Source organism: Periplaneta americana, chromosome 13, assembly GCF_040183065.1.
Source record: "Periplaneta americana isolate PAMFEO1 chromosome 13, P.americana_PAMFEO1_priV1, whole genome shotgun sequence".
NCBI classification, from domain to species: Eukaryota; Metazoa; Arthropoda; class Insecta; order Blattodea; family Blattidae; genus Periplaneta; species Periplaneta americana.
Genome location: NC_091129.1, coordinates 52,610,437 through 52,754,615, shown reverse-complemented (window position 1 = coordinate 52,754,615; position 144,179 = coordinate 52,610,437). Strand labels below are relative to the sequence as shown.

Sequence of the window (144,179 nt, the reverse complement as noted above, 5' to 3'; positions counted from 1 at the left end):
CTCCTGGTATTGAAAAGGAGAATTTTTAAGATAGTTAACTGGAATTTTGACTGCACACTGTCATCTGAATAAGCACCTACATAATTATGATGGGTCTTAATGATGACTCAACTTGTAGGAAATGTGAGATGGAGGCCGAGTTATCACTTCACATTTCGCTGGATTGCCAAGATCTAAGCTCAATCAGGCATCGTTATCTCGGGAAACAAACGTATCTTCTGAGGAAATCAATCCCAGTAGCATAGCAAAGCCAGTAACGCATTACGGTCTTGTGGGTTGATCTGTAGTTTTTGGGGTGCACAAGGGCCATTTGCACCCAAGTGTTACAGCTGAAATCTACACCCTTACTTTAAAAGAAGAAGAAAATTATATTCCGTTCAGTTATTTTCTGTTAGTTTTTGAGCCAATTCTTTCCTCGGTATAAGTTTCTTGACCCATCTGTATTGTGACGATTTCTCCAAATATATTCTTTCCTTCATTTTTTTAAGTAGGTATCTTAGGTTATTTAGCATCTGAAAGAGATGAAGGTAATAATGTCAGTGAAATCAGTCCTGGGTCCAGCATTTTCTCATATTGGGTTGAGAGAAAACCCCGGAAAAAACCTCAACCAAGTATCTTGCCCTGACCAGGAATCGAACTCGAGCCACCTGGTTTCGCAGCCAGACGCACTAACCGTTACTCCACAGGTGTGGACGCTTTCCTTCTTATGCTGGCAGTTATTCCATTTATATAATTTTACAGATATGTTCTGTATGCCCTAGAGGTGTACATTTTTACTACCGTAATCATTTTTGCTACATTTCAAACATGATATTTTCGTTTCCTAAAAGTAAGCTTTATGTTCTCTGGCATTTCCTATTGCATTCTATTGGCCCTTTTCACGATTGTTCTTATTACTGATTCATATCGTCGTACAGTACAAGATGGTCCTCATCATAATAATATCAGGAGTTATTTTCACAGTCTGTTATGTTGAGATGATGGAGATCTCTTTTCATGCAGTTCTCGCTATTTGCCAATTTGAATAAGGCGACTGCTTCTCTTCTTGTTTTACGACTATCTTCCATCCAGAACTCACTTGTCCTCTACGTTAAGTCACATTTTTGTTGCATATCATTGCAGTTTAGTCCTACTTCGATTTTGTTACAGCTTAAATAAAGTCTTGTGAGTTTTCTGTTACAGCAGAAGAATCGTAATTTTTTATTGCAAACATAAAAATTCGAACGACTTTCCAGTGTTATATGTTCTAACTTTCTTAAATAACTGAAATGATGCAAATGTTCAAAAATGAATATTCTGAAGTTTATTTTTGTATCTAAAATTTCTACTTTGTTGTAGCATAAAAGTTGTTGAATGTTTCAGACAATAGTAAAATTTATTATTATTTTAGAAATTACGATTTTATCCTTCATACTGGTGTTGCAATATAAAAGTTTTAAGTTTCTTTAACGATTGTGAAGTAATCTTATCTTATCTTATCTTTCTTATCTGATCTTATCTTATCTGATCTTATCTTCTCATCTTATCTTATCATCTGATCTTACCTTATCTTATCATATCATCTTATCATCTTATCTTATCATCTGATCTTATCTTATCATCTTATCTTATCATGTTAGCTTATCTTATCATCTTATCTTATCTTATCATCTTATCTTATCTTTTCTTATCTTATCTTATCATCTGATCTTATGTTATCTTATCATCTGATCTTATCTTATCATCTGATCTTATCTTATCATCTTATCTTATCATCTGATCTTATCTTATCATCTGATCTTATCTTATCTTCATATCTTATCTTATCATCTGATCTTATCTTATCATATTATCTTATCTTATCATATCTTATCTGATCTTATCTTATCTTACCATCTTATCTTATCATCTGATCTGATATTATCTTATCATCTGATCTTATCATCTGATCTTATCTTATCTTATCATCTGATCTTATCATATATTATCATCTTATCTTATCATCTGATCTTATCTTATCATATCATCTGATCTTATCTTATCTTCTCATCTGATCTTATCTTATCATCTTATCTTGTCTTATCATCTGATCTTATCTTATCTTATCATCTGATCTGATCTTATCTTATCTGATCTTATATTATCATCTTATCTTATCTTATCATCTGATGTTATCTTATCTTATATTATCATCTTATCTTATCTTATCTTATCTTATCATCTGATCTTATATTATATTATTATCTTACCTTATCTTATCTTATCATCTGATCTTATCTTATCTATCTCATCATCTGATCTTATCTTATCATCTTATCTTACCTTATCATCTGATCTTATTTTATCTCATCATCTTATCTTATCATCTGATCTTATCTTATCATCTGATCTTATCTTATCATCTTATCTTATCATCTGATCTTATCTTATCTGAAATATCTTATCATCTTATCTTATCATCTGATCTTATCATATTATCTTATCATCTTATCTTATCATCTGATCTTCTCTTATCTGATCTTATCTTACTATCTTATCATATCTTATCTTATCATCTGATCTGATCTTATCTTATCATATCATCTTATCTTATCATCTCATCTTATCTCATCATCTTATCTTATCTTATCATCTCATCTTATCTTATCATCTGATCTTATCTTATCATTTATCTTATCTTATCATCTGATCTTATCTTAACTTATCATCTGATCTTATCTTATCATCTGATCTTATCTTATCTGATCATATCATCTTATCTTATCATCTTATCTTATCTTATCATATTATATTATCGTCCTATCTTATCAGCTGATCTTATCTTATCAGATCTTATCTTATCATCTTATCGTATTTATCATCTTATCTTGTCTTATCATCTGATCTTATCTTATCATCTTATCTTACCTTACCTTATCTTATCATCTTATCTTATCTTATCATCTGATCTTATATTATCTTATCATCTGATCTTATCTTATCATCTCATCTTATCTTATCATCTGATCTTATCTTGTCTTATCTTATCTAATCTTATCTTATCATCTGATCTTATCTGATTTTATCTTATCATCTGATATTATCTTATCATCTTATCTTATCTTATCATCTGATCTTATCTTAACTTATCATTTGATCTTATCTTATCATCTGATCTTATCATCTTATCTTATCATATTATATTATCGTCTTATCTTATCATCTGATCTTATCTTATCTTATCATATCTTATCTGATCTTATCTTATCTTACCATCTTATCTTATCATCTGATCTGATCTTATCTTATCATCTGATCTTATCATCTTATCTTATCATCTGATCTTATCTTATCATCTGATCTTATCATATATTATCATCATATCTTATCATCTGATCTTATCTTATCATATCATCTGATCTTATCTTATATTCTCATCTGATCTTATCTTATCATCTTATCTTGTCTTATCATCTGATCTTATCTTATCTTATCATCTGATCTGATCTTATCTTATCTGATCTTATATTATCATCTTATCTTATCTTATCATCTGATGTTATCTTATCTTATATTATCATCTTATCTTATCTTGTCTTATCATCTGATCTTATCTTATCTTATTATCTTACCTTATCTTATCTTATCATCTGATCTTATCTTATCTATCTCATCATCTGATCTTATCTTATCATCTTATCTTACCTTATCATCTGATCTTATTTTATCTTATCGTCTTATCTTATCATCTGATCTTATCTTATCTTATCATCTTATCTTATCATCTGATCTTATCTTATCTGAAATATCTTATCATCTTATCTTATCATCTGATCTTATCATATTATCTTATCATCTTATCTTATCATCTGATCTTCTCTTATCTGATCTTATCTTACTATCTTATCATATCTTATCTTATCATCTGATCTGATCTTATCTTATCATATCATCTTATCTTATCATCTCATCTTATCTCATCATCTTATCTTATCTTATCATCTCATCTTATCTTATCATCTGATCTTATCTTATCATTTATCTTATCTTATCATCTGATCTTATCTTAACTTATCATCTGATCTTATCTTATCATCTTATCTTATCATATTATATTATCGTCTTATCTTATCATCTGATCTTATCTTATCAGATCTTATCTTGTCATCTTATCTTATTTATCATCTTATCTTATCTTATCATCTGATCTTATCTTATCATCTTATCTTACCTTATCTTATCATCTTATCTTATCTTATCATCTGATCTTATATTATCTAATCATCTGATCTTATCTTATCGTCTCATCTTATCTTATCATCTGATCTTATCTTGTCTTATCATCTTATCTAATCTTATCTTATCATCTGATCTTATCTGATTTTATCTTATCATCTGATCTTATCTTATCATCTTATCTTATCTTATCATCTGATCTTATCTTAACTTATCATCTGATCTGATCTTTTTTTTTTTTTCTTTATTGTGCTAAAACAGCATGTTCCATTGCATACAATATTTGCAATACTACATGCTATGTTTATGTTACATATCCAAAATTTAAAATAAATAAAATGTATCTACTCTACACAATATATGATCAACTAGTAATTATAAATCTTATGCTTAAGAACATTACAAATGCACAATTATTTAATACATCACAAATACACATTACACATCCACAATTAAATTATCTATGTACTATACAGAATCAATCCGCTCGCCAGTTACAAAGCTTATGCCTAAATGCATTATAAGAAAAATTTTTTACAAGTGTTGCAATATTACATACTATGTTTAATATATTTATATGTTATTTTTATGTTACATACATGTTCACAGTCATTTAACAATACACTATTGCAATAGACGGAGTCATATTTGAATTGTACATCACAGATCAACAATTTCAAATCTTATAATTGTATGCATATTTGGATTCATGTTTACAAAGTGTTGTACTTATTTGTCTTCATGTTTATAATGTGTTAAAGTCTATTGATTGTATGAATGTTTTGAATTGTTTGTAGTGTTTCAAAATGAGTTGATCTTGAGCAACTGGCCACTTTCCACGATTCATTACTATTTGATGTCTGAAGATGTCCCTCTGCTGCTGAAGTTTTCTACACCTGTATATTACGTGATCCACAGTTTGGGCCTCTTGAAGACAGGAGCATGTGGCATCATTTATTATCCTAAATCTTTGGAGATAAGATTTTAGTATGCCGTGTCCAGTTACCATAGCTGCAATTGAAGGCGTCATTATTATCCTATTCTGTCTTAATCTCTGTCGAACCGATGGGAAGAAGGTCCTGCAGACAGCCCCTTTGGTCGCACTAGTCCATTCTTCCTGCCATTTTGCTAATCCTTCTTCTTTGATCTTTCCAATAATAGTAGTTTTGGGTTTTTTAGTGTATATTAATTCTCTATATTCTTCTGCTGCTGCTTTCTTGGCTAGCTTGTCTGCCATCTCGTTCCCAGGAATTCCCACATGAGCTTTAATCCATCCAAAATGAATTTGCCAATGGAGATCCTGGAGTCTCTTAACTTGGTTTCTGATTAGTTCTATTATATAGCTATGGTTGCGGCTGTTCCTGAGTAGAGCTATAGTGATTTGGCTATCTGTGAAAACTGCCACTGTTCTTTCCTCTGGTATGATATTTAGTCTATTAAGTTCTTCTATAGCTTTTAAGATGGCCATCTGTTCCGCCTGATTATTTGAACAGTCACTGTGAAGTCTGTTCTTCATGGTGTGAATTAATGTGCCCTGTTTGTAAAATGCGGCTGCTGCTCCCACTTTCTCTTGAATTTTGCTTCCATCTGTGTATATTTCCACAGCATATGTGAAAGAATTCTTCACTTCACCTATTGTTATCCTGTCAGCGGGATGTGGCCAGTATCTTACTTGAAGTGGTCTGTCGTAATCTTCAGGGTCTTCATTGCTTTCGTGCGTTGCTTGATAGATTTTCACAGATTCTGCTATGCTTATACCTATAGGTCTAACTCCGGCAACGACACAAGATGCTTCAAAGGACAGTGTTCTATGAGCTTTGGCTATTTTGATATTCATTATTCTCTGTACTCTTTGTAGTTTATTTAGATTCTTCTGTTTTTGCAGGGCTTCACTCCAAACTGAGCACCCGTATGTCAGCATCGGTATTATTGCTCCTTTATAGATAATTTTCAAAGCACGATGTCCTAAACCCCATTGTAGTTTCGCTGTTCTACTCAGCATATTTACGACTTGAGTTGTTTTCTCTGTTAGTTTATCAATGTGTTTCCCAAAGTTGAATTTTGCGTCGAAATAAATTCCTAAATACTTCAATTCTGTAACTTGTTCAAGTGTCTTGTGATTTAGATATATTTTAGTCTTCTCAGCGTGATCTTTCCTCTTTTTTGATATTACTAAGACTTTCGACTTGCTATCGTTGAATTCAACTTTGTTTTGATAAGCCCAATTTTGAATTTTGTAAATATCTGAATTAGCATAATTTTCAGATTCTATGCGTGTAGCTCCTTTAGTCAAGACTACAAGATCATCTGCAAATGCGACGATGTGGGAGTGTTTTGATAAATTTATGTTAAACAATGAATTGTACATAATGTTCCAAAAACCTGGCCCACAGCAAGATCCCTGTGGGCACCCCTTGTTTACTTTCTTTACAACTTTATGAGTATTTGTCTGCAATGTGGCATATCTATCACTGAAATAACTTTGTGTCAGCTTATATAGATTTTTAGGACATTTCAGTTCTTTCAGATTTTTTAGAATACTTGGCCACCAGGCTGCATCAAATGCACCTCTTACATCTAGACTGACCATAGTTACACAGTTCTTTTCTCTTATACTTTGTAAAATAAACTTTTTAACATCCATGGCAGCATCTACTGTTCCTTTTTGTGGAGTAAAGCCATATTGATTAGGATTCATCAAGGAGTGTGAATAAATTTTATGTAGTATTCTATCAATTAAAAGCTTTTCGAGTACTTTCCCCGCTACATTAATTAGGCTTATAGGTCTATACTTAGATACTTCTCTGCTTTGATCTTTTCCTGGTTTGGTTATAGGTATTATGACAGATTTTTTCCAGATCTTTGGAAAGTATCCCCTCACTAAGCATTCGTTATAAATGTTTGTTATAAAGGAAGGAAAAAGCTCGAAGACCCTCAAAAGAATCTCGCTGCTAATCCCGTCCTCGCCAGGGGCTTTCTTCGGGTTGAAGTTTTTGATGACAGTAAATATCTCCTCTCCAGTAAAGATTCTGTCGTCATTCTCTTCAGAAGGTTCTACAGTTTGTTTCCTTATTTCTCTTTGATAATCGCTGTCACTCTTTTCGCTATCATCAGGAACAAAATAGTCCAACATATATCCCAGTGTGCTTTCCATGTCTTCAGTATATGTGCCATTAGATTTTTGTATTGTTGAGAGTATGCATTGACTTCGTATTTTTCCAGCTGATATTTTATATGCCTTGTTCCACGGATTTGAACTTGTTGTAGAGCAGAATTGTTTCCATGACTTTGTTTTCTCTTGTTGTATATGTGATTGATATAGTCGTTTCTCTTCTATATACTGTGTTTTCCTTTGAAGTCTTAAATTTTCGTTATTTTGCGTTCTCTGATAGCGTCTTCTCATAGCATTTACTTTCTTGCGGTGTACTGTTAGAAGATCATTCCACCATGGCACGGATCTGCCTTTGGATGGTTTTTTCCTGTTTTTAGAAATTCTGAAAGTAGAATTGCATGCAGATTTTATACATGAGAATAATTCGTTAATTAAGTCTTCAGTGTCCATCCTGTTAATAATATTGTCGCTTAATTCTACATCTAGTATTTTTGGATCGCTGCTCTTTGCTAATTGGAACTTATTTGTTATGTTATCTACCAAAGAGGAGTCGAACTTTGGATAATCCTCCCTTTTTACTATGTATTTTATGCCTCCGCAGCTCTCTTGTGTGGTATCAGGGATGGTTCTTGAATCGTTAGTTTCTATCCGGAACGTTATTATTTTATGATCGGAACAGCTTTCTTCCTCACCACTATTCCACTCCGTTATATGTCGTACCATTGTGTTGTTGGAGATTGTTAGGTCTATTCGACTGCGGCTTCTCACTGTTTCGAATGTAGGCAATCCGTTGTCTTCATTGTTAATATATAGGTTGCTAGTAGTTAGATATTCTTCCAGCTTCTTTCCGCGGTGATTGGTTAACGTGTCAAACCACATGTGACTTCGTGCATTAGTATCGGCTGCAATTAGTAATCTTTTTCCCTTGGTAAAGTTCACTATAGTTTCTAATTTTCTCGTATCTTCATCCATATCTTCATTAATATCGAAATATTTGCTGACAACATAGAATCCAAATTTGTACCAGTTGACTTCGACTACCACACAGTCCGCATCTGAAAGCTGATTAATCATTATTGTATCCATCTCGCTATTATTAACAATAATTGCAGATCTCTTCCTACCATTTCCATGAGTAAAAGTTTTGAAATTTTTAGGGATTCCTGCCGGTTGGTTGTTAATTAGGTAGGGTTCTTGAACAAAGGTCAAGTCAATATTATGTGCACTGATTAACTGAATTAGATTGCTTGTGGCTGCTCTAGAATGCTGTGCATTTACCTGAATACATTGTATAGGTTTTGTTTGTCTTCTGTTCCTTGGCGGTCGATAATTATCTCCCATATTAGTAATGTATATGCTCCATGTATTTCTTTACCTGCATTTTGTAATGGCTACAGTTTTTATCCAGTGCAGAGTGTTGTTCATGTGCAGGTTCTTTGGTGTTGAATTTATTGAAGTTGATACAATTGATGCATCGGTATTGATCCCTTTGTGCTGTACATTCTCGCAGAGAATGATTCCCTGCGCAAAGAGGGCAAGCCAGTACTCCTTTGCATTCATTAGCCCGATGATTATATTTATTACATTTGTAGCATCGATTTATTTTTATATAATCATCATGACCACACATGTGCCATCCCACTTTAAGTTTTTTCTCTTGAAGTTTCTTCCGAGTTTCGGGATTTACCTCAATAATGAGGTTACTGTTCTCCTTCCTGTCTTTGAATATGAATTTCGGTGTGATATCACTTTCTTGCAAATTCAGCTCTGAATTTTGTTCTAGAATTGCGTCCTTTACAACATCCATCTCCATGTCCTTTGGGATATTATATATTATTAATCGAGGATTCCACAATTTAGTGCCATTAGCTACTACTTCATCTCCGCACTTTTCATTTATATTGTTGCAGATAGAGTCCATGTCACTTTTATTTCCAGTCTGTATTAATATATTACCATTTTTTAGTGATTTCAAAGAACTGACGCCAACCTTCATTTCTGCTGGGCTAACTTTCGACTTAATATATGTCTTGATATATTCTGCAGTCTGGTTTTTCTTTGCTTTAACGATTACGTTAAATTTCTTCGTCTCAACTTGTCGTTGCTGCTGAACCGTCACAACTTCCGAGTAAAGCATTCTTCTGTTCACAGATGACTCCACTGGTGTTCTATTCTTTGCTTGTGAAATTTCCCTTTCTAGATCTTTTATTAGGATGTCTTTTGCTGCTATTTGACTAATCAGGTCGTTGTAAGCTTCTCTGAGTTTACTAACGCTAGTTGTTATGTCATCTTTTAAGTCTTTCCTTAGTTTTGTACTCTGTTCATTAACAGCAAGGAGAACGTTGAGTAAGTTCTCAAAATCTCCGGCAGAGGTGCCTAGCATTCCGGCAGAAGTTGCTGCCATTTTGTGTCAAGCACGAATCTATATTACTAACGTGTATTCAACGCACCATGGCCGCAGATGAACCTTGAAGTGAACCTAACTCTTTGCCACGGCGAAACCTTACGATCGTGTATTCAACGCAATATGGTCACAAATAACACTCCAAGCGAATCCTATCTACATAACCTCCATTGGTCACGCCGAAATTGTGTGAGACTATTTATTAAAGTGGGAGACTCTCCTCAATTGGAACTATTATCTCACAATGCTCCCGATATTACTATATTATAATGCACAGCCTTAATTAATAAGTACTTACAACCATCAGTTAATATGTGAATCAATTTCAGTCAGGCACTACTACTGCGTCCACAGTTATTGAACCTGGTACTCCAATCCTTATTCTTGTGGTCTGTTGAGCAAGCACTCATGAGGCTTTACCCTACGGTGAAATGAGTGACACATGAGTACTACTTCTTTATGTAAGTACAGGCATACGGTTTCTTCCCGGCCAGACGGCGATCCAGGAAGCAGTGCGATTCTGCGGCAGCAGTTGGCAGCGCCATGCACCGCAACAGCAACAGTCTACTTCAACTACAGAAGGCGGTGATTTGTTGAGAATCAAATTAATATTTAATAGAATTACATAACTATCATATGACTTCAGTCAGTACTAACACTCACATACACTTTTTGTACAGTCCACTTTAAGACATTCAGCTTCTTCACCTACGAATGAACTGGTTACGCACAGAAACACTGTTTTTAGATTACAGCACCAGCAAATCGCTTCCACATGACGCCATCTTTACTTTATTCCTGATCTGATCTTATCATCTTATCTTATCATCTTATCTTATCATATTATATTATCGTCTTATCTTATCATCTGATCTTATCTTATCAGATCTTATCTAATCATCTTATCTTATCATCTGATCTTATCTTATCTTATCATCTGATCTTATCTTATCATCTTATCTTACCTTACCTTATCTTATCATCTGATCTTATATTATCTTGTCTTATCATCTTATCTAATCTTATCTTATCATCTGATCTTATCTGATCTTATCTTATCTGATTTTATCTTATCATCTGATCTTATCTTATCATCTTATCTTATCTTATCATCTTATCTTATCATCTGATCTTATCTTATCATCTTATCTTATCATCTGATCTTATTATCTTATCTTATTTTATAATCTTATCTTATCATCTGATCTTATCTTATCTTATCATCTTACCTTATCTTATCATCTGTTCTTATCTTAAGATAAGATCAGATGATAAGATAAGGTAAAATGATAAGATAAGATGATAAGATAAGATCAGATGATAAGATAAGATCAGATGATAAGATAAGATCAGATCAGATGATAAGATAAGATACGATGATAAGATAACATAAGATCAGATGATAAGATAAGATGATAAGATCAGATGATAAGATAAGATAAGAACAGATGATAAGATAAGTTAAGATGATAAGATAAGATATGATCTTACAAACTCGGTAGTTTTAGTTAGTGCGGCAGGTCAAACAAACCCTCAAATTTTGAAATAAATCTGAGTCGGTCGGGTTGAGTGTCTTGTTGATTTGATATGAATGACCCTATTGTAATAAAGAATGCATTTGAACATAATATATCACAGTTGAAAATATAACATTACTAATTCATTGATATCCGTCACAGGTCTAGACCTAACCGTGGTGGTGACTCTTTGGCTCCTACGAACCTTCCCTCTGCAACGTCTTCCTCTGTCCCATTGGCAGCTCTGGCGTCAGTCATGGCAGGAAGTGGTACTCTAACCCATATAGCAACATCTCATGATGACACATCTGAAGGAGCTGTTCATTGCTTCCGAGATGAACATGGAAACTGGTTGAGTTACACATTAGCAGAAAAGGGAACAGGAACAGCTAACACAGGTGTCATGCCTATTGCAGCAGCTGCTGCTGCAGCGGCCAATGGCAAACTTCTCACAACACTTTTGAGGTATGAAATTTTGTTATGTGTTGGAATTGCATGTCTCATATTCTGTGTAAGATTTAAAGACTACTTGAATTGAAGGGTTCAGAACTATAGTGGGCCAAGTGCCATTTACTAAAACTGTAGAAAACTAGGGTTAAAAGTGAGTTATTACCATAATTCAATGGAAACATATAGTAAGTAATATAAAGTATACATATTAAAACTAAATGATATGTCAATCTTCATTAAACTATATTATTCACTTTACTTTAACCCTTGCTTTCTCCATTTTTAATAAATGGCGCTTGGCCCACTGTGGCTCTGAACCCTTCAGTTATGAATTCTTACTTCTTTATGGTCTTTGTGCTTTGTTAAAATTTGACGTTCCGAAACTCGATTGAATTTTGAATACATACAATTAATTAAAGGCATTGTTTTGATGTTAATAGAGGAAAATGGTTTAATTCTCCATACTATTACAAAAAATAGATTAGAAGTGGTTTTTTATATTATATGTTTAATCTTATACATTATTACAGAAATTTTGTTTTAATTTGTATTCTAGAATTCTGAATATTTAGGTTTATTGTTATTGCCATTTGATTCGTTTTAGGTAAGAGATTTTACAGAACTTTTAGGTCTGGATGACAGTGTTGCTGCCGATTGTTGTTGTTGTTGTTGTTATTATTATTATTATTATTATTATTATTATTATTATTATTATTATTTTACTTGGTTATTTAACGACGCTGTATTAACTACTAGGTTATTTAGCTTCGATGAAATTGGTATTTGGCGAGATGAGGTCGAGAATTCGCCATAGATTACGTGACATTCGCCTTACGGTTGGAGAAAACCTTGGAAAAAAACCCAACCAGGTAATAAGCCCAAGTGGGGATCGAATCCACTCCCAAGTGCAACTCCGGATTGGAAAGTAAGCGTCTTATTCAATTGAGCTTTGCCGGTGGCTTATTATTATTATTATTATTATTATTATTATTATTATTATTATTATTATTATTATTATTATCATCATCATCATCATTATCATTATTATTATTATTATCATCATCATTATCATTATTATTATTATTATTATTATTATTATTACTACTACTATTAATATTACTATTATTATTATTATTATTATTATTATTACTACTATTAATATTACTATTATTATTATTATTATTATTATTATTATTATTATTACTATTATTAAGGCTAATTGGAATTTTCCGGTCTCTAATTGGTTCAAAAACCCTGGTAGAACTGATATTTGAGGACTCAATTTCAAAATGTCTCTTGTTCATCTGATAATGAAAATAAGCTTTTTGTGTCCATGCATATACAGAGTTTTCATTTCAAAACTTCCAGTTTAAATACCAATTATTTAAATTGATTCAATTTAAACAAAAAACACGTCAATTTAGATCATCATCATCATATCCCTCACATATTAGACCCTACAGGATCTGTTACGGTCTCATGCCAGCGCTTTCGTGGTCTTCCCAATTTCCTCTTTCCTCTTGGTACATAAGTAAGAATCTGTTTAGGCCATCTAGTGCGATCCATCCTTTCGACATGTTTTTTCCACTGAAGTCGATATTGTTGAACAAAATTAACTATAGGATCCATTTTGAGTTCCTGCAATATGTCCACATTTTTACGGTGTTCCAGCAAAGAGCATCCTGCTGTTCGTCTCATGAACCTCATTTCCGCTGTTGTCAGCCTTTGCTCATCAGCTTTTCTGATTGTCCATGCCTCGCTACCGTAAGTGAGGACCGGTCGAGCTAGTGTTTTATATACCTTTAGCCTTGTATGTTTCTGAACATGGGAGGATTTGAAGACGGCATTAATGACGCCAGTGATTTTTATAAATTTAGATATTTTGTTTGACATATCTTCATCAGTGATGTAAGAGAGGTTATAACCTAAATAGTTAAATGAGTTAACACGTTCAATTAAAGTATTATTTATCATGATCTTACTTGGAATTGGGTTCTCTCCCGAAAATGCCATGACTTTTGTTGTCTCTTTTGAGATTTCCATATTGAAATCAGAGGCGATTATTTGCAAATTATAAATGGCTCTTTGTAAAGCATCCTCTGTTTTAGCGATAATAACCTGATCTTCGGCAAACATTAGTGTATTGAGAACTGTGTTTCGATTAATTTGAATTCCAGCATGATGACTTTGCCTCCAAATGTATAAAATATGGTTCATATATATAATAAACAACAGAGGGGAAAGACCGCACCCTTGTCTAACACCTTGGTTGATGGAAGTCCAGCTAGTAGTTCCGAGTTCAGTTCTTATGGCAATTTCATTTTGTTGATATAAATTATAAATGGAGAGAATGATTTGGTTTGGCACATTATCATAGCGTAAAATCTCTAAAAGTTTATTTCTATCAACTCTATCAAAAGCTTTTATGAAATCAATAAAAGCTAAGTGGGTTGGAATATTAAATTCTCTGTGCTTTTCAATTAAAATCTTCATGGTGAAATAGCTGGTCAAATGGTCAATTTAGATATTGAGGGGAAAGTCTGAAACCAAGCTTAATTGAATTTTAGATTTCACCTCCCACCCCCAGTCTCCCCCACTTTGAAATTTCAAATTACATCCGTATATTTTTATACTTAAATATGAAAGAGCATGCAATTGTTTATACACCTCATTCATTTGTTTTCGTATCTTTTGTTCTCTATTGTCGCCTGGCAACCTGTATTGTTGTTATTGTTGAATAGAGCTGAAGAGAATAAAGCTACAAAGATTTACTGAGCATTTCATGTAATAGTTATGTTTGTATATTAAATTATTTTAAAATGGTGTATATCTTCAAGAGAGAACATAAATCATCCTTATGGCCAGTTTTTCCAAGTAATGTTTAATTTGACTTAACAAATGTTAAATTAACAGCTGGTTTATTTTTAACGTTTTGTTAAGATTTTTTTCATTTTTCCAACATAATTTTGTTTAAAATAACCAACACTTAACTTTAACTGTCGTTAATACTATTCTAACTACTCAACAGCAGTTGGTAATGATTTTGCATATGTAAGACAACTTCTTATTGGCTGATATTATTACCGTATTTAAATTCTGTACTGTAGAGTAAGTCATGAAACATGTCTAAAATCGTAACATGTTACAGTAGCCATGATTCATACAGTACAGAGAGTTGATAAATGAAAGTTGCATTGACTACTATTGAATAATAATAATTATTATAAGTATGGTTATATTTTATAATGCTAAGTATGAATTTCTGTTTAGAAAAATCTCAGCATTATGACCACCAGGTGATAATAATTACACGAATGTGTGTGTAGTCAACTGTACACAAAACCCCGGGGAGAATTCTGTACCATATAAAATTCTCTAATTCAGGTCCATGTATAAATTATATGTAATTTCGTCCTAAAGAAGCAATTGCTGCTGAAACATTTTATTATTTACTCACTGCGTATTTTGAAGCACTATTGACATCGGCTATAGTTGAAGAGCCAGTGACATAGAATCTAGAGTTAATAGTAGCTGGTGAATTGGAACAAGTGGCCTATTTCTGTTTGTAGGATATTCAAATCTGACTTCAATTTCTTGCCACGTTGAGATCGCACATTTCCTCAATATTAAATGGGTAATAGCTCAGCATCGAAATAAGCGTCAGTATGACTTATAAAGATTATCTTCCCTATATTAATATTCCAAAATATCTTTCAAATTATATATTACCAGTCTTATGGCTGGTTTCACAAAGCTTCATTAAGGTTGTAATGATTCATTAATGTATTTACTGGTTCATTAAATCATTTTTATATCTCACCAAGCATCTTTAGCCTCACGAACCAGTAAAACTATCATTAAATTTAGTGATAGAAATTTCCTTCTTTAAATTTTTAATTATTCATTAGTTGCAATATAAAATGGCGGAACGTTTCGACGCAGAATTGTTATATCTGGAACTGCTCAAAAATTAAGAGTCAAATGGAGATAATGTTAACCATTTAAAAACCGATCATTTTGAAAATTTGAATGACAAAAAAATTCACAAACGATACCGCGTCACGAAGATCGTGGTACCGGTACTCAAAATTTTAGAAGAAACTGATCATAGGTTAGAATATCATAAAAACGGCTGAGACAAAGCTGAAACTAGTCAACTAGGTAACATACAACTGAGTTTTATTTTAAGACATGAAAGTGATTATTATAACTACATACCGGTACCTAAGAAATATTAGTAAATTAATACATAATGTGCATTTGAAACATAACAAAACTTAATTGGTATATTAACTTTCATTTATTAGAATTATATTATAGCTAGCGATAAGATATGTTTGCACTGGCTTTAAAACAGAAGCGAAAGAGCTGGATTCTTGGAATTTATAATCGTTTTCTTTCTGATGGAAATTTAATTTTCCAGCAGGATAATCACCCCGCGCATACCGCCATAAACGTTCAAAGACTGTTCACGGAAAAGCATGAAAAAGAGGAGGATTGTCAAATATCGAGACATCCCACCTCAAAATCCAGATCAATTCTGGGATCAAGTTCTGGCTACCTGGGAAGATTTTGCTAAGGACCAGAACTATTTCCGCGATCTGGTGGACTCAATGCCCCGAAAATGCCAGGCAGTGAAAGACTCCGGTGGCATGTGAACAATGTATTAGATCCACATGTGTATTTCTTTTATTTTCTTTAATTTGTTTATCTTTGTTTTATTTCGGGAAGAAAATTGATCTCCCAAGAGTTTTTTAAATTCTCCTACTGGAGCCAGAGTTGCGAAATAATTCATTCCACTACACAAAATTAAAAAAATGAAGAAAGGTAACATGTATAAAAATTAGTTACATTAATAAAAAAAAAAGTTGTCACCGAGAATCAAACACGGGCCTCTGGGATGACAAGCCAACTCGCTACTGACTGCTCCATCGGAAAGTCATGACGTAACTAGCGTGACGAGGCACATATAGCTGCTCGGTTGAAGTCTACGGAGACAGCGCACATATAAACGTATTCGTGTAAATATTTTAATGTTCAGTACTAGTTAATGTTTCATTTGGACTGATTTACTGAAGCTTGGTGAAACCGGTCCTTACTCTAAACATTCCTCAAAGAGAAACATAACATGTTATTTTCACAACTTTTGTCTGAACAGCTGTGGTGTTATCCGCCTAGTTTAACTGTTTGTTAAATGAGTTAACGGCCTAAAATCCTACATTTAAAGTTAACAAACGGTTAAGAATCTGTTAAGCCAAACTGGTGTTGGACAAATGGAAAAACTGTATTTAACAAACTGTTGAAGGTTTAACAGTCGTTAAGTGTTCTAACATTACATGGACAAACCGGCCATTAATGGTTAAATTTAGGAAATTACACGAAATAAGCTGTATTTTCATTCTACAATCCAGCGTTTCTCAAACTTTTTTGAAGTGAGGACCACTTTTTTAAGTCAGAACAGTTCTGTGGACCACTTTACTCTTGTTCGCTTAGAAATCAAATTTATCATTTTTGTAGCATATTTTAATACCAATATACTTATATTTTAAAATAGAATTAATTAATTAAAATTAATTTAATTCAATTTATTTTTATATTAGCATTAAGTGAAAGTGAAAGTGAAAAAGTGAAAGGTGATTGCCATGTGTCATTTCCAATCTCTGAGATTTTCAGCTATAGTGTGATACGCAGTTCGTCTGAATTTTATTTTTTTTCTGTCTTTTTTGAAGGACCACAAGGGCAGACCTCGAGGACCACAGGTGGTCCATGGACCATAGTTTGAGAAACGCTGCTGACAATCAATTGATAATAACAAAAATACAGATTGCCAGGCGACAATAGAAAACAAAAGATGTGAAAACAAATTAATGAGGTGTATAAACAATTGAATGCTCTTTCATATTTAAGTATAAAAATATGTTGTTGTTTTCTAATGCCAGGCGTTTGACAATAAAGTCATTTGACCTCTTGCACTCCAATATGCAGTTAAATGGCAAGTTGTAGCCGATTTAAGTGAACACCATATTTTAACGTTTTGGTGGCTACTTCATTCACACACAACCCCCAGAATGTCTGGAGGACCACACCTGCTGTTGGTCGACGGGTCCATTGGACCTAGCTGGGAGGGCTTGTTGATCACCAGCTTTCCCTCCTTAAGCCACTGGAGGACGATTTTAGTGCCATAGCAGGTCAGCACTAGGAACAGAAAAGTAGAAAGAGGAGGAAGGAAAGGGAAATGAACCCCTAGGCCTCGAATGCTCTAATGCCGTTGCGATTTGAAGAAAGTAAGAGTTCAGTCAGAGGACTGGATAGGAAAGGGTAAAGAGGGAATTAGGTATTGGATAGAGGAAAATTATACCAAATTCAGTCATTAACTCATCAAGCTGACCAGTGCTAATGGATGAGTAGCCCCTCCCTTTAGTTCAGCTCGTAAAATTATGCTTACTAACAGCTGCACCACGGGAAGGTAGGGATGGGACATTGGGTATTTGTCCAGGTTGGTTCCTTTAAGCTTTCAATGGGAAGGATTAATGGCTCTCCCCCCTGTATCCGACAGATACTCTTTTGCAGCCAAGTATAAAAATATAAGAATGCCATTTGAATTTTCAAAGTGGGGTGGCTGGGGGTGAGGGGTGAAATCTAAAATGTAATTATGTCCGGTTTCAAACTTCCCCCTCAATGTCTAAATTGACGTGTTTTTTTGTTTAAATTGAGTTCAATTTAAATAATTAGTTATTTAGACTGGAAAGTTTTGAAATGAAAGCTCTGTATAACTTTACATACAACTGTCATTATTTAGCTTCAGAACGTCCTCTAAACCACTAAAATCTTAGGTTAAAAGTGACTATTGGATTCAAGCTTACTCTTATTAACAGCAAAAATTGCTACAAAATTTTTGTTACAGCTTTGGAGTAAAAGATTCTCATATTTCCATTTGATTCTAAATGCACCCAATCTCTTTGGTTTCATGTCTCTTGCAAAACTGGTAAGATATTTTAGACCTAAAAACATTTTTCGTGATTTCCCACAAAGTTATTGGAATGGACAAGGGTTGTTTTGAAAATAAGCTTCTCATTTAATCATTGTGGTGAATTTCGGTGAAATCTGGAGGGCCTGATTAGCCAAGTCCACCCTCCTCACTTCCCTCTTCATAAGGTTCCAACAATTTGTTACATTATAAGACACACAAAAAAAAAAAAGAAAATAGAAATTGCATTGTATGAAACTAACAGGCGAATCTGTGTGTTGTTAGTACAGGTGGGACTCGAAATGTGCTCCTTGAGCATTCCTACACCACATAGCCATACATAATAGTGAATGCGTGGCATTTGCAATAGTGGCAGGATGATGTCTTATGTGGTCTGCAACACCATTAATGTGTCCCAGTAATTGTGCCTGAGTTCAACTTCTGTTTCATATACAGTAGAACTTGGTTATAACGACATCCAAGGGACCTTGAAAATTATGTTGTTATAAACGAGTGTCGTAGTAACCGAGATTCATATTATCAGTCTAGTGAGGTGGAAAATGAAAAATAATAAACATACTTACTTACTTACTGGCTTTTAAGAAAGCCGGAGGTTCATTGCCGCCCTCACATAAGCCTGCCATTGGTCCCTATCCTGAGCAAGATTAATCCAGTCTCTACCATCATATCCCACCTCCCTCAAATCCATTTTAATATTATCTTCCCACGTACGTCTCAGCCTCCCCAAAGGTCTTTTTCCCTCCAGCCTCCCAACTAACACCCTATATGCATTTCTGGATTCGCCCATACGTGCTACATGTCCTGCTCATCTCAAACGTCAATAATAAACATAATTAGGCTTATATTTTAGATTTATGTATTCACTTTTAAGCATACCATAAACACAATAAAATACACATACAATTATTATAAATACAGTATTCTGTATTAAAACAGTTTGTTGATTACTCACCAAACTTATTTACTGAGGAGTGAAGTAATCAGTCATTTTACTCTGTTGTCTCCTACTTGTCCAATATACTCTTTCCTATTAAATTCTATGTTCACTATTTCAGTTGCAATTTCACTGCTCCTTCTCCTAGCTTCATACTCCCTCCTCTAGCTTCATAGAAATGTTCACAATTCTAATGGCTTCTAAAGTGTCACTCACTTCTTTTAGTGGCCATACTGCGTTAAAATGCGTGCACTTAGTGAAAACTTCCTGTCGAAACTGATCTAATACCGCATGAATTCGGGCAGGTTACAATGGGATGGGGAATCTGCCTGCATTCCAGAGGTCTATGATAGAAGGGAACAGTAAAGGATTTGCCATATTTCAGCAAAATATTTCTTAAAATACTCTGGTTCTTAGAAAATTGTATTCCAAACTGAGGTTGAAAATGACGTTATATGCGAGGTAGACGCATATATGTTTGTCGTATTAAGCAAGGTAGAAAAGCATATGTCTTATGGGAAATTAGTTGGGACCACAGAATTTTGACGTTATAGGCGAGGTGTCTCACAAAACGAGGTCGCTATAACCAAGTTCTACTGTACCATTGTTTTCATGTAACCCCACAAGTAATAATCCAGCAACGTCAGATCTGGAGACATTGGAGGCCAGGCATGAGATTCATCACAACCTATCCAATGATTTGGATATTGTTGGTTTAGACATTCCCTCACTCATTGGATGAAATAGAGCTGTTCACTATCGTGTTGAAAGTACATGGTATGTCTCACTGCCAAGGGGATGTCCTCTAATAAGAGTGGTAAGTCGTTTGTCAGAAACGCTTCATATCGTGCCCCCATCAGAGTCCCATCAATAACAAAAGGCCCAAACAGTTGATCATTGAGCGTCCCATACCACACATTTACTTTAAATCTTTGCTGGAAGTTCCTCATTCTACCCTGATATGGATTCTACAATGCCCAAGTGTGCGCATTCTGTGAATTGAACATTCCATCCCTGATGAAGGTTGCCTCATCTGTGAAAAGAATGTTGCTGATTAATTGTGGATGGGCTATCATCCATTTACAGAATGTCAGGCAACGAGGAGGATCTCCGCGGTTTAGGTTCTGCACAAGGTTATCATGATATGGATACATACCCTCATCTTGTAGTATGTGCCAACTGTAGAATTATGAACTCCAAGGCATGCAACAATCTGATGTGTGCTTATCCGTGGAATTTCATTTATGATGTCAATAACTGCAGGCCTTAAGTCTTCAATTCTTTGTGTTGTAATGTAGGCTTGGAATATTTCCACGTTCAGCTAAATGACGATATGTAATTACATGTAAATACTCCTGGATCTTGCTGCTTTTGATCTGGAAACCATATCCAATATTCTCGTGCAGCAGCAGCAGCATTAACATCACACACTCCATAAATGAACACAATATCAGCTTATTCTTGATGAGAATACATGAACGGCATTTTCACAATCACCAAGCACTGATAGCCCTGCACAATACAACAACAGACTGTACTGCACAGTGGTGGTTACATGCTCAATGACTGTCTCTAGGGGATGTCTCTGATCACTATTAGTGGAGCGCTTCACATAGTCTAATGTTCGTAGTGCTTGGTGCCACAAGAAGAGCTGGATATTTGCAAGCCATTATCTTGTTGTTGTTAGTCAACTATTCGAAGACAGGTCTGAACTTCGTGACACCATCAAGGCATCACTCATGAGGCAACTAGGCCAGGAAATAATGGAGTTGGGTGGCCAGTTCCTTTCTCCCTATTATCTTGTTAATGGTTAAATTTAGTATATGGGGTTTGCTAGATTATATCGCTGTAGAATGAATCAAGGAATACATCCCTGCATTGTTGGGAATTTAAGTTCCAAACACTCTGTATATTGATGAATGATTTATGACATAAAATCTTGAAATCATACATGAGTGATAGGTTGTGTTTAAACATACCTTCACTCTATTTATTTTTATGTTCTTGACGAGGAGTTTCGTCAAAATTCCGTAACTTTACATCCCCATGCTAATGTGTCATATGTCTGTCAGTTTGAAAATGGTGGATATTTCTGGATGGTTCCAAATAAATAAGTACAGTTCTTCATAAGAGTGTGTCTTATAATTGAAAAAGAAACATTGATGTACTGGTATATAAAAAAAATTGAGATGTTAAAGTATAGACAGTAGGAACAAGTGTCCAGTATTTTGCATTTCAATTCCTAAATGCAATCTTTAATACTTAATATTCATGGCCAAGCAACTAGCATGTCAGCTCTTCATGTGAGTAATTGGTTCAAATCCTAGGAAATCTTAAAGTTGAATTTATGATACATAAGGACAGTGTTTCTCAGTTATCCTAGAGTCAACGGCAATTCGGAAGGCAGTAGTCTGCTAGCGTTTGTGTCAAGAGAGACAGATAGAGAGAGCAAGGCAGCGTACAACATTGCCACATCATACTTCATGTGCATATGCAATAGAAATAGCGCAGGAGGGAATTTAAATTATCAAAAGACAATAATGACCTTAGCCATTGGTTACTATAAACATGATATCAAACATAAACTCTTTCCTTCACTAACAAAATTCTTTGCACGGTTCTCTGCTCGTCAATGTTTTTAAAATAATTATACACCTCAAACAATATTTTCCACGCCTGTCTGTGAAGTATTTATCTTTTTACACTCTCTTCTTCCATTTATTTATCTTACATACACAAGTAAATGTTAGTTTTACTTATTCAATGTATTGAAACACTAACACGTAAACAAACGAACTCGTGAAGTACTTGTTACAGACAGATTCCGATTTGTTCTACTGTACAAGCTTGTGACGTCACATACTAGAAATGCTACGGCGCATATAGCAGCCAACCGCCTTCCGAACTGCCATCTAGTGTAGTCTAATGTATTAGATTCACCTTCATACTGTGGAAATAATGTTTAAAATATCAAAGTAACCCATGGTGTCAGTAGTTTGTTGTCCTAGGAGATAAACACTTAGGAAAGAGAAAAGAAGAGGATGAATATTTAAGCACAAATAAACATTTTAACTACTCATAAAGATATTGAAACATTATTTTCTGTCTTTGATTCATGATCAGATGCTTGTATGATATGGTGAAGAGAAAATAAACACTTTATATGCTGATATGCCTAAAATTAGATTATTGATACAGAACATCATATGAAATCTAAATCATTTGTTTACAGCTGATCTGGACAGTGTTCATTTACGTTTTATTACATTTTAATGCTTTGTACATTGACACAAGAACATCTATGTATATAATTTGAACTGGTAATGGAAATTACGGGAAAACGGCTGAAGGGATTTTAATGAATGACCCATCATTTTGAAGCTTGGCATCCAAGGATTTTCAGAAAAGTAGTAACTTTCAGTGAAGCATTAGTTTTTCTACATAATTTTCCTATTTTCCAAAATCCATCTTTCGTCAGTTTTGAGAACTAGATAGATATTTATTTGTCATCAACATTTATATTAGTTATGGTGTACCACAACTTATGTATACGGGTTTCACCATAACTTTCTATTACATATACCTACAATTAGCATGCAATCCTGACAGCCTGTTAAACTCATAACTCATCTACTCTCGCTATTAACTTAACTGCAAACAGTCAATTTCTTCTTATTGATTTTAAATGTTCACCATCTGTTCATTCCACACGTACGTTCCTTTCAGCATTCTAATCTTGCTAACTAAATTTATATATAATTCCATCTTTCTACATTACATCTAACTCGTAACACTTCACCTGGTTATACTCATTGGGATCTTTTTTCTACCTAATACATGTCATAATCTTATTGAATCATGACATGAGTATCTATTTCACTTTAGTTTGATCAATCATTTCTTAACCACAATCAACACTCAGAAAAAACTATAGAAAATTGTAAATACTATCACTAAGATCATCTTTCATAAACTTCACTACATCACTTTCTAAGATTTACTTCTTTACAATAAACTTCAATCGGTAACTATATTTATTAACTAGCCACTTTTTAATTTCCCAACATCTTTTTTCAATTTTATAACTTCCTAACTGATCTCTATATCTGTTATCCCCTAAACACATTTTCATCACACTAAAACACTATTTACGACATTAAATCACCAAACTTCCTGTTGTAATTTCATTCAGAACTTTCATTGTTTTGAGAACTAACTTAATGGCACTTCAGAATAAAACAAAAAAACACATTACAATAAACAATATTACATAAAGACCATGACCTGCAGGATTGCTGACATATTTAGAGTTCAGATGGCTCAGATTCTCTGACATCGTAATGCCAATATGTCGATCTTCATTTGTGTAATTTTTTGACAATGTATAAAAACTTCAAGACTTACAGGTCTGATTCTCTGGTCTATAGTTTTCTGAGTGCAGTTGTGTATTGGATATTAAGAACTACAGAACTTAAGAATGTTTGATGACATTATTACCATTAAAAATGAAGTATTATTATAGTTATGTGAGTAGGCTATTTGTCACTAATTACACACATTAATGCTATATTGATAATCTGAAAGTGAAACCTTTTGGGGTTTTATGTAAGGAGACGTAGAGAATATCTTAAATTAGATCTTAATTGCTATAATTTACTGAGTAACGGCTATACAGTATACATAATATATGTTACTGAAAACTGCAAAACTTACGTAAGATAACAGTATTGTTATTAAAAATGAAATATTTTTACAGTTATTAAATTAATGAAGTGGTGTGGTGTAAGTCTTTTTCAGATATATAATGACGAGCGGTGTAGATACTTACATGTGTAATTCTCTAATTTTCCTAGGATTAGTGCAGTAATATGGAAGATGCATAAATACTTGAGTCATGTGTCCTATTTTAGTTGCGTCTTTAAACTACATCAAATTAATTTAATATTATTCCTTTGGTTTAATCGACTGGATCTGTGATTGCTGCCAAGCATATCATTTTTTGTAGGGAGAACTCAAAGAACTGAAGATGAATGTGTTCAAGAAAAAGTATTTGGCATAAAAACATTAAGAGGGAAGCTTTTTAAAAGAGATATTTTTGACAGGGTTACACTTCATTTAAATGTTACATATGCATTATGATCGAAGTAAATAACTTTCAAAATGTCTGGTGATCTTTCTGGAAAATAAATCTGGAAAACTTTTATTTGAAGGATTTGCAGCACATACCACTAGTCTTCATTTTAATCTAAATATTTTGGACTGTAATTTTCCTGTGACTAATGTAGGCACTGACACAAGATTATCTTCATATCCAATACAAATTATTTTACCAGTTTAGACAACATTCATTGTTATTGCAGCTCAATGATTTCATGCTAATATACTTAAAAATTATTTAGTGGTACAGAATATTTTTACATGAAATGTAATTATTTTGACTGCCTTTTGCCTACACCTGATTTACACAGTACATCATTCATGTTCTGCTACAGTTCAAGTATTATGTATGTTGAATTTGTAAAAACAGATGGACTTCAATTTCTGCTTCTTATTTTATGATTTCCAGGCAATAACACAGTCATTTGAGTGGAGGTGGTGCAGACCTTTCAACGTGGGACAGCAACATTTCTGCTGGGGGAGCAGACTCTCTTTCAAACTCTTCCATGTCCATAAATTCATCTGGGCTTACAGTGATTCTGGATCGCCAGAATCATTCAGGTAGTGCTGTACCTCCTGGTTCCAGTTCTGGTTCGTGTTGCCACCATTCTTCTGGTCAGGCCACCTCATCCAAGGGCGTTTTGGGAGGAGGAGGAGTTGCTCCCATCCCTCTTCTTCCTGTTGTTCCGTCCACTTCTTCGTCGTCCCAGCTTCACCCAGGTGGTGTGTACATCCTGGAGGCTGTTGTCCCTCCGTCCTCAGCTGGCAGTCAGCAGCGCAGTCCATTCCACATTCTGGCTGACATGCACTCAGCTGTTGAGAGGAACAGGTAAGCACAGGATTTAATTCTTGTCTGCTTATATTTTTGCAGTGTCATTGCATAAGGTATGAAATGTACTAAAAATTATGATTTATTTAGTTTCAGCTTTTAAAAATAAGTCTTGATTATACACTTTTAATATTTCATATCAGTTAAAAGTTTAGTTAATTATAATAACGATTTTCTTGTGTCAATATAAAAAACTAAGTGGTATATTATCTAGTTGACTGGTTTCGAATTTAATTTCAGTCACCCTCATTACTAGTGAGGTCCTCGCTTCTTCTGAGGATGATTGAAATGAAAGTTGAAACTAGGCAACTAGGTAATATACCACTTAGTTTCTCATATTAACACAATAAATTCATTAATATAATTAACTAAATTCTTAAGTTTTAAAAATAAATTAATAGTTGTAATTAAAAACAGACATTTGAGTTTCATTCTACTATTTACTTAAAAATAATAACCATATGAAATATGTTCTTGTTGATCTAATGTGAGGGATTTTGATTACATTAATTTTTTTCATAGCCAACCAGTGTAGTTTATGCATCTTCTTGTCAGGTACACACACTTGTTCAGCTCCGGACTTATGTTTGCTGTTTAATATTTTATTAGTAGAACAGAATTTGCATAAATTGTCTTTCATAAATTCGAATCTTTGCAGCTGTCCTCCCAAGCAGTTATGTCTTGTAGCTGGTCTAAAGTGAGCCACTGCTTCCTTTCTGGAAGTTTGTTGTATGTCTTTAACTTTTTTCCTTAATTTGGAATAGCTATTGTTTTGTACCTACTTATTTGTTGAGTGTATCCCAATATTTCTGTTCTATATTGACTTTAATGCTATTTAGTTTTTCGTTGAGTATGCTGTGCTGATTTGGATGTCAGCTACGCACCTTTTTAACTGCCTGGTCAGTTTTCCCTTTTCCTGCCAGTCTTATATGGGCAAGAAATCCACTGCAGAATAACTGTTGAAATGTTGTTTTTAGTAGTCCACATGAAATATTATATGTTCAATAGAACTCTGATTATCTGTTATAATAAAGGGTGAACAGTTAATAAAAAAAAGTTGGATAATCCATACCATATCTGTTTTTCATGTACAAATTGCACAGTACTGTATTTCGAAGTTCCTGCCGTAATGTAACCAGTGCTATCTTCTTGCTATACCTGTATATGATTATGCTGGATAGTCACTCGATTCAGCTGTATCTCCACTATGTTGTGTGACAATAATAATACAATACAGTAAAATGTAAATGGCAGTTTTTTATACTATTTACCTACTGTACACAACTTCCTTATGTCAAATCCTTTGCTTATGTTTTTGTGAATAAATCATTCACTTTTCACTCCACCTTTACTTTGCTTAGTTTGATTTTTATATTCATATGTACTTTTCTAATGGAAAGAATGTTAGGAAATAGAATATCATCTTAGTTGAATTATGAAATGGTTGTAAGAGAAGGCTTAGTTCTCGGTGGCAACCCAGTAACTATTGTAACTTTTTTACTGACAACAATGTAATTTTATTATCTCAACAATAGGATTTTTTCTCCACACAGTAACATAGTATTCGTTAGTGCACTCCACTGATGACAATGACAATTTACTTGGACTATTACGAACAACAATGAACTGTTAGTCTTAACTAATATTTACAAAGCACTATTTACAACACAGAACGGTCAGTTCTCAGTTCACAGCTCTTTTGTCTTGGCTAGTTCTTCTAGCTCAGTCACTCGAGTTCACAGTATCTCGAACCACAGACCTTCAGAGACAGTCCACTGTACTCGAACTCAGGTCCCTCCAACTGCGGTCCACTGCACTCGAACTCAGGTCCCTCCAACTGCGGTCCACTGCACTCGAACTCAGGCCTTCGGATGCTGACACAGTTGCGGACGCACACTCAAGTCGAACTCCGGTACACAAGACTGGCTGGCTTGCTCTGTTCACTTGCTTACTCACTGAATGGCTGAATAAACTGAAAAACTGCTCAAGTTCGCTCGCGTTTCTTCTTTTATAGCTAAACCATAGTTACGAGAAATTTCTACGGGTGTCCTGAGATAGCTCTCTCGAATTATCTGGATATCTCCACTTCGACGGACTCCTCTGGACGATTCGGGAGGGTCCGTCCCCCCTTCACTCCGCAAGTAGCAGCTGCGCACGCATCCTCCCCTCGCCACGTTGACGTAATATACCCTCTCTGCCCTTCAGCATGCAGATGCTCCCCATACCAGCGTTTCGTCTGCCGTGCGCCCTGTCGGACGCGTGTTCGAACCCCGTTGCAGCTGTCACACTATATAAGCTGTTAACACAGTGGTGTGCATTTTATTATTATCAATTTCTGAACTCTATACGCTGTGATGTATGTGTGTTGCTTCTAATAATAATAATCCGTGGCGCTACAGCCCACAAAGGGCCAAGACCGACCAGCTGCCTGCTGGTCTCACGGCCACATGCCGAAGCAGAGGTGGACGATCATCCAACCAGAATGGAGGTATCGTGTGGTTAGCACAATGAGCCCCCCAGCCATTATAGATGATTTGCGTAACCGGATTTTGCTACCTATCATAGCTCCCCAAGTGCATCACGATGCTGGGTGGGCACGGTCCCATACACTGGCCGAAATTTCATGGGAAAATTTCTTTCCCCATGAGGACTCGACCCAGCGCGCATTCCGTAATGCGAGTTCTAGGCAGGATGCCTTAACCACGACGCCACGGCGCAGGACGTGTGTTGCTTCTAATAATGTGAAATCAGAAGCTAACTCTTGGGAAAGAGGGAATTGGAATTCATCAATAGGTTAATCAGATGACAGAGTTCTGTTGTATTGTAAACATAATCTTAATCTTTAGAATAAGTATTTTATTGAAAGCACTTTACAGTGGAATCCTTCATATCTTGCACCCAAATAACAGGCAATTACAAAGCAATGACACTTTTAAATAAAAAATAATTAAACTGAAAATGGCTCATACACCATAGTTTTAGATGTGCCATCATTTCAGTGAAATTTTTATTGTCTTCTGATAACATGATAAATGGCCTTTACAGGAGTTACAAGTGTGGATGTCGGTAATGTGGCACATGGGTTAGTATAGTGAGAGTAGTCAATTTGAATGCACCTATTACAGTTTGATGGATTCCGCGAAATGTTCTAATGCTGAAACAGAAACTAGAGCAGTTGAATAAAATAAAAAAAGAGGTTTAAATCATCTCTTGCTACTACCTTCTCATCATTGTCATAGTTGCAATGTTGGCTGCTCTGCTCTTGATGTCACATAGCTGCCATTTAGTATTGTCTTAAGTATTTTTAGTATGATGAAGGATGGATAGAACAGAGAAAAATTCTCTCCAGCACCGGGATTCGAATCTGGGTTTTCAGTTCTACATGCTGACGCTTTATCCACTAAGCCACACTGGATTCCAGTTCCGATGCCAGATCGAATCCCCTCAGTTTAAGTTTTATCTCTCAGTTTTCCCTTTGGTGGCCTACCCTCATGTACTGTGTCACAGAATATGTGACATTGGTACAATGTGCAACACAGTATGTACAGAGGTGCACTCATTACGAGTGACCAAGTGGCCGGGATCTGACAGAATGAGCATCATCTTGAATCACTAAGTGATTACTTACGCATATCATATTATTATGATGTACCAAAGTACATATGTTATTTCCATGCAGAAATTCTGCATTACCATATGATGAAGGATGTATAGAACAGAGAAAAATTCTCTCCGTCACCAGGACTCGAACCTGAGTTTTCAGCTTTACGTGCTGACTCTTTATCTACTAAGCCACACTGGATTCCAGTTCCGATGCTGGATCAAATCCCCTCAGTTTAAGTTCTATCTCTCAGTACATAGTGAGTTGGACATTGCGCCACTGTCACATACTCTATGACACAATACATGAAGGTAGGCCACTAAAGGGAAAACTCAGAGATAGAACTTAAACTGAGGGGATTCGATCAGTCATCGGAACCGGAATCTGGTGTGACTTAGTGGATAAAGCGTCAGTACAGAGCTAAAAACCTAGGTTCGAGTCCCGGTGCCAGAGAGAATTTTTCTCTGTTCTATCCATTCTTCATCATATGATAATGCAGAATTCCTGCACGGAAATATCATATGTACTTCGATACATCATAATAATATTTTAAGTATGTTTTGTATTATGGCTTAACAGATGAATGGACTGAAAAGTATTGAAAATAAAGCATGCATTTCAAAATTTAATTTAAAAATCCGCATGAAAATTGTTAAATTTCTGCATGGATAAAACGTAGGTATAGTCGGAGGCACCGATTTTGGCAGATGACTTCAATGACATTTCCAGTGGGCGAGCCAATGTTTTGTGAGAACTGCAAGAATGAATTGCGATAAGGCTGTCTGTCATTGTTTATACAGGGTGTTTCAAAAATACGGGGCATAATTTCAGGTATGTATTTCCCATATGTAGACAATCAAAATAATTCATTACAACATGTGTCCGGAAATGCTTTATTTCCGAGTTATGGCCTTCACAACATTGAAATTCACCGGAACGTTTTTCTTTCCGCAGGTCGTTGCTGTCAAAGGAGACATTAAGAGGGCACTCTGACAGTTCATTCCAAGGCAAAGGTTACATTCAGTGTTGTGTAGGCGTTAGACTGTGCGACATGTATTAAAAAATCAAGAGCTGGCAGAGATACACTTCATGTACGGTAAGGCGGACAGCAATGCTGTGCTGGTTCGTCGTTTGTACCAGGAGAGGTACCCACAGCGACAATGTCCAGATCGGAAGACATTTATACGTCTCCATTACCGTCTGTGCAAGTATGGAAAATTTAACTCTCCTCGTTTGGGAAGGGGACGACCAAGATCAACAACTCCAGAAGTACAGGAGGAGATTCTGGAGGCTGTGAACATGACTCCTTCTATCAGCACACGAAGGGTAGCGTTGCAAGTCAATGTTCCTCATACGACTGTCTGGAGACTGTTGAAAGAGTATCAATTGTATCCTTATCATTTGCAACGTGTACAGGCCCTGTCACCAGCAGATTACCCTGCACGAGTTAGGTTCTGTCAGTGGTTCTTGCAGCAGTGGTGTAAATTCGAACTTTCCTGCCTTAGTATTATTTACACATGAAGCACAGTTCACACGAGATGGCATAACAAATTTCCACAATCAGCATATATGGGCGTATGAAAACCCACGTGCAACTGTTCCACCTCATCACCAGGTGCGGTTCTCCCTCAACATGTGGGCCGGTATCATTGCTGATCGATTAGTTGGACCCCATGTACTTGTAAACAGACTTACGGGGCAGGCTTACACAAACTTCCTGGAAAACACCATACCTCATGTTTTAGAAGACACTCCACTGATCAATCGTCAACACATTCACTTCTTGCATGATGGCGCTCCTTCACACTTCAGTCGTACGGCTCGCCGGTACTTGGATCGAAGGTTTCCTGATCGATGGATAGTAGAGGTGGCCCAATTGCTTGGCCTCCACGCTCACTTGATCTGAACCCTCTCGATTTCTACTTGTGGGGACATTTAAAATCATTGGTTTATTCATCTCCGGTGCCTGATTTGGAATCCCTTCGGAATCGAATTGTGGCATGTTCTGAGGACATACGCAATACTCCTGGAGTTTAGGATCGTGTTCGCAGGTCAGTGAGACATCGATGTGAGGTCTGTATTCAAGCAGGAGGTGGACATTTTGAACATGTTCTGTAATGACAACGACCTGCGGAAAGAAAAACGTTCCGGTGAATTTCAATGTTGTGAAGGCCATAACTCGGAAATGAAGCATTTCCGGACACATGTTGTAATGAACTATTTTGATTGTCTACATGTGGGAAATACATACCTGAAGTTATGCCCCGTATTATTGAAACACCCTGTATGTTCACACTCGCCTCTTGTATCGTCATTATTAGACTAATTAATAAACACACCACAGTACAGTCCGATTCATGAGAGTGCCGTAAATGACTTTCGTTCACCTCCTGCATTTTTTAAATTAAGATGAAAAAAAACATTGCATAACCAGAACCGAGTAATTATTGCAAATGTTCATTACTTCATGAAGCGACAGGCGAAAAATAGATATGAGTTGTTTTCATTAATAACAAACATTCATGAAGTATGAGAATAAGTTGCGGAAGCGACAGGAATTGATACGTTGGATATATAACTGAAAGAATAGGTATGCTGAAATAAGGAAATACGTAATTCGATAATCTACGAGATTCGATCCGATACTGTGGATTGAGTCTCGGCGTAGATCAGTGGTTAGACATCCTAATGCGTGTAACTGGGAGTCACAAGTTCGATACCCAGCCCCGGAACGAATTTTTCTCAATTAATAACCTGTGGTAATTCGATAAACCAAGCAAGAAACCTCATGTTCCAAAGGTATTAATGGAAGCAGATGAATATGAGAGCTTAATTTAATTATTTAAATCACGCGTAGCATGTGTTTACAAGGAATGATAATAGGTCACGAGAAAAGCCGTCGATTCATTTCTTGTGTTTTTCAGTCTGAGCTTGATGGATGAAAGATCTCCAGATATCAACTTTCGTCGAGATCGGATGACTTGAGATTTTTCATTCCCTTTTGCCTTTTCACTATTTCTTAGATGGTATTTAAAAAATCGGAAAATGTTTAATCAAAATTGTTGAGAGTAATCTTCATTTTAAATGTTACGTCTCTACATCGGCTAGTTAAAAATACTTGAGTGAAATTTTTAAACTGTCATCTCCTTTCTCTCTCCTCTCTGCTCTTTAGGGGATAAAAAAAATCTTCAAAAGTTATCTGAATGTACATACATGAAGTTGAATTTTTTTTACATTCCTTATATATTTTAGAAACAATTCTGAGAGATGAGATGAACAGTGTAACTCAATTTTATAAAGGAGCGTTTGTTTTAAATTTAACGGTTGAATGGCTGCTGGTTCAAAAAATAAACCAGTATATTTTGATCATTATTACCTCCTATTTTACATCCCTTAATGTTCGTATTTCGTAAAACTCCGTCTTATCTTTTGACTAAGGATTAACAGAAACCTACACACAGGGTTTAAGGAGATTTAAGATGATTAGTCAGTCCGTTGATTATAGAATAGTTTTTTTTTTTATACAGGGACATCATTTTATTTTTATTTCAATTTTTATTGTACCTGCGATTTTGAATGCACTTCACTCCCACCCCCTCTACCGTTCTCCATATAGAACCGAGGCCGCGTACTGCAGTACTGAGTGAGTATAGTACGTTCCAGAAATATGTTCGTGTTTTGCAGTGACGAAAGAGCTTTCTATATTGAATCATATTTTCGCACAGGTACTGTCGTCCGTTTGCCTATGTCGCATCCCGGTTTCCCCCACCTGCTTCTGTTCGCCCCTCTGTAAAGTCTAGTAGCTGGGCTGTCTTAGCTCTTTTCTGAAAACATTCATTTCTGTTAGAAATTGGACGTCTACATAATATTATACAACTGTTTAAAATAACTTAAATAAAAGGGCCTCGTTAAGTAATTAACTGTCACGTGATTCCCCCCCCCCCTTTCTATGATCCTGCGACAAAACCACTTGAACGAACAGTAGATAGCATTTCTGAGTAATTTTATCTTTTTGGATCGGGCAAAAGTGAAGATTAAATTTACAGTACATAAGGTACTCTTTTATAGAGTAGGTATAGAATTATTTCAACATGAGTTACTCGTACGAAGGACGAAACTGCTAATTGGAATTAGGTACAATAGTCTATAGTGCGATAATATGCACAAAAGAACTGAAGCCTGTATCGAAATGAACGGCCACAATTTTCAAAAATGCGTTTAAATATCCATATTATGATTATTTTTCAATTTAACTTCATTCTCTATATTGTACGCCAATGTGCTGTAGACAGTATAATATACATTGCATAATTGATACGTCCGAATAGATAGCTCAATTCGTGAGTAAAAACACTAAGTGTTAATACTGTACTGTATTTTGATTAAACAAAAACCTAATGAAAATTATCAAACTTAAAATTGCGATATTTCCTAGTTTACATAAAAGGATGAACTACTTTTCTTCCCTTCTATACCTAGTAAAGTGATTTGTATTTTACGCCAGTATCATCGAACTCCAGTCTTGGAAGGGGGAGCAAGCGGTGTTTCCGGTTATAGACCTTTAATCCGAAGATATAGCCAGGTTAATATTAAAAATGTTAGTAAAAGTAAAATGATGTCCCTGTATATACAGTATATATATGTAGATTGTCTTTATACAGTATAGTAACGAGGAAAAGATTATGCAGCAGCAACTGGAATTATCTCGAAAACAGTGTGCCGGGGACTTCTCTTTTCATACGCATGCACACATACTGTATAGATTACTGCAGTTGTATAAAAGTGGTTATATGTGCATTGTTTTTGGAGATGACTGTCCATCCGAGTTCACTAGGATAATCAGGAATGTATGTTTACTCTTATGTCTCACCTATCCCAGCTGCAGTTTGTTGCGACTAAGATAACAACCAACCTTGCAGTTAAGAGTAACTCGCTCTGGAGTTCTGATTAATAAAATTCATCTGCCTTAATCGATGGCGTCAACTATACCAACTAGCATGTCTTCAAGTAACCTATAAAATGTTTTAACCAGCAAAATTGATTATCTGTCCCTAGTTTTGTTCCGTGGTTCTGTTACGAGGGATTCTATTGTAATTTCTTCTCATTCTTTTCAAGGGTATTATCTGATAAATAGTGTGAAGGTAATAACGCCATCAGCCACCGTCATAGCTCGGTCGGCTAAGGCACTTGCCTGCCGATCCGGAGTTGCGCTCAGGCGCGCGTTCGATTCCCGCTTGGGCTGATTACCTGGTTGGGTTTTTTCCGAGGTTTTCCCCAACTGTAAGACAAATGTCGGGTAATCTATGGCGAATCCTCTGCCTCATTTCGCCAAATAACATCTCGCTATCACCAATCTCATTGACGCCAAATAACCACGTAGTTGATACAGCGTCATTAAATAACCAAGTAAAATAAATTTAAAAAATAACATCATCAAATTTTAACTGTAAAAGTATGTATTGGAAGGTTGAATATTAATTTTCAGCAGGCAGGTGCGACACCACCAACATCATCATGCCAATCCTGGTGCCATGCTGAATGAGCCAAATTCTACAATAGTCCCCGTGCCACCTACCTCGAGTTCACAAGGGGAGACTGATACAGACATCACACTTGCACGGAGCCGCTTCCGATACGTTGATGCTGTAGAAACTCCCAACGATTTGGAACCCATTCGACCTCGCCACTACTACAAGTATTGGATCACACCATGTACTCATGTGAAGATACGTTTCGACCGCCTGGCACTGCTGGCTCTACTTGATCGTAACCTCACCTGGGATGAGACATTTCTCTCTCTTGCCCTGGCCATTCTAGTGGCAGTATTTGGCTCATATCTCCTACAGCTTGGTTTCTTCCGAGATATTTTTGCATTCATATTTTGTTTCGTCATAGCTGGATGCCAGTACTCTCTTCTCAAGAGTGTTCAGCCTGACGCATCTTCTCCAACACATGGATTCAATCGAATTGTTGCATTCAGTCGGCCTGTGTACTTCTGCTTAGTGAGTGCCCTGGTGCTAATATTGCACCATGCTAGTCTCGCAGATAATGGAAGCTACAGTCATACGGCTTTCACTTTGTATGGAGTGTACTTCACAAATCAGGCTCTTGTGCGAATGTCTCGTGATGCTCTTGCTACATTCCTTCTTTGCTTTCCTATTGTGTTCAGTCTTGGGCTCTTCCCACAGATTAATACGTTTCTCATGTACCTTTTGGAGCAGATTGACATACATGTGTTTGGTGGAAATGCAACTTCCAGTCTGTTAGCAGCAGTGTACTGTGTTTGCCGTAGCATTCTTGCGGTGTGCTTCCTATACGGGTTTGCTTATGGGGCACTAAGTGAACCCAAGACTTCCCAACACATTCTCTTTTCCATATTTTGTGGCCTTCTTGTCTCAACGGCCTATCATTTGAGTCGAAGTGCAAGTGATCCTTCTGCTGTTTGGAACATTGTGAAGGAACACTTGTGGCCTCCGCATGACTTCTTCCACGAACCTTCTTCCTCCCCTATAAGTGGCAAACCACATAACAATCATCGTCATCATCGCCAGCATCATCACCACCGCAGTCAGTCACATCGGAGACAAAACTCATCATCTGAAGAGAAAAAGCAGGATGATGGAAATCGTACAAAAACACAGCCTGCCAATGGAACAGAGTCTTCAAATACTGGCAACAAGAATTCAAAAACAGACGCAACACCAACAGCAGCTTCTGCTGAAGAACCTTCTACAATGCCAGAGAAGGAAAAAGAGCTTGAAGATCCCCTACCACAGAAACTGCAGTATACAGTGCATGCCAGACTGAAATCAGATGCTATCATCTGTGTCTTGGTTGCAGTGTTCGTATTTGGCATTCATTGTAGTACAGTATTCATCGCTCTTCAGCCAGAACTAAATCCTGTGCTGTGGGCTGTTGCTGGTTTCTTAGGCTTCATTCTTCACTACGTCTTTCCCCAACTCAGAAAGCAGTTGCCTTGGCTATGTTTAGCACGACCAGTATTCCGTTCTCATGAACATGGCCAATTCGAAGTGAGGGATGCAGCAAGAGTCATGTGGTTCGAGAAAGTAAGTACAGTGCTTTCAGCTAACTTATTTTATTATTGTTAAATTCATGTCAATTTTTATTGAATATTAACATCTCTTCCCCTCCATTAGATAATCTTAGATATCAAATTAAACAGCGAGCATCGAAAAACTAGTGTAATGCTAAATATCTTGGAGGAATTAAAATACATATATTTACATATATTGGGGATGTTTCACAACCGTTCCTTTTTTTTTTCTTTCTTTTCTTCTTCTTCTTTTTTTTTTACTCTCTCTATGAGGCTGGGAGGGGGAATATCCCTGTGCATCGCGACCTGAGGTCTATTGTGCACCCCTGGGATTGATTGTGAGCCCACCGACTGCACTCATGTCAAACCAACCTAACCGCCAACACCCCAACGACCAGTCCCACCATCCTAAGTCCGTGTACCATTCCACCCAACAGCCTCCCACATTTTCCCCTCAAATGTTCTGGAGTGTTTGCTACCCCTCCCATCTGGCCAATGCCTTTCTCCATCTTGCTCTGTCCAGACAGTCTTCTTCCTTAAATCTCCTCTTCTGCATAGCTGTATTATCCTTATTCCTCCATGACCTTTTTCTGTCTCTCTAATGTTGAGCACTCATGAAACTTCCATAAGTCAAATGATATGTGTAGCCATTTTAATAATTTTTTATCTTATTTTATTTGGTATTCAATCTTCTCTTATTTTGTTGCAACATCATTTTAATAAACCAATCTCTGTAACTTTTATTTTGTATTCTGTGTTCCATTGTTCTTTTCATTATCATCTTAGTAACTCCATCTTCATAGGCAAATCACGTTGATATCCTGAACAAGAATTTAATGTCAGTGGTAGCCACGTAATGAAGACGTATTCATCTTGTCATCATCATCAGCCAGTTCAAGCTTTGGACCTAGTGATCCGTTGTGGTCTCTATGGTTTCATGGCATATTTTTAAGGGTATTCCAATAGATCTTCTGAAAGGATGATAACATAGGGATGTTTGTGGCCCTCTGCTCTTGGCATTCTTTCTACACGATTCTTCCAGTTAGCTCTGTATTCATGTAGAAAATCAGTCTCGGGTTTAACTTCCAGTTCTTCCAAAATATCTTCATTTTGTTTTTTTTAATCCCAAATTGTATATTGTGCTGTTTTCCTCATGAATCTCATTTCACTAGCTGTTATTCTCTGGAATCCCTCTTCGTCATTGTTCAGACTTCAGACCCATTGGCTAGAGTAGGTCTTGCCAATATATTGTACCCTCTTAATCTTGTATGGCCTCTACCAGGCTGAGCTTAAAAACTGAATTAATAATTCCTATGACTGTTACAAAATATGTGACTTTGAAATTTATATCTTTTTCTTGTTCATATGAGATGATATAGCGTAAGTATTAAAATGTGTTAACTTGTTCTTAAATTTTTACATCAGTGCAAATTTTGTTTCATACAAGGTACTAGGGCATTCGAAATGTAATAGCAACATAGATACTGTTTCATATTAAATTTGTTTAGGTTACTTTTGACATTACATACTTCGATATAGTCTCCTGCCATGTCAATAATATGTTGCCAAATTCTTGGAACATGGCGGACTCAATCTGCAGCAGGATTTCTGGATATTTCTCTCACTGAAGCTCTTCGGATGTCAACTCTTGATTGAAAGTGAAAGCCTCGCTTCCATCCAACTTGAAATAATTCAGTATGGTAGGACTTCTCTCCCACAGGCTTCTTGTAATATCCTAAAGCACTGAGTTGCAAGTTTTCCTCTTGCAACTTGAATTTTTATGCAGCACCTTTGTTCGTATCTTTAGGGCTATATTGTTTATTACAAATCAGAAACAGCCAGTGTATATACAAAATATGACTACTTCGAGATTTTCAGTGTTGCAGATTTATGAAGCAATCACTGTTCTGTTATGTAGTACAAGATTTCAGTGGTCACCACTAGGAGCACTGATTTACAGCATTGTTGCCATTACTCATCGAATGCCCTAGTATTTGCAATGAAATGTCATTATTTTGGTTTTTGTCCACAGAAATTTCCATATTAAAAATTTCTTCAATAATATTTACAAAATATTGATATCTGAAGATCATCAAAATATGTAAATTAACTAAAATCCATATTATCTTACTTTATATTTAAAATGAAGTGATAAAAAGGTAGCAAGTTGTCACTGATTTTGTGAAGTTGTTTTGCAAACTGTTGTAAAATGAATAAATTCTTACAGCTGCCAGTCCTATCTGCTTCAGACAAATGTTAGATGTACATTCACAGTCTTTATTGTTATTGCACTCTGTTTCATTGTTTCTCAGAGTATTGTACAGAGACAAAATAGTGGGCAAACGATGTTTTAACTATGCTGTTTCTTTGTGTACATGAATTAAATTCAATTTGTAAGTTATATTCTTTTCTACTTTGTTACGATAATTTACTTTACAAATGAATTTCCATTAAAACTGCTACTAATTTTTACATGACTTATATTGAAATTTAAACTTTATTCGGTAAACTGAAAGACATAATTACATAATTTGCATGTATGTTTTGTTAATGAAAACATTTTGTGAATTACAGTAGAATCCCTCTTAACTGGCATCAAAGGGCCCAGGTTAGTTTTGGATATGAGATTTTGCCAGATAATTGAATAAATACCTGTATATACAAAAAAAAAAAAGTTCATATTTAATGGTGCCAAATGTTGATACTGCAGCCATGTGAAGCTTATTTCTCTATCACTTGCTCATAAGTGAATAAATATAAAAACTGTGTGGATTTTCTGTATTAGAACACATCACACAACACAAGTAATACATTAATTTTAGGTTGGAATATTCACTGAAAACGAAAATTCGTGCGAACTTCCAAATGTGGCAACACTAATGGCCCAGACTCTCAATTTGGCAGTTTTTTTTTTTTTTTTGGCTCAGCCAAAAGTGCCATTGTTTTGTTTTAGTATTGCCGGTTACAAGGGATTTTACTGTACTCGGAACAGACAACTTCATATTAATGAATTTTCATACTACTCTTGGCAGAGTAGTAGTAATTTAACTGTAGACAATGTGTTCTTTCAGGTTCATGTCTGCCTATGCTTTTTGGAGAGAAATATTCTGTATCCAGTTTTATTCTTGGGTGCTCTGACCAATGACTCTCCAAAGATTGTTAACAAATTTGGTCCACTGGGTGGATCATTGGTGGTAGTAGTGTGTGGACTGAAATGTCTACGTGGATCTTTTTCTGATGCATCAACACAGTACCTGGTCTTGGTGTTTGCTGTCCTGTTCTTCAGAATGGATTACAGCAATGCCTCAGAGACATTTCTCATTGATTATTTTTTTATGGGGATTATCTTCAGTAAAACCTACGAGTTCCTACTCAAGGTATGTCAGTCTCTTGCTTAATCGTAAAATTATGCTATGTTTCTGAAATACGACGTGTACATTAGAGTAAATTTACAATAGCTCTTGGTATCTTGGCTGAACCATTAGCTGAACAGCTTAAGCATTAACAGTACCTGAAACCTGGGTTCAAATTCCAATGAATTTAAATGATCATGAGCATTGTATCAGGCAGATTTTCACGGGATACTGCCATTTTGTCTGCCATCATGTCACTGTTTTTCATTAATCATCATTGCAGTCATCAACAGTTCATACGGTGCATAACAGGTAACATCTAAGATACAATTCCTAAAGGAAGAGACTTGAGTCAAGATTGTCAACCAGTAGGCTATCATTGGACTATGAAAAAGAAAGTGTCTCATTTTCTATTATTCGTGTTATTATAATGTTGAAATTTCTGTGTTTCGCGATTATAATAAATGCAATTTTTGGCAAAAGTCTTAAAAACCAGAGTATTATATTCAATGGCTAATTAAATTCGCATGCAAACACTTAAAGACTCGAACAAATTTAAAATAACACACTACAAGGTGCGTCCATAAAGTAACTTTTCCACTCGTCCCACAGCTAGCAAACCATATGTTGCGCAAAGCGACTGCGTGTACGTGATAGAGTAATGTCCTGGGATGGCGCATGCGCTAACTTAACTTTCAAGTGCTCTCAGTAGCTTCGTTGCATTGGTTGAAGATGGACGCTCCTATTCCAGCTCCCACCACGTATGAAGTGCGATCGGTGATAAAGTTTTTGAATGCACAGGGCATAGCGCCGATTGAAATTGATCATCAGCTGTGCCAGGTCTATGGAACTAACATCATAAGCAAGCAAGCAGATGGTGTGTTGTTCCACAAAGTCGTCTGTGATGATGGTTGGCCTCCCACTGCGCTCCTTGTCATGCACATTTTGGCATCCTGTTGAAAATTGTCTACACCAGCAACACACCATCTGCTTGCTCATGATGTTAGGACCATAGACCTGGCACAGCTGACGATAAATTTAAATCGGCGCTATGCCCTGTGCATTCAAAAACTATATAATTGATTGCACTTCACACTCGGCAGGAGCTGGAATAGGAGCGTCCATCTTCAACCAATGCAACGAAGCTACTGAACTTACTCAGGAAGTTCCGCTAGCGCATGCGCCATGCCAGGACATTACTCTACCACATACATGCAGTCTCTTCGCGCAACATATGGTTTGCCAGCTGTGGGACGAGTGGGAAAGTTACTTCATGGACGCGCCTTGTATTTATGCTGCAAGGTATGGAGGGAAACCTCTGATGGAAACAGCCATTCCAGGTTCTTGTTTTCTTATCATTTGCACACTTTTCATTTGTAATTTCATGTCCAGTTTTGACAGCAATAATTATTCATACGAGTATTATTTTTAATATTATGGTAATGACTTAATGACACTTTTTTCTTGTATTCTGATATTTTATGTATACAACTTTCAACAATCGCGCATCTTTAAATAAACCAAAAGAATTTTCCCACAATGAAATTACTGAACGAAGATTAGCTTGATGTTAGTCATTGTCAGTCATTGTTCTGACAACAGTACAGATCTGTTGACTAAAAGTTCCAGTTCTGATACTGCAAGTGAGGATGAGTGTGATGTATAGCTAACCTAAGGGACCCTTTATAACCTGTCTTGATATTATAATTTTAATCTTGAGTGGTTTTTAGCACAGGTACGAATTATATTCGAGTAAATACAGTATAAAAGTGAACTTTATTTACTGATTACATAGCATACTGTCTTGCAACCTTTTCACTAAATGAAATTGATGTTAGATTATTTTTCAATATTACATGTTGGTTAATATGTTTGTTGCAGGTGCAATTTGTGGTGACATACATCGCTCCTTGGCAGATCACATGGGGTTCTGCATTTCATGCATTTGCTCAGCCATTTAGTGTACCACATTCGGCCATGTTGTTTTTACAAGCTGCCATATCGGCTGCTCTTTCAACACCTCTCAATCCTTTTTTGGGCAGTGCCATTTTTCTGGCATCTTATGTCCGACCAGTCAAGTTTTGGGAGCGAGATTACAATACAAGACGTGTGGATCATTCCAATACTCGCCTTTCATCTCACTTGGAACGCAATCTAGGAGCAGATGACAACAATTTAAATTCGATCTTCTATGAACATCTCACCCGCTCGTTGCAGCATTCTCTTTGTGGAGATTTGATTCTTGGTAAGTGCATTGCTTTCCTGAACTTTGAATAGTAACTACTCATAGTTTGAGATTAATTTCTAATCAAGTTCAGAAGGAGCCTTACATCTGAACAGAAACCAGACTTGTATTTCAGAGCTACACTTGTCATAGGTTTGTTTGGACTAATTGCCTGGTTGAGTTTTTTCCACCAGTATATTTACAAATGTTAATCTATGTGGATGATATAGCATTAATAGCAGAAACACCTGAAAGGCTACAACACATGTTGATGGAATGGAACAAAGAGTTAATGAGAAAAGGGATGCGGATTAATGTCAACAAGAGTAAAGTAATGTGGATCTCTAAGGAAGATAGACAGGAAACAGAATTTAACATTGAATGTGAAGGACAAAACCTGGAGAGAGTGGAAAGTTTTAAATATTTAGGAACAATAATAACTAGTGATGGAAGAGTAGATCAAGAAGTACTGAACAGGGTAAAGAAAGCAACATCAGCATACTATCAAATAAATAATACAATAGTTGGGAAAAAAGAAATAACCACTAAGACTAAAATAAAGATATATAATTAAATAATTAAACCTATAATACAATATAGTACCGAAAGCTTACCACTCTTAGATAAACATCGAAGTAAATTAACAGCAGTGGAAATGAAATATCTTAGAAGAACTGTAGGAAAGACCAGAAGGGATAGGATAAGGAATGACAGAATAAGAGAAGAAGTTAAAATGAGAAAAGCATTAACAGAGGTGATTAATGAAAGGCAATTGAAATGGTTTGGGCATGTATATCGTATGGGAGAAGAAAGGAAGGTTAAACAGGTGATGGAAATGAGAGTGGAAGGAAGAAAGAAAAGAGGAAGACCAAGGATTAAATGGGAGGATACAATAGAAAGAATAGGCCAACAGAAAGGAAAAACAATGGTAGAGATGAAGAGAATGTGTAGAGACCGGGAAAAATGGATGAAATGGATGGAGAGAGGCTAACCCGACGCTTAGCAGCAGAAGGGACTGAAGAAGAAGAAGAAGAAGAAGAGTTTTTTCCCCATATTTTCCACATCTATAAGGCGAATGTTAGATAAACCCATGATGAATCCTCAGACATGTTATCAAATACCATCTTGCTATCACCATTTCCCCTAATGCTAGATAACTACGCAATTAATAAAGTATCATTAAATAATTATTGATTTAAAAAATAAAATATCTTGCCGGGTAGCTCAGTTGGTAGAGCAGCTGGCTACGGACTGGAAGGTCCGGGGTTCGATCCCAGGTGGTGACAGGATTTTTTCTCGTTGCCAAACTTTCAGAACGGCCCCGAGGTTCACTCAGCCTCCTATAAAATTGAGTACCGGGTCTTTCCCGGGGGTAAAAGGCGGTCAGAGCGTGGTGCCGACCACACCACCTCATTCTAGTGCCGAGGTCATGGAAAGCATGGGGCTCTACCTCCATGCCCCCCAAGTGCCTTCATGGCATGTTACGGGGATACCTTTACCTTTTACCTTTTATGAGAAACCTCTATTTAATTAGATCTCCCATAGCAGACAGACGAATACAAAAAAATTAGCTTACCATACTAACTTAAGGTTGTGAAATTAAAGCTTAAATTAAAGATTGAAAAATTGAGTGACCTCTGGTCACAAATAGTATTGTTCTCTCTCATCTGGCACATTGTGCTGAATGCTAGGATAATGGAAACTCGGTAATTCTCTTCAGGTCCACTGCTGTGGAGTAATGATTAGCACGCTTGACCATGAAACGAGCGGGCTCGAGTTCAAATCCTGGTTGGGACAAGTTACCTGGTTGGGGGTTTTTTTTTCGGGGTTTTCCCTTAACCAATTGAAGTGAAATTGCTGGGTAACTTTCGGCGTTGGATGTGGGACTCATTTCGCAATCATTAATACACATATCATCATCATCATCATCATCATCATCATCATCATCAATATCAATACAATAACCTGGGTTAACCTCACTGTGCAGCATGCTGCACTTGTACAAGAGTGTGGCCATCAGCTACCCAATCATTCACAGAATAGGAGTGGTAAGCACAATAAGCCTCAGACTGTAGTACAAGCCTTTGAGTCCCTCCTCCTTACAAGAGAAAAAAATTGTCTCCAAGTATGTGTCATTGTTTGTTAATAAATATTTTAAATATATTTTTACATCTTTAAATTGATATTGACAGCTACTATTTTGTATTTATGTACCTCTTGTGGAGATCTCTGCAGGCAGTTTTTAGGAGAGCTTTCAACATCAGCTCATTAACAGTTTTCTTGTCAGTCCATTAAAAATTCAACCTTTAGGATTGTTTTGTTGTTGTTGTTGTTGTTGTTGTTGTTATTATTGTTGTTATTACTACTACTATTATTATTATTATTATTATTATTATTATTATTATTATTATTATTATTATTATTATTATTATCGTCATCAATATGTTTCACACTTACATGTTTTCCACACATTTTTTTTCTCAAGTCCCAGCAGAAAGTTCGTACACTTTCCATGTCAATTTATATCACTTATACGTTTTATCAACTTTTACACTTGTATTTTAAACCCCAGGAGATACGAACGTCATTTATACATTCTAAATCAATTTTACTCGAAATTAGATTTGCCATTGAAGTGTAAAAACGCAAAAATACAGCATATGTTCATTGTTAAGATACAGCCCACTTTGAAATTTATTGAAGTTAGAAACTGCCCTTTCTTGTTTCCGCCAAGTTTGTGTCTTTTAATGATGCTGTTTCTGTTTTGGATACGTTGAAATCTTTTGTAACACATCGTGATATAATTGAACAAATTATGGAACAGTTACTTCAATTTGAGGGCATGCTTTATTCCTTAGGAGCAAGCAGTCCAAAATAACTGACTTTTTGTAAAATATTCACATGTTATTAAATGAAGTGCACATTAGAAGAACAAGGTAAGGTAAAATTTTCTGGATTGAAGTGTGAAATATAATATATAAACCAGTTTTGGCTTTAAGCAGCTAAGAATTCCTACAAATAATCTTTACATTCTTCAAGAATATGTGTTATAAATTTAATTGATGTTTTATAGACTCAAAGATGCATATCAAGCTTTCAGGTATAACTCCCTGTAAAGTTGATTTGAATAATTTCGAGGGAAAAATTGTTCCGGGGCCGGGTATCGGACCCGGGACCTTTGGTTAAACGTACCAACACTCTACCAACTGAGCTACCCGGGAACTCTACCAGACACCAATCCAATTTTTCCCTCTATATCCACAGACCTCAATGTGGGCTGACAACCGTCAAGTAACAAGCATTGAGTGCACACTAACTCTGTGTGACTTAAATTGTGGTTTTCTGTTAACGAACAGCTTGATTTGCATAATGCACGTCACTGTTCGTTAACAGAAAACCACAATTTAAGTCACACAGAGTTAGTGTGCACTCAATGTTGGTTGCTTGACAGTTGTCAGCCCACATTGAGGTCTGTGGATATAGAGGGAAAAATTGGATCGGTGTCTGGTAGAGTTCCCGGGTAGCTCAGTTGGTAGAGCGTTGGTACATTTAACCAAAGGTCCCGGGTTCAATACCCAGCTCCGGAACAATTTTTCCCTCGAAATTATTCAAATCAACTTTACAGGGAATTATACCTGAAATCTTGATTTTCATAATGTACATCACTGTTCGTTAACAGAAAACCACAATTTAAGTCACACAGAGTTAGTGTGCACTCAATGTTGGTTGCTTGACGGTTGTCAGTCCACATTGAGGTCTGTGGATATAGAGGGAAAAATTGGATCAGTGTCTGGTAGAGTTCCCGGGTAGCTCAGTTGGTAGAGCATTGGTACATTTAACCAAAGGTCCCGGGTTCGATACCCGGCCCCGGAACAATTTTTCCCTCGAAATTATTCAAATCAACTTTACAGGGAGTTATACCTGAAAGCTTGATTTGCATAATGTACGTCACTGTTCGTTAAAAGAAAACCACAATTTAAGTCACACAGAGTTAGTGTGCACTCAATGTTGGTTGCTTGACGGTTGTCAGCACACATTGAAGTCTGTGGATATAGAGGGAAAAATTGGATCGGTGTCTGGTAGAGTTCCTGGGTAGCTCAGTTGGTAGAGCGTTGGTACGTTTAACCAAAGGTCCCGGGTTCGATACCCGGCCCTGGAACAATTTTTTCCTCGAAATTATTCAAATCAACTTTACAGGGAGTTATACCTGAAAGCTTGATTTTCATAATGTACGTCACTGTTCGTTAACAGAAAACCACAATTTAAGTCACACAGAGTTAGTGTGCACTCAATGTTTGTTGCTTGACGGTTGTCAGCCCACATTGAGGTCTGTGGATATAAAGGGAAAAATTGGATTAGTGTCTGGTAGAGTTCTCGGGTAGCTCAGTTGGTAGAGCATTGGTACATTTAACCAAAGGTCCCGGGTTCGATAACCGGCCCCGGAACAATTTTTCCCTCGAAATTATTCAAATCAACTTTACAGGGAGTTATACCAGAAGGCTTGATTTGCATAATGTACGTCACTGTTCGTTAAAAGAAAACCACAATTTAAGTCACACAGAGTTAGTGTGCACTCAATGTTGGTTGCTTGATGGTTGTCATCGCACATTGAATTCTGTGGATATAGAGGGAAAAATTGGATCGGTGTCTGGTAGAGTTCCTGGGTAGCTCAGTTGGTAGAGCATTGGTACGTTTAACCAAAGGTCCCGGGTTCGATACCCGGCCCTGGAACAATTTTTCCCTCGAAATTATTCAAATCAACTTTACCTGAAAGCTTGATTTTCATAATGTACGTCACTGTTCGTTAACAGAAAACCACAATTTAAGTCACACAGAGTTAGTGTGCACTCAATGTTGGTTGCTTGACGGTTGTCAGCCCACATTGAGTTCTGTGGATATAAAGGGAAAAATTGGATCAGTGTCTGGTAGAGTTCCCGGGTAGCTCACTTGGTAGAGCGTTGGTGCGTTTAACCAGAGGTCCCGGGTTCGATACCCGCCCCAGAACAATTTTTCCCTCGAAATTATTCAGATTCAAAGATGGTTTAACTATGAAGTTCTAAATTAGTCTTGTGAAAATTTTGTTAAATTAACTTGTTCTCCTTATTATAGTCTTCAAATGCTATTTCTGATTTTATTAAGTGTGATTTGAGTTATATGTTTTTCTCGCACATTGTTTCTTCAGACCCCATAAAAATGTGTAAATGAAATTTTACTGTATTATCATCATCATCATCATCATCATCAAACTCACTGATAAGGAAACTTAGGAAGGTCTATTAAACACCGAAGCAATCGAATTTAGTTGCTACAGCATCATATTTTCTGCTCTGTCGAGCAGAAGCCTTTATGATATCAGGACATGGTCTGCAAAAATATGTCATGTAGTTTCAGTTGAGTAATTGATATGTAGAGACCAACATCTGTCTGTTACAACATTCATTCTGAATTTTTAAAACATCTGGGGGAAAAAGCCAAGTCTGTACTTTTATCCATTTTCAATTTATCATGGAACACCTCAATTCCTGCAGCTTGGAAAAAAGCAAACATTGTGCCAATTCACAAAAAAGGAAACCTGCTCATGAAGGTAATAGTTATCGACCAATAGCACTATTAAGCATGATAGCAAAAACCATGGAGTCCATGATTTCCAACAGATTAACTTGGTATTTAGAATCCCAAAATCTTTTATCACCAAGACAAGCCGGCTTTCGACAACTACACTCTACCAATGAACAAGTCATACGCCTCGGCCAAGAAATAAAAGACATTTTTAACAAGAAAGAAGATACCTTGGCAATATTTATTGACTTTCAGTTAGCATATGACTCTGTTTGGAGAAATAAATTATTACTAAAACTCTGGAAGTTAGGTATCTCCAGCAATATGTTTAGATGGATATCAGAATTCCTTAGTCAAAGATTCATTGCCACTAAATTCAATAATTCACTTTCTAGTTACAGACACACATATCGAGGTCTAAACCCTTTAACTCTATTAAATATAGAATATAATCTAAATTTAACAGAAGAAATACTGAAATCAGAAGTAAACACTGAAATACTGAAACAATTGTCTTTAGAGACAGTTAATATTAGGTACTCTCCACAAAACTGGCTTCATTTATACACCGACGGATCCTTGATCTCCAGAGAACAAGGTGCCGGTACAGGTGTTACGTGCTGTTTCTTCTCACTTTATAGATCACTTGGATATGGAACAACAAGTTTTGACAGTGAAATCATTGCAATAAGTGAATGTCTCAGGAATCTTCTATGCCACATCAATAAATTTAGGAATGCAGTTATATTGTCAGACTCCAAAGCATCTATTCTATCAATCGTCTCTAAACATACACCTTCATCTCAAACAGCAGAAATAACTAAAATGCTCTCTCAATTAATATCACTCAATAAAAGAATTGTATTCCAATGGATACCATCCCATTGTGGAATCCTGGGAAACGAGAATGCGGATGCTTTAGCAAAGAAGGGCAGCACTGCTACTTTCAGACCTGTTACTAAATCTACGTATTACTCTGTGAAGAGATTTATTAAATCTACATACTTAGACTTCAACAAACAAAATTTGATAACAAAATTGGAACTCTCTGCATCAAAACCCACAGTTAATTCCCGATTTATCACGAAAATCGTCTGTAGCTGCATTTAGATTGGCAACAGGCCATGATTGTTTGGCTAAACACCTGCATAGAATTGGAATATATCAGTCCCCTAACTGCCCATTGTGCAACTCAAACCAAGAAATGGATTCGGAACACCTCAAAATCTGTGCTTTGGTGGCTGGCCATGATAATATCTTTGAAAAATATTGGAGTGCAAGAGGTCAAATGATTTTATTGTCAAACGCCTGGCATTAGAAAACAACAACAACATCTGTCTGTTAGGGAGGGAATTGGTTAGGTGAGAATCAGCTAGCTAGTGATTTTGTCTGTAGTCTCGTCAGTCAGGGTCATGATTCTTTTACATGCTGTAAATCTATTACTCGAGTTCACAAACTCCACTTCACGTCTGAAAGAAGTCATGCTAGCCATCGGCATAGCTCAGGCGGTAGCACATTTGCCTACTGATCCAGAGTTATGTTCATGTGTGGGTTCAGTTCCTGCTTGGACTGGTTGGGTTTTTTCCCCAGTTTTCCCCAATTGTAAGGCACATGTCAGGTAATCTGTGGCGAATTCTCGCCTTCATCTCGCTAAAGAATTCAACACCAACATAGAATTTTCGTATTTAGAATATGATAAAAGTTTGAAACTTAGAAACTTTAAAAGTTCATTGTGTTAAAATATACCGTAGAAGCTCTTTTTAACAAATCTCTGAGGGATTACTTTTCTTTTCTTTAAATGGGAGTGTTTTCCTTAAAAGGGGTTTACATAAAATGGTAAAAGGAAAGGCAATAATTAGTACTAATATGTGTGTTATATACCAAACATTATAATTATTTAAGTAGGCCTACAACTATTATTTACAATACATTTCATTGCAATATTTTCTAATTCTTTAAATGGTGAGGCATGAATGATTTTCTGTTTGGTTGAATCCAAATGACACTGAAATTCAACATTGAAAATGTCTTCGTTCTTCATTATTCCCCATAATGATGTAGTTAGCAAACCATTCCTTTTAGCCATATGCAATAGTATTATTTGAGGATTAATCTCGACATCCCTTATTATTTTCACTTTCCGTCCGATAGTTAATTTCTTCCGTTTAATCACCATTATAACGATGCATAAACTAACAAAAATGCTTGGAAACAGGATTCACACAACTCACGAGAACAAAGCAAGTAAAGCAACCACTGTGTGAAAACAACGCAAAGCAAGACCATAAAGAATTATGCTGGTACTATTGATTATTGGAAGTCGATTTGATATTTCAGGCTTCATTATCACAGAATCCACTTGAATTAAAACTGGGATTTTCCTTGAACTGGTTTCCTTAAAAGTGGGAATTAATTACATTATTCTTATGGTAATTTGGTTGGGACTTGACAGATTATTCCTTAAAAACAGGAATGTTAAAACTGGATTTTACTGTAATTAGAAAGGTAATGTATAAAATATATTTTAACATATTGAAGTTTTTAAGTTTTAAATTTTAATCTTATTTTAAATATTGAAAGTGTTATAAAGTGAATCAGAATCAAGAAAAATTAATAGAATTTTCAGTGAGAGATTTTGGCTTGTCATCTCATTGTGCATTACAGTAGTTACAAAATTATCACACACACATACATGTATATTGAACTTTTAAAAATGCTTGAAATTATTATCAATAATTTTAATTTAACTTTTTCCAGAATATCCTGAAATAAATTGGTTTTGTTAAACTCTTCTTGGTAATATTTTAATACGTAGTTAATTTTTTTTGTCTGTAGGACGATGGGGACCAGTTACACAAGGAGATTGTTTTGTGTTGGCATCAGACTACCTCAACTGCCTAGTTCACATAATTGAACTTGGAAATGGATTAGTAACTTTTCAGATGCGTGGCCTTGAATTTCGTGGAACCTACTGTCAGCAACGAGAAGTTGAAGCCATCTCTGAAGGAGTAGATGAAAATGATGGTGAGTCGAAAAAGTTACTTACGTGGATAAATTGGCTTACAAGCATTGAATGTAAATAAAATCAGTCCAGTAATTTTGAAACACACAGGCAGACATCTATTGTCTTTCTGTCAGGGGATGAGATATGGTCGTAAAATGTGTGATATTATCAGAGTCTCTAAGTTTATTTTTGACCACCCCAATACTCTCATCATCGTCTTGTTCTCTTCTCCCTCGTCCTTCTTAACTTTTAAACTTCGGTGGTTTCATATGGTCTGTAACTATGTTTTTAGATGTTATTGTCGCCCTCGGTAGCGCAGTTGGTATAGCGCTGGCATTCTATGCTCGAGGTTGCAGGTTCGATCCCGGCTGAGGTCGATGGCATTTAAGTGTGTTTAAATGCGACAGGCTCATGTTAGTAGATTTACTGGCATGTAAAAGAACTCTTGCGGGACAAAAATTCCGGCACACCGGTGATGCTGATATAACCTCTGCAGTTGCGAGTGTCGTTAAATAAACCATAATTTAAATTTTAGATGTTATCTGCAGCCTCTAAACTGTAGGAAAAAATTTAATTAATGGTGACACTTAAAAGATGTTCTAGTCTTTGAATATCCCTACCTCCATTCCTGTAATTTTGACTGTACTGAAGTATAGTTTCCATTTTCAGTTCTTCTATATTTTCATTACACATATGGTTTAGCAATAATCATAGTGCAGTTTTAGTTTTAATAGACTTAATTTTGGCTGTCGTAAGTTGATTATCATCTACTTTTCGTATAGTCCATATTTTACTGCTGTAACACAAAATTGATTGAGTGATGATTCCGTATACAGTAATCCCCTCTTATCTGCAGAATCTGTGTCCACAGTTTCAGTTGTCTGCAGTTAATCTCTGCGAAATTTTTAAAAATATATTTTAGTGCCTAGTGTCTTAATCTAAAAATTTAATTACACCTTATAATAGACTAAGGTATTTTTTTTTAAAGAAATGTATGTTAAAATGTATTTGAGACTAGCTGTACTATTTGTATCAATTTTTAACTAATTAATTCACAAGTTGAGTATGTGGAAAGTATTCTCAAAACTGGTGCATTAATTACATTGAAACAAGAGAGACAGCAAGTGCTTGTTTTCACAAGTGTAATAATGTACAACGTATTTATTATTATTTTGTATTATTATTTGCTTCTCTTAATGTCTGATTGCTTCTAATTTATCAAATTAAACTTTATCATACGCATGAAACCTCATTAAGATGCTCTTCAAGGGACCGCATAAAAATGCATAAATGGGACTACATATTAGCGAGAGTGGGTCATTTTTGGATTTTTTAAATTTTGACACAAAGGTAATGAATCAACATAAATTTTTGTTGAAAAAATTTAAGGATTAAATACTGTAATTATGCAGGATAAAAGGTTATTTTATTTTCTTTCCTTTCAGAAAATGTCAGAACAAGTACACTGTCTTATCAAAGTGCCCCTTTATTAAACAAAGTCAAAAATTGTTTTCTGTCTTGCACTTAATCCAGTACTATGAATAATTTGTATTTTCCGCACAATTTAAATCTGAAGTGATATCAGTAATTTGGCTACTAGAAACATTAATAAATCTACGAATCACAGAAACCGCGGCAAAGGATTTGTTGCAAGAAGGATTTGGAATATCTACTGCTTCCACTTCCACTTTGTCAAGTCTTCATTGATAATGCGATTTAAAACTGCCAGCAAGAAGGACAGGCTCTGAATACAGTAGTCTTGCAGGTAGGTACTCAAGGGTTGCATTCCAGTCTATTATATTCACCAAGGGCATATAATGCAGAATAGCGTAACAAATGGGTGTGTATTATTGGGGTTTCACTATATATGTATGTTAACGAAAAAAAGGCTTCTTTATAGGTTCACTGTTATCTGCAGTTTTGCATATCTGTGGTTAGTTTTGGATATCTCCCGCAGATACAGAGGGATTACTGGACCATGTTTGTCAGCTTAGAAGATATTTGGACGCTTTTTCCTTGAACATTTTTTGGGAGAAAATAATTTTAATATATTTAATTATCACAGCCCATATATTTAGGTTTTAAAAAACTAAAAATTAGATTTTTTCAACCCATGTTTTAGGATTCTTTAGAATTTTAAATCTTCCATTTAGTTAAACGAGGTGTCAGCTGACTATGTGTAAATGACCAGTAATTGTAAATGGTGGACTCAAATTGCATTTTAACCGTGGTTTCATAACCCATGGTTACTACATTTTTAACTGAGGTTGATGCACATTGCTATAAGTTTGCTTTACTATGAGGAAAGACGTAATTTGATCGCATATGTGAACCATTGAAAATCATTTTACATTAAGTTATTCCCTCTATTTAAGAATCGTTTTTATGTAGAAAAAAAGCAAATGAAAATAATACATTTATCTTAAAAGGAACATGCATTTAGGTGTGGACTTCCAGTGCCTCCTGATACTGTCAGCTAATATCTCTCTTACCTCATGTGTTCTATGTCAGATGAACAAATGAAGCACCTGTAAGGTGGAATTTATTTTATCCTGTAATAGGATGGTGGGTAAAAATAAAAACAAATTTTGATATGAGTAATAAATGAAGAGTAAATGCTACAGAACATAATTGTATGGCATTGATCAACTGGGCTTTTCTCTGTTTCTGGAGGAAGCTGCACTAATCATTTTTATCATTTAGAAGAGTTGAAGCTTGGTTTCCTCTTTCAAAATTATTTTTATCACTTTCAGAAATTTATTATCTTCATTTGAGTTTGAATCTGAAAACTCCCCAGGGGCCTATTCCACAAAGTTAAAAATTACTGATGAAAGATGTTGTAAAGTATGGAATTGTATCTTTCTGTTCCACAAAAGAATTACAGTGTTTCATACATTACCAATGAATCGCTACAAATGACGTCATATCAATAAACATATCACGTCATAACATTAAACAGTTTATCTTTTTATTTCATTCATCGAATTAGGTTATTATATTGTATTTATATGGTATTCATACATCGCTTCACAGATGGAATGTGGAACATGTAAAAAAATCCTAATAGTACTACAAAATCTTAATTTTAGTCACAGTCTAGTTGAAATAATAAAGAAGAGTTTTACAATATACAGTACAACACAAGGGGATAGTATTGATACTTAAACAAGACAGGAATGTTCATGCAAGATTGTTGAATGTCATAAATTCACCTACAGAATAGAAGGCATGAGAAATTAGGTACTTTTTAATTTGGCCTTAAATAATCTTATGTTTTGAATTTGATTTTTTTATATCCATAGGGAGGCTATTAAAATTTTTTACTGCCATATAATGCACTCATTTTTGATAGCATGATAAACTTGCCAATTGAATATGAAAGTAATTTTTTTTGACGAGTAGACCTATTTATGCTATGATCTGTTGCATTAGTTACAAAGTTTTCACAATTACATACAAGGAAGTTTATTAATGAAAAAATATACTAACAAGCCATGGGCATGGTTTGTAGTTTTTTTGAAAATGATTTGGCACCTACTATTATTCTAAGTAATCTTTTTTGTAGTAGGAATATAAGTTACTGTTACTGTCTGTAGAATTTCCCCAGAATATTATTCTAAAACTCATTACTGAGTGAAAGTATGCAAAGTATATTGTTTTTAAGGTATTAATATTTACTATCTCTTGCATAGATCTACCAAAACATGCTGCATTTAGTTTGGGAGTAATTTTTTTTTTTAAATATGATTTTTCCAGTTGTTTGTCTCTTTAATCATAATGTATTTTAAGGTACGTTGTAGAGCAAAGATTGATAGTGCTGTAATGTTCTATGAATTTCGCAACGCTGCAGTGTTATTTTAGTTTACTTCTTTAATAATGAAAGATTTATTTCATTAATATCACCATGTTTTTCCGCGATCCTCCGTGACAGTTTCTCATATTACCAAAAGATGCCATTAGTAACGATGTTCACCCACGAAACTTAATTGTCACGAAATTCCAAACACCGCAAAATTATTGAAATGATGTCAAACGGGATTAAATTGTTTCTTTTGAAGGAAATGGAAGCAAGAAAATATATTCTGTACAACATATTTATCAAAATATATCTTAATATTATGAAATGTATTTAAATCGCTTTAGTACATGTATGTATTAGAATACGTGACAATTCACTAGCAAATTACAAATACTATTACTTTTGTGGAACACAATCACGGAACTTCACTGGTGATATGTAAATATGGAGTGGTAAAGTACTACTGTAGAAAAGTCTTTTGTGGAACAGAAACTTAGTATTTGTACTACTTACTAGAGAATTTACTTGTAATGTATAACACCATACAGTTGTGGAATAGGCCCCAGGTCTGATGATAAGCATCGAAGGTGTAAGTTAATGTGCATCAATAATTGTTGTTACTTAGGTTGTTGCTGTTGTGAACCAGGCCACTTGCCGCACATGCTCAGTATGAATGCAGCATTCAGCCAATGCTGGCTTGCATGGGAAGTGACAGCTACAAAATATGTCCTTGAAGGCTACAGTATTTCAGACAATAGTGCCATTTCAATGTTACAAGTTTTCGATTTTCGCAAAGTTCTCATCACCTATTATGTAAAGGTAAGTATGCAAAATGGAAAATAGAAATCTATTGACTGAACTGTTCGACTTAATTTAATGCAGTACATAGAAACAAATCTTAGTTAACATGTTTCAAAGCTTTAGTTCTCATAGTGATATAAATGTAAATTGCCGGTTGCTAATGCTCCAGCGTTTGGATACTCTCCATTTGCCATTTTGCATCCAAATAGTATGCTGTTAGCTATGTCAATGGATCTATGAATGTCAATTTGTGGTTTATATTATACTGTTGTTATACAAATTATAATTTGTTGCAGAGTATTATATTTTATGCTGTTCGCTCCTCACGTCTGGATGAATGGCTGAATTCTCCAACCATACTTGAAGCACTGCAACCGATGCTTGATAAAAACTTCGTAGATCTCGATCCTGTATTTAACATGAATATTGATGAGGATTTTGATTTTCGCGCTTCTGGAATCACTCGCAATAGTTTCTGTAATGTGTACTTGGACTGGATCCAGTTCTGTGCCACCAAAAGAGAGAAGGTGAGGTTCATAATTTAAATTCATGACCTAAAAATATCAGTTTGACACAGTGTAAAATTCTTTAATTCTTACATGTCATATAGTTAAAGAATTTCCTTGTGTGTTTATAATAGATTGCTATTGACAAAATGGGATCGTATAAGGATCTTTTTCACTGAATTTTATAAATTGCATTTGGTGTTGCTAAATTATTTTTATTGGTCCAAAGAGATAGTATTTAATTTTCTGTAATTATCATTCACAAAAATTTAAGTTTCTTTTTGTGTTTGGGGATTAAAAACTAATAGTTTTAATTTGACATATTTATTACCCAAATTAAATTCACTCTAGTGAAGAACACTTGATTTGGTTTTAGTCCCACAGAATAAATATATAGAGTGCAGAGTGTTGTTGATTCATCGAAATTCGAGAGGTATGTTGCCATCATGTAATGGTTACATGCATATAGTATCTATTGTTCACACACACACATACAGTTTGTACAAACTGGTTTTCATATGTCTTTGGTGCAAATTAATTCTATTGCAGAGATCTTTGTTGAGAAATACATTCCATGTGTGAAAGCATTTACTTCCAGATGGCTCTGCAGTCGAACTTAGCTGTTTATTGGATAGTCTGGCTAGTAGCCTAGTTTCAGTGGCTACATTGCATTGCTAGTTTACACATACCCGGTTCATTTTTGGATCATAGCAGAAAAAAGATGTGGTTTCTACAAATATGTCATTGCATGTGTACAGACAAGTTTGTGTAAATTGCTTTATGTCAGACATTGCATAGATAACTGTCGGCAAGAATTTCCTGTGAACATTACAAATTGTATATTATTAGGAATTTGTACCTAGTTCTGAAAAACAGTATTAAAGTTTTATACATCATTGCTATTGCTATTAAAATTTCGCATTTATTGCAAATGTTGCAGCCAGTGGATAAGGGCAGAGACTCCGTGTTGGTATCTCTGTGCTTTGCACTTAGCTTACTTGGCCGACGGACTTTGGGAGCTGCTTCACAGCATAATAATGTATCCAGGTAAGATGTGATGCATCTATATGTAGATACAGTAGAACCTCGATTATCCGTCACACTATTAACTGATTGGTGGATTATCCGACTATATCTCTCTCTCTCTCGCTTATTTATTTTTTTTTTTTGCTGCGGAAAAATACTAAGTACTGTACAATATGTTAATACGCATTTTTTCTACGGAAGGTTATTACCAACATTTACTGTTACACAGTATGTAGTAGGAATGCTACCAGTACCGGCAGTAGAAATGCTTTTGGGAGGAGGTTTTTTCACAACTTGTAAAATAGTCACTATCAGCTTTGAAAAAAATGACCCCAAGAACTTTCACACAACTGCAAACCTATGTGTCATTTAGTCATTCTGTGCAAAATGTCCAAAGAAAACGTGTTGAGCTGTTTGGGAAAGGAAAAACTGTGGTTCATAGCACATCAGAATACAAGATTGGCATTAGAAATATGCGCAATTTCATAGAATAAAACAAAGTAATACGTATTATTGTATTTCACTGTTTTCATTAGTTATAACCAGCATAACAGTGTATAGTGTGTAGTATGAAGACACCAATAGTTGCAGTATGGTAGGAATTTCAAATTAGGAAACCAAGTATTATATGCTTAATTTATGAAAATATTTTATGGTACGGATTATCCGATTTTTTCGATTAACTGTTCAGTCCACCCCCTTCATTACCACGGATAATAGAGGTTCTACTGTAAATGTGTTTCTTCCAATGTCCTAGTTGGTTGGATTCTTTTCTAGCCTGATTCCCCTCCCAATTGCACTTCTTCTAGATGACATTTTATGAGATAATATTCTTGTACTTGTCAAAATAATTTTATTTGTGTTGCTGTGAAATTGTTGTGTTAGTTTCACAAAAGCAATATTTCACTGGAATTTCTATTTTCCCTTCCATTCTATTTTCCCTTCTACACATTCCACAGATACATGCAATGCATTCCCTCGTAAACTCGGCCACTAGTTGGCAGTAAACTTTGATTCATTCTTTCATTCAGTGTTCTGCCCAAGGACAGGTCTTTCACTCCAAACCTAGCTTTCTCCAATCTTTTCTATTTTCTGCCTTTCTCTTAGTCTCCGCATATGATCCATGTATCTTAATGTCATCTTTAATCTGATATCTTCTTCTGCCACGAACTCTTCTCCCATTCACCATTCCTTCCAGTGCACCCTTCAGTAGGCAGTTTCTTCTCAGCCAGTGACCCAACCAATTCCTTTTCCTCTTCCTGGTCAGTTTCAGCATCATTCTTTCTTCACCCACTCTTTCCAACACAGCTTCATTTCTTATTCTGTCTGTCCACTTCACACACTCCATCCTTCTCCATATCCATATTTCAAATGCTTCTCTTCGCTTCATCTTAATGTCCATGTTTCTGCCCCATACAATGCTACATTCCATACAGAGCATTTCACTGGTCTCTTCCTTAGTTCTTTTTTCCATAGGTTTGCAGAAGATGCTCCTTTTCCTATTAAAAACTTCCTTGGCCATTGCTATGCTCCTTTTGACTTCCTGGCAGCAGCTCCTGTTACTGCTTATAGTACACCCCAAGTATTTGAAGCCGTCCACTTGTTTTACTGCTTCATTTAAAATTCGCAAGTTTACCTTGTTTATTTTTCTTCCTTTGACCATGGTCTTCGTCTAAAGGTGCGTACACACTTAGCGAACGAACAACGAACGAACGACAAACGATTGCATTCGTTGATTGAAATCGGTACGTGTGTACGTCGCAGCAAAGGCAAACCAATCGTTTGGTTTGCCTTCGGAAGTGATCCGTCGCTTGTCGGTACATCAAAGGAAGTTGGTATTCGTTGTGGACGGGATTTGCCACTAGCTTGTAGTTCGTAGCAGAACGCAGTGCTTAGTTCAATTTCACTAACAGGATGTCGAAACTGGAGTGGACGGAAGACGCTGTTATAGTAAATCTTATTAATGCATATAGGGAGCAGGAAACTTCATGGAATCCCAAGTATCCTACTTGCCACAATAAAGTAAGAAAACATGATGTTTGGGAACCTATTGGAAAGATGTTCAGCTGCGAGTCAAACATGTGCAAAATTTGAAAATTATTTTTGTTTATTTATTTTCAGTGGATACATGTTTTTTGTTTATTGTAGGGAGCAGAAGTCAAAAAGAAAATTGAAAATTGAATCCCTACTGACATCATTCCGCAAGGAAAGACAGAAGTCCACAAAAAGATTTGGAATGGGAAGTGATGAAGTGTACAAGTCAACTTGGTTCGCGTATAAACATATGTTTTGGACAAATTCACGCCCAGAAAAAACAAAGTTCCAACCTTGTGCACACAAAATAAATTATTGGCACTGAAAAGTGTCTTTTCGTAAGCATGATGCGCATACGACAAACACAGACAAATCTCTCTTTTTAGTATTTTAAGATAATTATTGTCAGTGAGGTATCCGTGTACTGAAACTTTCCCCTGGGGCCTATTTCATAAAAGTAATAATTTAATACAATTACTAAAAAGGTAATAACATTAAGTAATATTATTACTGTTCTGTTTCATAAAAGTAATAGTTAATAATATTATTTATTACTGTAAACGCTCATATTATTACTAAAATAAATAATAATAGGCCTATTACTAAAGTGTTTCATAAAGCAGCAAAGATAATTAAATTTATTAATAATATTAACGTTAGTTCCATGGCCCTATTTCATAAAGGTAATAATTTAATACCATTACTAAAATGGTAATAGCATTAAGTAATATTATTACTGTTCTGTTTCATAAAAGTAATAGTTAATAATACTATTTATTACTGTAAACGCTCATAATATTACTAAAATAATAATAAAATTACTAAAGTGTTTCATAAAGCAGCAAAGATAATTAAATTTATTAATAATATGAGCGTTAGTTCCATGACTGTATTTTAAGTAATAGTTTAATAATTTGTAAAAAGTAAATGCCAATGTAGGGTTAGATTTTGAAGATAAAACCGTGAAAACATTTGAAATGGATAATTCTGACTCGAATAGTGATGAAGAGGGAGTGTTTGTCAGACGTCCAAGAAATTTTAGACAACGAATATCCTACAACCATGCAAGAAAGTTACGAATATAATTAAAGGTTTCGCTTAAATTTTGAAACATTTGAATATGTCCTTCAAAGAATTGATAACTTGTTACAACATCCCACAGAAAGGAATAAATCGTTAACTTCTCAGCAACAGCTACAAATTGCTCTGCATTGGTTGGGTAGTGGTGGACAATATCATTGTGGATCAGACATGCATGGAATTAAATTAAAACAGACTAAAATACAATTGTAGACAAAGAAAAATATTACGTACTTAACACAGTTCTGGTTCTCATGTTTGGCCATGTTGCGTTACGTACATAAATATAATCTTTATCACTCGTTACCAAGCCAATTGATACAGAAAAATCCCGCAATTCCATCCAAGCTTCTTTCTTAGAGTTTTTTTGTTACTGTTGGTGAAAACCCTCAAATAGTTGACCTTTCAATTCGTGAACTTTTCGCAAAAAAAAAAAAAAAACTATGTTTCTTCAAGTTATTTTCACGTCTTTTCCCCATTTTAAAAAGCATCAGAGACAAAATGAATGACTAACCAAGTCCCTCTCCATACTTACAAATTGTCATAGACGCCAATGTAGATGGACCATGCTGAAATTGAAAGCTATCTTATCTAATTGAAAAAGGGGAACAATTGGAAAGGGTTAAACCTAAATTAAATTAAATTACAGTATAGAACTGTTAGAAAGTAATTACTGTATATGTTTCATTTTTTTATGTTATTTGAATGTTTGAACTTAACGTTTATTCCCCTCCTTTCTTGTCATTTTTTAAATTATAATAATTGTTCAGAAATATATGCCTATGGGACATTTACATCACAAAATACAGTAATATTAACTTTTGCTGTACCTACTGAAATGTTTTTTCAATGTATACTTGTGACAACCTGAATCTATATAGGTACTCTTGACTAATTAACATTGTGAAGATCTTGGTGAGCCAAGAAATTGTGCAGACATATTATATCAACAAGTGGGTGTATTACAAACAGCTGTCATTTAGCTCCGGTAGCATATGCCTAAGTATCATCTCCTCTTCTGCTAACAATGCTATATCACTCAGCAAATCTCAACACTTTATTCTTCTTCCTCCTATTATCATGCCTCCCATGTTCTGAAAACAGTTTTTTACTAAATCCTCCAAGTAAATGTTGAACAGGATAGGTGATAAGGATATCCTTAATGTACTCCTCTCCCAATTTCACTTCCTTCTGACATATCTTCTGGTATCCTGACTTTGACTTGTTTTATATAAAGATTACTCACCAGCCTTCTCTCTTTCCAATCCATAGCTATTTTCTTTAAAATCCCCAACAGTTTATTCTAATCCTCTCTGTCAAAAGCTTTTCAAGGTACACAAATACTACATACACTTTTTCATTCTTCTCTAAGTATCTTTTGGTGATTGTTTGTAGCAGTCCAATTGCATTTCTCGTACCTTTTCGCTTCCTGAAGCCAAACTGCTCTTCTTCCAACTGTTCTTCCATCTTAGAATATAAATGTCGATTCAATATGCACATGACAATCTTCGCCAAGTGCGATATCAGGTTGATAATCCTGAACTCAGTACATTTCTTGGCATTATTTTTCTTCGGTATTGGAAGCAATACTATCTCCGTAAAATCTTCAAGCCATTCGCCTTTCTCATATATTTCGTTGCATAATGATAGAATTTTCTTCTTGCCTTCCCCCAAACATTTCACTAATTCAATGCGGGTTCCATCAACTCCTGTTGCTTTCCCATTCTTCATTTCCTTAAGTGCTAGTTCAACTTCTTCCCTTAAAATAGAAACAGTAAACTTTATGGCTCACTAATGTGTTGTGTGTTTGCAAAATTGGATGTAGTATTTCAATGTTTAGGTACGGCTCTGTTTTAAATTAAGTAATTCGACGTTTTCCTCAATACTCTGTTTCTCTCCTTCATCTTCCTCCCTCTCTTCCCCTCCGTCTTTCTCTCTCCATCCCTCTCCTTCTTTCATTTTTCTTGCCTCTCTTTCCCCCTCCCTTTTTTGCGTAGTTGTGTTCGTGATTGATAGAAGTACGAGGTGAGTTTGAAAAGTTCGTGGCCTGATACATAGAAGGCATTGAAAACGTGTCAACAATGCTGCCATTGTTAGTGGCCATTTTGCGTTATTTCAAGTACGAAGAATCATAATTTTCTGTTGACTATCTTTTATGTAGTGTAATTTTGTAGTTAGTGCGCCAAATAATGTGGCAAAAATAGAAAATATCGAACTTAGTGCTGTCATTAAAAATATTTCGTGAAAAAGGGAACGAGTCCAACAGAAATTAAAGCAGACATGGATGCTACACTGGAGGAATCCACTCGAGCGTTTTCAACTGTGATAAAATGGGCAGCATTATTTAAACATGGTTGAGAGAGTGTGGAAGACAATCCTCGCAGTGGACATCCAGTAACAGCAACAAGTAAAGAAATCGTAGAAAAAAATCCACGATATGATGTTGAATGACTGTTGATTGAAAGTGCTGAAAATTAGCGAGGTTATGCATATCTCAACTGAATTGATGTGCCAAACCTTAGGCAATGTCTTGCGTATGTCCATGCTCTCTGCAAGATGGGTTCTGCGTTCGTTAACTCGAACAAAAGCATGTTCGATGTCAAATTTCAAGGGATTGTCTGGCTTGATTCGAAAAATATACGTCCACTACTACATACCAGAGACAAAACAGCAGTCGAAATAATGGAAGCACAGTGATTTTCTGCCTCCAAAGAAAGCAAAAGCTGTTCATTCAGCTGGGAAAGTCATGACGTTCGTGTACTGGGATTCTAAGTGGATATTCATGATTGATTATCTAGCAAAGGGGAGAACAATAACCAGATAATATTATTCAAATGTCTTGCAGCAACTGAAAGGGAAAATTTGCGAGAAGAGGCTAGGTGTGGCCAGGAAGAAAATGTTTCGTCATGACAATGCTTCTGCTCACTCGTCTGCAATCATGATTGATAAACTACACAAACTACAGTTGAAATTGTTGCCATACCCTGTCCCCTATTCACCAGATCTTGTACACTCAGAGTTCTTTCTTTTCTCAAAGCTCGAAATTTACTTGATTAGGAAGAATTTTTGTCAAATGAAGAGGTTGTTATAGCAACAGAAGGCTTTTTTGCAGACCTCAAGGAATCTGTGTACTAGCAGGGTATTGCAACACTGTGGACCAAGTGTGGGGTGATTATGTTGAGAAATAAAGATTGTTTCAAAATAATCCTAGTCTAATTTCTCTGTCAGGCTGTGAACTTTTCAAACGACCCTCATAGATGGTTATTAGAATATGAACTTAATCACCACAATAAGATAAGACATGCTTCTACATTTATTATATATTTTTATGAATTGAATTCTTGATCATTTAGAATTTGTTTATTCTGTAAATATTGTAGTAAATATCAGACTTGCAAACTGGTATATTTTACTGTAATTTTGAACCTTTTGTGCATTAACTTACCAGTTTTGAATTGGAAATAACTTTCTTGTAAGAATCTTCGTAGCATATCTTTCATTTTTTGTTAGAAATCATTTACACAGATAATACAACCGATCATATTGCAGTGTTTCACTTATGATTTATATTTTTATTGAATCTCATAATTTTTGCAGTGTGGAATTCTTCTTGTATGGATTACACGCACTGTTCAAAGGGGATTTCCGCATAACCTCAGTTCGAGATGAGTGGATATTTTCTGATATGGAACTTTTACGCAGAGTGGTAGCTCCAGGAGTACGGATGTCACTAAAACTTCATCAGGTAAAATCACCAAAACTTCACAGTATGTTCACGAACATTTTGCTGCAATTTTTTTTTTAAAGCGTATCTAATGACAAGCATCAGGATCAACTGTAGGCATTTTATGTTGTTATTTGTTAAGTTCTATTTTTTGTCTGTGCATCCCATGCAGTTCTTGGCTTTCGTGATACGGGATCAACTACAGCATTTCATACAATTATTTGCTCTATGTGACTATTTGTGTTAGGAATCACATGAGTTGTGCATTTTGAGATTACGATACAGCGTCAACATTAGATATTTCATGTAATTACTTATGCTGTAGGATGGTTTGCTTTAGGAATATCATAAAATTGTTTTTTTGAGTTCTATATAGCATCAACTGTAGACATTCCATGCAGTTATTTATTCCTTAGTTTCTTGAGGCTATGATACTGCATCAACTGTTAATATTTCATGTAGTGGCTTGTTCTCGTAGAGTTTATTTCTTCAGATTAAGTAGACATTCCATAGAATTGCTAGCTATAAAAATTTCATAGAAATGATTTCATGAGTTTATATTACATCATTGTAATTTTCCCATGCAGTTCGTGTGTTGAGATTATTATGTAACATCAGTTTTATTGTAGACATTACACATAATTATTTGTTCCATGGAACTTCTGCTTTAAGAATTCCATATGGCTGACTTTTAGACGTTGTGATACAGCATCAACCATAGACATTTCAATTGGACTGTTTTTGCATTAGAAACTCCATACAGTTTGTTTCTTCAAATTATGATAAATGCTTCATCTGTAGGCCTCCCATGTAGTTGAATGTTGTAAGGGACTGTCCTCTAACTGTCCATTGTGCAACTCAAACCAAGAAATGGATTCGGAACATCTCAAAATCTGTGCTTCAGTGGCTGGTCATGATAATATCTTTGAAAAATATTGGAGTGCAAGAGGTCAAATGACTTTATTGTCAAACACCTGGCATTAGAAAACAACAACTGTTTACTTCAATCAATCAAGCTTTTTAATGTATCCAGCTGTTTGCTGACAACATAAAGTCCACTATAGTCCACTGTAGTCTATTCAATTTTTGTTTTTCATGAGAAATGAGGAATATTTTGATCGGTGTTCATTATAAATGCCTGTTGCTAGTAGCCAGAGTTGGGGTGTAGTCAATATATACTGCAGGGCTGTGTCTTCTGCAACTGGTACTGATGATTTTAATTTATTTCTTTTGTGGTTTATGGATTGACAGTATAGAAGAACGTGTTCCAGATCTTCATCATGATTATTACACCACAGACAAGTAGGATTATCAGAAATGAGAAATTGGTGTAGGTACTGTTTGCTTCAAGAATCCCATGAAGTTAATATTTTATGATTGTCATGACACAGTAGTTTTCCAATGCTTTATCAGTAGTAGAGATTGTTAATTATGAAAATATTATTAAATTATGGTGGATAAACAAAGTTTACTTAGAAACCTACCCATGCCATTTTTGTTTACCACAAATTTCACCCAATCTTTCTGAGAATTGTATCATTTTGCTAAAGATATAAACTGGCGTTCAAAGATATGTCTTAGAATTTTCTGACCATGTAAGTGAACTTCCTAACCACGGGATAAGTCAGAACTGAAGATACAACAAGTTGACAAACTTTGAAATGGTTCCACTAGGTCTTAATAAGTGATACTATTAGTATCAGCAGTTTCCCCGCTAAATCTAATGCTTTTTACAATCATTACAGAGGGATGAAATTTTGAATTCTAAAATGCGAGTATGTGTAATGTTTACTGTTGGTGACACTGACTTATCTTCGCCATCTATTAATAGAATAATAACTAAAGAAGCCACACTCACAGGAACAAATTATCGATCATTATCGATTAGTTGGAGTCAGGTATCTTTGAATGCCAATGTATACCAATTCAGTTACATCTGTCAGCAGATGGCTTCTCACAGAAGCATTAAGATTTAAATCTTAGTCAGATTTGTGAAATGGAGTGACTGTGGGACAGGTTTATTTGTGGGTACTTTAGTTTCATCTGCTACTTTCAATTCATTATTGCTCCAGTTTTGCCTTATCTCGTCTGTGAATAGCCTGTGTACTTAGAAGGAAATGTTCAATAAAGAATTGAAATTTCATGGTTTTTTCTGCACTCTTGACATCTGAAAGAAAATTTTTGGAATGATTAATTGCGAAATGTACTTTCTTCTAGGACCATTTCATGTCTCCTGATGAGTATGAAGATCCATCAGCATTATATGAGGCCATCTCTTCGCATGAAAAAAAGTTGGTTATATCACACGAAGGTGATCCAGTGTGGAGAAATGCTGTTTTGTCTGGAACACCATCTCTTCTTGCTCTCAGGTATTTGCATATATTTTTTTACTTAGCTGTTGGGTCTTTGTTTTTGGGTGATGAAGGTAAGTGTTTGGCTGGTGTTCAGTGAAGGTAATAAAGGGAACCTTGCAGTTTGGGTGTAAAGTAATTTTCGTTGGTATTGTAAATTCTGTTTAAATGTATCAAATATTGTAAACATTGTCAATAACTTTGTTGTCATTATTATACAATGGGAGACTTGAATAATAAGGAAATATTTCGTCATGTTATACTAGATTTAGCCAGAGCAGCACAGACCCCCTTTTTTATCAACATGCTCCATTACAGAGTAGTACTACATGTTTTAGATTTTCAGTTTCCTACGATAAATATACATTTGGATACATTGATATTACCTAAGGAAGATAGAGAATTAATACAAATACATATATATGGCTTAACCTAAATAAAAAGAAAAGAAAGTATATATACATGATTTGAATATATTATTACAATTGTTTTATTTTTTTTTAACAAATTGGTAATTTTATAAAAGTTGAATGATAAATATGTGTAACCTAGCAATAAATGCATTCCTACAATTGTTCAAAATCTATTGAATTGATGAAGGTAATGAATGGTTGAAGATGAAATTTTATAAGCTGATATTTGTTAGGTGGCCAACTTGCTGTCTTCGAGATGCTGTTTCATACAATTCCCCTTTGTTTTCTTAATATTGTGCAGTCATACAGCAAGTGATCTATGGTCTGACCTCCACTATTACACGGACATGTTGCACTCTCCAGTAACTTGAATCGATGGAGGTAGGCTCTAGTCATTCTGTGTCCTGTCACCATTGACGTGAAGATGGCTGTAACATTTAATTCCATCTTAAGCCGCTCTTTTACATTAGGAAAGTAGGATTTTGTTATCGCTGCCTTTGTGGTGTCGTCCCATTCTTTTTGCCATATTAGTTTTCCTTCTTCTATTACACTTAGAATTATACTTTTTGGGATTTTGTCAAAACATATTGCTGCATCCTTGTTTTGTGCCGCTGCCTTCGCTAGTCAATCTGCAAGTTCATTACCGTATGTTCCGACGTGGGCCTTGATCCAGAAGAATTCTATCGTCCAGTTTACTTTCTCCAAAATTAAGACTTTCTTCCATAAGATATTTGTGGTTGTGATTGTTCTTTAAGGAGTCTATTGTTATTCTGCTGTCTGTGAGAATTGCTGCTGTGCGTGGTCTGTTGTCCCTGATGTCAATTGTTTCTATTGCTTCCAGTGCTTTAATGATTGCTACCTGCTCGGCTTGATTGTTGGAACATCTATAATTTAGCTTGAATTTTAATTGGTTGGTGAGTTCATTTCCAACGAAGATGGCGATACCTGCTCCAACTCCATACTCACTCTTACTCCCATCCGTGAATATTTGAAGGGTGTAGTCCTTATCTTCTGATCCCTCGTTGATCTTGACAGCGTCTGCTGGGTGAGGCCAGTTTCTGATTTCCACTTCTCGGTCTATGGTATAAGTTTGGTTTTCTCTTCCTTTCATTATGTTGTATAATTTAAGTGACTCCTCAATTTTTATGGGAATGGGAGTTATTCCTGACAGCATACACAGAGCTTCGGGAGATGTTGTGCGAAAGGCTTTTGATATCCTTATGTTGATTAGTCTTTGGACTCTAGTATATTTCGCTTTGTTAGAATCGTACTTCATCGCTTCAGCCCATACTGGTGCTCCATATAGCAAGAGAGGTAGTATGGCTCCCTTATATATCGTCTTCAGAGCTTTATGTTGCAGTCCCCAAGTTATTTTGGCCGATCTGGATAAAGTATGGATTAATTTAGCACATCTTTCAACTGCGTAGTTTACATGTTCACTGAATTTAAACTTGTCATCGAGGATTATTCCTAAATATTTCATCTTCGTGATTTGTTCCAGCCGTTTGTTATTTAGGTAGATGTTGATTTCTTTTTTTTTCTTTTCGTTTCCTTCTCGATATTAACATTACCTTAGATTTCTCTTCATTGAAGATTATCTTTGTTCTTTCAGCCCATGTAGCTATTTTTTTTATATCTATATTTTTTTTATATCTATATTCGTGTAATTTTCTGCTTCAACTACATTGTCTGCCTTGATTATTAATATTAAATCGTCTGCAAACGCTACTGCTTTTGTTCGTTTCATGAAGTTAAGGTTCAGTAAGGAATTATACAAAATATTCCACAGAGTCGGCCCAATACACGATCCTTGTGGGCAGCCTTTACTGGCTTCTCTTTCTAATTTTATGCTGTTGGTTGTCATTACTACAGTTCTTTCATTAAAATAGGATTTAACTAAGTTGTATAGATTTCTTGGGCATCTGAGTTCTTTAAGAGAATGTAAGATACTAGGCCACCACGCGGAATCGAAAGCACCTTTAACATCTAGGCTTACGACGACTGCAATTTCTCTTGCTTTTAGGCTTTCTTCTACGAAGTCCTTCACTGCCATTGCAGCATCTATTGTGCTTCTTTGTGGTGTGAAGCCATACTGATTGCTGTTCATCAGATCATGAGAGAATACATGATGATTTATTCTGTTTACTAGTACTTTTTCTAGTATTTTTCCGCCGATATTGAGAAGACTTATAGGTCGGAATTTTGATGGTTCCAAACTGTTCTCTTTTCCAGGTTTTATAATTGGAACCATTTTCGCCCTTTTCCATATCTTAGGAAAAACTGCTCTTTTTAAGCACTCGTCGTACAGAGTCGTTATGAGTCTAGGAAATATTTTGAAAGTTTGTTGAAAAATCTCACAGGTAATCCCGTCTTCCCCTGGCGCTTTTTTTTTTTTCATATTTTCAACTGCATTTCTGACTTCATCTAAGGTGAAACCTTTGTCATCAGTCGTGTCTATAGGTTTCTGAGACTGTGTTCTTATTTGCTTGTCGTATTCAGTTTCTTGTTGCTCGCTGTCTTCTGGTGTGAAATACTCCAACATGTACTCAATCGTTTCACGTATGTCAGCTGTTAGAGATCCATCAGGCTTGCGAAGTGTTGTCATTGTTGTCTTGTTGCTTCTTTTTCCAGTTGCTAATTTGTATACTTCGTTCCATGGGTTAGCTGATGAAGTCATATTGCAGAATTCCTTCCAGGAATTTAACTTTTCCTTTTTGATTGTTGCTTCATACATTGTTTTCCCCTCGATATATTGTATTTTACGTTTTTCCCTCAATTCTTCATTGTTTCTTGTTCTTTGGTACCTCCGTCTTAATGCGTTCATTTTCTTTCTCAATAAGGTGAGGTCATCTGTCCACCAAGGGACGGATTTAGTTCCTGATGTCTTTCTTGAGCCCAGCTTAATCCTAAATGACCGGTTGCAAGCTGCTTTCAAAGCCTCGTGAAATATTTCAATGCAACTTTCAATGTCAGTTTCTTTAGCTACATGAGATGATAGTATGCTGTCAAGTTCTTCTGCCTGTTGTTCCCAGTTTGGGTGATTAAATTTTATCGCCGTCCATCGAAGCAGATTTTCATGAAATTTCTTGTAGTTGTGCTCTTTGACTATATACTTCACTCCTTGGTGATTACAATCTATAACATGGTAGTTGTTTTTCTTCAGACCTATGGAATATTTGATGATCCTATGGTCGGAGCAGCTTTCTTCACTATTAATTTCCCACTCACAAACTTCTCTTAGCAATTGGTTGTTGGCTATTGTTAAATCAACATTGCTGGATCCTCTTCTAGTCCAAAAGGTAGTCATTTCACTCTCTTCATTGACAACGTGCATCTGATTTCCCATGAGAAATTCTTCAAGAATTCTGCCTCTTGTGTTTGTCAGTGTGTCGTGCCAGGATGTGGATCTACAATTGCTATCCATGGGCATTAGGACTCTCCTTCCTTTAGCGTGATGTAGTATTGACTTCATTTTCTCCAAGCTCGAATCCAATTCATTGTTTATATCTAAATACATACTTGCGATAAGAACCCTTAAGTTTCCTGCTATTACATCTAGGACAACAGTATCTTCGTCCAACAGTTGTTTTATTAATAGGACGTCAATTTTATCAGTAGTCACTACTATAGCTGCACGGCTTCTTCCTTCGCCCGAGGTAAATATTTTGAACATTTTTGTAATACCAGCTATTTTATTTTTAATTGTGTACGGCTCTTGTATAAATATAATATCTGTATTATTTTCTTGGATTTTCATTAGGTTGTCAGTTGCAACTCTGGAGTGCTGTAAGTTGATTTGAATACATCTGATTTCTGCTTCTGGTTTTAAGTTCCTATTGCATTGCAATGTGGTGCTGTTGTGCATGGATGGAGGCGCCATTTTAGTTCGCTTCATTATGAGATTCTTTAGTTGAGCCATGATTTAGTAGTTTATATTTAGCACATATCTACCCAGGACTGCTTGCAAGCTAGGGCAGTTCTTATCCAGAGAAGAGTGTTTCTCGCAGCTCTTTTCGGTACGGCAGTACTTATTATATGTAGCACAGTTTACACATTTGTATTCATTCCTGGAAGCAGTGCATTCTTTCAAGGTGTGATCTTTCGAGCAAAGTGGACATGTTTGTGTACCCTTGCAATCCCCTTGTCTATGATTGAACCTGGAACATTTGAAACACCTAGTAGCCACTAAGTAGTCCCGCGCGTTACAGATCTGCCATCCTAATTTGATTTTGGTCTTCAAAAGTTCTCTCCTAGCTTGCGAGCTTACTTCTATAATCATCTTCTGCTCTATAATCAGCAGTCTCCTTCAGGCCGGTGGAGAGGAAGGACGTATTTTTTGCAGTGGAGAAAAGGTTAGAACAATGGGCTGTGAGTTGGAGTTGTACCGGGCAAGGATAGGCGGCTGGGCGGCCAGGTCAAGGATGCAGCGGAGCGTGAAAGGGACAGCTTTGGCAGGTCTGGCTGAGTGTCTCTTCTTTCACATAGTGATTGCGATATTACTAATTATTGGTGGTATCGAACTGAATCCAGGACCTGCAAGCGACAACGATGCTACCAACATCAAATGTGGAAGCTGCAGAAAGAATCTACGAGTAGGCGTGCTGTGCAACCAGTGCGAGAAGTGGTTCCATCTGACTTGTCAGAAGATCAAGAGGGAACAGATAGTAGAAGAAACGTGGCTGTGCAAGGACTGCGGGAACAAGGCAGGCAACAGGGAGCTCATCGGTCTTCGGAACGAGGTGAAGAAGCTACGGGAGAAGCTAGAGACGGCGGAGCAACGGATCAAGTTTCTGGAGGAAGAAAATAAGTTGTTGCGACGGGAAAAGGAAAATGGCGAAGAGAGGGAGGAGAAGAAGAAGCATGGTGCAGCAAGTGTTATCATCGGAGACTCCATCATTCGACACGTAGGGAATCTACAACCGGAGCTGGCGACGGAGTGTTACCCTGGGATTAGAGTGAAAGAAATGAAAAGCGTGATCGAGAATCAGGAACGAGGGGACCCGAAAAACATCGTCCTTCACGTAGGAACAAACGATTTGCGAAGAGGTGTTGATTATATCATGGCAGATGTATATGATTTGGTGATGGAAACGAAGAAGAAATATCCGGCAGCTGGGATTGTCATCAGTGGAATCGTCAGACGGAGGGATGTGAACTGGAGAAAAGTGGGTCGTGTGACTAAAGCTTTCGAGTGGGTAGCGGAGTGTCTTGGTGCGCGTTTCGTCGATCCAAATTCCTGGATAGACGACATGCTTCGGAAGAGACGGAATCCACCTAAATCGGAGGGGAGCTGCAGACATGGGATCCCTCTTCACGCGGGTAGTTACTACAACATGGCGGGGCAGGATCGAGGATCCAACAGCGGGCAGCGGCACCGAAGGACCATCAGTGGACGGCGGGGGCATGGGACTACCAGCGGTCAGCGGGGGTGAGAGAGTACCTGCGGGCGGAGGGGTCGAGGGACTACCAGCGGGCGGTGCGGTCGAAGACCTATCCGCGGGTGGCGTAGACCTGCAGTGACGGCGAGGTGCCACGGGGATTCAGAATGTTCAAGTAAGGACAGGCCTACTAAGACTACTGCAGGTTAATTGCCGAAGTATTAGAAATAAACTTATTCCGTTTTGGAACTTGGTCGATGTTTATAATCCAGATGTAATAATTGGGACGGAATCATGGCTTAGGGAAGACATAAATGACTCGGAAATTTTTAGGTCGGATTATAGAGTCTTCAGAAAGGATAGAAGTGAAAAGGGAGGGGGAGTGTTCGTTTGTACTAAGATAGAAATAAGTAGCAATCTTCTGTGGATACATGAGGAAGTTGAAATATTGAATGTTCAGATAAGAAATGGGCGGGAAACCTTAGATGTAATAGCATGTTACAGACCACCCAGTGAATTAAACAATTTAACTTTGCACAAACTAAATGAATATCTTAATACAGTATCAGAAGACCGAAACGTAGTAATTGCTGGGGATCTAAACCTCCCGAAAATTAACTGGAACGGGATTTCAGGTACAAATTCAGATGCACAGACCCTTGTTAATGAATTGATCTGGCGTAAAGATTTCACGCAGGTAGTAAATGGTCCGACGCGTGACAATGCCCTCTTAGATGTTTACCTACTAAGACCTGTCTCTCTCTTTGTCAACTCTGAAAGTCTTCATAAAATAAGTGATCACAATAGCGTCTTATTAGAAATCTTCTGGGAAAACACAGTAAATCCGAGGTCAAGTCCACTGTCTTGTCTGGAATTTTAACAAAACCGATGTTCATGAATTACAAACGTTTCTACGACAAAAGCATGATGACTTTCTAAGGACTGAAGGAAATATGTAAAATGTGTGGCATAAATTTAAGAGTATAATTTTCGAGGCATTAGTAAAATGTGTACCTTCTAAAATAATTAAGAAAAATCCGGACCCAGAATATTACACTAATTATATTCGCTACTTAAAGAAAAAGACAAGGCGCGCATTTAGCAAACGTAAACGAAGCCATGAGCATTGGGAAAAATATGTCGAATTAATTAAGAAACTTGAGTGTGAAAAAAGGTTAGCTCAGGAAAATTTTCTAAAAACTATTTTAAAAGAAGATGAAAGTAACAATTGGAGACAGTTTTATAATTATGTATGCAGGAGAAAAGGAAAAAACGAAGGAGTAGTGCTTTTACGAAATCAGAATGGAGAAAGTATAACTGATGACAAAGAAAAGGCCGACTTATTAAATTCCTATTTCATTTCGGTTTTCAATAATAATAATAATAATAATAATAATAATAATAATAATAATAATAATAATAATAATAATCCCGCTGATAGGAGTGGTTGTGTCACAGACCATGAATGTGAACCACATTCGACTTTCAAAATAACTTCCAAAGGGGTTAGAGAGAGAATAACGAAATTAAAAAATCGGAAGTCTCGAGGACCAGATAGTATTGCTACAGAGATTCTTAAATTAGGTTCCGAGGCCATAATTCCATACTTAATGCGTATATTTCATGTTTCCATAAACAATGCAGCTATTCCATGTGACTGGAAATCAGCTATAGTGGTACCCATACATAAAGGTGGAAATAAATTAGATGTCGGAAACTACAGACCGATTAGCCTTACATCTGTCGTATGTAAAGTCATGGAGCATTTGATATCGGATTATATTCGTCATGTTCTAAATGCGAAAGACTGGTTTTACAACTGCCAGCATGGTTTTAGGGAAGGCTTCTCATGTGATAGTCAAATTACGTCGCTGGTTCAGGATCTAGCTGAAGAGGTAGATAGAGGCGGAAGAATCGATGCAGTTGTGATTGATTTTTCAAAAGCATTTGATTTGGTGCCACATGACATATTAATAGATAAGTTAAGTAGGCTAGGAATAGATAAAAGAGTGGTGCTATGGATCCAAGAATTCTTAAAAGGTAGAACCCAGATAGTTAGAGTAGGTCATGAAATATCGGAAATTGGAAATATAAGTTCAGGGGTGCCACAGGGCAGCGTTCTGGGTCCATTACTCTTTATAATATACGTAAATGACCTATGCCAGAATATTACATCAAATATGAGGCTATTTGCAGACGACTGCATTATCTATAGAAAGATTAGAAATATTTCAGATGTAGATGCTATTCAAACAGACTTGAATAAAATTTATAACTGGGCGTTAAAGCATAGGATGAAAATAAATGGTTCTAAAAGTAAATCTATAACATTTTGTAAAACCCGAGAGGAAACTAGTCTTAATTACGAATTCAGTGGTGTTGTAATTCCGCAAGAACAATGTTGTAAATACCTAGGAGTGTATTTAAACTCCAACCTTTCTTGGGGAGAGCATGTTGATAATGTTACGGGTAAAGCATGGAGGGCACTTCACTTTATTATGAGAATCTTGAGAAAGGCTAGCCCCAAATCGAGGGAAATAGCATATCTAACGTTAGTGCGACCGTTAATGGAATACGGAACTACGTGTTGGGATCCCTATAGAATATACCAGATAAATTCCTTAGAAAGAATCCAGTATAGGGCAGCGAAATTTGTTAAAGGTAAAAGAGAAGATGGAAACGATACGATAAAAGAACTTAAATGGGAAACTTTGGAAAACAGACGTAGGAAAACTAGAATAACATCATTGTATAGAGCACATCTAGGTCAGAAAGCATGGGTAGACATAACGGCTCGGTTAGAAAAGCCAACGTACTATGGTAGGAACGATCATGATTTTAAAATCAAATGTAGGAAACAGAAAACGGATGTAGGTAAATTCTCATTTTTAAATAGAACTATAAATGATTGGAATGACCTACCTGCAGCGGTCTTTGAGGGCTGTCCTTCCTTAAGGAGATTCAAGAATAATTTTAAAAGTTGTATATAAAGTGAAAATTAAAATTAAGGTGACATTCAACATTTAATTTTTTAAGGTGACATGTATTTATCTAGGCTGACGAGTTTATTTCCTTGGTTTGAATTGTAAATTATTTAAAACTAGCGTGTAAGAGGGCCTTAGACTAGAAATGTTTAGTTTAAATGTAGTTCTGTTTATAAGTATGCATAAGGATGTAATTATTTGACTTATTTGAACTGTTGTATCAGTGAAGTGAGGTGAGTCAGTGAAGTTATGGTTTTACAGTGCAGTGAACAGTTCCGATCAGTGATAATTTATAGCGTCAATGAAATGTGTTCTATAGTGTCAGTGAAATGTGTTACAGAGTGTCAGTGAAATGTGTGCTAAAGTGTCAGTGAAATGCGTCATAGTGCCACTACAGGGAATGAGATGAGAGTAAAGTGAAAGACTATTGAAACTTATGTAGGACCTGTAGATAATTATGTAGGTTGTATTTTATTTTATGTTTTATTATTATTGTGTTAAATTGTATTGTGTATTATTATTGTATTGTGTGTAAAATTGTATATGTGTTGTAAAATTGTATTGTGTATTGTAAATTTTATTGTGTATTGGTTATCATTTTATTGTGTATTGTTAATATTGTATATACCACTGCCACCGGTGCTTGCCCACTTGCAGTGTAAATAAATACATACATACAAATAAATCGAAAAAAATATTCTTCTTGTTGAACTTGTTTTTGTAGCAATACTTCCCTTGTATATCGACGTCATTCAGGTTTAGTTCTGGGTTCTGGCATATTATTCTTTCCGCTGCGCTTTCTGCCGAGATATCCTCCGGGACATTATAGATTATAAGTCTTGGATTTCTAAGTTTAGGAGTGTTCACTTCCAGCTGATCACCGCATTTTGATGTTATACTTGTCCGTAGGGATTCCAATTCCTCCTTGCTACTAGTCTCTATAAGCACCTGGCCGTCCCTTAGGGACTTGAATGTGTTAATTCCGACTTTCATTTCAGCTGGGTTTATGCTGGCTTTTAGTATTTGCTTAGTTGTCTCTGGTGGATGATTTTTTTTCGATTTCACTGTCAGCTTGAATTTCTTCTCGGTCTTGCCTGTGAGTACTTCGGAGTAGAGATTCTGCCTTCCGATGGAAGATGGCGGTCCCTCTCCTGGTCCTGCTGCTCCTCTCGTCCGCTGGTCCCGCCGGCCATCCATAGTTGGCACTACATGTCCCCTTCCAAAAGTAGATTTCATTGCTTCAAGCTCTGCTCTTACTTCACCTAACCCCTTTTGCAGGTTGTCATTTTCCGCTGTTTTATCCTCTATGCTTTTCTTAAGTTCTACAAACAATGTACGGAGTTTACTCACAGTTTCATGTATCGTCTTCTTCAATTCTTTCTTCACATTCCCACTTAAATCAATTGTATTAACCACAGTATTGAGAGCATTATCGATAGCGTCTTCAATACCTTCCGCCATCTTGGTTTTGGTATTCTACAGTTCTGCGTGTTCTACACCTTCAAACTTCTTGGCTTTCCTACCTAGCACCACAACGGTAGACGACATTTGTGCACAGCTCACTACGATGCAGGAACACAGCTTCTCCTTGAGACCTATCACCACAACGTTCTCTCTCTGACACCCCGTTGGTAAGCTCTTCGCGCATCAATACAGTTTCTCCCCAGCAGTATTACGTTCCGCAGCGATCGAGGAAGCCGTGCGTCTTGCGTTGCAGGTTGGGAGCGCCCAAGGCTTTTTAACTCTCTACAGGTTGCCTCAAAATGGAGCTTGGGTTATTGAGGGGAGCGGGGATCGTCAATGACGTCACACGTTTCCCGCGTATAGTGGCATTTAAATGTGTTCTAAGTGATCTTTAGGAATTGCTTAATAGCATAAATGTTTTCACCTTATAAATATTGAATAATTGCTTAAAGTCCTGCGTTATAAATGACTTAAACTAATGTTAAATGAATTACGGCTCGTTTGGAAACATTAAACTTACGTTCCCGCGCGATTTTAATTTATAGTATTTCAATCTAATACCATTATTATTTTATCGTTGTTATGTTATGGAAAAATTAGTAAATTAATTATTTTTAAATTTCAATAATTTTGTACACCATGTATTTAATAAAATAATATGTATAACAATAATACCGATAATGATATATAGTATTGTTCCCTCCTAATGTCCTAGTCCATTTTCAGCCATGCCAGGCCAAAGATGTGCTGTTGCTATCTGCAAAAGCTTTTACCACAAAAGCAAAGGTGAAAATGTTTCTTTTTTTTGTATACCTAAAAGAGAAGACATCAGGAAACAATGGATAATAGCGTGCAAAAGGCAAGATAAATTTAACCCTGATACCAGCAGAATATGCTCACTACATTTTAAAGAGGAAGATTTTGAATTGGATTTCAGGGCTTCTTTACTTGGTATTCAAGTAAAAAGACCAAGGACTTTAAAACCATCTGGTAAGGCTAATAATTTAATTATATTTAAAATTTGTGTAAAGAAATTTAATATATATATATCAAGTATTATGTCTGTTGTGAAGAAAGTTATCATCTATAACTTGTGTTCTCCCTTTACTACTTATGAATTTTGAATATTCCTGTTTATTATAAAGTCCCGTTTGTCAAGCTCTGCCTATAAATTATCACATGACTGATTTTTTATACTCTTACTATGATAGGCATTATTACTATTATTATTATTATTATTTCTGTGTTACTTTCAGTTGTTCCAACATTAAATTTAACACCAGAACAGTCTCAGAGGACAGTATCACCTCGAAATATAAGAATGGAGAAGAGAAATCTAAAAACTATTGTTCACAATATGTTAGAAGAGGATGCTGAAATTAATGAAGTGGGTGAGTCAGTACCAGAACCTGAGCCACAGAATGAAGAAGCGAGGTATGAAATTCTACTTAAAAATTATAACACAGTTCTAGAGGAAAATAAGAAACTCAAAGAGCAATGTTTACAAAGTAGATATGAAGTTGAAGGATATAAAAAACAGATTAGCCAATTGGAAAAAAAAATTAAGAAAATATCTGCTGAAATGGATGAGAAGAAAGTTCTTGCATTAAATCACAAAATTCAGGAAGTACTTTCAGGGGTTTTTAGTAAAAATCAAATAGACATAATCATGAACAAAAAAAAACATGTGAAATGGTCACCTGATGACATTTCTAATGCTTTCACTATTAGATACCTTAGTAAAAGGTGTTACATATACCTTAGAGAAAAAATGAATATTCCCTTACCTGGAATTTCATCACTTCAAAGGTGGGCTTCAAATCTGTCACTGCGACAAGGTGTTTTGCCTGATGTCATACAAATAATGGATGTTGCAGGACAGAATATGAATAATTTTGAAAAAACAACAGTTCTATCCTATGACGAAATGAAAATAGCCAGTACTCTCGAATATGACCAGAAAGAGGATGAAGTTGTGGGACCTCATTCTTATCTCCAGATTGTAATGGCTAGAGGACTTTTTGCGAAATGGAAGCAGGCAATATATATTGGCTTTGATTGCAAAATCACTCAGGTCATACTGGATGATATTATCATTAAATTAAATATTATTGGCTATAAAGTAGTTGCTTGTGTTAGTGACTGTGGTGGAGGGAATATGGGTCTCTGGAGGGAGCTGTCAATATCAATTCAGAATACAATCTACAAGCATCCCGTCTCACAGGAACCCATCTACTTTTTTGCTGATGCCCCCCATCTTTTAAAGTTGATTCGTAACTGGTTCCTAGACAACGGATTTACTTTGGAAAATGGAGAACAAATCAGTAGTGTTCCTGTGGAAGAATTGATCAAAAGTACTGCCACAGAAATAACTTCATGCCACAAATTAAGTGCCAGCCATGTGAAATGTGAAAAAACTAAAAGGCAAAATGTTCTGTTAGCTGCACAGTTACTCTCTCACACTACAGCCACTGCTTTGAAACATTACAAACCTGGACCTGACAAAAAGTTAGCTGAAGTAACAGGAGCCTTCATAGAACTGGTAAATGAATGGTATGACATATTTAATTCTTATACCCCTAACCATTCAGTTCCAACTAAAATGCCCTATGGAACATATCTAGAGCAGCAAAATATAATTTTAAATAAAATGGAAACAGTCATGACCACCTCACTCTGCACTGGAAAAAATAGTTTACAGGCCTTTCAGAAAGCTGTAATTGTTTCCATTAAATCCCTTCGCCTCTTGTTTCAAGATATGGTTGAAAAGCATAACATCAAATACATTTTAACACACAGACTAAACCAAGATCTGGTAGAAAATTTCTTTTCTCAAATCCGGACTCGAGGTGGACTACATGATCATCCTTCTCCATTGGACTGTATATACAGAATAAGAATGATTATCTTAGGTAAGAACCCTGGAGTTATTCAGAGGCAAACAAATACAACTGATGCTGACCAGGATGAATTTATAGTAGCGAAAGCTCTAAACAAAGCTCAAATAACCATACCTGAATCAAGCTGTCTGCCTGCTGAACTACACATTAAAGATCTTGAAAATGAACAAATTTCCCATGCTGAAATTGTACAACAAAGTGAAGAGGATGGTTTGGAATATATTGCAGGTTACATTGCCAAGAAGTTTAAAGATAAATATCCGTATCTGGGAAACTTCACGCACAAAATTCACACAGAACATAACTACACAGTTCCATCCTGGGTTAGACATCTTTCATACGGAGGCCTTACTTCACCTTCTGAAACCTGGCTACAAGAATTCAAAAATATTGTGTCCTCATTCACATTATTCCATAAAGACAATGTTCAACGGGGGAAAAATGTTTTAAAAAGGACCATAGACTTCGTAGCTTCAAATGTAGGCCTACAACATATCCCTTCAGAGGTACTTGAAGCAGCTGTGAAAACTATATTTTTCGTGAGGATAAAGTATCTAAATTCCAAAACTGAAGCACACAAGAGGAAGAGGTTAGGAGTGCAGGATAGTGCAGAAGCGAGACAGATGAATAAAAAGTACAAGAAAATAATTAATTAATAAGTAAGTAATTCACTTGTATGCCATTTTAATCTATTATTATTTTTAAGTACTATGGTAGTTAAACAAGCATTTTTGTACGACAGAGTAGAAGAAACCGTTTGAAAAATTAATGTTCATATTATATTACAACATTATAAATTGAAGATCACTTTCTTGAATTTCATGATATCACTGAATTTCAGGTTGGCAAAAATATACTGAAAAGGACAGCTGAATATATTCCTATAGGCCTGCATCAAAGATATTCCTACGGATATTTTCGAAGCCACAGTGAAAACTAGACAGAGCAAACATACGTATGCACTCGTAAGTATTTTATAACTACGTATAAATATCACACGTTATAATTTGCACTACTTTAAATTTAATTTTAGGGTTTCCTGAACTATCATACGAGCTGATCACTACATGCATTATATTTGTATTATGCCTATAGGTTATGTTGTTTTTAAACTAAAAAATAAATTTCCGCAGCTTCATAATAAAATTGCACACGCTCACACGCAATACAGGCAGAACATGGTTATGCCATTCCATCATGGTGAAACCACCGTAAAACTCTGACTCGTGAATTAAATGAGGTATAACAAGAATAAAATTGGGAAAACACGAAAACGTCCTGCAGATACAGATGTTGGCCATTACCACTATCAATTCAAAAATAAACAGTGAACAACACAAATTCATAATATGTATGTATTGTCTATATATTATATATGTATTTTAACGTTTCACAGGTGATATTTTGCATTATTTTCAATTTATTTCAACATTTCTCGGCACAACATAATATTATCAAATGATAGTCGCCATGTGCCAGGAATCGTCATACGTCACACGGGGACTGCGTTCTGATTGGTCAATACATACTGATGCAACCTGGGTAAAGTTAAAAAGCCTTGGGGAGCGCCTTGTGCCCCAGCAACTGATTTGCTCCAGTACGCAGTGAAGTTTCCCAGATTCTCGCTCACAATTACCGCAGTTTATACAGTCAAATAGACAATCTCGAGCTACGCTAACACAAACATACACTCTTTACATGTTACACTTCAATCTGATCACCTATATCAGACAGTAGTGAGCCAATTACGCGCACAAACACTGATCAGAAAACACCAGATTTACAGGCAACATTCACTTGGCGCCATCTTGTGTGTGTGTCCAGCACAGACCCTTGAACTAACAAAAGATTTGACCACCTAATAGCTCAATTCTACCACCACAAATCTGGATTTATCACGTCCCTTAACTGTAAATTGTGACATCATGAAGAAACAGTATAAAACACATTAAAACAAGTAGAATTCGCAATATACTGTGTTCTACAACCGATGTGCCAGTTCTTTGAGTTGGCTGTGCTGCAAGTTTGGAAAAAAAAAAAAAAATAGACAAATACTCAAATACGATGCAAGAGTAATGGAATGGAGAAAAATTCTCTCCGGCGCCGGGATTTGAACCCAGGTTTTCAGCTCTACATGCTGATGCTTTATCCACTAAGCCACACCGGATACTACCTCGGCGTCGGACAGAATCGTCTCAGATTAAGCTCCAACTCTTGGGTTCCCTCTAGTGGCCGCCCTCTGCACTACGTCATAGATGTCTATGAATGTAGGACCAAAGTCCACACATGTGCTGAGGTGCACTCGTTATGAGTGACTAGTTGGCCGGGATCTGACAGAATAAGCGCCGTCTTAAATCACGAAGTGATTTACGCATATCATATACTGTCATTGCAAGTTATCTTGAACCTTACATCCCCTAAGTCTGTCTTTGGAACTGCTCGGTATGGCGTGTACTCATCAACGTAACGGCATGGCAAGGATGCCCCTCCCTCGGGTAACGTGACTCTTTTCAGAAAATGTTGGTTCTTTTACCTTACGGCTCTCTACTGTAAAAGAACTTGGTTCAATACAGACATCATCTTCTCTCGATACTCCGGTTTTGAGAGGAGAACATAGTTTCGTAGCAAGCTTTAATTAACCTGTAATGAGTAAGTATTTAAATATAATCGTGTGTACACTCCTCTCTCATCTGGGCTGGGGACTGGCAATGGCGGAGTTACTACAGCTACTTCTGTAAATTATATAGGCCTGCATGACTTACACCTTCAGCTGATATGTACATATTCTTATAACAATATTTTACAGGCTTATTATTTGAATTTACATTAATTTACAATTATACACAATCCATATCCCTATCATTGCTGCCATCATCGCTTGTTCCAAAATTAATTATTTCGTCAATGGCATCATCCATTCGGAATTATCTTCTTAATCTTAGACTATGTACTAGTTTCTGAACACGATAGAATTCTTCGATTGTATCCCAAATAACGTGTTGATCGAAGTCGTCCACTTCAACTTTACACAAGTCCTAATTCTGGAATGAAATAATATGTTTAGTAGAACTATAAGAAAATAATAACTTACAATAGTAATTCATTATGTCGTTCACAGTACACACATTATTGTACATAACTATTATAGCAATAATTTCTAAACATTACATAACTATTCTTTCCCGAGTAGTGTGAGGTTCATTCGGTTGTAATTCAATATTATTCTTAATTCTCTTCACGGAACTAATACTTTTGCCAGAGTATTTAGCCGCTCTCTCATATTCCTTAGCAAGAGGTTCCAGCAAATATGTGTTTAATTTTTCCTCCTCGCAACGCTTAATTTTATTATATTTGCGATAATTTCTCTTTCTCGGCTATGGATAACAGCGTTACTTTTTCTCTGCGGTGGTGTGATTTCACCATAATTACTACCCTGTGGTTGCTGCTCCATGGTAACACTACTGGTACGCAGTGAAGGAAATAGCTCTATGTTTCTTGACAAGAGATTATGCTGCGGAGCATGCGCAAACAACTCAGTTGGCTCCACCTGCGTTACGTGCTTCCTTCCCTCTGCCCCTCTGTCCCCGCTCAGAAGGTTCAAGATAACTTGCATTAACAATATATTGTTTCAATGTACCGAAGTACATATGATATTTCCATGCAGATATTCTGCGTCATCATACGATGTAAGAGTAATGGAACGGAGAAAAATTCTCTCCGGCACCAGGATTTGAACCCGGGTTTTCAGCTTTACGTGCTGATGCTTTATCCACTAAGCCACACCAGATACCATCCCAGCGTCGGACAGAATCATCTCAGATTAAGCTCCAACTCTTGGGTTCCCTCTAGTGGCCGCCCTCTGCACTACGTCATAGATGTCTATGAACGTAGGACCGAAGTCCACACATGTGCTGAGGTGCACTCGTTATGAGTGACTAGTTGGCCAGGATCTGACGGAATAAGCGCCATCTTAAATCACGAAGTGATTTACGCATATCATATATATTGAATAATTACAGGGAGCTTCACCTGAAAGACTAGATTTGTATCATATATATTGTTTTAATGTACCAAAGTACATATGATATTTCCATGCAGATAATCTGCGTCATCATACGATGTAAGAGTAATGGAACGGAGAAAAATTTTCTCTGGCGCCAGGATTTGAACCCGGGTTTTCAGCTCCTCTGGTTCAGTTTACATAGATATAATATAGCGTAGCTTCAAGACGTGAATCACCAAGCATAGAAGGAACTGCCGTCTAGGTCACATGGATAAGTCAGCCATAGCCAAGCATGCATTTAAAAAGGGGGATCACAACTGCTTCGAGGACACTGACATCCTAAGCGGTACGCCACACTTCTATGCTAGGTTACATCAGGAGGCTATTGAAATATACAAACACAAAAGCAACTTTAATCGTAAGGAACAAGACTCAAGGTCAACAAAGCATGGTACCCGGCCTTGAGAAGCACACACACCAAATTCTTCCTTTGACAATTGAACACTACGATAACCAATCAGAACATTAAACCATCAGTGCGGACTGCGGCGACGACAAGCCACAACCCTCCTACACCTTAAATATTGACATGCTAGCAGTCCCAATACCAGTCGTCCTTCGTACACATAGTAGATCTCTCTGCTCCCATGTACCACACCACTGAAGAAGTCCATCGGAGTAGTAGATGAAATGTTTGGTTGTTTTACCAACAGACCACAGCTTTCTAGCCCAGATAATACCAATCCAATGACGCTGGCTGTGAAAGCCTACATTCTAAGAGTTGTACTTAATTTGTTTAATTATTATAACTTTTATGTATAATAATTCACATTAATACTTTTGTTATGTCAGAGTGTGTAACTAAATTATTATTATTATTATTATTATTGTTGTTAACTATTGCTTAGTTCTTGACAGTAAAGCCATTAACTCTCTGTAACTAAATAATTGTTAATTACAGGAAGTGAATGAAAGAAAACTTAAACTCAGTTTAAATTGCAGGCATGTCCTTGATGATGGCACAGATGAGTACAAGATAATAATGTTAAACAAGCGTTACTTGAGCTTTCGAGTGATCAAAATGAACCGTGAATGTGTGAGAGGATTGTGGGCTGGCCAGCAGCAGGAATTGGTCTATCTACGCAACAGGAACCCAGAACGTGGTTCCATTCAGAATGCCAAGCAGGTAATGAAAAAGTATCCCAAAGTATAGGATTTATGTTTTCAGTTATAAAATTTATACTACATGGGTCTTTCTGCCCAAATTCCAGAAAATCTCATATTGCAACAAACATGCAGCCTTAGCTGTAGATCTTTCTGTTTGTGATGGTTTCTAATTGAAGGAAGCAAGGATTTAAAATTAATCCCGTGAGACTCGTGGTGAACAGGTTGACTGTGGAATTTTCTAGTTAAAAAAGATTGCTAAGTAAAGGACTATCAATTACCAAGCAAACTAAATCGTGTTTCCATAGATTTGTTGAGATTTAATATACTGTATATACCAGCATAATGGACACACCTCAATTTTTCGCGTTAAAATTTAAAAAAAAAGAAATTCCCCACTTAATAGAGAAAGTCGTAAGATTGGATGCACTGCTTAGTATGTTTAAATTCAAGTTTTTATACAACAATTCACGGTATCATTGCAATCGTGATAGATTCTTTTTCTACACATGCAAAATATAGGTACTCTCCAATTAATAACATAGTATTTTTAGGACATCTGCAGTAATCAGTTGTGTTGATAAAATTGTCTTTCGACAATGGATAAGAAAATACCGCAATATTCAAGTTATACAGCGAGTTTTAAGCTGAAAGTTGTCAAGCTGGCACACCTTTAATACATGCTTTTTTTTTTTTCACTAAAATTCTTTTAGTTTTTTTTAATGAAAATTTAAAAAAGAAACTCGTCTATTACGTGGGTAAATACGGTATATAGCTAGTAGTAGTAATCTAATGCCCAAATGCTTCGAATATTCAATTTGTTTCTTGCTTCCCAATAATGTTACTTGAGCTGTAAAGCACCTTGACATTTCCCCCGTTAAAGTAAGTACAGTACATATCCCTTTCAGTTCTTCGGTAAAAAATCTTGGCATTCACATGGATAATAATCTCAACTGGGACATGCAAATCACAGAAACCTGCAGAAAAGTATATTCTATTATCCATGTGCTAAAAAGGATAAATGTTCATCTTTCCTCTTGCTTAAAAAAAGTCCCTTGTGCAGATGCTTGTATTTCCCTATTTTGACTATGCTGACATTTTACTGACAGACCTTTCCAGCGACAACTAAACGAAACTTCAACGTGCTCATAATTTGTTGTACGTTTTGTAAGCAATGTTCGTAAATATGATCATATTATTCCATCCTTGGAAACAATAGGTTGGCTTAAACTAGATAAGAAAATAAATTTACATTCACTTCTCCTTCTCTTCAAAATCTTGAACTCTTCTATTCCTTCGTACCTGTCTTCTCGCTTCACTTACCTTTCTTCCTACCACAGTCTGAACACACACTCTCGCCATGAAACAATACTAACAATACCATCCCATCGCACCTCCTCATACTCATCCTCTTTCTCAATAGCCCTGCCAAGACTCTGGAATTTGTTACCTGCTAGTGTCAGGGACTGTCGAAATAAAACTCAATTCAAACGCAAACTTACTAGGCACTTGGTCAGTAATTGAGACTCGTTCAGACATTATTTCTTGTAAATAGTTCTCTTAATATATCACAAAATATTTCAATATCCGGTAATTTCATCACTATAGAACAGTGATCGCCAAAAGCTGTGTCGCGACACATGCCCCTGGCTCCACTCAAGCGTAACCATGGCATTATACCCCCACCCTCTGTTTACAGCCTTCACTTCAATATAAGACAAGACATTTATCAGCAGCGGACGTACACATGTAATGTTACAAGCGTGTAGGATAATATGTTTCGATGTCTTTTCCAAAACAGATAATAAGTAAAAACTTAATTTTAAGGAGCATGGGAGGAAAAGTGTTTATTTTGTGCAGATGGCAAAAATATGAGATACTTAATTTGTTGTAAAATTTTAAATGAAGTATAAAAGAACAATTTAGGTTGTCATTATTTTTCTTGTTATGAGGACTACCACACCCTTGCCTGTAACTTGAATATTTCATTAATAAACGAACAATAAAAAGTATCGGCTTCTATGTCTTAATCGGGGTAAAATACTTCGACTTTTTTTTTTCGACTTTTGTAGTGTACTTTTAGTATTTTATTAATAAATAAACAATAAAAAGTATCGGCTTCTATGTCTTAATCGGAGTAAAATGCTTCGACTTTTTTTTTTTTTTTTTTTAAGTATGTAGTGTAATTTACAAGTTCGTGACCAGCCTGGTGCGTTTTCCTAATTTCTAATATCTGCTGACGTAAAGTACACGTTCTTTCTATGGTAAATAAGAAAATTAATTTATTTTATTTTATTAATAATACAAAAATAATGACTAGGAGGATAAAAAATTAACATGGAAAAAATTGTGTATAGTTAATAAGTAGAAGAATATTATATGCTTTCATTTTTTGGTCACAGTCTGTCTCTGCACTGTTATTCACTGCATTACCTGAGGAGACACCCATTCCATCCCTCTCCCTGCGATAGTGGTGTGCGGGTTGCATTTCTATTACGTCACAATTTCGTGGTGTTTGGCAATCACTGCTATAGAATTTTGTAATTCAGTAAATACAAAAATATTCTTTGTTCTTAACTTCTATGATAAAATGTCTAGCTTTCATTAATTAGGTAATCTTGTCGTACTTTAATTTTTATTGTAATTTTAATTGTAAATTTAATATTAATTTTAATTTTATTCTTCATATTATAGTTGTAATCCCCTGGTAGAGGGGCAGAGAAGGCCTGACGGCCTTATCTCTACCAGGTTAAATAAATAAATACTACTACTACTACTAATGTTAAAATTATATTGAGCTTATGTGTTGTTTATTTTGCACCACCTAAAGACACGTGTAGATTAAAGAATTCTATGGATGTGAACAATTTTGCCATAGATTTATTAGAGTTAAGTAGAAACAGGAAAGACAATGAAAAGATCCCCAAGGCCTCGAGTACTCTAATACCGTCAGGGTTAGAAGAAAACAAGAGTTTAGCCAAGAGAGGCTAAATAGGAAAGTTGAAAGAGGGAACTGATATAGGAAGGAGAAGAAATACTAGTTCGGTCAAGTACCTCACCATGCTGACCAATGCGTTTGGTGAGTGACCCTTCTCTATTCATTCATCATGACTACTAACAGCTGCACCACATGACGGAAGGGCTAGAACTCTATGCTTTTGTCCACGTTGGTGCCCACAATTGATCATTTTGATGAGGGAATTGTGGGGTCTTCCCATGTTAAATAATAAAAGCCATTTCGCAGCCAGATTTAATATATTGTTCGTGTTTTTATTAAGATCTCAAATAGCAACTGTTAATGAATTTATGTCGGAACCTCCTCTCAAACTACGCACATTGTTAAATTTTCACAGCAGATAGACAAATACGAAAAATTAGTTTTCCATAATAACTGTTACGCCATTCGTCCACGAGTTGTTGCTTCATAGATTCGTTAGTGCAGTGTCATTCTTATTTCTTGTAACTACGAAACTTCTACGCCCTTGATTTCATTCTCGAAACATGCAGCAATCGTCTTTTATCTAGTGATAAGATGTCGAGCAATGAAGAAGGTCTGGTCTTGTATACTTATTGCCACATTTGGAATTGCAGTTGAAGAAAGATCTGGACTCATCCATACTTAGGGAAAAATATTAATTTTAGATGATGAAGGATCGATGGAGTGGAAAAAAAGTCTCTCTAGCACTGGGATTCGAACCCGGGTTTTCAGCTCTACGTGCTGACGCTCTATCCACTAAGCCATACGAGATTCCAATTCCGATGCTGAATTGAATCCTCTCAGTTTAAGCTCCACCTCTTAGTTTCCCTTTAATGGCCAAGCCTCATGCACTGTGTCACAGATGTGTTACAATGGCACAATGTCCAACACACTAATGTGCAGAGGTGCACTCATTACAAGTGACTAAGTGGCCGGGATCTGGCGGAATGAGCACCGTCTTAAATCACTAAGTGATTATATACGCATATCATTATTGCATTGTACCGAAGTATATGTGATATTTCCGTGCAGGAATTCTGCATTATCATATGATGAAGGATCGGTGAGTGAAAATTCTCTCTGACACTGGGATTCGAACCCAGGTCTTCAGCTCTGTGTGCTGATGCTCTATCCACTAAGCCACACGGGATTCAAATTCCGATGCCGGATTGAATCCATGAGGGTTGGTCACTAAAGGGAAACTAAGAGGTGGAGCTTAAACTGAGAGGTACATCACAATAATATTAATTTTAAACTTTTGTAACAGTTAAGGAACTCTCTGAGGATAATGATAAATGTAAATCATTATACAGAATGAGAAAAGGTACTTATCTGCAATTGATGCAAATCGTAGAGCCTATCATATAAAGGCTACAAAATGTCCTTAGTTCCAGGAAGTACTAAACACACACACCTCATACTGCCTATTGTAAATATCAGTGAACAAAAGGCAACCCTTCTCTCACAACTACTTTCTATTTTAAAAATCACTGAGAAAGGTGAACTGCCTATGGGCAGTGGATTGGGACAAGGACGTTACAATTTGTCTCGAACTATATGCGGGAATGTTTTACCTCCAAAGAAAGAATTTAGTCTTCAGTTCAAGATCTATCTGTAACAGTAATCCTAGCGTAATCTGGTACCTATCATACGATAGCCACCGGGTATTTACCCATTTGCAGTGTGAATAAATACATACATACATGATTGTAGAGAAAGTGATATCTTTCCACATATTGGAACAGAAAGCTAAGATTCCAACATTTACCCTTCTTGAGTACTCCATAAAAACAAATGAAACACGCATACTGCCATGGTCTAAGGAAATAAAACCTAGTTGGTCATGTGTATGTATAGGCATGCAGCCTTGTATTCGAATACTCACTTGATAACATTAATCGCTGCATAAAACTTCAAGCAAGCAATGTCATATCAAAGACGAATCTATAAAGCGACACCTCGTGGACAAATGGCATAAGGTTGCGAAATTCACTCTTTTTGTTAGCTATTTAACTGATTCAACACATACAGGTTATAAGCACAGACTGTTAGTCATTTAAAAAAAGCTTGCATGAAAGATTATCGAAAAATTGAATAGCTCCCAGTCTTGAGTAGTTATCATTCAGTTGGCAAATCATGCCTGAAGTTATCTCGCATGTCATGTGAGAAAAGTAAGCATTTAGACAGAATGGTGACTCAACTATTTTCTCCAAGTAAGCACTGTTGTTTCTCAGTACAACATTCCAAGTATGTTGTCACATCTTTACAGTTAGTAAGTTATGGACAGCTAATATTTATATCTGTTGACACACAATTAGCCGAATGGCTAGAGTGTTCCCTCTCCACACTTTTTCTTTCTTTCTTTCTTTTTTTTTTTTCTTTTTTTTTTTCGTATTTTTATGGGACAGGTTTTAAGAATCCCTCTTGATAAAAAAAAAGTAGTTACGCTGACTATTCATCTATGTATTGCAGTTTCTCCTAAACTACATATTGGATTTCGTTCCCAGTCATTTTTCCTTTAGTTAGGGGTTTTCCACAAAAATGTTTTCTCCTTATACCATTTTTCCCTCAACTTATTCCCTAATACTTTCTTTCCTTAGCAATTTTTTTTCCCCAAAACTCTCTTTCCCTTATATAATTTATCCCCTCAAGTAATTTATACAGTTTTATAACAGTTACATTTCTTTCCATGGAAACAGTTGTAAGAAGTTATAACTTTTCAAGTGAAATATCCACTGCCTTCTGGATTGCATGTTATGGCTGCTTACACTGCCTGCTCAATCAACACTTATGTGCGAGTAATGAAAAAAGCTATTTTGACGCCAGGTGGTAGGTAGTGCCCACCGCTATTAACATCAGTATATGCAAAGTACTCTAAAATAACTATTATTACGACGTCCTTAAGTATCAGAAGAGACTAAGGCTTAGGAAAACGATTGCCTAGGGTGTCCGGATCCTTCCACATGGCTTAATATGTAATATTAATACTGACTTAAAACTTTATTATTTTCTAAGTCATAGTACATCCAAATGGTTCTGCATCACATAGCTTATATACAAATACAAATATGCTTGCTTTAGAGTTTACTAAAATCAATTAACATAATAAAAATGATGTCTGAAACTGATATAAAAAATTTCAACAAGTTTAAACATATTTACGAAGAAATATATGCTTCCTGTAACCTAGTTGCTATTACTATAATAATTGTTGATAATAATATAATTATGGTAATGGAATATCGTGTTGATATAATTATTTTTCTTGTTTATACAAACTTTTTGATTGGAAGTCCTAAGAGATTATTGAAAATCATGGTTCGAATTAACGACAGTATGTGGTAACTTCATGCTTGTAAATTAGCAGTTTCTTCAAATCCATGGAAATGTTATACAGACACTAGGCCTACTGTTTTATTAAGTTCAATATTGCCAGAAAATAACCACCGTATATAAAAAGGCTCATTCAAAATGTGATAAATTATGTTCTCATTAACCCCCCCCCCCCCGAAAAGAAATACTGAGTAAAATACTGCAAACAGATAATTTACCCCATACTTTTGGGGAGAAAAAAAAAAATAGAAGAAACTTACAATTTGTAAATATATTATAATTAATATTGTTATATTTAGGAAACCAAATTTTATATGAGTAGCTTAATATCAAAGATGGACATCTGACCTCAATCGAAATTTAGATAGCTGTGGTTTTTTATACAATTTTTCATGCTCTTTCCAGTTATAGTGAAACCATATGCAAACTCCAACACTACATTTATAAAATAAATTGTGTTAAATATTACAACGAACACTGTGAATTAAAAAATTGCCTCTAAATCAAAACTATGGAGACGACAGATGTCCGTCTTTGATATTAAACTACTCATATCTCCTACAAAATATCTTGTTTAGAAAAAAACATTAAATGAAACGTATTTTAACTCGAGTATTTCTTATTTCCAATATATTTTAAAGAAAAAAAATCATATAATTAATAAACAATTACTTACATACACTGCAATTACTTCTAAGATTTCAAATTAAAAATTATAATTCACTCTGCATACTTAGCACAGCTAAACCAATGGCAGTTACTTGCTGCGCTCTAGCGTCGAAACTGGACAACAGTGCTCCATGCGAAACTCAATGCTAAAGAAAGAGGAATGATCAGGCAGTTACGCAGCCATAAGATGCGATTCAGCAAGCAGGGGAATATCAAATACTCTTATAATTATGAAGTAGAATGCCTAACATTCGTCAAATTATAACTCCATCTTGGGATGGAAAAAAAACTACTTTACAATGGGCATGTATATCACAGGAGAGATTCTAGAGGGGAGAAGGAGTATTGGACATGTTACTAAAAACCAGAAAGCAGAACAACTGCCATAACCATAGGCTCTGGGAATTAAATTATTATAGTTAAAGAGGGAAATCATGCTCATGTACCTGATAAGGAGAAAGTTCAGGCAGAACTTACTATCGTTCAAAGAGAACAGCTAAGGAACCTCCCGAGGTAACCCCATCACAATTGATTCAAACAGAATTACAGAGAGTTGCATCTGGAGTTTTATGTCATTTACCAGGAAGAGAAAACTTGGAAAGGACTTAAGCAGGACTTAGGAGAGACCAATTACCTGAACGAAAAGCATTGAGTGATTTAAGGGAATTACCTGAAAGATATAAGAAAACTTTGAAAGAAGATAATTTTTTTTATATATATGATTGCTATGAAGATGAAGATTTTGAAACTGACGACGAGTGAGTTTTGGTGTTTGGAACAAGAAGAAATGTGGAGCTTCTACTGAAATCAGGGACTTGGTATGTTGATGGTACCTTTAAAACCGCCTAAACATATTTACATAAATTTTCACTATTTTAGGAGTGGTATCCACAAGTAATGAGGACCTTAAAATTTCTTTCCCGTTTATTTACTCTCTTTTGTCGTCAAAAAACCAAATTGCATTTTTAAGAGTTTTCCAAGTAGTGAGTCGTGCAGCTGAATGATTTGGAATGTAGTTTACCTCCCAGCCAGAGTTATCTCCGACTTTGAGGTTGTCATGATAAACTCCTCAATTACAGCTTTCTTAATACAGTGAAACCTGTTCAAATCGGAACCTGAATAATCCGGAATCCTGTCTATTTTGGAACAATTTATTGGTCCCGGCGAAATTTGTATGTATTATGTGTAATTTTTCCTGAATAAAATGGAAACTGTCTGCTACTGTTCAAAACGGAAATAATATTTTGGACACACACTATATTTTGTAACTATATTTTGAAACAGCGTGCAATTTCAAGAAATATACGAAATATGTGGGTCACTAAGATAAAAACAAGTTTTCTTTGCAAAATTCTAGAGGGTACGAGGGTGTGTTGGCCTGTCGGTCATAAATTTTATTACCCTGTTGACTAGGCAGACGAGTCCCTTCAAAGATTTTTAGTGCTTCACACCCGTATATTGTCGTAGCTAAACAGGGCGCAAGTGTAGTGATTTCCAGGTAAAAAAAAGTTGCATAAAATGTGACATTAACATTAAGTGGTGAAGTAAAAGTTATCGAGTTAAAGGAAAATGAGAAACAAAGTCTATGTGAAATAATATTGAAGTACAGTTGTGGAAAACTCAGGTGTGACACTTTAAAAAATAAAGATCATAATGAGTGAGTGGCGTGCGGCCAATATTGGTTACACGAAAGGAACCAGAAAGCAACTGTTTATGTGAAAATAAATGAACTCTTTGTGGAGTGGGTTCTTCATGACCTTTCAAAGAACAAGCCAATTTCTGGATCTATTCTGCAAAGCAAGCCATTGAACTGGGAAAGAAATTAAATAAACGAGAATTCAAGGCTTCTAATAGATGGCTCCTAGTCTAATTAATTAATAATGTGCAGTGATATGCAGTACAGTATTAGAGTATAGTGTTAGATATTAAATAGAATGAGATTAGTAAATTTTATTAATGTTTAATGACTAATGAGTGAGTTACGATAATATTTATACAGAAAATGAGATTTTAATCAAAATGATTCACCAACGTAATAAGCGACTGAAAGCTGATTTAATGTGATGAGTGTTAAATGGAATATTTTGTACTTCTTGCAGTTTGCGGCATGCCATTTTGTTTTTCACGTATATGAATGACAAAATATTCCATTTTAATGGCACACCTGAATAATACGGAAACCTGTCCACAACGGAAAAAAAATTAGGACCATGTCACTTCCATCTTGAACAGGTTTCACTGTACCAACATCTCGTGCTGCTTTTTCCATTTGTGACAGTCAGTGAAGGACTACAAGGAATGCATTCAATATTAGCTCTTGCCTTCAAACCAACTGAAGATGTTTTAGATTCTTCTGAAAAATTGTTTGAGGAAGACAGAATTTTAGAATATTTAAGGACGCTGGGTCATCATTTCACACTATCAATCAATCAATCAGTCAATCTTCTTAATGTATCCAGCTGTTTGTTGACAACATAAAGTCCTCTATAGTCCACTGTAGTCTATTCAGTTGTTGTTTTTCACGAGAAATGAGGGGTATTTTGATCGGTATTCATTATAGATGCCTGTTGCTAGTAGCCAGAGGTGGGGTGTAGTCAATATATACTGCAGGGCTGTGTCTTCTGCAACTGGTACTGATGATTTTAATTTACTTCTTTTGTAGTTTATGGATGGACAGTATAGAAGAATGTGTTCCAGATCATCATTTCACACTATAAAAAATGTTAAACTTTTTATACAGAGTCCGGCATTTGGTTCTGATGAGTTTCAACATGCTGTTGTAAAGGGACTATAAGGTTTAAAAATGTAAAAAAATAACACAGTATGTAGCTTGAATGTCACAATTTATTGGAATGTCTTCATTTTTTGAAAATTACACATTTCAAGTGATCCCCTTGGTATCTTATGACCTGTTGTAATCTTACACGAAAATTGTTTATGACACTTTATCTCCAAACCGAGAAATTATGCATCCTGGGAAGAAATTTCTCAACAATTGCAGTGTGTCACTGGCAGTATGGACTGTAGCCCCATCTTGTTGAAACCACATGTCATCTCTATTTAGTGCACCTCTAAATGTCTGTAACATCTGTCGATACTTCACTGTAACAGCTCTCTCATTTCTGTCTTCGAAAAAATAGGGACCAATTATGACTGCAGCAGAAACAGCACACTATACGGTCGCATTTTCACAATGTAATGGCCGTTCATGCAGTGCCATAGGATTTGTCTGACTCCAATATCGGAAATTTTGCTTGTTGACAAAAGCCATTTAAGTGAAAATGTGCCTCGTCTGACATAAATTATTCAACACATTATCATTTTCTTGAAGAATGGCACCAAATTCCATTGCAAAATGAAGTCGAAAGGCCCACTATTGTGTTCCTCGAAGGAATCCTACCGTGTCTCTGAACATTGAACTCATGGCGAAATCGATGTTGTGTTTGAACAACGGACTTACTTTCAATATATATAGTGAGGATCACGTAAGTTCAGTTCCCAAACAGCAAATATTTCTGCCTTGTCAGTGTTGCCAACTGTTACCAGATATCACCACATGTAGTAAAATCACGATCCTATGTACTGAATGACTTCTTTACTCACCGTACTTTACCTTAATGTTGGAAGGTTATTCTAAATAGTTTCAATAATAATGAGAATAAAGGCTGGTTCACAATAAACCTGAAACGAAAACGACAACAGGAACGACAACGGAAATATTGTTAAAATAAATGTATTTAAATATGAGCATTCAGAATTAACTATTGTGAACGCTCACATTTAAATATATTTATTTTAACATTATTTCCGTTCTCGTTCTCGTTGTCATTACCGTTCCCGGTTTATTGTGAACCAGCCTTAATAATAATGAGAAATGTATTGCTAGGTTCTATTCTTTTATTCCTTTACATTATTATTAGTATTAGCATTAATAGGTTACTAGACGTAAATATACAACAAAAAAAGTATAGTATATAATATTCAAGAATCAAATCTGTTCCAAGACCAATTAAATTATTGTCACTTCACTTCAAAGATTCCAGCGTACATATACTGTACTTCCTAAAGGTAGATAAATTAATAACCAATTGACTTTCGGTTGGAATTCGAATGAACTTCTGATTATCTTTTGAAATTAGTAAGGAAATGGATAATACAACTAGGCTAAAACTGAAATAATAATAAATCAACTTACAAAAATAATTTTGGTCCTTAAAAGCCATAAGTAATTTCACTTCTAGATACCTTTTTAAAGATTTCATTTGTTTGTAAATTGCTTAATAATGTTACACTTACACTTATTATTTCTGCAACTCCACGTCTGTCATTGAAAAAATGTATGATACATAACTGTGAAGTCTCTTTTTGGCTCTTGTGTCCTAAATTTAAATAAGAAAAAACAAATGATTCAAGAAATGTGAGCTGGTGAAAATTAAATAATTAATAAAATAATTACTACCAAAACAGTATTTTATTAATTGTGTACAAAAGATGGATTACACAGAACAGATGGCCAGAAATCATAGATTTATACACAACATACAGCATGAAACGATCATAAAAAAATGCTTTTTGTACACAATAACATCTTTCAAACGAAGTGAAATAGCAAATAAGTTCAATAAATATTATGCTAATAAGTAATAACTATAATTAATAATTATCTACAAGCTGTAAACGGGAATAAAATAGTATATTGTTGAAATTAGGGGGTTATGGTTTATTACGTGTATTTATAATTTTAATTACTTTTTCTACATTTGATTATATTTTAATTTCTATTAGATTAGTTGGTGGTGTGGTTGTTAGTTTTATCTGTGTACGTCAGACTATTAAGGAAAAACTGAAAGAAATATTAAATCTACAATCTACTTTATATAACAATATTTAATCAAGAACTGAATATTACTATTAATTTATAAAACCCAAAACATCTCCAAGTCCAGACAATACACATGCTGATTTTCTTAAACATGTTGGCAAACAAGCAAACTCACTACTTTTATCTTGTAATCTCATCTAAAATACAATATCTGTCTGGAGAAAATCTATCATAACATCAATTTTGAAAAGCAATTATTCAACTAATACCTTTTCAAGTTATCGACAGATACCACTTACTAGTATGATAGCCAAAATTATGGAAGAGATGATTTCATAGATTGAATTGGTTCCTGGAATCTAGTAACTAACTTTCATCTTATTGAGTTGACTTTAGAGAATTGCATTCAACAAATGGACAGATTTTAAATTTTAGTCAAGATATTAAAGATATTTTAAACAGAAAACAAAACACCTTAACAATTTTAATTTATTTTCAAGGATCATATGGCTCTTTAGATATAAATCACTTAAGAAATTGCAAACTTAGGGTGTCCATGATAAAGTGTTGCACTGGGTCAGTGACTTGATTATTTGATTCATTGTCACAAATATGTAAATACAGACAGATTCATCTGGGCTTCCCACATTGTTGTTTTCAGGAATACATTTTCAAATATTAATGTCGATGGTCTAACTAAAGAAATAGATCTTATGATAATCTCATCATTTGCAGATAATATGGTTGTCTAGAACAAAAAATCACAGTCCACAAATATTAATAAATTGAGCCAAAATCCCATCAGACTTTTTGACTCTACTTGGAGAACTCAAACTTGCTCAATTAAGGGAAACTTTACTAATAAAACACAATCCCAAGTTATTTGAAAATGAATAGTATATAAGTTAACTTTAACAGATGATGTTAAGAAATGTGATACTTCTCCAGACATTTTAAAAATCATTAGAAACGATAAATGATCTGGTCAGTGAGTGACTACATACAGTATTTTTTATAGATGGATCCTGTTTACCAAGCCATAGATGTAGTGGTGTTGTAGTACAATACCAGTATATTCCCTTTTACAGGGAATTATATTCAAACACTTACTTGTTTGCCCCATTTTAACCGTGACAACACTTTTCAGTTTTTTAAACATTCTGGTTATTGTATTGTGTTTATGTTTAGTGAAAGATTTTAGATAATGGCGCAAATAGCCATAGTAGCTGACACGCTCTTTTTAAACGCCACTAACTAACTAACTTCAAACACTGACTAATTTTGGTAGTGAAAATTTAGATACACTTTTAAGCTTACAAAATCTCCAGTATCAACTTCATAAATCTGAGAAGGCTGTCATACTATCAGATTCAAAATCAGATATTCTCGCTGCAGTATTGGACGTAACAGCATGAAATCTCAATATTTTACAGTGTTTTAATATTTTAAGCAAAATGGTCGAATTACATCGACGACTGGTACTTCCGTGGATCCATGAACTTTATGGAGTGGGAGGTAATGAGGTAGCTGAAAGGTAGCAAAATTACTGTAAGGTTATCTATACCTGCATCTTACCACACTGTTAAAAGAATAACAAGATCAGAACATGACAATGTGGTAACAAAAATCGGAATGATTCTAAAGCAAATGAAAAAATTGCAATAGGCCATCCGGCATCAGCTCCACGATGGAGGAAAATCCTCAGAAGAAACCAACTAATCAGACCAAATGGGGGATCCAAACTACCCTCGAGTGCAGCTCTGAATTTGCAGGCCAACGAGTCTACCGACTAAGCTACATTGGTGGCTCTACTAAAAATATGAAGTACATGGCACTCAGATTATTAAATTGACAAAACTACACAATTATTCATCAGTTAAGCTATAAAATATAATACATAGCAAGCAAGTTAATTCAATTTAAAAGTATAAACAATTCAATCAGTTGAAATATACAGAAATTTATAATAAATATCATGCAAATTACTTCACATTACAAGCATAAACAATTCATCACTTGTGGTATACAGCCTATTATTTAATTTACAGCACATACAATTCATCAGTTAAGCTATAGGCCTACAGTCTACTATTCAATTTACAGCATATATAATTCATCAATTAAGCGAAACAAAAATATAGTACAATACATAGTAAAAATAATGCACCTAATTTAATAACTGAACTTCTATGAAAATCTACAGTGGCAGTACTCATATTATCACAGGCCATGATTGTCTCAAATATTTACAAATAACTGATATTTCAGAATCTCCCCATGCCATTTCTGAAATCTCAATGAAGATATGGATCATTGTCTTGACTGTTTAACTTTACACAGCTTTCAATCATCTGGTTAAATATTGGAGTGCAAGATAACAAATGACATCAACTGCTGAACACTTGGTATCAATCAACCAACAACTTCATTACATTAAAGGGGGAAAAAAAAAACTGAAAGAATTAATTGTATATAGGCACAACACATAAGACAAGGCCGCTTCAGAACAGTAATTGGCAAGGCTCTGTTGTCTTAGGATTCTTATGTAGATTCAATTTCACCTGAAAGAAAAAAGTAGCATCTATAAGTATGCTTAATCATGAGAAATAAGAGAAACAGTTGCAATAGTAGTAGTAGTAGTAATGATAATAATAATAATAATATTGACTGTAAAGTATGGAAATTAATATTGCAATGTAATATCAAAAGGTGATTTCACACCATCAACTCTTATCATTTAGTACAACAAATCTATTATATTCAGTTGCAATCACCAGTAGCTGTTCTTTCCTACATTTTGTTGTTGGCTGATTTTTCACAAGTCTGCTATGATATGCAGCACTATCCATGACAATAATGCATTGCCCTAATGTTCTCAGGTCAACAACTGTGTTTGCACCCACTTCTCAACTACAGGGCTATTCATAGCACTATGGTAGTCCTGACTTTTCTTTCAGTAGCATGAAAAAATTAAATCAGCACCTGCAATAAAAATTATACCTGGGCATATAATTACGTCACATGAATTCACAGCATTTAAATAAAGAAAATAAAACATAACATAACATAACATGACATGAGATCCTCTTTGGTGAAAGGCTTTCCCACGTTTTTATTTAGTCACCAATTTTTATATTTTTGTACCCTGATTTAAAAAATTACTCTTGCCAAATTTATGTAAAATATAAATCAATATAACTTACCGAGCATAAATCCACCTTTTGTTCCGGCATCTAATCTTCCACCCTCATTTGTTGGTCTACGAATAACACCATTCATGTCACTGGAAACTTCACCTGGTTTATTTCATGAATAAGTGGGTGATCCTACTTTAAAAAACAGAGAGAGAAAAGCAATTCACATTGACACTCTAAGAGACACAAAAATTTTAAAGACAGGAAAACTGTTCAAGAATTTTATAACTAACCTCTAGTTATAATATGAAACTATTAATTGCAAAATATGTTGTTCCCACCTGAATTCATTACTAGTAGCCTATATTAATTGCAATTTCATATTCCACATAAGTGTTAATCTATTTGTTAATAAAAAATTCAATCACTCAATGTCTCACAATACATTGAAATTTACCATTCATAAAAATCCAAGTCTCATCCAAGAATACTACGGGTTTAGGGTTCTCACGCTCCACATTTCTTATATATTCTCTTAAAAACGAATAACATCACTTTCTCGTACATGTGTATAAGGATCCCCTTTGCTCCATAGAAATTTCATCTCTTTCAAAATTTTTTTCACTGATGATAAGGATACTCTAAATAAATATGTTTCATAATCATCATTCATATGTTCCAGAACTTTTGCTGCTGTTAGTACTTCCCCTGTAACAATAAATGAAAATTATGCCATATTTTTATACATATGACTAATATCAGAATTACATTGCATAAATCAACACAATAATTCCTGTAACTTCCCTACCTTTATGTAACTTGTCATAAATAAATCTCGCAATTGTATCTTTTGTAAAATCATCAGCATCAGTCACTGGATGTTTACGTAGTCTATGTTTTCCTGGTGTCACAAGTGGGGTCCCCTTCTGTGAATTTCTCACATTCGTGGCTGTAGTAAAGCCAAGCTGTAATAACAAACAATAACATAACACTTCTAAAAATTGTTATATCATAAAATTCATGCATGATACCAACATTTACAGCTATATGAATAGAAAATGATCAACATGTTAGATTGGGTCTACGATAGGTTTAAGTAGGCTAATATTTAGGTAATTCTCCAGAAAAGCTACATCAAAGAAGGCATAATTTTATTTTGTTTAATTGATTTCTGTGATATTTACATAGTGAGGAACACGTGGTTTTAGTGCACAGCCACAAATACTTTCAGCACAAAAATCCTTTGACACTTACCTGTATATTCTAATGCATTGTTGTAGTCCCTCCCTCAAACTTGTTACTAATTACCAATATAACATGTGAGAGGTCCAGGACGAAGAGAAATGGTTAGTTTCCCAGTGGTGCGTCCTCGTCCTCTCGAGTGTTATATCTTAACAAGTACTTTGGGTGGCGTAGCTTTTCTGAAGAAACACCATATTTAATATTACTTAGACCAGTCATGAATAAATTATTCAGCCAGAGTCAACGTTCCTATGCTTTATAGAGTATGTTATATAGTTATTATATAAAACTGAATTATTTTTAAGCACCGTAACAGGCCAACATTCATGTAATATTTGCTGCAATATCAAGTTAATAATTACAGTATGACTTGTATTTTCTTCGGCCGATGTGGCATGTAAATTGTGATCTGAACGGTTAATTTAATACCAAAAGAGAAAACTGGAAATTTACTTTCGTGCTGTTTGATTATTTGTTCGTCTAATTTGTAAATGTATTTAAGCTATCACCTACTGCAGTATTACAGTATCTTAAATGTATTTAGTTTGGCAATATGAAAATCACTGACTTGATTAAACATCTAGGCCTAACCTAAAAATTTGTTTTGTTTGACCACAATCATGAAATTATTAGTGCAAACTCCTAAAACTGAATACCACTTTGAAATGTATGCTTAAGAATACTTACTCCTAATAATTTTCCTATTCTGGTTGTAATTGCTGTCTCCGTTAGCATAATTCATTAACTTCTTTCTTCAACTCATTATACATGTGAACTACAGATTTCTGAAGCATACTCTGAATGCCACACATTTTCTTCCTTGGAGGAGTCACTGCCACACTATTTCATTTTTTTGACATTGTAATAAAAATCTAAACACGAAAGAAATTCATTAAAATTTGAAATAATATTTCTATCCATTACCCACGTGCATTATCACGCCCAAGTATATTATATTTATTCGTACTTATCTGACTATTCTTGAATTATAACCACAACGCAATATATAAAATAACTATTATGTATTAATATTAATACTAATATTAATTAATTATTAATAAGTTCGAATTTCACTATCTTCCAGTAACCGGCTGAGATATCTAGTACAATTTTAATTTCATGGAACTCCAGTACCGGCAAATATTGTCGATATTTGCCTCAGCTGCCAACATACCAGTTACAAAATCACTACCATTTATAGTATTTGTCAGTATCGAAATTCGAAACGAAGTTGGCAAAAGAAAATTCAACTTTCAAACTAGAAAATCACCATAATCCACTAGCATTTGTAGTAATGGGGGAAAAATGGTTAGGTTTCACCCTTAGGGTATCAAGTTACCTGGTCTTCCCTATATACTGATACCACAAAAATGCGTACTTTAACTAGCCAAGCATCCATGATTAACAAAATTGCATGTTTTGAAGTTCATGTTGTCTTGACAACATTTCATTTTCACTACTCTCAATTCATTTTACAGCTCTACCAAATTAATCAGAACCAACTGCCGGACCCTGTATCTGGTAATAAAGACTCTAACTGTGAACAAATCACCATTGTGATGTAAATTACAACTGGATAACGCTATTATTGAACAAGTTATGCAGATAAATTATTTGAGAGTCACAATATCAAGCTTTGATTTTTGTAGAATATGAAGTAAGGGATCAAACGATTAAAGCATCAAGAGTGTCAGGGTATTTAAATGATTTCATATGGAAAAATAAATGTCTAAAAACAAATAAAAAGATGAGTATAGAACACTATTGTAAGACCAATAATGACATATGCAGCAGAAACCAGAGTGGATACAGCAAAAACAAAGCAATTACTTGAAACAACGGAATTGAATATATTGAGAAGAATAATAGGAAAGACAAGAAGAGACAGTGTGAGAAGTAAGGAGATAAGAGAAGAATGTAATATACAAAGAATAGAAGAATGAATTATAAGGAGAAGAGAGGAATGGAAATCACATGTATCAAGAATGGGAGTTGATAGATTGGTAAGGAGAGGAGGACAAAAGGGTATACCTGAGGGAAGACGAGGCATTGGGAGACCAAGAAAAAGATGGCGAGATTCTATGTCTGGTTATTAACAAGCTTCAAACTCATACCAAAGAAGAAGAAATTTCAGTGAAAATAACGTACCCTGATTTTCATTGGGTTACAAGACAAGGAAAATATGTTTAGGGGAAAGAAAAACTGGGTAAAGTGGTTTTAGGAAGAAAGGGTCCAGGGAAAAAAATTATTTTGGAAGTATGTGTCCAGGGAAAGCTTCCTAAGGAAAAATGACCATGAACCGTTGAATTTTGTTTACACACAATATTTAAAAATCAACTGAGCTGAGAAGTATACATTTAAAATAAAATAAAATCGTTTTTGCTCCAAAACGAAATATATTTGATATTTTCATTTTGTATGATTCTCCGATAAGCACGTTGTAATATAATAATATTGAATTGGGCGAACCGTCTATACTTATCTATTTTATACTTGCCGTCTATACTTATCTAGTTTATATTTGGATTAAACATTAACGTTTTCGGCACTTATGTGCCATTTTCAAATGCATGGAATTGCCTTATTACATGTTCAAATAGATACACCTTATGTGTGTGAAATATATGGTATGTACCCTTGATGATCTACCATCGTTTACAAAATAATATCTAAATTAAATTAGCAAGTGTTTTTAATTTAATTTAGATATTATTTTGTAAACGATGGTAGATCATCAAGGGTACATACCATATATTTCACACACATAAGGTGTATCTATTTGAACATGTAATAAGGCAATTCCATGCATTTGAAAATGGCACATAAGTGCCGAAAACGTTAATGTTTAATCCAAATATAAACTAGATAAGTATAGACGGTTTGCCCAATTCAATATTATTATAAAATATATTTGAACTCTATGCCAAAATTTCACAATGTCGATTTACTGAAAATTGGCTGCAACAATTTTCACTTGATATTTTACATGGTAAACAGTCTTAAATGACTTGCCACAAAAAAGTATTCGGTTTATAGTAATTTTCTATTATTTACTTGCAGCATCTCATATAAGTTGAGAAGATTTTTTAAAACTGAAGGTTGACCGAAAGTTCACAGTTACGAAGAGTAGTTAAATTTCATTGAGGATAACTTCCTTTATTGTTATTATGTTTTGCAGACACAGCAGTGGAAACTGTATGACTGTGAATGAGTGCTTTGTAAGAATATGTTAACGTATAATTTTATGGATATTACTGTTTTTATTTGCTGCGTATAAGTGTAATGAATAAGTATTTGCCATTAATTTACTCCATTTACATTTCTTACAGGCCCTAAGGAACATCATTAATTCGTCATGTGATCAACCAATTGGTTACCCAATCTATGTCTCCCCTCTTACCACATCATATGCTGAGACCAATGAGCAGCTCTGTAGCATTGTTGGAGGTTCATTAAGTCTTGAAGCTATTAAGAAGACTGCTTTGAGATTGTGGAGGAGGTGTGTAAATCATTATTATTTTCTGCTTGGTGTTACACATTTAATAACATGTAATATAAACCAGCTGGGGCTGGAATATATTCCATTTATTCAGTTTTTGTCTACGGGGAGTCCTTCTACTCACTTTGATGGAGAAATTGCAGCAATCAACAGGGCATTAACACGACTTGTGCTTCAAATTAATATGTTAAAAACCGCTGTTATATTTAACGACTCAATTTCCGCAATCCAAGCCATAGCTTCAGTCAATATTCGTACAAATTCCAGAATTGCAGAAATTCGATCATCCATACACATACTGGTAAACAATATAAAAACTTTTATCTCCAATGGATCCCTGTTCATTGCGGTATTATGGCCAATGAGATTGCAGATTGACAAAGAAAGGAACTAAAATATTACAAGTACCCTTGAAAAAGATATCTTATCGCAGTGCCAAATTGTTCATACAAACATAATTTCAAATCAAAAGTTTAAAGAAATTTCAAGAAAACAGTAATAATAAATCTTGGTCAGTATTGCTTACTGAAAAAGAATATATACCTGATTCTCCTCAACATGATGCAGTAGCAAAATTTCGAATGCTAACTGGCCATGACTGTTTAGCAGCACACCTGTTTAAAATTGCAGTTTTTGATTCACCAAAATGCATCCTGTGTAACCTAGAAGACTCTTTGATAAATTAAGAATATGTACAAAAATGTCCAGCGTTGGTGTCCAATCTTCTGGATTCGAACTCTAAATTATACTGAGAAGCTAGAAGGCAAATGAAGAAGTTCTAAATGCCTGAGCAATAGATGATGCTGTTGTTGCTGCTGCTGCTGCTGACATAAATTGGCTAGCGATTTTTTTTAAATATAGCTACCCCCAATTACATGTATAAAATTAAATAGGCCTAGTTAATAGAAAGTCAGTTGTTCAAATTTATGTAACTTTATTTCTCTCAACTCATATCAAACTGGCTTCAATATTGCGTAATAAAATTCATGTTTTAATTACGAATAATGATATACAATATATATATAGAGAGATGATTCCACTGTGTAGCAACTTATTTTCCGCTATAGTGTGAAGACCAAAGCATTGCTAGCTCTCTCCACACACATCTATATATATCATTTGAACTGGTAATGGAAATTACGGGAAAATGGCTGAACAGATTTTAATGAATGACTCCTCATTTTGTAGCTTGGAACCCAAAGATTTGCAGAAAAATATTAATTTTAAGTGAAATGTCAGTTTTCCTACATAATTTTACTATTTTCCAAAATCCATCTGTCGTCAGTTTTGAGAACTAATGGCTTTCTAGAATAAAACAAAACACACACACTACAATAAGCAATCTTACACGAAGACCATGACCTCTACAGGATTGCCAACATATTTAGAGCAAATCAGAACAAATTCTGTGACGACATAATGACAATAATATGTCGATCTTCATTTGTTTAATTTTTATAACTTCTCTATAATTGGTTATTAAAAACTTTCAAGACTTACTAAAAATAATTTACAGGTCTGATTCTGTGGTGTGTAATGTTCTGAATACAGCTGTGTATTGAAAACTACGAAACTTGAGGAGGTTTGATGACATCACCATTAAAAGTGAAATATTATTATAGTTAATACCATGATGTGAGTATTTGTTACTAATATACCTATTAATGATACAGCCTATTGATGATATGAAGCTCAAACCTTTAAGTAGACGTAGAGAATATCTTAAATTAGATCTTCATTTCTTTAATTTACTGATTGACGGCTGTATAATATATACAGTATATGTTACTGAAAACTACAAAACTTACACAAGTTAAAATTATTGTTATTAAAAATGGAATATTTTCATAGTTATTAATCAAGTAGTGTGAGTCTTTTTCATAGATTTAATGGCAGTGTGATGTGGATATTTATATGCGTGATTCTCTCCAATATTGTCTGGAGAGAGCGCAAAAATTACAGTTCCTAAGGAAAGACCAAATGGTATTACTTACTGATAAAATAAGAGACATACAAGATTTTGTAGTCTCCAGATCTCTTAGCAGGATAAAATTATTCTATCCTCTACATTTTAAGATAGTTCACGAAACATGCTGCAGCTATACCAAGTTGCTATGTCTATTGTTTGAAAGCATGGCAACCCTGACATTTTCTTAACTCTCACCTACAATCCACAATGACCTGAAATAGCTACTACTGTTTTACTCCCACATGAAAAATCCACTGATCATTCTAACGTTGTTACTTGCGTTTATGCTTTTAAACTCAAAAACTGAAGATAGATAGGTTCAAGAAAAAGTATTTGGCATAAAAAAAAACATTCGGTTTACAGCAGAAAGCCGGAGAGAGCAGTCGCGTGTGCACAACTCGCTTACACAGTATAAAGGCTATTGGCCTGAGGAAGAAGAGAAGAATACAGTAAGAGAAGATGGAACAGTGGTTACAGAAAGAGACATCAGGAAAGGATAAAGTAAGTGAATTAAGTAGAGAGGAAAGGAATAATAATGCAGGCTTGAATCAAGTAGAAGAAGAAATGAAGAGCCAGGGTTTAGAAAACTTAAGACTAAAAGTAGAAAACATCTGTGAAAAGATAGAAGAGAGTATAACAAATTAAAGAAGAAGATGAGTGACTACGATCTCAAGTTGAGAAAAAATAACTTAATAATTTTCGGGGTCGAAGAAAGGGGCCGGGAAAAAGAGATGGATACTTTTGAGAAAGTGAGAGATTTATGTGAAGTGATCTTTAATATAGAGTTGAGAGACGAACATGTCGACCATACGTACAGATTAGGGAAAGGAAATAAAAGGCGTATCTTCTTGAGCTTTAAGAATACAAAAGTAAGGGCAGTTATTCTGAACAATCTAGGACGGCTCCAGGGTTCAGGAGTGAGGGTGGAAACAGATATGTCATTTGAAGTAAGAAATAGAAGAAAACAGCTACTACCTTATATGAAAGCAGCGAGGGCGAAGGGTCACTTTGCTAAAATGTACGAAGATAAACTGAAAGTGAATGGAAAATGGTATGATCTGGAGTTTTGCCTGAGGAATGAAGATCATCCAGAATTTGGACTAACGAGAAGAACGATAGAGGACAGTGGACATATTTCAACTCTGCAGAGAGAAGCAACGAGAAGACAACAGAGAGTCGACGTTAGCTACATAAGCGGAGGGAAGGAGAAGGAATGGAGGAAGAAAATCATCCCAACTTCAAGGACGGAACAAGTGATTGTCGCAGATCAACACATGGTAACAGAAGTGAACAGTAAGGAATTCAGGAACCCACATACTGACATACGAGGAAGTGTAAAGGTGATGACACAACAAGGAGAAGATAAGTGTAACGTGATCATGCAGCGTAAGCGGATTCCTAGTCTCCATACGATGGCAGTAAGGTTAGCGCACTCCAGAAGGAATGCTGACAATAACAGAACAAGAAACACAGGCACTAGAAAAAGGGCGAGTGGGGATAAAAAGAGAAACCAAGAGTCAGGAAGTGATAGGGAAGAAAGTAGTGAAAAGATTAAGGGTGCGAGTGTAAGTGGAAATCTAGGATGTGAAAGTGAAAGCATGGGGGGGGGGGGAAATAAAAGAGGAATAGAAGAAGAAGAAAGAAATAGAAAGAAAGACAGAGATAGAAATAAAGCAGAGACGAACAGTAAAGACAGGTCAGAACCTGCGACAGCTGAGGATATAGCAAAGGTATTAGATATGGTTAAAAAATGTGTGGATGTGATCAAAAAGTGCTAGTAAAGGGAAATTGTAAATGATAGAGAAGTATAGGGGAGAGAGAAATTGTATAAGCTGATGTGTAGAGATAAGTATAAGTATTTATAGGAAGTGAGACTAGTGTGAAAGGATTAGGTGTAAGTGGAATAATGAGAAAGTGAAAGTGAGCGCAAATAGGAATGAGTGAAAATAGTGAAAAAGGGTTAAGAGAAATGAACAAGTGACAGCATAAAATTAGTACTAACATTTGAACATTGGAACAGTAAATGAATATAAGAGAAAGATAGGAGAAAAGGTCAAAGAACAAATAGGGCAAATAATTCAATATGATAATTTATAGAGAATAAGTGAAATTGAAATTTTAGTGAATAGTAGTTAGAGGAAAAAGGGGGTTTGAAAGGCGTATATAATTTTAGATATATTAGGATTAATGATCAAATAGAGAATAGCAAATGAAATGTAGGAGAAATACTGAAGGGGATATTGAACAAGTAATAAAAAAAAAAAAAAGGTACATAGTGTAATTGGGAGTATTTGTGTAGACGTGCACTGCAAATAATGTGTTACTGTAATATGTTAATGGTGGCACCGGATACAGAAATGTGAGGTACACCATTATATGTAAAGAAGTGCTGTGACCAAATATATCATATCATTTAAATAAAAAAACCATTCAGAGAGCGTATGTTTCATTGTTATGGAAGCAAATAACTTTTAAAATGACTGGTAGGCCTATTCTTCATTGAAAATAAATCTGAAAAATTTTAATTTGAACTTCTAATGAACTTAGTTTGCAGCATTTGCCGCACAAGCCACTAGTATTATATAATTGTAGATTTGAGGCCTTTAACCAATTCAGTATGGTGTAGATAGTGAATGAAAAATTTCGCGACCACCAATTTCGCGATTTTTTGAGAAAAATATTTACTGTAATTATTGAATATTGAAAAATATTTTTCAGCGATATATTTACTTCACACTTTTCACATGTACTAAACCCTGCTTAAAGGCTAATAATATGCAATAATCTAAATGAATGATGTTCACAGAGTGCAGAGACGGTGTGGTGAGGGATGTTCCAGTGGAGGATCAGTGCCCCAAGATGATGGAGGTTTTGGAAATGAAGGGGTTTACGCCATGACTGCCTGCAACATCCACTCAGGTCTGTTACATGCTTCAGTTTATAACATACTCCATTTAACATTATAGTTCTCTACAATTTTTTTTACACTTAATGGAAAACAGGCATGAATTTTATTTTCTGTCGAGATTTTAGTGAGAAATATTATTCATCTTGATTACACAACTTTTAACACTGTATCACTTCGGAATATGTACGATAAGAACTTTCTTGTGTTAAATTTTAACGTACCATGTTAACATGTTTCGACCTATTTTGGGTCATCTTCAGAACTGGTCGTTGTTGGTCTTGGCACCTCTTGTTTCCTGTGAGGGTGCGTTCGTAGTATAGAGTCAAAGAGTGTATGTGTTTTGAAATTGAGTTGTGTGTTGAGAATATTGTTGGGGTGTGTTTTCGTGTGTCTGTATATTTCATATTGTTCTAGTGTGTTGAGTTTCTGGCTTTTTGGTTGGATGTGCAGTATTTCCATGTCTATGTTGATGTCTCTGTAGGTGTGGTTGGCATTTGTGATGTGTTCTGCATATGTGGAGGTGTTTTGTAATTTTGTTATGGCTGTGATTTGTTCTTTGTAACGTGTTTGAAATGATCTGCCTGTCTGTCCTATGTAGAAGTTGTTGCAGGTGTTACAGAGTGACACATCAGAACACATCACAGCCATAACAAAATTACAAAACACCTCCACATATGCAGAACACATCACAAATGCCAACCACACCTACAGAGACATCATCACAGACATGGAAATACTGTACATCCAATCAAAAAGCCAGAAACTCAACACACTAGAACAATATGAAATATACAGACACACGAAAACACACCCCAATGATATTCTCAGCACACAACTCAATTTCAAAACACATACACTCTTTGACTCTACACTACGAATGCATCCTCACAGGAAACAAGAGGCGCCAAGACCAACAACGACCAGTTCTGAAGATGACCCAAAATAGGTCGAAACATGTTAACAAGGTACGTTAAAATTTAACACAAAGTTCTTATTATACATATTCCGAAATATTATTTGTAATTAAATGTCATACTATGTATTCAAAAACTTAAATTTTATGTTATTTTTAATAAAAATGCAAAAATATCACGTGACTCAAACACCATGATATTTATGTGACATCAAAACATACTATGGCAGCTATTTTTGAGTTTGATGCAGTGAAACAGTCTTTGCTTTGCTTTTTCTTTCCTATCAATTGCTTATTTGTCATCTGATGTGGAAATTTACTATGACATTTACCTTTGCAGAAAAGTTTGACACAAAAATCTTGTGTGTGTTGTATTTGGTCATGATGCAATAACACATTGCTCGGATTGCCTCTGTTTTGGACGTATTTTCACTTCACAATGCACTTGGCATTTTAGCACTTTACTAGGATGTATTCAACAGCATTATTCTCAATCTCATTATCATTACCTGAAATTCACTACATAATTCAGGCATAAAATGTGCACAAAATGAAAGCTAATCGCAGACTTTTTCTCCAAGAAATAGTGTGTGTGTGTATCCAATGCCTACCCACTTCACTTGCGTGATTCGGGTTCCGCATATTGCAGATAGATGGCAGAACTGTGACCCATTTTCTAATTGTACAACACTTCGGCGGGTCACACTATACATGTGTATTATCTGTGGAGAGTTATGTCGTGTACTAGGGTGAGTGTATGTGTAAGTGTAATGTCTGGAATGAGTGATGAAGATGAAGATGAAGATGAGGAAGGGAGAAGGGAAACCTGGTGCCGGCACATAGCCTACTCCTGTCGAATAGCACCAAGGGGCCGCCAGGCTTAATGTCCAAGAAATAGTGTAGATAGTGTTCTAATAAAGGTGCATTCAGTGTAGTCAATAATAATCATTCTGTTGTTTATTTTATATCCTATTTAAGCAAACAGTAGATTTCTTTATCGTAAGTTTACAAACATGAATAAAATAAATTACGAGACATGTCCATTATGATTTTACATTATTTAAGATAATTGTTAAAAATTAAATATATCGTTTATGTGGGTATTTTGCCCTTCAATTGTCTAGGGAACAATGGAATGTGTCCTTAACACTGCTACATTTATTATATGCCTAAATACGGTAATTTTTATGGTTTCCCGGTATTACTGTTTTCCTGTATTTATCATTTTTGTTCCCTGTTCCCCTAAAAAACGATGGATCGAGGTTTCACTGTAATATGCAGAAAGCCTGGTTCATTGATAGTTTCAGAAATACAGTAAACCCTTGAATTAATGGACCTTGGGAGCAAGGAGTTGTCAGTACGTTAAATCAAATTGCGAATTTTTAAAATCAGTATTTTTTTTAATATAACACTATAATTTGAATATATTAATGTTATATGTTAAATATAAATACATTTTATCTCACTGCACACAACATGCTTCAGCTGGTGACCAATCAATGATGATTGCATGGCTCAAAATTACATCACTGTGTCACACAGGACTACATTTTATATAACTACATAAAGTGTGCTTCCACTGGCAACTAAAATAATAATAATAATAATAATAATAATAATATACTAAAATTAAAAAATATAATAATAAAAATGTCCGAAAACATTGTCCATTAAGTTGAAGTCCATTGAATCCAGTTCCATTAAATCGAGGATTTACTGTATTAACAGAGGCAAAAAAAACCGTACAAAATATGAAAGAATATTAATATTTTTACGAAATATGAAAATTTTACCAAAACATTATGAAATATGAAATGTTTTACTTTAATTGCATTTTGCACATTATGTTCAGGTTATGCAGCCCACCCCTCCAGTGGGCACAACACGTCAGGTAGTCAGTCAATGGACAGCTGTCAGATAGGAGGGAGTATGGGAAGAGGAGGCTCTCTAGGACGTGGTGGCTCACTTGGAGGCAACAGAGGTAGCATAGCCTCTGTAGGGAAACCGTCATCTTCAACCTTGGCTAGTCTCGCAGGACTCTTATCTGCAGCTGAATCAGGAGCAAAAGCAGAAAGTTCATTCAGTCAGGGCAGTATGGGAAGTCACAAAAGAGAAGAAAAAGAAACTGAAACTATGGAAAGTAACAACCACGTAGCAGAAAAGGAACCTGTTTTTCAAAGAGTGCGAGTAAGTTCATATAATCATTTACAATGTAAGTTACAAATTAAAAATCTAAATAAATAAAATTACTATCAGTCAGAGAGAAAAATCGATGTTATGAAGGTGATGCATACTTTCTCATTACAAATTTTGTGCGTTTCATAACAATTCGCTTCTCTTTTGTCACAAGTCAGTTTCGACCAAGCAGGATGGCTCATTGTTAATGCACTGGACTCGCATTCCAGAGGTCACAGGTTCGATCCCTAGTGTCGACTAATCAGATCGAGGTTTTTCTGTGGTTTTCCACGACTGAATGTAACTAATTTTCAGTTAAACAAAAGGCAAACATCGGATTGGACCCCAATTATTACGAAATAATAGATACAGTACGACAGCAACAAGTATTCCCATTAATAAACTACAGACAATCACAATATGACCTTCAAGTTAAAGCGAGTGTAAATAAAAGAAGGTAACAAATATCAATTTTGTTAATATAACATCTTGAGCTACATTTACAGCTCTTCTTTCCGAATTCTTCCAACTGGCCATGATGTCATTTTTTCGAATGTGTCTGTTGTTTTTCCCATAGCTTAATTACTAAATATGTTGCAAGATTGTAAAATATCATTTAATTTCAAGAGTTTAAAACTTTCATTGGTTAGAATGCACTTTCTATAAATGGAAAGATCTTACTTCTTTTATTCTCTTATTTTTAACCTTTACTTACGTTCTATTTATTTTTTATTTATTTATTTACTAATTTAGTTAAAACAAACAACAAGAATAATATTACTTGTACAATACAATTTAATAATGGCAATATTTAGTGTAATACATAACTAGTCAGCGATATATGCAATGGAGGGGGAAGGGAACTGGCCACCCTACCCCAAATCTCCTGGCCCAATTGCCTCATGAGTGATGCCTTGTTAGTGTCACTTGTGTGGTGCAGACCTGTCTTTGGACAGTAGACTAAACAATGTCAATATTTTAATTGTAGATTCAAGATCCAAATCAAGTATTTGATGCAATTAATCTTGGTCGCCGAATTGATGTGGTCTGGCCCGATGAGAAGATGAGAGCTCGTGGGGGACGTTCTCATTGGCGAGACTGGTTGCCAGAGAAGGGTATGGAAGGACAGGTAAGCTTCATTTTGTTGCTTCAGTATTGATTTTATGAGGAAAACAGTATACAGTGGAACATTGGTTGCCAAGTTACTGTTGAATAATTATAGTATATTTGTGCATTTTGAATTTTATTAAATAATGAACACCGAACAAAATACCCCTTACTTCTCGTGAAAAACAACAACTGAATAGACTACAGTGGACTATAGTGGACTTTATGTTGTCAGCAAACAGCTGGATACATTAAGCAGATTGATTGATTGATTGAATTTTATTAAATATTACAGTATATTCGCGTATGTACTCAACATGCTTGCTTCATGTCGACATGATATCTTACCTGTAAATGACATCATAGCAGATACTGTGTTAGTCCTCTTTAATATAACAAAGTTTTATTAACAAATTGTATCAAAACACGTGACATCTCTTGTACTTTGGATGTGGCAAGCAATTGAGGATGGGAAGTGAGTGAAAATTGTTGCAGGTTTTCATTAATTATGTAACAATGTAAAATACTCACTTTGAAATAAAATAGATAGAAAACTCTTTTATTTTCTCTTCAGTTTACATATAGGTTTGTCTTTATCTTTTACACCCACCGAATTACTGACATTTAACAATGTTATGTGTAAGTGTGACTCATAATTTGTATCTAACCCAAGATCATAGATAAACATTATTCAACTCTAAAAAGTCCTGATATGCCTGTATAATCAGTCTTCTTAATGTATCTAGCTGTTTGCTGACAACCTAAAGTCCACTATAGTCCACTGTAGTCTATTCAGTTGTTGTTTTTCACGTGAAATGAGGGGTATTTTGATAGGTGTTCATTATAGATGGCTCTTGCTAGTAGCCAGAGTTGGGGTGTAGTCAATATATACTGCAGGGCTGTGTCTTCTGCAACTGGTACTGATGATTATAATTTATTTCTTTTGTGGTTTATGGATGGACAGTATAAAAGAATGTGTTCCAGATCTTCATCATGACGCTAAATAACCTAGTTGTTGATACAGTGTCGTAAATTAACCCAATAAAATAAAAATAAATATTCATCATCATTATTACACCACAGATAAGTAGGATTATCAGAAATAATGTGAAATCAGTGTAATTGTGTGACAATATGACCTGTTCTGGCTCTTGTTAAAAATGTTTGAATATGTCTGGACAAGTTTTTGTACATTTCCAGGTCATTTGGTTTCTTTTGTACAGACTGTAAAATTTTTCCTTTGTCAGAAGAGAGCAATTGTTGATCCATAGGTTTATAAAATGAGACTTTACTGAAGCAAAAGCACTGGATAGAGATATCACTTCAGGAGGTCTTGGTTGCAAATATATTGCCTGTTTTGCAATATTATCGACTTTCTCGTTTCCAGGTATACCACAATGACTAGGTATCCATTGAAATGTTATTTCCTTGTGGAGTTTTTTTAGTTTATTTAGTTGTTTCTGAATTGGAATAATTCTATGTGCATATAGGTTTGGTACATATTTAATTATATTAAATAAGCCCCCTTGGAGTCGGTAAGTATGCAAATAGATTTTTCCGAAATTTGAGTTATACACTGAAGAGCAGCATCAATAGCTAGCAATTCAGTGTCAAGACTGGAGGAGGATGAACATGGTATGAAATAACTTTATTGGTATTTTGGAATATAATACCCTGCTTCTGATGTCCCATTATTAGGATTTAGAGATCCATCTGTATAAATTTGAAGGTGATTGCTTTGCACACAAAATCCATTTCCTGTATACACTTGGGACTTTGTCCTTGTTCGAAAACGAATAATAACTAATATTTTCATTTTTCCTGGTAGTATTAGTCCAGCCGTAAACACTGCAAGAAGGCATTGTTGCCGCAAATAAACATCAGTCAGTCAGGAATAATTAAACAGTATGCACATCAATTTCACTCAGTCAGTCAGTAATATTACAGTATAATTAAACAGCTGAATATGTTTTGTATGCACACCACAAGCTCACTCACTCACAGCCACAGCAATAAATAACACTGAACTCTTCTGCATGCGTTTTTCACAGCCAAAACCAACAATAACACTGAAATGTTAGCTGCTGGCTGTCTTACCACCGAGGGTGACAAGCCATGCTTATCTCACAGTGACATCATTACAGCGAACAACTGCTGCTTTAGTGCCTTGTAGATTGAGAATGGTGTCGTATTTCGAGTTGCAGTCTTCAATACTGCTATGAGCTACACATCCTCTACATCAGCGTTTCCCAAAGTGTGGGTCGCGACCCCCAGGGAGAGGTTGTATAAGGGATTGGGAGGGGTCGCGAGATTATTTACAAAATAAGTAAAAAAGTTTCTTATTAACATTTTTTTATATTTACAAACACAAACAATATTGAACATAATAAAAAATGTTTCAGTAGTTAAAAAGTAAAAAATAATTAACCCTTCTCCGGGCAACCAGGGTCTGTCGGGCCCTGGCACTACTATTTTTGTGAATAAAATTAAAACTATAATTTCTACCTACTTGAAATTTCATGACTTTGTTAATTTCTGTGTTTTTTATAGTTAGGGAGAAGGAAAATATTGTAATATTTTGCACAAATGTTCTGGAACACTTTTACTTCTTTAAAGTGTTAACCGGGCATGCAGGGTCTATTGTACCATAGTATATTTAATTGGTTTTTCTCACTTCGTAACGAGGTTTCACTCTCTCAACCCATTCAGTGATAATCTGACGGCAACAGAATGTTGGCAAAATTATTTCCGAAGCTCAACAACAATGACATTAAAAAAAATGTACCAATTATACATTATAATAAATATAAATGTCATTGTGAAGTTATGCTAGCCATAATACGGTGTAGTTTATAATAGAAAGAGGGACAATCTCTCACCTTTACTTTATTTTTATGTAGGAGTATTATTGTTATGGAAGAGTCGAGGAAAGTCAAAGAAACAAAGGTATGGTCTTTAGATGTTACAGTATATTTGAATGCATCTTAGTTATGCTGTTGTACTGAAGAGTTGTAATTAGGTCAAATATTCTGACAGACTCAGCGTAAGTACTTGTGTGAAGAATCCATTCAGGATTTGTTTATAGAACCTGACCTAAGAAAAGATGATTCTAGCTACGATCCAGACGATAATGCCGATAATAGCAAATCTGATCATCAGAGTGAAGCATCAGAAGTTACTAATCATTTAGAGCCACCATATGACCCTGAAACCCATCACGATGAGGATCTATCTATCAATGAGAAAAGCAGTTATCACCAATGTGATCCACAAGAGGTTAGTTTCGACCGTCTAGAACTAGGATATGGGGGGAAGCATTTGTTCAAACTGGTAATTTCTTTGGTAAAGATGGCACCATGTGGAACTCTCAGCCTTTTCCGACAGGCCGAGCTAGGGTTCACAATATTATCGAAGGGTCAATAAATAAAGTCACTCTTTCACCTGGGAAATCTATTGATGCCTTCAATCTTTATACTGATTCAATTATAAGTGACATAGATAATCAAAAGGCTGAGCGGCTGTATTTAGAAAGAAATGTTGCACACCTGTGGAAGTGTTGTAACGACACTGAATTGCGGCCATTTTTCGGTCTACTAGTAACTGCAGGACACATCAAAGCAAATTACACTAATTATGACATTCCATAGAGCAGCTTGTATGGTGTTCCAGTGTTTAGAGCGACCATGGGTCTCAAGAGATTCAAATCTTTGTTAGCGTTTACTTGATGACAAAACAACAAGATCCATTTGCCGTGAGAAGGATAAGTTTGCCCTGGTTATAGATGTCTGGGAAAATGTTAATTTGAATTTTAAAAAAATATTAGGCCTATAATCCTTATACTGATACAAAGGTTGATGGGCAAATTATTCCATTCCATGGTAGATGTCCTTTCAAGGAATACATGCCATCAAAACCTAACAAATATAGCATGAAGGTATGGTGGGCTTGTGACTCCAAAACCTTCTATCCCCTAAATGGTGTGCCATACACCGGAAAAGAAAACTGTGTAAGGGTACACTCTGGAGTAGGTCGAAGGGTTGTAGAAACACTGTCTTATCAAAGAACAAACAGGAATGTAACTTGCGATAACTACTTTACTGACAAAGAACTCACTGAGAATCTCCTCAGTAATGGTCTCACCTTAGTTGGAACAGTACACATAAATATGTATATTCATCTCTCCTAAGTTTCAGCCAAATAAAAGACGGCCAGAGTGTTCATCCATCTTCGGATTTACAAAATATGTAACATTGGTTTCAATGTACCAAAACCAAATAAGGCAATTGTTGTTCTTTCTGCAATGCACCACACACAAACCATTTCGGAAGAATAAAAGAAACCACAAATTATTCTTCACTGTAATAGCACAAAAGGAGATACTGATACACTCGATCATTAGTGAATGCATATGGGTGCAAGAGACGTACAAATCGCTGGCCATTTGCATTTTTATGAATCTTTTAGATGTATGTGAAATTACTGCATTTGTTGTGTGGATGAGCCTTCATCCTTCGTGGAATCTTGGAAAACAGAACAATAGGAGGTTGTTCCTTGTAGCTGTTGCTGGAAGTCTCATCCAACCTCAAATTGAAAGAAGATCTAGACTAGGACTTCAGAAAAAACTGTAATGACCATTGGTCCTTTCATGCCAAGAGGTAGTAGGCCTCTACATCAACTGCGCCCCAACTACAGGAGAGCACTAAAAGGTGTCATATGTATCAGTATGAAAAAAAGCGCAAACAAAAACAAAGCTGTGACAATTGTGGCCAATCTGTGTGTAATGAGAACAGTGAAGTGACCCGTGTGTGTAAAATCTGTAAGAATGATGATGAGTGATGACGTGTGAGAGTGATGAGTGAGTTTGTGAGAGTAATGACGTGTAAGTGTGAGACTGATGATGTGAGAGTGTGAGTGATAACGTGTGAGCACGTGAGAGTGATGATGTGTGAGAGTGATGACGTGTGAGTGTGTGAGAGTAATGACGTGTGGGAGTGTGTGTGTGCTAGAAATGAGAAAATCTAAAATTTGTGTAAATGTATGTGAGTTTTACGATGAAAGTAAAAAAAATTGTAGATCATACACTAAACATGTTTTTTTTATCGCATGAAAACCTACTAAAATTATATCATTTATGTGTATTATTATGGATACATTGGTCACTATAATAATATCATTATTAAAGAAGATTAATATTGTGTACAAGAAAATGATTTTCTTCTGTCATTGTATTAAAATGGCATGTGGGTCCGACGGACCCTCCTTGCCCATCAACGTTACAAAAGTAGGTTGCCCGGAGAAGGGTTAATGTGCCTGTTTTTCAGAAAGTAGCTTCTCAAATCTTTTTTGTTTCTTTTTTTTTTTATTTAACACCTGCCACATTTACAATCTGTCTACAATAGACAATAAGTAAATATTATAAAAGAATATGACATGAGTGAAGATGTTATCCCATGACAACACTCCAAAAGAAAAATAACAATGTTTCAAATAGCTGTAGTAAAAATGAATGGAAGGTCAAGAGCATTGGTCCTTTTAAGTCTTCTTATTATTTGACTGTTATCCAGCAAATTTAATGCATAATGATTGGGATGTTGATTTAATCGGTGCAGGTATTTTTACTGAACTTAGAGATTTCTTCTTTCACAGTTGAAATGTTTAGGTCATGATGAATGACATCATTATGGACATACCGTGGTGCAGTGACAATGGAACGTAAAGTTTTAGACTGATACCTCTGCAGTATTTCAATGTTTGAGTTGCTAGCAGTTCCCCACAGCTGAATGCCGTATGTCCAGATTGGTTTTAGTACGACTTTATAAACAAGAAGTTTATTTTCTAATGACAGTTTTGACTTAGGTCCCAATAACCAATAGATTTTTGATGTTTTCAAATTTAATTCTCTACGTTTAGTTTCAATATATTTACGCCATGTTAATCGGCGATCTAAATGCATACCTGAATATTTAACATCGTCTGCTTCGTGAAGTTCTTTGTTGTAAAGTGTTACAGGAGGACAGTTTTCAGTTCTGGTTCCAAAAGCTTCTCAAATCTGGACTCAGCATTCCATACACACAATGATATCATTTTAAAATTCAAGGAAAATTTTAAGAATTGCGTATTTTTATAAGCTCGAGGTATTCTTGCATTCTTTTGATCCAAAATTGGTCTACACTTTGCGAAAAAATTATAATTTAAACATTCCATTTCTAGGTATATGTTTAATTGGGATTTTCCTTCATATTTTCTGGAATTACCAGTTGAACGCAACTGCCTAAAAATGGATTCATAATCTTTGTGATAGTCGTAATTGTTTTGAGTTTCTTCCAGAATGTACTCAAAAATTTGTTCATTAAAACTGTGGAAACTTGGTTGCATGTCCGCAAAAACACAGTATTTGTCTTATCATATGTAACAAAATTTTCTATGAGCTCTTTAATACACTGGAATGAATCAAATATATTTTTGTCAAATGATATTGACCAGAAATCAAGTTTCTTTGTAAACAAGTTAATTTTATCTCTGGTTGTTATAATGTTAACATCTTGGCCTTGCAAACTATTATTCAAAATGCGTTCAGTCCATTTTTATGAAAGGACTTTACCCACTGGTCTACAGACTGAGCTTGTTTTCAAGTGATATACAAGTGGCGTTGTTTTGGAAGAAAAGAAACTTAAAATATAATGATAGAAAAAAAAAATCATATGTAATATATGAATAAATAATAAAAATGGCCAAATGGACTGAGCGAGTTTTGGGACCACATTCTTCAATTGGGAAATAGGTTTGCATATATTCAGATTTCTCGTCTTGTATATTGAAAGTCAGGCAAAACTCTTTTCAACACGTTACCCCAAGAAAGCCATCTTCTGTGTGATAAAGAATATTTTCATATAATGAACCCATGCATTCAGAAATTTTGCTGAAAATACGAGTTTGCAACACCCTTCTTGTGATGGAATTTACCACTTTGCATTGAACTAGTGCTGCAGTGCCATAGTGGTAATAGTTTGTAGTACTAGAAATGATGTTTACCTAATATTTCGTGTAATTGTTGCACCATATATAATTCAGTTTGGTCATACTTTGGATGGTATTCATTGATTTTGAGAAAAATTATCATTATTTTCGATTTTACAAGGATTTATAATTTTCGAATGAGGTTTAATACTGGTACGGAAAGGGAGGTGGGGGGGTCGCAAAAGAAAGTCTCGACCAAAAGTGGGTTGCTCTACTTTATATGAAAAAATATTTGTTTGGTTCAGCACTCCTTTAATTTGATCAGAAAAATTCGTAATATTTAATTTTTTTCTAATTAATCCTATATTAGTCCAGTAAAGTACATATATTCAGCAATATAACTACTGTTTTTGTCATCTAAACTTGCCTTTGTAAGACCTTTTCATCTTTTCCAGAAGCTTAACATGAGAGAGAGGAATAACAGAAAGAGTACATTTCACTTTACATTCTCTCATTTCCTGTTGTAAAATGTTTCTACCCACACATTGTTGTCATGGCTTTCGGTATTATCACAGTATAAGTATACATACAGTAAGGAAACTCTGTGTTAATAGAGCTATGACAACATGTTAGCTGAGCATCACTAATGTGACTGGTGGCGAATAACTATAACTAAATGCTCACTGTATCTGTTAACTTGGAAAAATAAATAAACACATCACAAAATATGTAATCTATATTAATAATAAATCTGTAACCGAAATTTTTCTGGTACTTTTCGCTTTTCCAAAAATAATTGGTGTTAACATGTCTAATTAACCATCCTGTAACTGAAAATCGCTTTTTTGACATTTTTGTTTGTATGTCTGTCTGTCTGGATGTTTGTTACCTTTTCACACAATAATGGCTGAACTGACTTATATGAAAGTTGAAATATAAATTAAGTTCGTTGTAACTTAGATTTTAGGCTATATAGCATTCAAAATACTTTATTTAAAAGGGGCTGATGAAATAAATCGAAATATCTCCCTTATTGATTTTCATGAAAAATATTACATAACAAAAGTTTTTTTTTTAATTATTTCTGATAAGTTTTATTCCATGTAAAATTTTGATAGGACTAATATTACTATGATGTACCAAAGTATTAATACATAATGATATTTCCGTGCAGAAATTCTACATTACCATATGGCGAGATATATCTGTTTTAAAATAACATTGCTTTTTTATATCATGGCCACGTCAGATTAATATACGAGTAATAAAGATAAAACAAATGACTCTGCATTTATTTAAGGCTGCCTTGGAGTCCTTTGACAGCAATCGGATTAATATATGGATGATATGATATGTGTTTATAATATACTAAATATTATTATATTATAAAGAGAGAGTGTTTGTGTGTTTGTATGAGGCAATCTCAGGAAACTATAGATTTAAATAATTCTTTCATCATTGAAAAGTGTAGTTCCTTTATATTGACGTAGGCTTTATGCATAGCCATCTCTAGTCATGGCCCGGCCCATGCTATGTGGCAATGTCGCACAGCGGGTTAGTTGCCGTCCTGTCCTGTTGCACAGCTGTTAAAAACGAGCACATCACTTTTCTATTTCGAAACGAAATTGATTTATTATCTTTGATACTGAATGGCTGTTGACTTGCCACCATATTGTGAGCACTTTCTTTTAAGGTTACGTTTGTATTTTATTTTTGAGGGTTCAGTTAACGAAATAAAACTAAAATACTGTCATTAAATGCTTCTTTATTTAACCGGGTTTTTAATTTGCATGAAAAACTTATCTGCAATTTTCTTTTGTTGTTCAATTTGTCTGAGAACTCTTTCTTTGCTCTAGAGTAATTATTTAGCAATATGTTACTGACAGTGGATATGATATTCTCAATTACAGTGTCATTCAAATGATCAGATCTCTTTGTTTTCATGTAAATTTGCAATCAAACTGTTGCCTTTTACGACTGCAAGTTTACCAAGAACTTCAATAACGTTCTTTTGGTGATTTGTTAACAAAAAATGTTCCTCATACTCTTTTGAAACCAGAGCCTGTACAATTCCAAGGACATGTTTGCATACACCTAAAACAAAATCAGAAGGCACAGACAGCTTACCTCTATTTATATCATTAAAGTATGCATCGTCACATGCATTTGTATTTATCAAAGCACACTTACAAGAGTTACATTTCATTTTTGCATTTACCTTGAATGAAACATAACCACAGATATAGAGAAATCCTGACTCATCACATTTTAAATTCCCTAAGTAGTCAGTATTTAAAATATCATAAAATAAATTATCTATTTCTTTCTCATTTTTCTGAATGTCGTTATTTTCCTCCAAACTTTCACTGGAAAGCCTCACCTGCCTGTATCTTGCTGAATGAAATCCTAAAACACTTTTAATCCCAATTTTTCTTTCAGCTTCTAATATCTGTGTCTCACTTATATTATAATTACCACCTGCTAGCTATCTGTATTGACCAAATCTAGACTCCAGATTGTCAGTCTGAAATTTAGCAGGTGAAACATATTTCACATTTAAATTATTTAGTGCATATACAATAATTTCTCTCAGCACATATGTGCAATGATGCAAGGCATTATATGTATCTAATGTCAAACAGTACATACTATGGTTTTTGTCGCTAATCTCTTTCCATTCCTTAAGCCAAGCCAAAAAATTAGTAAGAAAAGCCAATCTTACATCATCAATGCTTTCAAATGGTTTCTTTAGAGTATTGTTTGTCACAACATAAGTCAAAGATCTTTTTATGTTAACAAAAGACCACCAAATCAAAATCACATGAACAAAGTATGCTGTATCTGCAAAACCATGTTTCCTTAGAGCTGAGACAGTCATTTCATTAAAAATGTATACGACTAAATTTACCTTCTGCTGCTCAAATGTATTTGAATAAATAAATAATTTCACAAGCATGTCAGACTCCTTAACATACAAGCTTCGAATATCTGAAAATGAAACCTCTTTTATGTCATAACTTTCTTTTTCTGATTCTGCATTAGTCAGAGGATTTTCAAGATTTTACCAAAAGGGCACCTGAAATGCTTTTCTTGGGTTCTTAACATTGAGCCAGTTGTTGCGAATATTTTTAAATACATGCACACTATCATAAAAAAACAAAGATCTTTATGGGACAATTTTCAATTTGAAAGCAATAATTACTTTCTGAATCTTTTGTGAGTTCATTAAACATTACGCGATTCACCCTATTATTGTCAGTTATGACACACAATGTTTGCAATTCGCACAAATGTATTTCTTGTAAGATATACTTACACATTTCTGCTAAATCTGACCCTGTAAGTTGTTTAACCAGCACAAGTCTCATCACCTCTTTGAAATTACCAAATGCAGCACTAATTAAAAAAGCTACGATGCTTTTCGCAAGATCATTTGTTTTATTTGCAGCAACCCCAAACAACCGTCCATTTTGATAGTCTACAGTCCCCTTTACGTGAATTTCATCTACTTGAAGATTCACAGTTTTTTCATTCTCTGTAAGTTGCCTAACAACATGTTTCAAGAAATGTGTATTCTCAGTTTCTGAAGAAGGGGATATTTGAAATGAGGAGGACAGTTTTCTTAGATATCAATGACCTGATGTTGTTCAGCCTAATGACATCATAACACTTCACACTCTGGATATAAATTAAGAAAGAATTTATAATTGTGGATACAACATACTTAGGTTTTTTCATAAATACTGGATCAAACTGATTACATAAAATATCTAACTTTTTTAAGCTGCTTTCATCACAGTTCTCATCATTTTGCAATAACAATAATTTCAGATTTTGTAGTAAGGTAGTAATTTGGGATACAATAATGCTTTTGTTGTTATCTGGTGAAACATAATAATCACAAAAATCTATTAGCGATGAAAGCTGACTCCATTCTGTAAGCAAAGAATTTCTACATATTACTAAGTTAGAAGTTGTACATCTTAAAGCCTCATTTGGTAGACGTCCACCATTCACATGCACTTCCACACTAAAATCACTGTTTATTCTAATGCTGGCAAATATTTTGAGAATATTAGTTATGTCTAGTTTATACACTATACAACAAGATTCGTTTTTAAATAGTGACCACACTTTTTTTTATACTTTCTTTGATATATTTTCCAAAAAAAAAATCCTACACACTGTTTTCGTCTGTCTGTCTCTCTTCATCCTCCTTTTGCTTTTTAAGATGATTGTGAATTTTTTCTCTTTTCTGTTTCGGATTTTTCTGTTTGGTTCCACTTGCAATACTTAGATATGAAGGCAAATTTGGAAACACATTCGGAATTGCACCATCACACAAAACTGGATGATCACGTTTACGAAAACACGTCTTTCCGTCCTTGTCGACATATTTCTCAACAAAGCTCAAGTCATTTTCCTGAAAATGTTTCATACATACTACAGAGCTGTTGGTTGGTGACCATTCTGTCCATGGAACCGAACGAATCCATTTACTGTATAGTTCAGGATCTTTAGGAAACCGAAAACAACTTGTATATCCTTCTGCTTTAATTGTCTTATCGCAATTACTTACGCAACCCGGCACTACACATCTATCTGGCATGTTTATGAAATGTTGTTATCACAGACACCATAACAATGGAAATATTAACGCAAATACATGAGCAAGGAGAACGTCTTGCACTAAAACACATGTTATGTTACTCAGCCAATAGGACGGGCTGCGACATTGCCACATTTACCAGGGCTGGGCCATGACTAGAGAGGGCTATGCTTTATGTCATTACAGAAGCTCATGAATGAATCGAGGACTGGGCACAAATGCATATAAGATAGGACTAAACAGAACTTCACACGCAGAAAACTTTATATACTGTCCAAACTAATAATTAGCTATATGTACTGCAGTTAAATTTAATGCTATTTGGAGGTACCATACTGAAATTTGATGTCTGATTTGCATTGTGTTTTTTATGAAAGAATGAAAGCCAGAGATTGAATAATCTATACTAATAATAAATCTGTAACCGAAATTTTTCGGGTAATTTTCGCTTTTCCAATAATAATAATAATAATAATAATAATAATAATAATAATAATAATAATAATAATAATAATAATAATAATGATGATTTATTTAACCTGGCACAGTTAAGGCCATATGGCCTTCTCTAACACTCAACCAGGATAATTGGTGTTAACATGTATAATTAACCATCCTGAAACCGAAAATCGCGTTTTTTTAATTTTTGTTTGTATGTCTGTCTGTCTGTCTGGATGTTTGTTACCTTTTCATGCGATAATAGCTGAACTGATTTATATGGAAATTGGAATATAAATTAAGGTTGTTGTAACTTAGATTTTAGGCTATATGGCATTCAAAATACTTTATTTAAAAGGGGGTGGGGGTTATAAGGGGACCTGAATTAAATAAATCGAAATATCTCCCTTATTATTGATTTTCATGAAAAATGTTGTGTAACAAAAGTTTCTTTAAAAATGATTTCCGATAAGTTTTATTCTATGCAAAATTTTGATAGGAATGATATTTAAGGACATACATTAGTTTTAAAATAACAATGCTTTTTGTGCCATGGCCATCTCAGATTATACGAGTAATAAAGATAAAACAAATGACTGCATTTATTTAAAGCAGTCTTGGACAACAATCGAATTAATATTCATAACCCATTTATATGGATGACATTCATATGTGTTTATAATATACTAAATATTAACTTATTATAAATAGAGAGTGTTTGTATAGAATCGATTTGGATAATTCTTTCATCATTGGAAAGTGTAGTTCCTTCAGATGAACGTTATGCTTTATGTAACTACAGAAGCTCCAGAGTAAATCGAGGACTGGGCACAAATGCATGATAAGGTATGATTAAAACAGACTCTTACACATAGAAAACTTGATATACTGTCGAAACTATGAATGAGTGATATGTAGTTAAATTTAATGATATTAGAAGGTAATAAAATTTTATGTCTGCTTTGCATTGCATTTATTTATGAACCAATGATAGGGATGGAATAATTTTACAAATATATTGTACATGCGACACATACATATTAAGTGTTAATTATTCAGTAAGATAACGGTACATATTTTTATTGCTTAATTACATATTTGAGTGAACTACGGTAATGTATATTTAAACTTTATTTAGTCCATGTAAAATATTACTTTTTACTAGATTTTATTTTTTTGTCCATGAAATATAATCGTATTTTTACGACTGTTGTCATGAAATGGCATTCTTTTGTTTATTATGTACCGGTACCCACATTTGTTTCCTATGGTTCTTAAAATAATGTTTTTTAATGTGTTTTTATTTACATAAACAAAACTGCGCTATGATGCCAACAAATAATTACCTTCGTACACAATCCCACTATATTCATATTGGTTTGGAATGGTTTGTTAAGGAATGTATTCAAGACTAATTTAGAAACATGTTAAACGAATTATTCTTGCACCGAAAAACGGATGCTCCCTGGACAAATAGTGGTATTTCAATAAGTAATTACTTCATAGTTCCGTCTGGTATTGTATCACGTTATGACTGAGGTACCTATTGTTAATTGTTTTTACTCATAAAATTAAGCTATAACAAGCAGAGTATGTAAGATCTCGCTTGCAGAGGGGTGGAGTTCGAGGTTTGAGGTGGCATACACACCACAAATCGTGCTGAAGATGTCGTTTTGCTAATTATTCAATATGAAGTGTTGTGCACTATACAGAACTCTTACCTATTAAGTATATAACCTTCTCGGTGATCACATCATGTCTGTAGAGTAGTGTGTTATAATTCTGAGGTTATTTTCATTGATTTAAGTATGTTGTGGTGTGAGAGGATACGAAGTTTCGTCTTATTTTGTTATGTAGGTTGGAAATTAATAAATAATGTGTCCCATTTTGGATAATATATACCAGAGAGCATTCGTCTACATAATGTAGATCGACCGGGTGACATGCGACCGGCAAACCGTCTCGCAAACCGTCTCGGCAGTTTTATTATTACTGAACTTACCTGGAATATAAGAGGTGTTGGAAATGATGACCTTCTGCTGCAATACATCTTTGATATCTTTTAAGGATTTTAATGGCTTCATATGCTGTGGTTTTAGATACACCAATTTTTTGCGCGAGATGACCGATATTTTTATGAGGTGTGATCCAATCTTTCTCATATTTCATTCAGTTTTTCCTCAGCAAGTACACAGCGTGGTATTTTGCTCCTTTTATTCAATATTGACTCAGTTTCTCTAAATGTTTAACGAGGTTATAGTCTTGATATGTGGAACAGTAACATTATAAAATCTTCTTGCAAATCATCTTTTCGCCTTTCCACAATCACTCTATTCCGATAAGTCTCTACCATGAAAATTCTTTGCTTTAATGTAAATTTTAAATTTCTGTCAATGATATTAAATTTATTTATAAGAAGATGTGCAGCAAAGTGCACGGATACGGCTAGTATTAAATAAAATGATGCACATTATTGTGTGTCTGACATCTTTAATTTAAATCAATTTAAACAAAGGAACACTATGGAAAACACAGAATTTTACTTCAGAACTGGCAATATGGCACTAATTTCAAATGTCACAACCTTTAAAAATGTATTACAGGCCCTATTATTACTAGTTTAATGACTCCAAAATGAGTCATTGAAAGGTTAATATCACTGATTTTATTAAAAATAAAACGTGATACATCACTAGAACAGAAATATCATTATTACCCCAGTACACAATAAATTCAATATATTCAACAATCATCAACAAAAAATAGGTAAATACCCATACCAATAATCGACAAAAACTGTAATTCACACTTTTAACAAGACTGAGAGCTTTGGAACTTTAGATAAGCAAAAGTTTAGGATTTTTAAAGAACTCATTTAAGCTTCGTATTCAACACTCCAGTTGAAAAATGTAAATATACAAGATGTCCAAGAATACTGCCGGTACAGCAGTTTAGTTCTTTTTATAAGCACTCGTTTATACACGCTTTAACATCAATGTTACATCACGTGTGTAAAATCTTTGGGTATATCAGTAGCCCTTTGAGATTGTGTTTCTATTGTCGTGTGTTTCAAATGCTTGTGTTCATGTACCTAACTCATTTGGATTTTGTTTTAATATGTATGATAATTGTGATGAAGGCAGTGATAAATCATAGTATGTAAATTTCCAATCCGATATTTGGTTTAGTGACTGAGAGAAATCATTAACAAAAAAAAATCTAGTCAGATTGATCAGCTACAGAGTTCGAACACAGGACATTCCGAATGCGAGCCTCAAACATTATCATCTGAGCCATCTTGCTCGGTTATACCAGTTTTAATTAATAAGGTCTTATTGAAATTCATAAACTAGCAGTTGTGGAAGTGTTCCATGCATGGACGACAACTTGCACTCAAATATTTTGTATTTTATTTTAGTAAATTCTCTCACCGAATATTTATAACCCATTTTTTACATCTGAAATCATTACAGCAGAATTTAACTTAGGAATTAAACGAAATAAAAAGATAAAAATCCGAGACTTAACCACATTAAGAATACATGCCAAGTGTAAGCCAGTAGCTCTACACTAAAATATGTAGGCCTACCAGTATGGATTTATATATATATGTTTGGAGAAAGCGAAAAAATGCAATTTTGTATTTTGTCCTTTGCCGTTGTTGCAATTTAAAGCCTGAACAATACGGTCCTTTCAAAACCCTCATTCTTCTAATAAATCTTTCGCGTCTGTATCATCATGATTACATATAAACAGCTGAGTTTCCCAATAGTGTTGGTTATTTACTGCTTGGATTGCTAGCTATATGCGTGCATATCTTTCTGGCAGAAAAAGTGGCGAAGTTTCCTTACTGTATGAATACCTATACTGCAGTATTATTATGTACTGTGTTTCATGTACACTTTCGAAATAATTAGACCATATAGAGATTTCACGTGAATATAAAATTAGTGTGCTTATTCATGTATGTACGTGAAAAAGTAGCTATTGTGTTCCATCTCATGCTCTGTTACATTACATTGTTTTATATTATGTTACATTCTCAGGTTTTGCCATGTCGCATTATTTTATTATAGCAGTCGGATATTCGTTTTGATTGTCTAGCACTTGACAGCAAAATTCATTGGCTCTTCTCAATAAAATTAGTCTCGACTTTTCTTTCAATTTGTGCATCCCATAGTAGTGTATCAGTAGAATCTTTACTCAGTGGCACTGGACAATAGCTATTATGAATCAACTTGTTTTTACTTTTCTCCAGCTGAAGTCTTTCAATTTTTTATCAGAATAAAGACTACAGTAATGGCTATGGCAAGTCTAGACATAGCATTGTACTTTTATTCATTTTGTTAATGAAGTTATTTTTTTTTTTTTTAGTTACATTATATTTGATTGGTTTGTGTGTGTTTTTCACTTGTAAGTCCACAAGAAACAAATTTCCATAGAACAGAATTTAGCAATCTTTATGCTTACCTATAAGGGAGTACTCACATTGAGCTGCTTTGCATCACATTACAAGCCTTCCAACATCTCATTTCCTTCACAAAAGGTTTTTGTGTTGGGATCCTGCAATTGTGTGTTTACAGGTGAAGCAACAATGTTGTTCAGTGAAGACACTCAACAGTAATTCTGTATTAATACCACGGTAATTTCATAAGTCATGGCAACTATATTATATCAGCCAATAAAGCTGCAGGAATAGAAATTCACTATATGCGATTGAAGGTCACTGGAATGTGCTTCGCAATGCTAGTACCAAATTGGATCCGGGTACAGGAGGCAAAGGGTAAGGGAAATTGAAAGATGCATAAATAGAAATTATTGTTTTATTATGCACAAAAGGAAACAAAGTACATTACTCACAGCTAACAAACACCCTTCAAAATAATCCCCCAAGGCTTTCACACATTTTTGCCAATGATGATGCAAGTGTTGAATACCATCGGCTGTGTGGAATTTGTCTGTGTGTACCACCTCTCATCGAAACACTGTTAAGATGTCCTCCCTGTTTGCAAACTGCTTCCTACTCAGTGACTTCTTCAATTGTGGAATGAGATCAAAGTCGCATGAGATCAGGCGAGTAGAGAGGTTGTTCCAAGATCTCCCTCCCCCCCCCCCTACCACTGCAAAAGGTTCCTGACAGGAGCTGTAGTATGGGCTGTTGCGTTATCATGGATGATTATGGCATTGTCCAGCAGTGTTGGACGTGTCCTCCGAATTGTACAACGCAGATGATACATCAGGAATGAGGAATGACCTGTAGTATTGGGCATTGATAGTGTGGTTCATAGTTCAGAATGATACTGACGAGCATTTCTGCTATGAAGAACTGCAATTTTCACGTATGACCGCTCTTCAACTTTACTTACATCCATTTTGGAGCTCAGTCTCTAGCATACTAACTTTTGTGTGTCCTGTCAATTAGCCACCAATGCACACAGACGCAATCTGGCAGTGGCATCCTGTACAGTGTACAACAGGTATTCAAATGTATATACTGAACTAACCACATTTTCAGTTATTCAGAAGATTTAACATAGTGTTGTCATGACTTATGAAATGACCCTTTTATATGAACTGGAATTATTTAATTGGGTCTTTTGTTTAGTAGGATGAGACATTCTTTTGTAATATTGAGAAAAAATCTGAGTAAGTTTCTAGATGAAATACCATTTTGTGTAATTTGTTACTTCAATGCTCTTCCTCATTTTAGTTCATTGCTAAGAACTTCCTAAATTTATCAGTTCCTCAAATAAATTGATTGGTCAGGAAGATTCATTGATTGGCTTTCACACTCTCCCAATCTGAATCCGCTTAATTTTTACTTATGAGATAAACTTAAATACACTGTTTATCCACCATCAATTAGAAATTGAAATTTTTTTGACAGTGTGTTGAACAAGCCAAGATGTAAGAGACCTCTTGGTAGACCTCATCTCCGTACCAAGTATATGATAATCTTTCTACAGTAGGAGAACGACAAGAAGATGCAGAGAACAGAGACAAATGGCGATATATCGTGAATGAGGCTAAAAACCTCTTAGGTTTTGAAATGCCCTAAATTGATTGATTGATTGATTGATTGATTGATTGATTGATTGATTGATTGATTGATTGATCGATTGATTGATTGATTGATTGATTGATTGATTGATTGATTGATTGATTGATTGATTGATTGATTGATTGATTGATTGATTGTTTGTTTGTTTGTTTTGAACAAGGTTACCAAAGAAATTGACAGTCATAATTTAACTGAGAAAGAGATCTTTGATGAGATGCTGCAGGGTTTGTATTAAGATGCAATGAGCTATTTTGGCAGTTTAAGCATAAGTACTGTAACTCTCTTAATGCAATTTCAGATAGTTGGTGATATATTTTTATTATTTTAATTTTCTGAACTCGTCTGTATTCTGGTTTTATGAATCATTCTGTGGACTCAAGAAAAGACTGATTATTTTATTAAAGAAAAGTTTTATATGAGGAGCTTATTTTCAAAACGACTTTTGTCCATTCCCATAACTTTGTGGGGAAATCACGAAAAACATTTTTAGGTATAAAATTTCTTACCGGCTAGACAAGAGACATATGAAACCAATGAGTTTCGGTGCTTTTAGAATCAAATGGAAACATGAAACTCTTTGATTCCAAGCTGGAACTAATATTTTATTGCAAATTTTTCTGTGGACAAGAGTCAGTTTGATTCCAATTAACTCTTTTAACGCAAGATTTGACTGGTTTAGAGGGCATTCTCAAACCGAATCGTGACAGTTGTATACAGAGTGATAATTGAAGAATGCATGGACACAGGAAGCTCATTTTCATTATCAAGTGAACAAGAGATGTTTTGAAAATGACTCCTCCTCATAAAGAATTGAAGAAAGATATTTTCAATATTGCTACCATCCTTCTTAATGACTTGATGCAAGAAATTTATTGTGAATATTGTTAGTAACGAAGATAATTCCATTTTCAAACTCCTCGGCCATGTGTAAGTAGTTTTTGTACATTCGATCTTTTTACTAATCCCACAAAAAGTAGTTGCTAATATTAAAGTATAATTTATTTTGGCTTGTGTTAAAGTATGGAGTATTAAGGTCATCAAGACTATTCAGTTTCAAAACGACTAGGATAACATAAGTAACCTTCTTCTTCTTCTGGCAGCCTTCCTTTGGGATCCTCTGGCCCATTTGGAAAAAGAAGTAACGTCATTAAAATAATGCTACAAAATATTTATATTACTATTGTTAGTATGAGGTTTAGCTCATATTTTGTTCGAAAAACTGTTCTTTGAATTTTATCACACATCTCTTGAAAGATTGTTTCATATTGGGATGCATTTACAGTCTTCTTTAAAACATTGATCCAATAATAATGAGAGCAAAAAAAAAAACACACATCACATTGTGCATTTTCTTGGATGCAGTAGACCGTCTTTGTGATGGTTCAGATTGTCTCTTCTTCATATTCATTGGTTTTGTTTTTCGACAATTTCATTGAGATGGAAATATGTCTTTTCTTAAACACTTCGAAGCCCAACCATTTAGTGACCTGTTTTTGTGCTTTTTCAAATTGCTCTCATCAGAATTGTGGTTCATATATTTCAAATATCACTGCCAATTTTAAAGAGGAGAGTTCAGTGAATGCTTTCATATGTAAACTAAATAAAGTGACGTAATAAAGTTTACTTATATTTTATTTATAAAGAAAAAATTATTCCATAAAAGATTTTCAGACATAATGCACCTTTGTATGCAAAATTTGTAGCATTCTGGCCAGCAGAGTGGCATATTATTTTGTACCTCTCCCACCCATCCTCTCCTCTCTTCCCTTCTCTCCAATTCTCTCTCTTGTGAACGAACTTGACAGATTTTTGTTGATTTAGCCTGTGGCTGAACTTTCTGAGAATAATGTCTACCAATTTGCTGCTGTTGCTAATATTTCTTCCTGTCCAAATTTTGCACCTTTCTCTGTAAGCCTCTGGCCTGTCTGTTGAAGGAATTTTGGTGAATGACTTTTCTTTTCCTGAGCTTGAATCCAATGAAACAATCCGTATTACTTTCTTGTCCTTCAGAACCAGAATAATCACAATATTCTAAAGCATAAATGAAAAGCATGCACTATTTATGTAGCAATATTACAGTTAACTGTCGTAAAAGAAAAATAGGTGATCTAAAATTCGTAAGTTTTTTTATCACATGGAGTTGCAATAAAAAAGTGCAGATGTTAGCACAAACCACACTATTACTGAGAAATGTTTATGGAATGTGAAATCAATTCACTATTTTTCGAGATGTGTACGATGTTAAGAGATCTTAAAATTCCACCCTTTTTCAATCCTTGTGCACATTGTATTGTATTTATTAATATTCCATGGTATTCATACATTGCTTCAGAGCTAGAATATGGAAAAACTTAATACTACTATAAAGTCTTAATTTCTAGTCACAGTCTAGTTGAAATATATACAGAAGAGGTTTACAATATAGTCCACTAGTACAACACAGAGTTTTAGTATCAATTTCATGAAGTGTTGTTGAATGCCATAAATTCACCTACAGAATAAAAGGCATGAGAAATAAGGTACTTCTTTAATTTGGCCCTAAATAATCTTATGTTTTGAGTTTAATTTTTATATCGATAGGGAGGCTATTAAAATTTTTACTGCCATGTAATGCACTCCTTTTTGATAGCACGATAGACTTGCCGATGGAGTATGAAAGTCATTTTTTGACGCATATGTATGCTATGAACTGTTGAATTAGGTAGTTAGAAAGGTTTCACGATTGCATACGAGGAAGATTATTAATGAAAAAATATACTCACAAATCATGGGCATTATTTGTAGTTTTTTTGAAATAGTCCTACACTATTCCCTAGATTTGGCACCTACTATTATTCTAATTACTCTTTTTTGTAGTAGGAATATACTGTTACTATCTGTGGAATTTCCCCAGAATATTATTTCAAAACTCATTACCAAGTGGAAGTATGCAAACTATATTGTTTTTAAAGTATTGATATTTACTGTCTTTTGCATAGATCTAATAGCAAAACATACTGAATTTAGTTTGGGAGTAATTTCTTTAATATGATTTTTCCAATTTAACACATTATAGATATTTAAGCCAAGAAATTTGGTGGTGGTTGTTTCTAATAGGAACCTATTGTTAATTATTGCACTTGAAATTTGCGAGGTTGAATTTGAACAGGATTTAAATTGAATTAATGTTAGTTTTGTTACAATTTAATACTAATTTATTGACTGAGAACCAGTCACATATTTTGAAGAGAATTTCCTCTGTTGAAGATTGGAATGTGTTGGAGTTATTGACTGTAATTACTATACTTGTGTCATCTGCAAATAATATGGAATGACCTACATCTTTTATTAGGGGGGCAAGATCATAACCTTTTACTGCATAGTGTTCAGTAAGCAAACCAACAATCGATTTTAGGTTCTGTCTGTTTAGTTTGAGCAGTACAAAGCAATTACAGTTTTAACTTCAGTGATTAGCTATACTTTAAAATAATTGAATTATGGGATTGAGATTTTCATGATTATACTGGTATTTATTTTCTAATAACATTTTTCGTGTTGCATAGGTTGTGCATCGATGGGTTCCATCACACCGAGACCCCAACCGAAGATCTCATGTGGACCGGACCATTCTTTTAGTAAAAATTGATGATAAATATGTCCCTATTGCTGAGAGTGGAACTCAAGACTTGGGTGCAGAAGTATAGCACAAGACTTTGTGCCGCAGGCACAGACATAGGTCCAGGGTATCTCACGTGTGAGATACAGGATCCCAAAGAACATGATACTCTGTAACAAGCAGATTCTAAGTTTCAGAGGCACAAGAATAGAAGAGAAACATTCCTATTAAAAATCTTATCTCAATGTCTGCTACTTAAATGGTCACGTGTTCCTACTTATGCGACGAGTGACTTATGTGACAGAAGGATGTAGCCATTTAGGAACATTACGTTTTCTGTCATTGGTATTATTTCTTGAAGGTGCTTGTTGAGTGTGTTTTCCATTAAAAATGCGGATAAGTGTCTCATAACAGTAACTGTGGGCAGAAACAACGGTATAAATATTTTGATGCTTGGAATGTTATCACAGTTACTTGTTAAACAATGAGTGTTTTATTATATTGCTAAAGTGAGAGAAGCGAGAGCTATACCAAATAACGTAACGAAGAAAAGGCTGTTCCCTTACATAGTAAATCATGATAATACATTCAGGGATGCAGCAAACGAATTAACATTGTTTGAGCATATATCAAGTATTACAAGACCACAAATGAAATGCTGGTTATGGCCATTTGTTTTAACTGGATTTTATCTTATCTCGTGAAGGTTGGGGGATACATATTAGCCCAATTGTAATAGCAGGTCATGATTAACTTTATTAGAAACAAGACACCATGAGTGCCAAGAATATATCATTGTCTTAAAATTGTTTGTATTGAATGTGTGCTTGCATTTGTGAATGTATGTACATGTGCATGTGTGTTTGTATATATATATATGCATGCACACACGTTACAGAACAGTGCATGACCATCAGTTCATTTGTGGCAAGGTGTTTTTGTAAGTAATGTATCCTTATTTCTAATGAACAATTGGAGACTGTTTTTATCGCCAATGATTGGTCGTATGCTTGGAATGTCTGTGAGAACTAATGGAATCGTGTAGTGTTATATTATAAGAAACTATTTATTATTCAGATATAAAAGAGCAAGGTTGTTATTATGTATCGACTACTTGTACAGAACGAGCAAAGCCATGTTACTAGCTTTTATACTTGTAGTTGTCTAGAGCTGATTATTTCACAGGATGCCTTATCAACTATCAGACTGAATCTAATATTTGAAGATAAGATAAAATAAATCCTTTTTTGTACAATTACAGACTAAAATTACTACAGATGTTCTTTAGAAAGATTAAAAAAGATATTTTAAAAAAGTAAGAATCAATAATCCAATTTGGCTGTGTGTCAAGAAGCCTCTGAAACTTGAAAAATGAAGTAGAAAATATTTGTGAATGTTTTTTATTGGCAAGTAAGCTTTTTACCAGCATTTGCTCGATATTGTCATTGTTATTTCTTTATTTATATAGTCGTGTCTGGTGAAGGAGTGACAGAATGTAGGCTAATCCCTTACACTGATATAATTTTTTATTAATGGTTTTAAGACTAGAGAAGAGCAGCCAGTCAGAGACTGTGATAACAACTGACCACAGCCATAATCTTACTCATATTGTTATTTATTTACTTTTTTTTTTTGCCAGCACTTGCTTCTGTCATTTTTTTTTCTTCCCAGAATTTTTAAGACTGCAATGTTTTGTTGACTTATTCAAAATATAATTTATATATATTTTTACATGTTGTATCAATACACCTTCTTACCAGCTTCTTGCTTGTTCTAATTTTAAGGATGCTTCAATTTTTAACCTTTACAGAATAAGATACTCAGGTGGTCAGAAATTGGATTTGGAATAATGCTATACCTGTGATTGCCCCATGTGATTAACCACAAACAGTTCAGAATATGAATTTGTAAGGATTTATGGTTCATCATGAACACGCTAGAAAATATGTGTGTGAAAGAAGTAAGCAGGGTGTACAATTTTTAAAATGGTTTTGGTAAATACTTTCTCAATATTAGTAAAATTTAGAGTATTAGTTAAAGAAGATTTTGCAATGCTATAACATATATATAAAAAAAAAATATATATATATATATACACATAATGCTGAAGCAAGTTACACCCAGTAGATCCCTTGTATCGTAGGATTTTAATACACGTATTAGTATTCATTACTGTCCACATTGCTGTCTTCTGAATATTGCTAGGGATAATCAGTTTATTACACTAACCTAACGAAATATTTTTTTTTTCTAGTCCACTGTACTCAGCAAAATTGTCTGTCATTGATAGAAACTACTGATGATGAACTGAGAGCTTGTGTGTTAAATCACAGAGCATCATTATTGTGTGAAATGAGCACTGAAAGCCTTTTCTTTCACGTATAGTAGCTGGAATGTGATGCTAACAATTCATCCACATATAGAGATCTTTGGCCCTTTATGCATACATATATGGCATACTTAGTTAGCCGTTTGGGAGAACTATTTGTCATATACTTGTTTTTCTAGACAGTAAAGAAATGTGAGAGTAATTTTCACTATAATACAAAATTTACATATCATAATATATTGGTCTCCTAATTAAAAAAAATATTAAAGAACATTTATGACAGAATTTTACTCCTTTTTAAATGAAGTATACACATTAATAGCTCCTTCGGGAATAACTGGGTGAAACTTTTTTCTTTTCTTGACTAACATCGTAAGTATGTACATCTTCATATATTCGTACTGAATCCAGCATTCTAATCATACATTTCTTGAAGAGGAGATTTACAGTGTTTTTATAAGAATAGTTATGCAACAGATACCAGCTGCTTGTACTTGTAGTCACGTGATATTGGAAAAATTATCCTGTAGAAGTATTTAAACTTTTAAACTTTCCGAAATCTATGAAGTAATATCGTACACTTAGCATTTTTGCTCTTTGTACAACTGATGGACACAGTCTTTTCAGAAAGAAACTCAGGAATCATATCTTTGTAATGTACAGCTCTTGGTACATACAGTTGTACATAAAACCTAGCTTTATTACTAGTTTTCCTTCCAAATTGGTGGTACTAGTTTCCATGATTAATTTGACTCTATCCTTTTTCCCCCTCTCTTCCACATTGTGGGCTGGTTTCCAAAGAAAATTTATAGATTAGATTTTATATGCATATACTCGTATGTTTGTCTCAGAAACAAATTTTTAAAATGTAAGTCATGTTTAAAGAGTATAATGTTAATGAAGATTGCCATTCAAGAGACATTAAAATAAGAATTTTTATTTATTTATTTTTTATAGCAGATACATGATATAATTCAACTGTTTCCATAGGAGTGTTGTACCAAAATTGTAAATTGCTTTATCAAATTAGACATTGCCTACACAGTAAGCCACATAGAGTTGTAGGTCTGCGTGTACAAATAATAATAATGAGAAATGTTGGAATGATGGCAGGAAGTATCACAGTGTTGCATGAAAACCTGCTTCAATGCTGTCTTTATCTATCCACTTGAACTTCCACTTGAACTCATTGGTATTTGAACTAAAATGTCCAGTGTGGGAACCGATGCATCATTGTTTGGCTAACAGAGGATGTATAAATTATTATACATTAAAAGTAACGTTGTTAAGAATTTTATGAATGGAAGTAATATAAAGAAATAAATTGGTTCCGTATTGTATCAGAGTTAAATTATCTGTATCTAATAAATGCCTGAAGATTGGATACATCACCATGCCATTGGATCAGTTACAAAGTAATATTTTTGTGTTACAAAAATATAGCATTCAAAGCCTGTGCTCAGATTTGAGTCCTGTTTTGAAATTAAACTGCTTAATTTTAGCATAAACACTTCAAAAATCATATTTTTTGTTCTGTATTTCTCTCGCAGTCTCGTACGTCATTTCATTGTTTCGAATTAATGATAAGAAAATATCCTGCTGCTTTCAGCCTCTTTTTCTTACCAGCATGTTAGTTTTTTAGTACCTTTTTTCACTCTCTGTTGACCTATATAACTTAAATACCTCTTTCCTTATGGTATGTCAAGAAAATATACTATTGTGATGGGTGGCAAGGCAAGCATTTCCACACTAGGCAGTGAGAATGAGTTCTTAAGGGAAAATTTGTGAAAATAGAGCAAAGAGAATGGAGAGTGTGCTGAAGAAATCTATTACAGCACCATCTTTGGTACATAAATTTGGAATTTGATACACTTTGTTTTGAATTTTCATCTCATTTAATATTGCAACGTTTAGTCTGTTCTTTAAATATAATTTTGTAATTGGCTTTTTTTCCAGGGTATCCACATCCAAATTGAGGCCATATTTGAGCTTTTGTTTCTACAGCCTGATATGATTTAGACAAATTATGGAATACCCGTGATGTGAGGTTGACACAATGCCAGATTTCTAAGACAGCACCGGAAATCACATCCTTTTCCTTGGCAAGATTCGAACCCATGACCTTAGCTTTCATGCAATATTTAAAACTATGTGCTAATTTGTTAATCATCATGATCTTCTTCTTCTTCTTCGTCTTCAGACATTGGATACCAGTCTGTTGTGACTCCAAATTGGTCTCACCATCTTCTGTTAGGTGGCCCTATGTTTCTGTGCCCTTCCAGTCTGTAATTTAAAGCTCGTCTAGGTAGTCTCCCAGCTGGCATTCGATGTACATGGTCTAGCCATTTTTCTCTGTAAACGTCTACTCTTCTAATTTGTTACTAAAATCTGTAATTAGCATTTCATTGTCCATGGCAGTACAGTCCAGGATGAACCTTGGCTTTCTGCATTTTCTACCAGTGGTATTGGTTGAAGGAAATTTGTCTTCCACCTTTGGAATCCCATTTTGCATCTTCCTGGATTCCTTCTTCCCATTGCACTTTCAGTCTTCCTTCTTGGTACTTCTCTCCTGTGTCAGTTAACAGGATCTTCCTAACTGGATAACATCACTTGCCCACATAAGTCTGTGTAGCTTTATAAACTTTACAACGTCAGATTTATAAAACAGCTGATAAAACTTAAAATTGATTATATGATGCCATCTTTTTCTCTCGTGTATTTTTAAATTTTCTAGAGGATTTTCTGCTCACAATTCCCAGGCCTGATAGGACACTGTGTTTCTGCTATGTGTATACAGTAAGTATTGGAAACACTAATGTCTTTTAAAGAAACTCTCAAGTATTTCTTCATGAAAATCTATATTTTATGTACTTCATGTAATCATGAACTACATCTACTATCTGAATATAAATAAATGTTACTGTTTGTAAATCCAGATTTAACTTCCATCTGAAGAATTATCAAAAGTTATTTAAGCAGAATAGATATTCTTACATATAAATATTATAAATTATAAATAAATGTTTTTTTTAATGTATACTGAGCACTGTCTTGCTATTTCTACTTGCCAAACTATACTATCCATGATCAGGTTCCTGTCCTCCATCTTCTGCTGCACTCCTTCATTACTTGATTATCGTGGTCTACCTCTCTTCTGCATCTTTAATATCATCCAGTATTAGAATTTGGCCGTCTTACTTTGCTCAAACAAAGAATATGCCTAAACTGCTTTGGTGTACAATCTATATCACCTTTCTTTATACATATTTATGTTCTAGACTCTGTTTATACTAGAAACTTGTGTGCTTTGCCAAGCTAGTTTATTTTTACAATTCGTAGTGGTTCTCTGTCCCTTTTACATGTAATTAATATGTTATTGGTTAATTCATGAAAGAATGGCCTCTTGTCAAAACCACCTTTTACTTTCTTATTAGAGAAAGTTTTGTGATAACTGCATAATATCTGTTTCGATATTTATGGGGAAATACATTTTTTTCAGAGTTCCATACAGTGGTTTGTAGATATACCATCTGTCTGTGTACTATTATTTCTCCTAAACTATTGGTGTTCTTCCCCCCCCCCCCCCGTCTTTATATAAATTAATTTATCTGAGAATTATGGACATGAAATATAATATTTTAATAAACAGATAAATGGGTCTATGTGAAATGAAAAACACAATGGTACTCCACTTAAGAATTATTGTCAATCGATTTTCTTTGTGGTTTTTTGTATTATGCAGAAATAAAGTAGTAAATCTAGTAATGATGAATAAACGTTTAAGAGAAATTCATTATTATATACAAAGTTATATTTGCTTTTTCTTGCGAATTCAGCCCTAACTTTTCAAACCACAAGGATTCAACATACCAGGGTTGGTAGTAGAAATCAGGGTAGAATGTGGTCATTGTCCGATGATTTACAATCCCTTATAAATATATTTGTAACACATACGGTAGATGAATCACTGAAGCAAAGTCTTAAAAATTGAGAATTGGAAGAAAGGAATCTCAATTGCTCGTAAAATTTTAATGGTTTAAGATAGCTGTGAGCAGTATGGGATGGGATGAAAATAAATGCAAACAAGACGACCATAGTTATTGGAAGAAAAATAAAGAAGATAAACGTGCGAATTCTAAATGAGGCAGTAGAGCAAGTGGACAGCTTCAAATACTTGGGGTGTACTATAAGCAGTAACATGAGCTGCTGCCAGGAAGTCAAAAGGAGGATAGCAATGGCAAAGGAAGCTCTTAATAGAAAGAGGAGCATCTTCTGCGGACCTCTGGATAAAGAACTGAGGAAGAGACTAGTGAAGTGCTTTGTGTGGAGTGTGGAATTGTATGGCGTAGAAACATGGACATTACAACGAAATGAAGAGAAACTACTAGAAGCATTTGAAATGTGGATATGGAGAAGACTAGAATCTGCCTACTGAGGGAATGGTGAACTGGAGAAAAGCTTGAGGCAAAAGACGATTTTTAAGTAGGTTATTTTACGACGCTTTATCAACATCTTAGGTATATCAGATGATAGACGATATATGGATCATATGTTGGGACTAAGAGGAAGGCAGGGAATAAGAAAGATTGAAGAACACTGGGTTTGCAGTGATAGACCTGCCATTAGGCAAAACACTATGAATGAATGAATGATATACATTTACAATAAGCATCATATGATAGGAAAAACCAAGTTAAAATTTGTACCATAAAATGGAGCAGAGGTCGAGTTTCAATTTTGGACTATCCCAAATGTTTTCAGTTGAAGTGGGAGGGTTTTCTGAGCTCCAGACGCAAACATTATGGCAGTTAACCTTTCCTAAAACATGGAATATTGCCTCATTGGAAAAGAAAATCTTTGTGACAAAATCAGGATCAACACCAAGACAATTAAGCATATCATTTGCATACCGCACTTCAGTGGGCTTGTCATTGGAGATTGCACTAGTTGCAATTTGTATGTGCTCGATGGTGTATAATTCAGTGAAATAATGTTTTCGGAATTTGTACCGCTCTTGAAGCTCATCTGAGTGACTTACGAGGCACCTATCAATGAAGCTCGAACATTTTCCACCATATCCTCTCATAGTTTACAGCTGCCACCATGTTTCTTCAACACATGTCCAGTAGCTAAAATGTGTCATCCTATTTCAGTGATCAGAACAGTGCACCCTCAGGCTAGCGTCTCTTACCCGTGGATATGACATTGCACTAGCATCCATCCGTGGCTGCTGGCAGGTATGCTGTCTTCCTGTCCCTTCTGCACGATTGAGCATATTTCATTGCACTCCTTGCACTTTACCGATTTCAGCGATTGCTGACAACCACTATCCTATTTCTTTATCCTTGCATTTGGTGCATCTCATCTGTACCTTCTGTGCACACTACAATATGAATTTAAACTTGATGAGTTTTCATGTCATATGAAATTTTTTAAATGTACATCTTAAGGGGAGATATACATCTTTAAGTATACTGAAAAATTGGTGAAATTCAGTATTTTTTTCCCTCAGCAATGAATAAATCTGTAACCTTGACATTTTATATGCTGAATATATACTATTTTTGCAGTTGTATAGTATTTTCAGATTTAGTGAAACTATTTGTTACGGGTTATTAAAAATACAAAATTACACCCGTAACTTTGTTTATTCAAACAGTTTCCCTGAAAACTCAAACAGTTTTAAGATATTGCAATGAATTGTATTTTATACAAACTTACCTACAACTATTGGTTTAACACTTATAGTTTATTTTAAAATATATATATTTTTGACCTAGGTAATAAAATTTTAAAAAATTTGACTTCAAATAGAAGTTAAAATAAAAAATATTTCTAATGAAGATATTTCAAAGATTCTATGTCATGTTCATATGACATTCAGGGATAAATAGAAAAAAGAATAAATATTAATATTTATGGAAATTATCAGGGAAATGGCATTTCAATGCACAAAATGCAGCTACCATCTTGAATTGCTAATTACCTATAACAGTAATAGTTGTACTAAATCTGAAAATAGTATACAATTGCGTATATTAAGTATATTAAATTTTAAGGTTACAGATTTATTCATTGCTGAGAAAAAATATTGAATTTCACTAATTGTTTAGTACTGTAAAGTATTTAAAGGTGTATATCCCCATTTAAATCATTAAAATTTTCCAGGCAATTGAAATTAGGTACATTCGAGTGGAACACCATATTATCACTAATATATCATTTCAATTGCTGATTTTCGTAAATATAATAATATTAAAATTGATTACAGTAGCTATTTTTTTGTAAATTTGTGAAAAATTAATTGTGTGTACTTAAACATTAAAATTCATAAATGAAGTAAAGTCTTAATTTTAGGAATTCCTTTTGTATGTGACTTACAAAATGAGTGCATCATTTTTTTTTACTATACTTCATCAACTGCTGTGATTATCTAGCATCTGAGTAAGGTGAAGGTGATAATGCCAGGAAAATGAGTCCACGCTCCAGCTCCGAAAGTTACCCAGCATTTGTTTAATGGGTCCAGGGAAACCCCCAGAAAAAACCTCAACCAAGTAACTTTCCCAACCAGGATTTGAACCGAGGCCTGCTCATTTCACGGTCAGACATGTTAACCATTACTCCACAGTGGTGGACTTAGTTGATATTAAATTTAAGCTTATTGTCACTAGAATTTATTATCACTAAGAGTAGATTGAATGGCAGCAGTAAGAAATATGATAGAGAAAGTAAGCAATGTTTTTGTCAAAGTAGCTAGCCTACTTAAATTAATTCTATAATGTGATTTCGTTTAGGCATCTCTTTTGAATAATAGGTAAACAAAGTGAACTATAAACAGTAGTATCATTTGTAATAACTTAATAAAGGCTAACTTGTTACAAATATGTAAAACATATGAGAAAGTATGTGTACATTTATGGCCATTTTTTTTATAGTGGAGAAATCTAAAACTTAATTTTCATCAAAATCTGAAAATAATTGTTTTGCAACTTTTTCTGTACTTCGAAAAATGAGAAAATTACTTATGTCACTTATATGTTACCAGACTTCAGGGTTTATAAGGAACTGACTAAAGGGAAAAACAATTATGGGTTATTGAGGAGGAGAGATTTGTATTGAACATATTTAACTTTTGAAGTACTAGGTAAGTAATATGGATTCATTCAACGATAAAAAAAGTCTAGTATCATTCTAGTTTGTTTGGCTATTCGTAATGGCACCGAGAATAGGAAGAATAGTCAAGTGAGTTTAGCCATTTGTAACAGCCCGAACAAGTAGGATGGTCAGACAAGTGGATTTAACAATCTGCAACACCTTTATTAGTAGGAAGATCAATGTAGTAGACTTATCAATTTATATTAGTCTCAGCAAATTAAATTGCATTCGTCCTCGTTCTTTCTTTCCAACCTGAAGGGAAAAGTAGACCCAACCAATC

General features: G+C 34.9%; 1 protein-coding gene, 1 long non-coding RNA gene and 1 other non-coding gene across 4 annotated transcripts; 2 read left to right on the top strand and 1 right to left on the bottom strand.

Moving 5' to 3' along the window:
- Positions 1-25,176: 25,176 nt before the first annotated feature.
- Positions 25,177-138,135, top strand: LOC138711623 (pecanex-like protein 1). Its single transcript, XM_069842757.1, has 17 exons — positions 25,177-25,585; positions 34,672-36,290; positions 36,514-36,710; positions 39,312-39,617; positions 41,475-41,838; positions 50,212-50,400; positions 54,805-54,998; positions 55,277-55,507; positions 56,427-56,533; positions 63,224-63,371; positions 65,568-65,719; positions 83,846-84,029; positions 103,514-103,683; positions 108,459-108,571; positions 111,326-111,660; positions 112,637-112,777; positions 134,363-138,135. The coding sequence occupies exons 1-17, from the start codon at positions 25,263-25,265 to the stop codon at positions 134,501-134,503; spliced, it is 4,914 nt and encodes a 1,637-aa protein (XP_069698858.1). The 5' UTR covers positions 25,177-25,262; the 3' UTR covers positions 134,504-138,135.
- TRNAN-AUU (transfer RNA asparagine (anticodon AUU)) lies at positions 45,618-45,690 on the top strand. Its single transcript has one exon. It is a non-coding gene; the product is annotated as a tRNA-Asn (tRNA).
- Positions 99,023-100,924, bottom strand: LOC138711572 (uncharacterized). Of its 2 annotated transcripts, none has more exons than XR_011335392.1 (3): positions 100,872-100,924; positions 99,400-99,907; positions 99,023-99,137 (listed from the first exon to the last, which is right to left on the bottom strand). It is a non-coding gene; the product is annotated as an uncharacterized lncRNA (long non-coding RNA). The 2 variants fall into 2 exon arrangements; XR_011335393.1 differs by having other exon boundaries at positions 99,400-99,891.
- Positions 138,136-144,179: the final 6,044 nt, after the last annotated feature.

Excerpts from the sequence above, each read along its gene's own strand:
- LOC138711623 (XM_069842757.1), top strand. The coding sequence starts at position 25,263 with ATGTCCATAAATTCATCTGGGCTTACAGTGATTCTGGATCGCCAGAAT. Across the intron at positions 55,508-56,426 it reads GTGCCACCAAAAGAGAGAAG|CCAGTGGATAAGGGCAGAGA; the intron begins GTGAGGTTCATA and ends CAAATGTTGCAG. Across the intron at positions 63,372-65,567 it reads TGTCACTAAAACTTCATCAG|GACCATTTCATGTCTCCTGA; the intron begins GTAAAATCACCA and ends ACTTTCTTCTAG.